This window comes from Bicyclus anynana, chromosome 13, assembly GCF_947172395.1.
Source record: "Bicyclus anynana chromosome 13, ilBicAnyn1.1, whole genome shotgun sequence".
NCBI lineage: Eukaryota > Metazoa > Arthropoda > Insecta > Lepidoptera > Nymphalidae > Bicyclus > Bicyclus anynana.
In genome coordinates this window covers 7,928,926-8,073,104 of record NC_069095.1, presented here as the reverse complement: position 1 = coordinate 8,073,104, position 144,179 = coordinate 7,928,926, and the positions used below count along the sequence as shown (strand labels likewise).

The following is a 144,179-nucleotide window of genomic DNA, read 5'->3' as shown; positions in this document are numbered from 1 at the left end:
TAGTGTTGTACTTCAGCTAGATATATGAGAAACCGGAGTTTGTACAAATTTCCTTTTCTTTAGAACGAGTTACCTTCATCTAAATTCCATCCTTCGCCACTGGTACATGGGTTATACGTGGACCGTGCCGGACAAGTGGCACGTTAAAACTATGCTAATTAGCAAACCTGACCTCAGTCGTCGCACTGTCATGCCGTTGACAAAGTCACTAAAATAATTTTTGTGTGTGAAATAAATTTGTAAACATCGAATGTGGATTACGTAACCTATCTACCACTTTTTTCATCTGTCATCATAGCTAGCGAGGCAGGTCCTATGATAATTGATCCGAGTTCTTAGCATCTTGCTGTTCTGTAGTTTGTACTGTACATGACGTCCCGTCTTCACATTTCTAAGGTTATATATCTGGGAACTCCAAAGTTCTAGCTTTCAACAAACCATAAACTTGACTAATTAAGTTTGTGGCAGCGAACTAACACTAATTGTTACAGAAATTGTTAACGGATTTCACAAGATCCCACATAGCGTTGCTAAATTACAAGCAGTAGGTATTCAATATTTCCCTTGAGGTTTCCGCGTTAGTCAGGTGATTAGTATTAGTAATCCCAAGAACTCTTTGGTCATTAAGTTAAGTCAGTGTATAATAATATTATGACGATTAAGTTATTTGTGATTATGATTAGGTTGTATATAAGTTATCATCATTATCAACCCATATTCGGCTCAATGTTGAGCTCGAGTCTCCTCTCACATTGAGAGGGGTTAGGACAATAGTCTAGCTAGCCCAATGCAGATTGCCGGAGAAAATTCTCTGGTGTGCAGGTTTCCTCACAATAACTAGTCATATGACATCAGGTGAGCTATCAGCTTTCCATCAACTATAAAGTCTTTATAAAAAAAATCTTTTATATCATTAGGCTACTGCCAACTTTCTCGTGATTCTGTTAGCAAACCTTTTGTCTACCTATGTATCTTATCTTATCAGCCGATAGACGTCCACTGCTGGACATAGGCCTCTTGCATGGACGTCCAAGCACAACGATCTCGAGCCGCCAGCATCCAGCGGCTCCCTGCAACCCGCTTGATATCCTCGGTCCACCTAGTGGGGGGTCAACCAACACTGCGCTTTCCGGTGCGGGGTCGCCTATGTATCTACGAGTATATAATAACGATAAAGTTTAATTGCATGTCATTGATAATAGCAACGGTTTCAATACAAATATTCTTTAACTCTACCGTAAAAAATATTCCTGCCTATATAAAGATGTTCTTCCGTGATATCATGAACAGTAGATCGGATACTAAGCGATGCGTTATCTTTATAATGAGCGAGCAGTACCTTGAAGGGTATAAAAATTATGAAAAGAGCATTGTAAATCAGATATATAGAAATGACTAGCAGACTTTGTGCGCCCTTAGACCTCCTTAATTCGGCCCTGTCGCAACATCCGTTCTTACTACTAACCTGCCATCTTTCATCTTTCTACGTCTTGAACTGATTTGACTGAAATTTAAAACGAAGATAGATAATATCCGAGATTAACACATAGGCTTCCTTTTATCCTGAGAAATTGTATGGTTTTTGCGAGATTTGCGAAAAACTGAACTCCACGCGGACGAAGTCGCGAGCGTCCTCTAGTTTTATATAAACAAAGTTACCCGCACTGAGGTATTAAGTGGAAACGCCAGTCACGCGTGCCAGCTAATTATGCCAACATTTAACATGGATATTAAAGCTCATTTATATGCATTTATAATGTATGAGACATTAATCTAGGCCACGAGACGCAACGCCAAAGTTAATTCGGTAGTCGCTGTTAGAGTAAAAAAATGCCCAGCTTAAAAAAAGATCAAGAAATTATAACTTTTGCAGCAGCATAGAGTAATGTACTAACCTCAAAAAAGTTCTGTAGCTGACATATTTTATAAGCTGCTTAGGGCATCTATAGCCGATTAGAATAAACAAAATAACGCTGGGAATTGTAGCAATATACATACTTTTATAGAGTACTCTATATACCTAAGTTTGTAGCAATATACATACTTACATAGACTTAAAAAGCGATGTGTTAAAGCCCAGCGTTGGCGGGCGTTGCTTATAGTTTGAAGTTGAATGAAGGTCTTTTCTAATGCCCAAAATTGAAAATGCAACAATGTTCGTTTAAAAAATGTCGTGTTTTAAAAACGCTGTCAATGTAAACATTAACCTACTTGGGAATACATTTATTGTATTTGAACGCTTTTTTAACGTCCGTTAAAAAAAAACTCTAGTGCGAATGAGGGCTAAACCTAACACTTAAATCGAATGTCTTGACAGAATTAGTGGACAAGTGACAAGTGAGTAATCAGTGACTTGTTTTTAACGCCTCAAGTAAGACGATACGTTCGTGGCCCGACTATGCTACGGTACCACCAGGTTACCATGTCTCTATGTCAAAGACAATGACACTTGAGACAACTAAGCACATTACGCTAAGGTCTTGATGTCAGGGTAGTGCGAAGTTGTGTTAACTAATATTATATCATTTAGACCTAATCAAGTTAAAACTTACAGGTGCCGAGTGGGGGTGTTGATGGCGTAATCGAATTTGCCACCCTCACGTACCGCTGCGGGGAAATTTTTCCCGCGACCTACTTATGGGAACAAACAGGGTTTTATTATGTGATTAACTTGTTACTGTTTAGGTGTTTTAGAGTTTGCGGTAGGTGTATTTAATTAGTATTACGTTGTTTACCATAAAACATGTGTGTATATAATGGTGTTTTGAGTGGATGGAATGTTGACTACGTAATGAACAGTAGTCAGTAGCTCTCTGTTCTCACTCAGGGGGGTATCACTGGAGACAAAATGTCAAATTAGTTGCAGGGATCCGATTTCATTGATGTTCAAGGAACATTGTATGTACATTTTTTTTATTCTTTACAGGTTAGCCCTTGACTACAATATCACCTGATGTTAAGTGACGATGCACTCTAATATGGAAGCGGGCTAACTTGATAGGAGGAGGATGAAAGTCCACACCCCTTTCTGTTTCACGACATCGTACCGGAACGCTAAATCGCTTGACGGTACGTCTTTGCCGGTAGGGTGGTAACTAGCCACGGCCAAAGCCTCCCACGAGCCACATTGTGCAACCTGTGCGGATTAATTTGACACCTAGCTCGAATGATGTTTGTACTGTGTTTGTTTGGTTGTGTTTGGTAGTCAGATGTCAAGTTAAGGCGCTCGAGTTTTACAACGTTTATTAAAAAACATTGTCTACAATAATGTACCTTTTTCTGACGACCTCTTTGGAGTAATGTGTTTCTCAACAGAGAGGTCTTGGGTTCGATTTCTAGTTCGGTTCAGGGATTTTATATTTTCTAAATTGGCGTAGGTCTGGTTTAGTGAAAGGTATCGGCCTGGGCTAGTTACCATCCTACTGGCAAAGACGTAACGCCAAGCGGTTTAGCGTTTCGGTACGATGCCGCGTAGAAACCGGAGTTACTTGTAACGTTAGAGTAAGTTATACATCTTTCAAGTCAGTCCGCTTCCATATCGTCACTTAACTTCAGGTGAGATTGGAGCCAAGGGCTAACTTGTCATTAAAAAAAAAATACACCTACGATTCTAAATTGATGGCCTCAGGAGTATGCGCAGTGGATTTACAAGACAGGGGTCCTGGGTGGGCCGATTGAGGTTTACTTAATTGGTCCAGGCCTGGTTTGGTGGAAGGCTTCGGTCGGTGGCTAGCTACCACCTTACTGGCAAAGTTGTACCGACAAGCGATTTAGCGTTCCGGTACGACGTCGTGTAGAAACCGAAAAGGGATTGTCATCCTTCTTCTAAACAAGTTACCCCGCTTCCATGTTAGATTGCATCATCACTTACCATCAGGTGAGATTGTAGTCAAGGGCTAACTTGTAAAGAAAAATAAATGGAATACATGTAATTATTATACCACAATAGTAGTCAAAAGCGATGGTACAAAAACTTATTCACTGTATATAAAACTTTGAAAAATATGAAAGCAAAAACAAAATAAAATTCTAAACATGTTAAGATAAAGAAAAGTTTAGATAGCGACATGAACCCAAGTAAGTAAAGTAGTCCTATTAAGCAAGTGATAAGCAAATTTCTCCTTCTATCTAAGCTTTAGTCTCTACTGTAGTAAAACAACTTGTTGGAAATTTGTGCGAAGTCGAAATTCACATTTTCAACGCCAGAAGCAACGCGCCATCTTGATGTGATCGGGCCAATAGAAACCCGATAAGCGCCTATCGACTTTGCGTTCGCCACATTTCACGCTACTCGTAAATCTCATTTCACTTTTCAAGTCACAATGCACGGTCGTACTATAATATTCTTTGGCATATTTCTAAAGCCATACTTTATATTCGTACATAATATTTCAAATGAAATCATTTTGTTTTCATTTGAGATATTATTTTGCCAACTGTCTGCTTGGTTGTGAGCTTTTCTTGAAAAAAAAAAACTTTTTTTTTGTTTTTTTGTAGTTTGATGTGATGCGATTGAATTAAAAATTCTCTATTGTCGGAGAGGTGTGAAAAACATTTTGACAGCAACAACATATACACTTACATTAGTCTGTCGTCGTAAAATTATTTCGAAGTTCGCTCTGTCAAGTGCAAATGTCAAACGTGCCAACTTCAGATCACCAAGTGGTTTACCCTCCTATTAGAAGTTATCATTTCAAAAAAACGCGTGCATCTCGGGACGTTCGACAGAAGTGATTACTTAAACCTGCTGCAGTATAAGTGAGAGAAAGGGAAGTCAGACAGACTGACACCATAACGCGTTACGTTACGAAGCGGTTTACCCTTCCCTATGAAGTTATCACTAAAAAAACTAAGAAAATTCCAAGCCCGATGTTTGGAAGTTGGTGGTGATACTAATGTTCATAAAGTTCCATGCTTAATGTTGTCAGAACATTAAACAGAGTCACAGTTATTACACTACTAAGCCCGCATAGGCTGAAGACTCACCCCTACTGGCAAAACTTCAAACTTCGGAGAGTGTGCACATTAGATATTTGAGCTTGTACCACCATCACCATTTTACCATCGTATAGCAAGACACCGGGTAGGTTTCCGTCCCTATGTCATTGACATCCCTAGAACTCTTACGAAGCGTATATTCGGCATTCAATGAACTGCTGGACATACGCTTCTTGGGAGGACCTCAAAAACCACGCTCGCGCATGTACTCAGCGGCTTAAATAAATCCATGAATTGATTAGGTAATAGCTTTGTTTCAAAATTTCACTAAACAAATTACTGGAGCGTACGTAATATGAAATGAAATATTTTAGGACTGTCAAAAAGTTCATCCAAAGTGTTTGGAATTTTGATTTATTGTGCAGTTAAATGTTTTGTGAAATTGTTGTGCATTTCACTGTGACGGATGTGAGTATGCTTATAAATTAGAAATAGTACTAGTGCATCAATTCGGTAGGCTTTTAGTATATCACCTAATTATATTATGTTCTATGAACGTTATATGAAATATATGCTTAATATACAGATAGTTAATTCTTTCATCAGCTAGCTATTGTCTAATTGCACTATTTTACAGCAATTTGAAAAATGCTGAAAATAACAGCCTTTTACTAATTAAGTACTTATTCATAATAAATCTTTGTCTATGAATTCATATTAGCAAGACCTTGAAAAATGCTGACTTTTTAAGTTTTCGGCAACTGTAAAGGTCTTGGGACTCATGGGTTCTTTTCCAGAAAGATTGAGCTGCCCAATAGTTACAAATTGGGAAGTGGTTGTTATATCGCTGTATATCAATATAGCAATACATAATATACAAAGATATCTCAAATTTTCTAGTCGTTAACAGTTTTTATAGTATTAGGTTCATTAATAATAATATTAAAAAATTCTGATAGCTTACTCGTAGATACCAACTAAAGCATCTAGATTAAGTCATTTTCATGATTATCAAACCATATTAGGATCAGCTCGAATCTCCTCTCAGAATAAGAGGGGTTAGGCCAATAGTCCACCACGCTGGTCCAATGCGGATTGGCAGATTTCACACACGTAGAGAATTAAGAAACTCCTCAGGTATGCAGGTTTCTTAGGATGTTTTTCCTTCACCGTTTAAGACACGTGATATAAAATGCACATAACTAAAAAGTTGGTGATGAATGCCCCGGACTGGAATCGAAGCTAATCGAATCAGAGGTAGAGGGCATACCCACTGGGCTACCACAGCTATCTCTATAGTATTTGAAAATAATTAAGTTCTGACTATTGTGTAAACCAAAATAAACTAACATTTATTTGTTTTATTTAAAGCAGACTTATAAAAAAGTTTCCCGTTCCCCAGCCATTTGGACACAATAAGTCTGAGTCGAGGTTTGCTTAGTTGGACAAGTTCATTCAAGTTGTTACAAGTTGTTAGCTTCCGGATGAGTTGTGACTTGTTTTGACTCTTTGAGCTGTTCCACTAGTTACTGCTAGTTGTTACTGTGATAAAATTGTCTTCAGACAAACTTAGGTTTTCCAATGCATTCGCTAGATACAATGAAAAAAATAATTTTTTTGAGGACATTTTCAAGCTGCACATTGTTACAACTTTTTTTTTTTTTTTTTTATTCTTTACAAGTTAGCCCTTGACTACAATCTCACCTGATGGTAAGTGATGATGCAGTCTAAGATGGAAGCGGGCTAACTTGTTAGGAGGAGGATGAAAATCCACACCCCTTTCGGTTTCTACACGGCATCGTACCGGAACGCTAAATCGCTTGGCGGTACGTCTTTGCCGGTAGGGTGGTAACTAGCCACGGCCGAAGCCTCTCACCAGCCAGACCTGGACAAATTAAGAAAAACTTAATCTGCCCAGCCGGGGATCGAACCCAGGACCTCCGTCTTGTAAATCCACCGCGCATACCACTGCGCCACGGAGGCCGTCAACTAAACTATAAAATTAACTAAACAAAATATTTCAAATACTAGCTAATATCCAAGTTACTATGTCAGGATTTGATAATATTACAGTGCGTTGCAAATTATTTAAAATGAAAAAATAAATTAAAATAAAATGAGCTTTTAGTTTAATGCTCTAATAAAATAAAGAACCAAAGAGACTTGTTTATTTTAGGAGTATCGATGATACATCATCAGACCAATTTCACGGCATACCTACATAAAGAATAAATGCATTATAATAGATACCTAATTTAATTTTAATACTCTCTTCCCGCAGCCTATCATAATCGTTGCCTAATAGTGTTAACATGCGAGCAAGTATAAAGAAAAGACAAAAATAGTCGTCCAATGACGTTGGAGTTGTCACATTCCCATCTCTTTCGAACCAATGCAATGGAGTGTGTAGGTGGCGGTATTTCCAGTTGCGCCGCCGTTGGTTGAAATTTGTCTATTTCTGTATACTTTATGTTGCTGGTCACATGAACTGCAGCACTACTCGATGTATTAGTCAGGTCATGAATTTTATTGTACTATTCGTAAGTCTGTCCAGTAAGACTGTCCTTGTTCTGATTATAGCAAAGAACCCTCCTAGCGGCAAACATAGACTTCGCGCTCTGATAAAACAAAATCTCATTACAAGAGTAAGTGTTATTTTACACAATACTCCCATTTAACGATCACGCGAATATTACACATGTCTCTGGCAATACAATAAGTAGAAGTGTGCTAACAAGGACAAGTTTTGTACAACTTGTTGGGAACTTTGTTGCTTTCGGAAGAGTTGTACGTTGTTTTGAGTCTTTTGATGTTCCAATGTAATGTTAGTTGTTGAGTTGTTGAGGATGTCATTCAATGAGATAAGTTTTTTCAAACGTTTTCAACAATTTGTCATGTCATGCGAATTATGTACGATTGTGGTAAATTAAAATATTTCTTTTATTTAAATACTTTACCATAAGTTTCCTTAGCAAAATGGAATCTAATTTGGTTATTAGTTCTCGAAAGAGTTTAACTCTTCTCGTGGTATTGTAGATGGACGAGTGAACCAATCGTATGTAGTTCTTTCAATAAACAGGCTCGTGACTTAAACTTCAAGTTTTCGACTAATTATTATCACCATTATTTATAAGTATAATATGATTATCATCAGACGTTTCCAATATGCAAACTATTTTTAACAATTATTTCAATTAGGCTTAGTTTAAAAGCCTAATTGAAATAATCGTTAAAAATAGTTTGAAAAACTAAAAAAAACGTTTTTAGCACGCACTAAAAATTAAAAATGGAGCATTTTGCCAAAAAAAAAAAATAGTTACAAAACTAAAAATACACGGTTAGCGCGTGCTAAAATCGTGTTTTTTTAGTATTTTAATTTTTTTTTTTTAAATTACAAAACATTTCGCGTTCTTTTCAGCAAACTTTTTCATCTTAAACCTAAATCCAACATGGCGGCCACCTTGGAAAGGCCGCCATGTTGGATTTAGGTGACGTAATAATTTTTTTCAAATCAAATCAATCAAATCAAAAATCATTTATTTCAAGTAAGGCTCAGTTTACAAGCACTTTTGACACGTCAGTTGACTATTTGTAAAGATTCTACCACCGGTTCGGAAGGCAAGTTCTGCTGAGAAGATACCGGCAAGAAACTCAACAGTTGCTCTTTTGAAAAAGTCATACAGTATTATAATTTACAATTGATAACAATTACAATTTCTTATAGTTTTATTTCCTGTGTGAAGGTGGAAGCTGATCCAATGGCCTCCAAGCGCTTTTATCTTTAAGGAACTCATCAATGTTGTAGTAACCTCGACTAAGTAAATGTTTTTTAACACATTGCTTAAAGCTATGCATTGGCAGGTCCATCACAGTCTTGGGGATCTTGTTATAGAAGAGTACACCCAAACCTACAAAAGATTTTTTTACTCTTTGGAGACGATATGCAGAAATAACTAACTTATGCCCGTGTCTAGTAAGACGTGGGTTTAAATCTCCTTTTCGTTTGTACAAATTAATATTTTGTCTTACATAGACTATACTGTTATATATATATTGACAGGCTACTGTTAGTATACCTATTTCTTTAAACTTTTGACGAAGGGACTCGCGTGATTTTAATTGATATATTGCTCGAATTGCTCTTTTTTGAAGTACAAATATAGATTGTATATCGGCAGCCTTGCCCCACAATAAAATACCGTAAGACATTACGCTGTGAAAGTACGCAAAATAAACTAGCCTAGCTGTATCAATATCAGTGAACTGTCTTATTTTTCTCACTGCAAATGCCGCTGAGCTGAGCTGAGTTTACCAGACAGTTTTTCTATATGAGCACCCCACTGAAGTTTACAATCCAAGGTCACTCCCAGGAAAACTGTGGAACTCTCCATTTCCAGTGTTTCACCATCGATCATTATAGACTTTTCTAATTTTATTACATTTGGCAATGAAAACTCAATACATTTAGTTTTCTTGGCATTTAAAAGTAGATTATTTGCAGTGAACCAATGCGACACATGCGACATGGTACGGTTTACGTCGTCAGAGTTATCTTTATTTCTGTCCGTCTTAAAAATTAAGGATGTGTCATCAGCAAACAGTACAATCTCACATATGCCACTGACATGGAATGGTAAATCGTTTATGTACACTAAGAATAGAAAAGGACCCAGAATTGAACCCTGTGGGACGCCCATTTTGGTAGTGGAACCGTGCGACTTTATATCATTTATGCATACCTTTTGTGTTCTATCACTGTATTTCGTATCCCATTCAGCAAACCCCTTTGATTTAATACCTACCGATGTCATGGGGGTGCATTTCAAATAGCCATCTTGGATTTAATTCACTATTTTTTTTATTTAATTAATTATTATTAAACTGACTATTTTTTTCATATTCCTGGCAAACCCTTTCATTTGATACCCATATAATGGGGGTGCATTTCAAATAGCCTGTCCGCTATCTTTGGCGTCCGCCATATTAGAGTTAAGTCACGTGACAATTTTTTTCGTATTCCTGACAGCAAACCCTTTTGTTTGATATCCATATCATGGGGGTGGATTTTCAAACAGCCAGTCCGCCATCTTGGGGAGGCCATCCATATTGGATTTGTAATGACGTTTCTTATCATTTATCAGTTAAGAGTAGGAGGGGCTACTTAAAATAAATATTAGTTCTTTTAAATATATTAGTTATCTCTGATTATTTTTGTAAGTCTCAGTCTTTCTGTAGAAAAACGTATCATCAAAATAAAATTACGCAGAAGTTCCAAATATATTACACAGAGTTTCTGCTAAATGCCGTCGACCAGGGAAAGGCGTGCCTAGATCCCGTCTAACTAAGACTAATGATCTTACGAACACGACAAATTGGTACAAAGGACTTCAATAACATTGATGGCACTTAGTCGTGTTAGTAAGGTTACAAGTTTTCTGAGCCCTGATTTATTTAGTGCTGAAGTAAGTTATGGACAACGTCGTCTTTTGTTTTTATAGGGAGAACTATATATTTTTCATTAGTTAGTGCTACTATTGAATTAACTGATAAAGTACCATGACTTCTAGACATTGTTATATTTAAAGTAACTTACAAACAAACGTTAATAAGACGCTCTATGGTTAAAGTGCCGGACCTAACACTGAAAGAGAATGATCACGATGGTAACTTGTACTTTATACTCGTAGATGGGTATAGTTGATAATAATTAGTATAGTTATTGAGCTGATGGGTTCATTGAATATTCAAAACGTATTACGGTTACTTAAAAACGTGTGGTATGTTGGTGGTAATTAAGGTCGAGGCAAAAACTTTAATAGCACCTAGAGATCTATTAGATTAATGATCATTATTGTTTATTTACTAATTTTAGCAGACTCAGAAGTGGATTACAAAAATAAGAAAACCAAATGTCGAACAAAGGATAATATTCACAATATTTGTCAGGACAACTTAATTAACAAATCAAACTATAACCCAAACAAACCCTAGAATGGAAGAGTGGAGTCGCGGACTCATGACCGTTATATGTAGGGCTAAGGACGTCCTTGACAGTTAACTAACATTCCCCTTTTCCACTCTAGCCACTCTCCCCGGTTATCCCAAAATCACCCATGAAGGATTATCCAACAAAAGTCGCGCCACCTAACGTCGGCACAAGCCAATACGAGATCGAGCGACGACATACCCATCTCAGACTACTATTTCTTACACTAAGACTACTATTTCTTATTATTCAATATAGTTCTACTAATACCAAGTACTGAACTAAAAACGATACGCTAAAGATAATCTGGTAAAAGTTAATATTATAGTACTTATCACATTATCCTATAAATCTTACAGGAGAGGCCTGGCCCTGTAATAGGCTGATAATCACAGATTTTATACTAGCCGACGCCACGCGGTTTCACGTGCGTGGTTCCCGTTCCCGTAGAAATATAGGGATAATAAATAGCATATAGCCTTCCTCGATAAATGGGCTATTTTACACTGAAAGAATTTTTCAAATCGGACCAGTAGTTCCTGAGATTAGCGCGTTCAATCAAACAAACAAACAAACAAACAAAGCCTTCAGCTTTATAATATTAGTATAGATATATGTCACTAGCGCGTCTAAACTGAGGCAAACAAAAGTGGCTAATTGTCTTAATTTAATTTAGTCACATTGTAAACCAACAAAGTTATTTAACTCACGTGTTTTGAGACACGTGAGTTAAATAACTTTGTTGAAGTGAAAACCTGAAGAACGGTGAAGGAAAAACATCGTTATAAACAACCTGCATACCTGAGAATTTTCTTAATTATATATCTACGTGTGTGAAATCTGCCAATCCGCATTGTGGTGCAGACTATTAGTTCCCCTCTCATTCGATGATGATGATGATGATCGATTATCCAGAGACTGACAATAAACATTTTTGAAATATGTTGTTGATTTTTTAGGTGAATTACTGTTAACTATTTTCCTTTATACTCCCCACTAGGTAGACCGAGGATATCAAGCGGGTTCTTGGAAGTCCATGCAAGAGGCCTATGTTCAACAGTGGACGTTTATCAGGTGATAATGATAATGATGATTTTCCTTTTTCGTGTTTTCTATTCCTCTTGCGTGGACTGTCTCTGTAGTTTAAGTATGTAGATACCTAAGTAAACAAACACTATACAAATACTTGTAATACATTACCAGATGCACTCATGTGAAGTAGTTTATTCAAGCTAAAGCTTGTACAATTAAAATGCCATTATAAGCAAGCGAAGTTGTTGTCCGCGACATCGAGCGACACCTTTGGTTGCCAAGGCTGACGCGTGGAAAATTTGTGTTGCATTGAAATTCCATAATATTGCATACTTAACATAAATTCGAGAACAAGTCAATGGAAAAGCACTAATTGTTGTACTAATTGTTGTTGTTGTACGGTGAAGGATAACATCGTGAGGAAACCTGTATATAAAGCCTAACCTTTCTCATCCTGACAGGAGACTTGTGCTCAACAGTGAGCCGAATGTGGGTTTGTAATGATGACACAAAGTTGCACTTTATTCTATGACAGATTTTAAAGGTGAGAGCCGTGATAGCCCAGTGGATATGACCTCTAACTCCGATTCCGGAGGATGTGGTTTCGAATCTGGTCCGGATCATGCACCTACAACTTTTCAGTTGTGAGCATTTTAAGAAATGAATCACGTGTCTCAAACTGTGGAAGGAAAAATATCGTGAGGAAACCTGCATAAAAGAGAATTTTCTTAATTCTCTGCGTGTGTTAATTCGCATTGGGCCAGCGTGGTGGACTATTGGCCTAATCCCTCTCATCCAGAGAGAAGACTCGAGCTCAGCAGTGAGCCGAATATGGGTTTATAATGATGAAATTATGATGATCCAAAGGAAAAACAGGACCATTATAAAGACTCCGCAGGACGTCCATCCATTTTTTTCCGATTGTGTAAGTGCCGTAGGCTCCTTATGGGACCCCAGCGGCGTCACCGGGCAAGAAGAAGAAAGAAGCAGAAGCATCGCCTGATGAGGCCTAAAGGAAGAAGCAGAATAGATGGGCGGAACGACTCTCTAAGGACTCTCTCCCTCCGTCTTGTAACCAGGCTGTGTGACAAGAACCGTGATACTCATAACGGTCATGAGACAGTTGAAATTTTCATTACTGTTGCCGGTATAACAACAAATACTAAAAAAACAGAATACAATAATTATTTAGGGGTACAACAGACATGATTTTTTAATAATGGTGCTGACCCCTACGAGCACTAGTCCGACTTGCACTTTGCCGTTTTTTTAATTTTATAGGAAAAGATAAATGGGCTATCTAACACTGAAAGAATTTTTCAAATCGGACAAGTAGTTTCTGAGATTGGCGAGTATACTCGTAGATAAAACAAAATTAATTATGTTTGGCCTACATTTTGTCTATTCACTGAATACATTTGCGCAGCCGAACCAAGGTTTAAACAGCAGGATCCTTTCTTTCCTTTTGTAGCTATCGCGTAAAATTACCCAACAAACGGATCCAGATCCGATGCGATATGATACATGAATTGAATAAGTAATGTATTCGAGTTTACGTAATACTATTAGCATATTATTAGATCTGTATCTATTGCTAGAATAAATGTATACATTAAATTTAAAATAATATAGTTGTAATACTCGTATCTATGAAATTAATTTTATCTTTTAGCGGTTTTTGACCTTTAGCAATTATATATTATGATTTAAGGTGACAGTTAGTGAATAGGCCAACTAGCTCTGTAATGTGCTGTTAAAATAGGCAAATAATAAGTAATGACATACCTTAAAAATGAAGGTTTTATTATTTTTACCCGACTACGGCGAAGCCAAAAGGAAAGGTAATGATTTTGGCAGTCTATGTATGTATGTAAGTATATGTATAGGTATGTATGTTCCATTACGAATATATGTATAATATGTATATATGTATATAATACCTACATATATATAATATACCTACATATACCTATATATAATACCTACATCATATTGTTTGAGTCAAAACATATCTATAAATTGCAGTAATACGTACAGTTTGTGCGCTTCAGTCGTTCCATTTACCTATATCAGGATGCGACGATATAGATATTGCACGGCTAGTGCTAGTATTAAATAAAAAAATAAGTTTAACAACTATAACCCGACTATGTAATAAAAGGTAGTCTAAAAAGGACGAAACAAGAAAATATTTCTGATAGAAATAGGAAAATGCATAGGCCATAGGCACTTACTAAAATCATCATGGTAATGTAGTGGTAACGCTACCTACCTACCTACCTACTATTACCTACTATTTACCTACTTATTGGGGTTATGCAGGGAAAACCTCCATTAAACATAATACGTTAGGTATATAATGGGTGCGACCACGGCTCTACCATGATGATTTTAGCACCTATGCATTTTCCAATATCTATCAGAAATATTTTCTTGTTTCGTCCTTTTTAGACCACTTTTTTACGTAGTCGGGTTATCGTTATTAAACTTAATTTTTTATTCTTCTTGTATTGAATTGATTGATTTTTTAATGTTATTAAGACGATAGTTTGTGGGATGACGTTGAAAAATTTATCTATGTCACACGAAATGCCACAGATATAAAATTAAACTTGTAGAAGAAAAAAATATTTTCTACAGAAATTATTTCCAATACAAAACAATTACAATGGTAACAATAAATAATTTCGTGTTACAGTGAAAAGAAAAACAACAAAATTAGGAACATTAAATGCTACATTTAATTATAACTAATTGTACATTACATTAATTTAGTTTATACTAATTTATATCACGAATCTCGACGCCTTGGGAGTCGGATTATATATTGCTCAATTGGCAGAATACCCTGGCCGCGATTTCAGTTCCAAGGTCCGAATGTCGGCTATCTTGGACATAATTTTATTAACTTTTTATTATTAAATGTCTGACAAACATTTTTATCTACACTCATATCATAAATATTTAAACATGAAGTTGAAAACATTACATTAATAGATGATTCATGTGCATATTGTATTAAAATTACATTATAATAAAACCTTCCTCACAAGAACTTTTTTTTATTCCATTAAATTGAAAATTTTCACTTTATTTTCTTTTGTTTACGTTCCTACACATAATATGAAGAACAGTATTCGTTACGCTTACTAACGTATGCATATTTAAAAATAAGAATTTAAAAGATTGCCGTAACTTGTATTACACTCAAAATATATGCACACATTTTAATTGTTTTCATTTACTGATTTTTTTTATTGTTATGAGATAAGATAAAAAACTTTAAAACTACATATAGATATAGATTATAAAACGGTACATAATCTACCTTAAAAACTCGGATATCTATTCATCAATCACACATTTCACATCAAAATCAACTTTGTTCGTTTTATAAAATGCTTAGATTGTAAAATTAAAAATAAATCCATGTTATGTAGCGTTTTATAATTTATACGTCCATGTTACAGCTGGTTTTTATTAATGTTTACACCGGCAAAGGAACGTATATTAATTCGTCGTAGGGAACCTTATCAAAGAACTTCTCTACTGTCCTTATTGCTAAATCTACTGCATAATCTACGATAGGTTTCCCGAATTCTTCGGCGACGGTCTTCCAATTATCATTAAGGAAGTTTAATACTGTTTCACCTGAAAAATAAATGAAGTAAACACATTAGATTTATTACTTTTCTACTTCTTTGTTCAATAAACGAATATATCCAATTCGAGAGTTGTGTTTCATACTTTAGACATTGGCCTGCAGGCTTATTCACTATCTTTGACGTTTGCTAGTTGACATTTACGAAAATTGCTGAAAATGAAAATTTAATAGGTTGATAATAATTACCAAAATAGTGAATAGGTCAGCAAGTGTTTATATCGTTAGAGCTTTTAGTTTAGTAGCCAGAAAACCACAATATCTAATATACACCGTGTGTGGTACATTTTATTAATAGTTAATGTTTTGTTATGTTATGAACGGTCTTTTAAAAAAACTATAGGTTTAATTGCAGTAAACTGAATTTGTTAATAATATAAATTTTACCTTCTCTCTATGATGTGATTTAAACTTTTTACAACTATTTTTTAACCGACCTCAAAAAAAGGAGGAGGTTTCTGAAGTCGACCATATAAATTTATTTTTGTTTTTTTATTAATAAAATTTATAGTATATGCAGTAGTTACAACTAATTTTCACCGTCAGAAAAGCGACCAACCATTTTTATAATTATACACATAATTATAACATTAGATAATTTTTATGCAAACTATAGTAATAATTATGTTAGTGTTTTGTTTATGAATGGTTGTTTAGTAGGTAGTAGTAGTAGTTTTTAAAATATTCTCAATAATAGGCCTTCACGGTTCTCATTTAATTGAGAAAATCTGAAAGTAATAAAAATAAGAAAAAGTTCAACATTTCTAATTAAAAGTTTGATTGGTTTTAGCGTGGCATATTTCACCGCAAGTCTCGAGTTTGCACTGGACATAATATAGAGGACTCGTCAAAAATAATAGACCATTTTTTCTTTTATCTATTTCGTATCTGATCTAAATTATTATACCCGGAAACAAAGAATTTATTTCATAACTTTAACCGCAGTGTGTATTTGTCTATGGCACCAATTTGGATGCAGTTTTTTTTAAAACTGAAAGCTGGTTTCAGAAATGGTTTTTAGATAGACATAGTAGATAGATTTAAGATCACGGTCAAATTTGGATGGAAATAGATTTTACTCTAGATTACACATAGGCTACTTTTTGTCCCGAAAAAATCCATGGTTTCTTTGCACAAAACTGATGATTTTGATGGTATGAAAGTATGTTACTCTTTCACGCCGCGATTACAGACCGAATTAACTCAAATTTAAAGTAAATATAGACTATAGCCTGTATAAACACATAGGCTACTTCTTATCCCGAAAAAATCGTTTCCGCGAGTTTTGTGAAACACTGAATTCCACGCGGACGGAGTCGCGGGCGTCTTTATAAATTGACTTTAATATGACCAATGTTAAACAATTACTCGTACGTAATACGAAAGCAAAATCGAATGTCAGAGGCTGTTTCAATTCAAGGCAAGTTCAAAATTTGAACGAATGGTAGACGGTTAGAGTATGTCTGTTTTGGTAGTTGTAATCATGTAGTTGTTTTTTTTTTGTTATACAAAAATAACAACTAATTACATTTTTGCGTGAAACATCTTCACTCGCAAATTGGTTGTCATGCATCACAGACAGCGTGATACATATTATTATTGTATTTAAAATCTAAACGCGAAGCGATAAGGTTGATTTTCCATAAGTAGCTTTATTTGAATCTAGTTACTTTTTTGTGAGCTAACGATAAATACATATAATCGACTAGACAACCTTATCGTTGTATTAAAAATCTAAACGCGAAGCAATGAGGTTGATTTTTCATTAGTTATAGCTATAGTTGAATATAGTTACTTTTTTGTGAGACGTTAGACGCCCCGCGGTTTCGTCTGTAAAATTCTCGTTCTCGAGGGAAAACCGGGATAAAATACTACTACCTAAACAGCTGCCTTACAACCTTACAAGATTTGCCTCTCTAAAATATTAGTATATTTAACCTTGCAATATTATGTTGCTTTATTCAGAAGACCATACTACATACCATATGGACCAAATAAATTGGTCCATATCAAGCCAGGTCTATGTAGGTACTATACATTTTAATTTCGTAAAATTCTTCAAAAACTAAATTGGTTTAAATAATCAAATATTTTATTACACCCTGGGCTTCATACAAAGGAGATGGTCCAAAATTGTATGGAACCCAGGATCAGTCATTGTACCATGGCGGATTTTTTTTAACTATTTTTGATTATACAAATCTACGAATTTACTTTAACTCTTTCGAAATAATATTCATTCTCTCCCAAGAAATGCAACACTACTATGGGTATTAATTTCGGATTGATGACGTTTTCAATGCAGTAGTCGATTTGACGTTAGCTGTCAGTTGTCATGCCATAGTTGCTTTATAGGCGCCATCTTGATATAACTCAAAAACTTGGGATTTAATTTTATTTATTACTTTTTATGCAGTTAGATTTATTCACTTATTTAGATTTTAATAAAATCCTTGTATTTTTTAAATTTTTATGATACGGGGTTTAAGAGTGGACCTGAAATGGACCATCTCCTATATACCATCTCTTCTCTTTTTTCTGATTTGGTTTTACTATGTCTTTTGTCGGTATTTGTTGATTGGTTACTAACAAAGAAGGGTACCAAAACTTTACTGCACATAAACTATTCAGAGGAATGGTTAAATCAAACCATAGTTCTTCTTAAGAGCATAACTTACTTATACTACTGTCTAGATTGTTATATATTAGACGATATAACTATATTGTAGTCATGCAATAACTAATCATTAAGTAATGTAAATATTAAAAAATAAACTTACTTAGCTGTTTGCTTTCTTTGAAGAGATTCTGTAGGTCAAAATACACGTGGTCACCGTAATCGAAGGAGTATTTGTAGTTCTTGATGGAGAAGTAGTCTATACCTTGTTTGTCTTTGACGTATTTCGTGTTGATGTCCAGTTTCATTCGAAGATTTGCTGGAAAATAAATAAAATAGATTAATTTAATTTACTTTTACTCTCTATGTCGAAAATGTTCTATCTATCGGTTTTTATGTACCTCCACGACGAATACTTGTTTTACTATACATATTCTAGTATTCGATACTGTTCTTACTGTTTTAGTGTTTCAAACGGTGAATGAAAACATCGTGATGAAACCTGCATACCAGAGAATTTTCTTAGTTCTCTGCGTGTGTGAAGTCTGCCAATCCGCATTGGGCCCGCGTGGTGGACTGTTGGCCTAATCCTTCTCATTCTGAGAGAAGACTCGAGCTGAGCAGTGAGCCGAATATGAGTTGAAAACGAGGAATACATGTACATAGATATAGTTTGGGCTGGATATAAGATAAAGGCAGTTTTAAACAAACATGACATACAGTTTACGTCAAGATGTAGGTACAGTTCAGATCAAGATTACGAGTATAAGGACGAGATGAAAGGAGGTTAAGGATATAATTAAAATTACTGGGAATACTTCACCCGCTGTGTCTTATTCCCTTTGGAAAAAACAACAAAAAAACTAATGACAGCTTTTTAGAAAAACACTTGTCCCCACTCTGACTTTGATTTAGTAAAGAAATATTTTAACTAATGTAATAATAACTTATTAGTGTAACTGCCTTATTAGTTATTTAAACCTATCTGGCTTCGGTAATTACCTAATTTTCTTACATTCCACGGTTCAAGCAGACCCCGGGAAAATAGCTATTGTTATAGTGAAATAAAATAAAATAATGATCTTACTTAGTTTAACTTTCGCGTCTCCTTCTCCGTTGATAGGGAACAGTAGAATTCTGCCAACTGCATCGTATTGACCCTTGATGGTAAGATTGCAGTGAAATTCCAATACGAAGTGACGTTTTTCCAATTCTGATCTGAAACATAGAAATATGGAGAACTTATTAACTTTAATATTTTGCTAGATTTAGATAATATCGTTGGCATGATAATATTTATTTGATACTACATATTTGGCTGGATACCGTTTTCAAAACGATTTAAGCACATACAACTTTTTCATTTTTATTCATAGTGTGTTGAGTTAAATCGATTGAATTTGTTTAACATTATTTTTTCCAAATATTATCGTACAATTTTTTTTCCAAAATAAATAAATAGTAGTAGTAGTAAATAAATAAGTCCCTTCGACATTGTACCATTTACAGCTTTTCTTACCTATTTGTGCGATTTTATTCCTACACTAGCTGATGTCCTCGCGGTTTCACCCGCGTGGTTCCCGATCCCGTAGAATTACGGGGATAATATAAAGCCTATAGCCTTTCTTGATAAATGGTCTATCTAACACTGAAAGAATTTTCTAAATCGGACCAGAAGTACCTGAGATTAGCGCGTTCAATCAAACAAACAAACTTTTCAGCTTAATAATATTAAGTATAGATAATCATACGTCCCTACTCTTACATAATGCAGACATACATACATGTCATCGTACGGATCAAATACAGAGCTTTCATGTGTGAGCTGGATTAATTAAAGAGTAGAAACGGATTGCTGATACATTGAATACCAAACATTGTAAACGGAGGAAAAGCGAAAGGGAGAAAAACAATTTAAACTCCGGAACAATTGCATGGATCTCATGTAGTTTTTACAGGTACATTAAGGATAGCAGGATTTTCAGTGACCGGACGCAGGGGCAAAAAGTTTTTGGAAAATCCATGTTGATGATGAATTCGGGAACGATTGGTTGGGGTAAAAAATACAGACAAGATAGGTTTCTGAAACGGATAAATAGTAACTATATGAATGAAATAAACACCATAAAAAATGAAGAAATTCCTTTTTTGGAAGCCGGTTAAAAATTAACTAAGACTACTGTACTGAACTGTCTTATCGTTAATGAGCGATCTCTTCCACACTACCATTTATGTCATGTAAGAATAGTTAGCACGGTTAAAAAAATATTAATTACTACATAATAATGTTACGCGGAAGTTGTTTTTTTTACTTGTCGGTAGGTAATTAAGTGAACTGGTGACATACAGTAGTTAAAAAAATAATTTAATTTTCTAGTTTTTACATTATCAAGTGCCTATCAACATTTTTTTGTAAGAACTTGGTGTAAACGGTTTAAAAGTGATGACCATTAAACCTGACAGAAATTATGATTTATGTTTAACTTATTCGTTGTTCTGTCATATTATAAAGAGATTGGAATAAAAGATGCATTTTCTTCTTCCCCCCTGGGTGTAAGGAGCGAGCTCGAGCAGCCGATGGACGTTGGGGTCCCAAGGTGCTGGAATGGCGACCCCGCATTAGAAAGCGCAATGTTGGTCGACCGCCCACCAGATGGACTGACGACAACAAGCGAGCCGTTTGGATGCCTGCATCCTTAGCGGTGATGTTTGGAAGTCCCTATAAAAAGCCTATGCAGTCCCTGCAGTGGACGTCAATCGATATGATGATGATGATGATGATGCTCTATCTAAGCCCATGCTTTGGCGCAGCGTGCCAGGTCTAATCTCGAAAATTAACTCTCCCATATGAGAAAGGAAAACCTGTATTTTGTAGTAGGTAGGCCATTAAAAGTAGGTATAATAATGATGATGAAACGTGGGATAAAATCATCGTGTTACTTTGTGGTTCATATAAATTAGGTCTGTCGCATTGGGATTCACTGATAGTTCACGCTGTCAATGACATTATATTTCAACACGATGAATCTCTGTAACGCATATTGAATCATTAAGTAACGTTTGTTATTTTAATGAATTATTTTAGGTTATTGAGGTTTAATAGTAATTCTTTGTATGAATGTATTTTTAGTCTACTTTATATCTATAGTCCTGTCAACTTAAATATAAATAGTGATAAATACTCGGACAAAGCTAAATTTTGTTAGAAATTAAGGTGCACCAGTAGAAGTAAAGTGTTAAAAGTCATATCATATGGGTGCTAAAAGGGTTTTGAAGGTAAAATATTTTGGTGTTTTTAATTTTGGAGTTGTTATTTCAAATATCTATTATCTATTTTGAACGGACTACTTACTTTTGAGCTAAGTCTGAGTAAATTTCCGTTATTGAATTTTCGTAATAAAAAAATTTCGGAGATATTTATTTTGTAGAAGAATATTTCTTATTTGTAAACATTAAGTTAATGAAAAGTACAATTAAATATACCGTGGCTTTGATAAGATTTTCAATTCTTTTTTTTTTCTTTTTAAAATACTTAAATGTTTAAAAAAGGGTGCATCACAAAATGGAGAATTTTCAGAAGCTATTGTGGGCAAAACGTTAAGTACGTAACGTAACGTTAATTAAGTTAACGTACGAAGAAGATTTCAAAACTAAAATTTTCATGTAATCACGTCTAAAATAAATTAAAAAATTAAAAAATATCAATCTAGTAGAATGATAATGAACTATTTAAGACCATTTAAAAAAGGAGCCCATGATCTATTAGTCATGATAAACTAAATAATTGAATATATAATTTGAATTAAGAACATTAAATTCACTACACCGGCAATACAACCTTCGAAAATTCTAAAGTGCAGAACTATGTTTTTGCTAATTTACAATGGCAACCCTAGACCCACGTTGTAGGTAGGGTAGTAGGTACTATTGACATGTGAATCGAATCCAATTAGTGCCGCTAAATCGAGCTCCATATCACGCATCGGTGATGTTAATCTATCAAAATAATTAACCGCTTAACCGTCAGAATTTGATGGACAGATTTTAGCATGGGTCTTCATGACTGACCTTGGTTCTTGGGTTTTTGAGTGTGCAATATGTAATTTGGTGGTTACAAATGTTTCTAGATCTCAGATTCTGGAAAAGAAATTCTATACAAAATACACAATTTGTAAAACTTTTCTCGATAGTTTATTTTTTTGAAAAATACATGTTTTGCTCACATTTTGCTTTCAATTTCAGGAAAAGCGAACTTATTTTCTTACATTTTTGTTTTGTATAGAAAATTAGGTATATATCTTGAACATGGCCATTTTGTTTTTCGTTATGTTGTTTAATTTACTTGCAAGTAGTTAAAAATGGTTTTGGCGCTCAAGTCATAAAATTTGCGTCGCGCATCAATCGCTCCGTGCTTTTCACTCACGTGAAAGTCATAATTCGGCGTCTCGCTTGCGCTTCGAATTTTATCCATATCGTACCGACGTGCTGCGCGCTCTTAATTCTCTGTTGCGTGCGCAGATATCGAAATACATACAAAATTAAAATAAGTTTATAAGTCTATATAATCACACTATCACATTTCACACTAAAATTATAAAGGTGAAAGTTTGTGTGTATCTATGTTTGTTCCTCCATTGCGCTGCGTCTACTAAAGCGATTGGGCTGATTTGGAATGAAAATGTATTTTATTCTGGATTAACACTAGGCTACTGGTGTAGCCATCATCCCGAAAAACCCACGGTTCCCGCGGGATTAGTGAAAAACTGAATTTTATTCCACGCGGACGAAGACGCGGGCGTCCGCTAGTAAGCTTATATAATATTTTGCAATTAGCGTGCAAAGGCGGTCTTATCGCTAAAATCCGTGAGAAGAATCATTCAAGTTACACGTGATCATTGCTTTGCGTTAGTTTCTTGTCATGTCTACTGTCAAACGCTTGTCTTGCCAAACACATACAAAGTCACACACATACCAAAAATAGACAATAATCTCCATAAATAATGTAGATAGAGCCAATGATGTTAGGAGAAAAAAGAGGTAGATAGGTTCTTCGCGAACCGCAAGTGGCACGTTAAAACTATGCTAATTAGCAAACCTGAGCTCAGTCGCCGAACTGCCGTCGAGCTGTTGACAACGCAGCTAAAACATTTTTTGAGTGCCAATTGCAAATATCGAACGTGGTTTATGTACGCTATTTACCTGTTTTTTCTTCTAACATCATTGAATGCAGCTTATTATGTAACAATATCTACTTACATAACATTATCCACTATGCATTTCCTGAAGCCTGATACTTTTCCCTTGTAAAACGTTACTTTGAGCCCGTTGAGCGGTATCGCCAGCTTTTCGATCACAAAAGGATCTAGGGAAGGTACGCCGAGGTTCGGAATACCTTTCACAAACTCCGGGATAGCGTCTTGCGTTGCTTTTATAAGACATGCGCTAGTTGTTGCATTACACGGGTGGATGTAGTCGGCTAGAAACAATAAAAAGGATAAGAAAATATGTGTCGCACTATCTAGACACTTTAGACCTCCTTAATTCGGCCCTGTCGCAAAATCCGTTCTTAGCGGACGTCTACTATCTATAAAATACCTTGCTGCCAAATTTCATCTTTGTACGTCAAGCGGTTTTCCAGATTTAGTTATGAATGACCTTTTGCATTTATATATTAAGACAAGCTGATGCCGCGCGGTTTGACCCGCGTGGTTCCCGTTCTCTAAGGAATACGGGGATAATATATAGCCTATAGCCTTTTTCGATAAATGGGCTATCTAACACTGAAATAATTTTTCAAATCGGACCAGTCGTTCCTGAGATTAGCGCGTTCAAACAAACCAACTCTTCAGCTTTATAATATTAGTATAGATTTAAAAAAGGTCTTGGGTTAGTGTTTGTATTCGGGTTGTGTAAAACTAAGCTTTTCTATCTTCTAAAGAATTAACGGAGGAAATACTGGCTTTCTATAGCTTTGTTTCATTAGCGGATTGATGACAGAAAGAAGTTAACTTGTTAAGATGTTCTAGATACTACGATATTCTAAATTCAGACAAGCCAACGTAATATAATTTATAGTTCGTTGTATAGAATCTTATTAAATATTTGTTAAACTCTATGCTGTTCCTTAAGCTAATTCCGAAAATAAAACCGTGGCATAGAAAAGTAAACAACAGCATTTTTATAATGAAGAGAGATAAAACGACTTTGTATACAGCCTGGGGGCTTTATTTTTGTTCTCAAAAAGACAGGAGCATTTGATTTGACGCGTATTTTCCTCAATTCAATTTCAGAATACGTGTATTTTTTACGTGAACATTAAAGCCAATGCCAGAAACATAACGTTCAAAATTACATTTTATAATTTATTATAAAGAGGTAAAATTTGTGTGGTTGTAAGTTAATGGGGGTAATCTCTGGATCCACTGAACCGATTATGAAAAATTCGTTACCGATTAGCCGCGTTAGTATTGACGATTGGCAACCCCTACAACCTCACAAACCCCTTTTTTTAGTGTAGACGAATAATCCTACTAATATTATAAACGCGAAAGTTTGTATGGATGTTTGTTTGAATGTTTGTTACTCTTTAATGCCACAACTACTAAACCGATGAGGCTGAAATTTGGAATAGAAATAGATTTTACTCTTGAACCCGAAAAATCCATGGTTCCCGAGGGATTTGTGAAAAATTAAATTTCACGCGGACGAAGTCGCGGGCGTCCGCTAGTATCTAATATTTTGTATAAAGATATAGAAGCAACAACATTATTAGATTTTGCATCCTACCAACAGAGATCAGACACCACAATATATCGTTCATCCTGAAATCTTTCAGGCGTCTCATGAAATATCCTATAATTGAATTTTGAATCCTCCGTGCTTTGAACATGCATTTAAATGTAGAAATCCTTCTCGTATTTTTAGTTCTTATTGCGTTGGAAATAGAGTCCAAAATATAATGATTTATGTTTACAATACAGGTATATGCTTCCATTGATTGCACACTTGCAAAATTTAATGTAGGTACATAACGTGTATACCTACTGTATATTGTAGGAAGATTAATTCAGCTAGTTATATATATATATAATAACTAGCTGAATTATTAGTATTTTGTATAAAGTTCAAAGGCACTAGAAAATTACAAAATTGCTTAGTTATTGTTAGTAAAGTCCTTATTAGGTTTTATATCGGTAGCAAATTATAGCTTGTGCCCGTAAGTCAAGGGTGCTTAATTACTGTTGTTACAAGGTTTGAGCACAAATTAAATATGGTAATTATAAAATTATTAGTTTATTTTTATATTTTTTTACGTGTTTTTTTATTTTTAGCCTCGCTACCCATTGTAAAATGGTTTTATTACTTCAGGAACGGACGTATAAAAAATTATAATATTTGACCAAATATGGTAATTATAAAATTATTAGTTTATTTTTATATTTTTTTACGTGTATTTTTATTTTTAGCTTCGCTACCCATTGTAAAATGGTTTTATTACTTCAGGAACGGACGTATAAAAAAATATAATATTTGACCAATATTTCTTTGCAATCAGGTATAATTATGATTCAGAAACTCATATGATCGTAAATATCATAATTATTATCAGCGTATTTAAACGACTCACTAGTGGGCCAGCAGGCCAATTCACTAACTTTACGTATCCTAATTGACATAATATATACGAAATACAGATTTTATGTAAGAAATGTCACCCGGCCTACTGACAACACGTGGCGGTTATCAATCAGTAGGTAGATTTGGTCTTTATTTTAATAGGTTGTTAATAAAGATGAAATCAGTGACAAGTTATCCCTTGACGACAATTTCACTTGATGATAAGTGATGATGCAATCTAAGATGGAACCGGGCTAACTCTGAGTAGGATGAAAATTTACACCCCAAGTTACAAGTTAGCCCTTGACGACAATTTCACCTGATGATAAGTGATGATGCAATCTAAGATGGAACCGGGCTAACTCTGAGTAGGATGAAAATTTACACCCCTTTCGGTTGGCCCATTTTCTGCGTCTATAGTATGTGTATTAGATCGCTGTACTAATAAAACCCTCAAACATCTATCAGCGAATGATGACTACATATCATGAAAATACGCTATGTTTTCATGTCTGCATCGTAAAGACAAAGTAAACTTATTCAATTAAAATATTAGTATGTAATTAACCGATAAACATTTCATTCGAACAAAGTCACGGACAACAGCTAATTTCAATAATTTCATTCAGAATAATTAAATAAACAAAAAGCCTACATGAAATTAAGTTCAAATTTGAATATTACCTTGTTTCTACGTGATTACGTTATAGACATACAAATATGTACATAAATAGACCATAAACACGGCAATTTAAATTAAACTCGAATCTAAATAAAATACTGTATTATTCAGTGTGCTCTGAACTATATTATCTTACTCGTAGTAAATATACTCGGCTAATGTTCGCGGTTATTTAAACAATTTTTTTAATTCCACCGGTAGAGTGGAAGAAGGAAGAGCATTTTGTTGAGCTGAACAGCTCAAAAAAATATACAAAAATTGACCAATGATCATTTCCCAGCATATCTCCCTCCTTATACGATATGCAGCTGAGACCCACCATGCTGCTCCGATGGCGGGCCTAGGATTTTTTACGATCACTATCAGTCATAATAGGCACAGAATTTTTACAGAAAGTTTTTTAAAAGAATGAAAACCTCAATATTTTACAGCTCGAACTCGAACCCAGGACTTGGTAATTGGACTAATCAATGGGCACACATGCTAACCACTAAATCAACGAGGCCGTTAAAATAATAGAATCATCAGTTAATAATCCAATTAAATCATTAATTATATAAGTTTTGAATCGTAAAATGACACACTCGTCGTCGTCACGTCGCCCTGATAATAATTTTTCAAGAATATAGTTGGACCTACACTAGTGTTTTTTCAGGTTTACGATTATAACAAGGATGTCAGTTCATAAGCCAAGGTATTCTGGTAGCGAGTCTATAGCGCCAAGTCTATAGGGCAATAAAAAACCTTATCAAGGTTTTCACATGATTATAGCAAATCATTGTCTGATGATTAGAGCAACATATTACTATGAAATTATGTAATAATAACAGAAGTATTTTAATGACCGTGTAATACAATGTAAATAATTGGCAAGATTGTATATGTAACTATTTGTTGTTGAACTCTATTGAACTACGAGTCATGGCGAAGCGAAGCTACAAAAAAAGGCCATTTTAAAGTTAATATTACAAAATATACATTTTAGTCTCTGTCTCAAAATTAAACTAAGTACAACGTCTATTTAGCATTTGTACAAATTGTATTTCAATCCTGGAATTAAAAGTATCGTAATAATTTATATGTTAAAAATTTTGGAACAAATTAACGAACGCCTAAATTTCCTAAAATAACTCGAAAAGGCACTAACAGATAACTACCATACCAATTCACTCAGTCACATATTGTTTTGATATTAAAAGAGATGGTACAAAATTGTATGGAGCCCAGGTCCAATCATTGTACCCTAGCGGAAATAAAAGAAAATATTTTTTTTAACTATTTTTGATTATAAAAAATCTACGAATTTACTTTAATTCTTTCGAAATAATATTCATTATACCCCAAGAAATGCAATACTATTAAGTGTAATAGTGGCGGATTGATGACGTTTTCAATGCAGTAATCAATTTGACGTTTGTTGTCAATAATTGTCATTTCATAGTTGCTCTATGGGCGCCATCTTTATATAACTCAAAAAATTGGGTTTTAATTTTATTTATTTCTTTTTATTTAGTTACATTTATTCACTTTCATAAATTTTAATAAGATCCTTGTATTTTTAAATTCTAATGATACGGGGTACAAGAGTGGACCTGAAATGGACCATCTCCTTTTCATATTCTAGGGTATTCACTAATAGCTTAATTATTTTTTAAAAGTGTAAGTACTTCATATTGGGATTGAAAAGTTAATTAAGCAAAAATATTTTTAAAAGATACAATATTGAACCAAAATAATTTTATGTCTAGATAATTATTACAAGTTGTGCAACGTACGCCGGTAAAACTCTCGGTTAAAACAATAACATCAACTGTTACGAAATATTAAAGGTCAAAGACAAGCTTACATTCATTAATTCCTCGTTATTTATGCCGAACGACAAAATTTAAATAGCGATTCAAAACTTGCTGCAGTTCGGAACTTAGCTCCTGTGGCATTCGGAATAAAAATATATAAATAAATATATACTTAAACAATACACATCACTAATTAGCCCTAAAGTAAGCATACACAGCAGCTTGTGTTATGGGTACTAAGATAGTTGTTATTATAATATTCATAAACATTTACATACTACATATAAATACTTATATAATGTATAAATACACACAGACACTGGAAAAAACCCATGTTCATCACACGAATATTTTCCAGTTGTGGGAATCGAACCCACGGCCGTGGATGCAGAAAGTAGGGTCACTACCCACTGCGCCACGCGGCCGTCTAAATAAAAATTATTTAGATAAATTATTTTGATGAAAAAAATAAAAATATGATCATATTATTTTTTAAATTCTTTTTAAATCCCCAAGAAGAGCTATGAGTTTTTTCAAGGTTTCTGTTCTTTCGTTTCTGCTGTCTATATCTTTGTATCTATTTAAAACATCAATATCAGCCTATTTTACAAATCCAGGCCTCACTCACGGATGTTATTGATAATGACTAGCAGCCTTATTCACTAACTTTGACTTAAGTAAATTGACATATTATACGGAATTGATATTCTATGTAACGAATCTCACCCGGTGCTTATTAACAAACCCTCGTCGATATCATACAGTAGATAGATGACATATCTCAATTGATTTCATGTTTATTTTAATATATTGTTAATAAAGACCAAATTAGTGAATAGGCTACGCTGAATTAGCTAAACGGATGGCTTGACGTACTCTCCGAGAAGCGGGGGTGTAACACTATCAACTCCCTAACCGGTCTGAAACTCCAGATTCCAGGATTCGAACCCAGGGCCTCGTGAACCTCAGCCATTTTGGCTAACTACTGGACCATTGAGTCAGTTATAAAAGACTAGCTGACGCCGCGCGGTTTTACTTGCGTGGTTTTCGTAGGAGTAAGGTGATAAAATATAGTCTATATAGCCTTCTTCAATGAACGGGCTATTTAACACTAAAATATTTTTTTAAATTAGACCAGTAGTTCCTGAGATTAGCGCATTCAAGCAAACTAATAAACAATTAAACTCTTCAGCTTTATAATATTAGTATGATAGCTATCTAAAACATGACGAGGTTTCTCAGCAGTGGGGCTATTCTATAACGATGCTTTGTTTAACTTAAATCAACCTCAATCTGTTTCTGTCTATCATGATACTACAGAAAGAGACAGAGGAGAATTCAAAACTCGCACTTGCGATACACACTTGCGTTACCTACTGAGCCTGCCTTCAGATTTTGAACCGGTGGTAGTTGTTACATAGTCAAGCTTCACGATTGAAAATTTCTTGTTAACTAAGCCCCTTTGAAATAAATGGTTTTTGATTTAAGAATCAAAGATACAAAATATACACGTCGAATTGAGAGCTTCCATTTCTTCGTCTGTTGAAAAACTGTCATAATAAACATTAAACAAGTATGCAACGTCAAGATATATTTTTTTTAATAATTTAGGTAAACGATATTAAAGTACACTTTTTGAATAACACTTAATAAATTAAAATGTAAATATTTTTCATAAATTTAAAACTTTTGTTAGCGCCATTATCATAATAACATTAGCACCTTTAAGAACGTTATTTGCTTATTTCCTGCTACTTTGTAGTGTTTATTTTATATGGTCAGTCTTTTATTTGATATTTTCACACAGTAATAAAATTATAGTGTATGGACCACTTTGTTCCGATGTACATATTTATCTATATTGCGAACAAACAACAGTTGCTGATACAATGATAACTACTTATTTTCTAAGCAATTTGTGATATAGCAAAGTTGCAGACGCCCGCGACTTCGTCCGCGTGGAAATCAAAATAAACTTTCAACCCCTATTACAATGCTTTAAGGGTTAAATTTCAAAAATTCTTGAATTACATTATATTTCTTATTTTTTCTATGACTTACGAACAATTTTTTAAAACTAAAAATGAAGGACTTTCCATACAAACTTTCAACCTCTACTTCACCCCCTTCTATTATCATTTTAGTGTCAAAAACTATCCTTTGTTTTGCTTCAAAGTTCCATTTACCATTTTATCAAAATTCGTCTTGATCGGTTAAGCCGTTTAGCCGTGAAAAGATAACAGACAGAAAGACAGACAGACTTACTTTCGCATTTATAATATTGGTAGATAACCAGGTTTTCATTTACTATCACAACTTCCCACTTCTGGGCCAGGTTTTCCTCCTTGTAGGAGAGTCGACATAGAGCCTGATTTGCCAATACGGGTTAGCGGGACTAGGCTAATGTTTGATTATTTAACTATCACTATTAGATGTTCATGATAACGGCTTGGTCGCTAAACATGGGCCTCATTAGTAGGCTCAAAGTCACTCAGTAAGAGATGGAGCGAGTTATGCTTGGAGTTTCTTTGCGAGATCGAATAAGAAATTAGAAGATTCTCAGAAGAACTAAAGTCAATAGCTCAGCGAATGGACTGGAATGGCCAATGGACAGACCACAGTTTGAAGAGCGGTACGTTTTAAAATCGTAATGTTTAACAATATTTATGTTTATTATCATTATTACATTACAATAGTTAATCAACAACTGTTGCCATAGTTTATAAGTAATTTACACCTTTGTTTATAATGAAGCTTGTTACGGCTAAGAACCTTATGAGGTGCGGAAATCTAGCGAACGGTTCATTTCCGCAATCATTTCATTTTAGTTCTATTGTAAAAATCTCAAGATATAAATTAATTTTAAATATCATTCAAAAATCCAATAAAAATTATACTTACGTGCCAACTTTCCATACACGAAATTGCAAGAAACGAGCACAAAACACAGAAAACCAAAAGACGCCCTCAAAATCATGTTGTATGATGTTATTATTTTAGCTGTGTTTTTTTTCGTACAGTGGATTCGCCTGAGCAAAGGCCGCGGAGTAAATAACTGTTATATATCTTCTAACCGATAGATATTAAACCTTGCTGACATTGTACCCGACCGGTTGTTAAGACCTTAACGCCATGCCTCCTTTTCAATCTCGATTGAAGCATTTCGTATTATTTTTTTTTACGAAAATATTGAATAATAACAATTTAAATATTTTTTGGAAATACTGACTAAAAACTATTGGAAAATATATAAAATAAATAAATACTCGAATTTATAATATTGGAAATATAAATCACATACGCTCAAAATGTGCGTGTGTAAATGGAACGTTATAATAGTATGAATAATATGTATTTGACAAGAATTGAAAAAAATACCTAAATTGAAAATAATTTTTCACCAAATTCACCAAAAATAATTCTTCTTTATTCTCCATTATTCGCAGAACGTGGTAACGATGTATGCAGATTGCCGAGCGATGTTTCTCCATTTTTGGTTCAGTTAATTTAATTGTAAAAACTATTTATTGCATGGCCTCTTCCATGGACCATGCATGCAAGAGGCCTATGTCCAGCTGTGGACGTCTATCGGCTGATAAGGTAAGGTAGGAACAATTTATTGTCGATTTTTTCGTTCCTGCTTTATAAAATAAGTAAATTCATTACTTAACGAAAATCTATAATTTTTACTTCATTCTTTTTCTTCTTTTTTCTATCTATCCTAAGTGTAGGTACTAATTGTTTATGAATATTATTAAAAAGAAAGAAATGAATCATCAAAGGTAGAAACAATTTATTGTCGATTTTTTCGTTCCTGCTTTATAAAATGAGTAAATTCATTACTTAACGAAAATCTATAATTTTTACTTTATTCTATTCTTCTTCTTCTTTCTTCTATCTATATCTATCCTAAGTGTCATAAGTCATCGAAGTACTTTAGTATTTACTTAGTTTACAACTTGTTTAAAAAGACGTTCCGTTTTGTGGCGGAATCACATTAGCGAGAATGTGTGGGGCTCTAAAGTTAAATTGAAGTTTTTGTTTTCAAAGTTTTTTCTGTCCAGACTGGTAGTTTTTGTAGTGCAAAATATATTGGTTGCTTGCTCGTGTATCGTCCTTATCGTATATCGTCCTTGATCTAATTAGTTAATTTGGCTTACACATGTTTCAGTTATTATAAAATAAAAATAAATTACTATTATTACACACATATTACATAGCTACTTTTGATTTTAAAAGAGATGAGAGAGAAATTTTAACTTGACGTTTTAAAAGTGCTTATAAACTAAGTTTACTTGGAATAAACGAAGTTTGTTTTTGATTTTTACTAAACAATGCCTTTTGTATTAAATAATGCTTTTCCCTACCTACTCTTAAGTTCTGTATTTATTGTTACAACTTAGTTGCAATGTTTGTTTCTTACTTTTTCTGATTAATTTGAGAGGAACGGGAATATTGGCCATATTAAAAAAACCCCGGCCAAGTGCGTGTCGGGCCACGCGCAGTGTAGGGTTCCGTAGATTAAGTTAGCAATTTAATCCCTTATGTAATGCACAAAAATGCCGATAACCATACCCCACACAATGTAATAGACGATAAAAAATTCATACTCACTTTGTATGTATATAAGGAAGGAACTCTAAAAATCTTTTTTTTTCTAATTTTCTTTTTAATTTTTTATAGAAGAAATTAATATACATACCCATACCAAATTTCATCTTTATAGTTATAATAGACTATGATTTATCTTACAGACAACTTTATCTTTTTAATTAACAACGGAATTAGTATGCAATTTTCGATACTACGTTTTTTAAGTTGGTCGACTATTACTCTTTAAATAGCAATTGCTAATTAGCTGTTATAGTTTTCCTTGTAATTTCATTATATATATTACTTTCGTGATTTTTTTCACGTATCCTAAAATAACCGTTAAGCCAGTAGAGCGTGGGGACACTTGACTCTAACAAAAATTAGCTCTCAAAAGCTTAATATTTTAAAAACGGATCCCTAAATCGAAAAATATTGGTAAAACACCCCTCATATCTTTTAAAAACCTATTCAGCGATATTCCACACTATGAAATAAACGAGTAAAAAAAATTCATCCCTACTTCACATGTAGGTTAAGTAGTACCCTAAAAAAATATTTTCAAGATTTTACTTTACGACTTTGTTCACATTTTTAATGTCGATATTCATGCTAATTTAGAGTTTTCCAGTAATAGTCTCTGCTCTAAACCGCAGACAGACGGACAGACGGACATGTCGAAACTGTCAGGGTTCCTTATGGACCCTTTTACGGAACCCTAAAAGATAATTTGACAAACAGTCATAAAAATGAGTGCTTGAAATGAGCATGTGTAATAGTAGCTTATGATTAATATCTAAATATCAAATTAGATATAAAATTATTATGATTACTAATTATTATTATCCAAGATTCAATTTTAGTTTATGTACTTGATCATTGGTTTCTCAATATCATCCCCAGGACGTAAGTTTTTGAAATTTCTACTTTTTTGTTGAAACTATTTTTGTACAAAATTTACAGAGATAAGAATATATCGCCTGTTCAGGAATATTTAGATTATGTTCAAAATTTATTTTTTACTTAATGTGAGTGCTATTTGGTGTCTTTACCCTATTTTATATTCTAAATTAGGACTCTTACCCAGGACCTGGAAATCTAAAGTTACATAGACTAACAACTGGACTAACGAGGCAGTTAATTCATATGAACGGCGGAACAAGAAAAACTAATCGAATAGAACATTAATTTTATATCAGTTCATTTATAAGTTCGTTATAATCTAATGATAATGCCATTTTCAAATTTATTGTTATAAAAAATAGTCTGTATAATAATTTATATTTAAGATGATATATGTGGAAAAAAACGCGCCAAGAGGATACTTATACAATGGATAGCTTCGCCGGGCATTATAAAAAATACCGCGCTAAGTTTGAAGCGGAATTACAATATACCTAAGATTTTTTTCGAAAAACGTTTGCCATAAATATTATAAATATGACCAATATTTTTTACTCCGTGTTCTTTCGGGAACAAGAACTATGTGGGTGAAACCGCGGGACGTCTATTGGCGGCATTATTGCGTTTTTTAGAAATTTTGTATTATCTCCGAAACTACATGACTAATTAACAACAATCTATACAAATTTCTTTTGATTATTACGTAATTCATTTTGATAAGGATTTAAGCATAAAAGGTACTACATCTGCTAAAATATAGAAGATAGATATATGCTGTCACGACATTTTTTATAGAAAATGCGTTCTACAAAGTTGTAGTACATTATTTTATTCTAACATCAATAGTTTTAGCAGCGCACGCCATGTTAACTTTTGTACACTTTGAGTTACATTATTGGAGTTTCAGGAAGGATCCCTATTTTTTTTGAAAATATAATATAGCCTTTCTCGATAAATGGGTTGTTAATCACTGTTTTTTAAATTGGACCAGTAATTCCTGAGATCAACGCGTTCAATCAATCAAACAAACAAAGAAACTCTTCAGCTTTATAATATTAGGATAGATTTAGTGATATATGTTACAGAGTTAGTCTAGGTTAGTACAAGTACTGTCAAGTCAATCAGCCTTGCTGTATTCCTTTATGAAGGGTATTGTGGCTGGTCAAATAAGAGCATTAATATTTATTTATTTATTTATTTATTATCATCATAACTTAAAACTAGCCTTACAGGTATCACCTAATTCGCTAGCTTAGTACTATATATATATATATATATATATATTTTGTTAGTCACAGATATTTTATTTTTTATATAATTACATCGTGTTAACTGTCTCTAGATTATTTATCTTTTCTTTTTGCTTCCTCTTTCCTTTCTAAACTTTTCATAGTCTCAGCATTTACATTTTGGCTGGTGGGAGGTTTCGGCGATCTAGCGTTCCAGTATGATGTCGTGTAGAAACCGAAAGGAGTTTGGATATTCATCAAACCTGCTAACAAGTTAGCCCAATTCCATCTTAGATCGCATCATCAGGCATCAGTTGAGATTATAGTCAAGGGCTAATTTGTCAAGAAAAAAAAAATGAAGACATGTTAGGAATTATTTCCTTGCATACTGCGAAGTGTTAAAAGAGATGATGTTCAAGTAGGCTATCTACTTGTTTCATCTTATATTATTATGTATTTTTTGGTTCTATCAAGTATTACAGAAGTACAGAATACTTAAAAGGAGGTACAAGATAGAAAAAGCTACAATTTCAATTTTAAATGGAAACGTATTACAATGAAACACTATGATCGAGACAGAGATGATGACATGATAATAAACGTTGACTTTTGCTACCATTTTGTAATAGAATTAATAATTTTTCACACAGCATTGAGTTAAACGGCTATTGCTAAATATTAATAACCTTTTAGTAAAACGGTGAGTGCAATGGAAATATTTACTGACGTCTGCTAAGTTTCTAGATATTCAATTTTCATAAAACTATATTTTTACCCTTCACACAAAAAGTAAAACTATAAGAAATTGTAATGTTATCATCAATTGTAAATTATAATACTGTATGTATGAATGAATGAATGAATGAATGAATGAAATATACTTTATTGTACACCAAAAATAATAATAACAGGCAAGAAATTAACTTAAAAACTAATGTACAATTGGCGGCCTTATCGCCAATGAGCGATCTCTTCCATTGATTCCATTGATTTTTTTAAAAGAGCAACTGTTGAGTTTCTTGCCGGTTTCTTCTCAGTAGAACCTGCCTTCCAAACCGGTGGTAGAATCTTTACAAATAGTCAACTGACGTGTCAAAAGTGCTTGTAAACTGAGCCTGCTTGAAATAAATGATTTTTGATTTTGATTTTTTGATTTTGACTGTAAGAAGGGTTATGTTTTTCCCGCTTATCTTGTATGTATGTATGTAACATTCTTTATTTCTTTACTTCATATCTTCCAAGCCGCTAAACGGATTTACGAAATCAAGATATTGTTAGATTCTTCATAACCCGAGTGTCCTTAGTAGCAATAACCAACACGATGACTGTGAGACGCTACCTATTCAAATTATTTTCTACAGTTCTGGTTACAACTTGTATTTTTTCTTTCAGTTTTTGTATTTTATGATGTTTGTATTTTATGATGAAAGTCGGGTTTTTTTTTTAATTAATTATTGTTTGTAAAACTTCTTAACATGATATTGGAATCCAATTGCCAGTATTTATTATTAGTCAATCAAATAGAATCATCATATCATGGCGACATGAGCCGCCTGCATCCAGCGAATCCCTGCGACTCGCTTGATGTCGTCAGTCCTCCTGGTGGGGGTCGACCAAAAATGCGCTTTCTGGTGCGGGGCCGTCATTCCAGCACCTTGGGACCCCAACTTCCATCGTCTCTTCGAACTATGTGCCCCGCCCATTGCCACTTCAGCTTCGCAACACTTCGGTGACTTTGGTTCTTCTGCGGATCTCCTCATTTCTGATTCGATCACACAAAGATATTTCTAGCATAGCTCGTACCATCGCCCGCTGTGTGGCTCTTAGCCTTCTTTTGAGGCCCATAGACCAAGTCAAAGTCCTCATGATATACCGTAAAAAAAACCTTACTTTTTATACTTGGACGATTGAAGACCTGAACTCGAAACCAAATGCTAACTTCCAAAGCCGCCATAGTTTAAACTCAAAACTTAAACTCTTAACTTAAATGTGCTACTTACTACACTTACATAAGGAGCATGAGTAGGTAAACAAAAGTCACTGGCTATCGCAAACTTTCATTCTATTAATATGGTTATTCTTTATACGTATCCTATAATAAAGTCTAATCAGGCGCAGAACCTAGGATTTAATAGGACTTACTATAGGAATTTTGTTCCGAATAGTTTATTGCAGATTTTGTTTAAATTTCGCTTTTTTACTAAAAATAGATAATTATTATCTTACTTTCTAGTAAAATTTTACCATATTGATATTGTTTTTTCTGACACTTGAAATTCACCAAACAAAGTAATGAAAATTATAGACCAAAGAAACAAAAGCAACAAAAACTCGTAATTTTTTAGCTTCCCAGGAAACTCATTAAACGTAAAAAATATTAATTTTTGTAGCCTTCGCAGGTTGTTTGTAATAATTAAGCGTAAATTGCTATAAAGATAAAATATGTAAATTTAGGATCAACGTAATAGATGGTCTATCTTTTTTTTGATGAATGGTGCTGCAGATTTTTTTGAGTATCCGTTCAGAGTTTTTTTTTAATTTTAATCCATAATAGACCTTGAAAATTTGACGTTATGCTCTGCTCAGCTCTGAACACGACGCGGGTATATTAATTATTAGGTTCTTTTTTATAAATTTTAATAGTATATTTTGTATATATAATATTGTTAAAAATTAAAAAAAAGAAGAAATAAACAATTAGTTTCTTAAATATTATGAAATAGACGTTTGAAAAGGAAGGAACAAAAAGTCGTTTTTTTTAAATATTGTTTTTATTTGATCAAATATTTTGATTTTGCTATCTGATGCATTTTCGCTATTTTATAGGTAGTATAAGTACATTGATCGCTTTACTAAAAAAACTATTTGCATGGGAATCAAAAAATTTGAAGGCGCTTTGAAACTGCCTCATCGGAGTTGAATTTTCTCCCTTGCAAGAAATTTCCAAATTTCGAAAAACATGGTAATCTGTTGGAGCAAGATCCGTGGAATACAGTGGATGTTTTAGACATTCCAATTGAAACTCCTCTAATTTGATAGTCATCTGTTATGCAGTGTGTGCATCAGATTAGACTGCATATCTCAGAAGTATATTCAGTTTTTTACCGAATATATTTCGGAGAGGATCTTTTCAATTTAGTCCCTCCATCCCCATTCTACCACAGAACAGCGAGACATCGTGCAGATTGGCATGCTTTTGTTGTCGATGTCCAGTCGACTCGCACAAAACGTTTCGCATCGACGTTTCTAATAAGAACAGCGAAGATGTGGAATGCCCTACCAGCTTCAGTGTTTCCTAACACTTAAGATTTGTGCACCTCCGAGACAAGAGTGAATAAGCGTTAACTAGGCAAGCGCGCTCAAACTTAGACCTCATCATTGCTTTCCATTAGACATGATTGTAGTTAAGCACAAGTCTATTAGGAATAAAAAAAATCATCACTTAACATTAGGTGAGATTGTAGTCAAGGACTAACTTGTAAAGAATAAAAAAACATCTACGCCTCAGGTTGATAGACATGTCTTCCTGTTATGTCTTGTAAAATTAAAAATGGAGACGTCGTAAAATACAAAATAGGATAGGTCAATATTAGTCAGAATATTTTGTGTTTTAACAGATTTGAAGTAAATGCGAAGTTCCAAGCATTTTCTTGTTCAATCAAAATTTATGCTGTTCAGAGCAATACCGCAGTTCACGTCATTGCTCATAATATTATTACTCGTATTCCTTTCGGCCGCCGGATGCAAGCAGCTCGGGACTGTGATATTTTGTAGTACAACAACAATTTTTTTACAGCTACTAAGCATTTTATCAATCAATATTTAGTGTGCCGTGATAGCGCAGTGGATATGACCTCTACCTACGATTCCGGAGAATGTGGTGTTGAATCCGGCCCGGGGCATACACCTCCAACTTTACAGTTGTGTGCATTTTTAGAAATTAAATATCACGTGTCTCAAACAGTGAAGGTTACATAGGGCACGGTACATAGGGCTGAGGCAGATATATCGTGGACTGCACTCTTGAGCGTGATACAGGATAAACCGACAGCTTTCAACTCCGTCTCAACGATCCTCTTCCCTATTGCCTTTAGCCTACCACGTCTTCTCCGGCCCCCATTATGATGCGGTTGATGCCACTGGAAGGACTCCTGTGCAACACGAGATGATCGGCGTAAGACAAGCCCTATCCAGTTCTGCTTCCCGCACTTCATTTGTTCAAGGATCAGAAGTTCTTTAGCAAGGGTCCAGAGCTCATTATTGAAGATTGATTGCACGCACAGGCGATGATTGTAGGCCGAAATATGCCAGATATGTTTAGCATTCTCTTGTTAATGAACACTTGCAGCTTATTGATGAGGTGGGCAGTGTACTCCCAGGTCTGACAACCATATAGCAAGACACTCTTTACGTCACTGCTAAAGATCTTTGGCTTTAGTGATCTAGGAAGCACCTTAGAATGCCAAACTGTGCGCAACCTTGCGAATGCTTTCACTAGCCTGTTCTCTATATCTTCCTCGGTACTTCCCGCAGGTGTTACTATGCTGCCCAGGTAGCAAAGACGGTTAACAGACTATACAGTGACGCTATATCTATATTCTATATGAGTGGGTCGCCATCAAGCTGAGTTCCTGTACACGGTCCTATAATAGGGATGATGACAGTTTTTTAAATTGTATTAAATAGTTGTAACAAAATGGCACGAACTAATGACGTCGTAGGTAATGTAATGATCGTTAGATTTGTATGTGCGTTCAAACAAAATTACTAATATCCTTGTTATTTGTACGTTTATGTTTATAGTTCATTTATTTAAAAATGTCACATTTAATGTAAGGAAGCAAATACTGTATGAATTTTCGTCTAATTACGATAAAAGATTTTTAATAGATTTGAAATTTTATAATCTTATTTATTTTGCAAATATCCAGTCAATCTTTTTATGTATAAATTCCTTACCTTACTTACCCGAATGTATCATAAAAATAAATATATTCAAACCTAGTCATTATTTCCCATTAATTAATTTAGCTTTTTAACACCTGTAAAAATGTTCTCCGGATCCTAAACAAGAAATTGAACATTCGCCTGTAGATTGCCATCGGCAAGAACTGTAACTGTAACTATTTTACTAATTTTGCTGTCACAGCGGTACTCAGGGTTACGATTGCATTATGTTCACCATGTTAGTGAATAAGGGAGTGTTAATTGATGAAAGTGCCTCGAACCACTATTCGACATCTGAGTGTATCACAATTACGTCGCTAATGGACCTTTAAATATAGATATAGGATGTAAGCATCAGTCACTGAGTCACTTAGAAATAGGTTATATGAACGTAAACTCAAATATAAATTGGTTACGGCGTTGTTTTAATATTATTAATATATAGGATTGATTAACCTGAAAAAATAATATATGTTCTATTAATCTATTTAAAAAATAAATCTTAATTAATCTAATATTGAGTTATTCTCTAATTTATATAATACGTAAATATAGCGATATCAAACAGATAGATACGTTTGTAAAAATAAGCAAACACCTGTGGAAAATTCAACGCAAAAGTTATCTGGAGATAAAAGTATGTATTCTTGTATGGGTTTCTTACGAGTCATACCGGCTTAATTATTTATCGGTAAGTTTATAACTAGTCATCATCGTTATCAACCCAACACTGCTGAGCTCGAGTCTCCTCTCAGAATGAGAGGGGTTAGGCCAATAGTCCACCACGCTGACCCAATGCGGATTGGCAGACTTCACACAAGCAGAGAATTAAGAAAAATCTCTAGTATTCTGGTTTCCTCACGTTTTATTCCTTCACAATTAGAGACACGTGATATTTAATGCACACAACTCAAAAGTCGGAGGTGCATGCCCCGGACCGGATTCGAAGCCGCACCCTCCGGAATCGGAGACAGAGGTCATATCCATTGGGCTCTGATAACTTGTACTACAAATCAATTACAGGTAGGGCTAAACAACACGGCAGCTACAGGGCTTGTGTAGGTGCAGGGTTGTGTAGGTGCAGGGTTAAGAATAGGCTAGTTGACACTTTTTTAAATGGTCTTACATTGTTCTACTAGATTGAATTTTTTTTTCATGTTTTTTTGAGAGAGTGATTACAAGAAAAGTTTAGTTTTTAAATATGTTTTTGACAGTACGAGCTGGAACGCCGGTCGGCCATGGCAATCAACTGTTTCATCACGGCACTATAATAAATCCCTTACAAATAATACCACAACTATTACCTTTTTCTAATATTAGTATAGAAAATGACACAAATTGATGTTATTTCGTTGAGTACGTTACCACTTCTTACATTACCCCAACTATAGGTACTTATGTAAAATCACGTTATTAAAAGTCACACAATTAATACTTTTTAATATTAAAAGTATTGAATTTATTTTTAATATAAAAAATTAGGTAGGTAAGGTTAAATTATGTACAAACTACATGAAATTTTACTTAAATATTACTTACTCTAAACTTTATGCCTCATGAAAAATATTTAACTATTTTTTTTGTTTTTAATGTATTCTATTTGCTTTTATGTAATAGAATTAATTAAAAATCTTTATTAACAACATAAAAACGCAGTTAAATTACATTTTTAACATTAACTTATTAATACAATAACTTACTTCTTGATAGATACAACATTAAAAATGTTAATAAGATATAACTAAATAAAATAATAAAATGTTTTTCAATGATGTAGGATAGGTCTCTTGAGATTTAGAAGTACATTGGCAGACAAAATTTTTAGCGCACTATAGCGTCGACCAATATTATAGTTGAATATGCAATTCCGAAAAAGGCACATGGGCACATCTCACAAATATAAATATGTAATAACTTATTAAGATTAACTTTATACTACATAATTTTAATTAACACCAAAATGTAACACAATAGTCATTTTTACAAATTATACACTGGTTTGAAAAATAATAAGTTTTTTTTAAATTCCTGGACATTTTAAATTTCCAGACATGTGCTTTTCGAAATTACATATTCAGTTATAATATACTCATTTTTCGTTGCTTTTACAGATATTTCCGTCTACACATTTAGTCAAAAAAATGCGAGTATTTTGCTGGATGAATGAAGATAAAGAAGTTGATGGATACAGAAAAACGAATTTGGTTTGACTCAACATGTGAACTGTCGTGTTGTTATATTCTAGACATTGAGTACTACGTACTAGAGAAGACACTACTCATCATTAGTCATTACTGCGTTCCGCTCAATTGCGATGATATCGCTGCACTTTAGTGTCTTGCTAGCTTACTGTTGAGTGAAACGTGTAAGTGCTTACTAATTTATGGCTTTTAGCCACAAGAAAACAATACTATAAGCTATCTAGCGCTGTATATTTTAATAGTATAATGTTTTAAAGCTGCATCTTATAGATAATTGACTGCTGCAAATACTTTGCAATCAGTCAGTCCTGTGCCGTTATGTTGCGAAATGATTTGTGTTTGTAACAGCTTCTCTACTAGTACACAGTAACTCAATGATTGCCAGGGAGCAATGTCCAATTAAACCAAACATTAGAAAAAATACTCCATATTCAATACTTTGAGGAAATTGGCACAAATATTTGTTAACTTATTGGTCAGTATTTTGGTATAGGCACATGAAGCAGTTCGTCATAGGGTACTGCATTGAAGAACTTCCTCGCAGTCTCAATGGTGACGTTCATTGCGTATTCGACAACCGGTTGGCCAAACTCTTCAGTCACTACCCTCCAGTTTTCGTTCAAGAATTGTAATACTGTATTACCTGTAACATGTTATAAAAATAAATTAATCATTTAATTAATTAATGACAACCGATCTCTAGTAGAGGAACTGAAGAGAGAATTTTTTCATTTTACTTGAGCGTGGCATAAAGCTAAGTGATACCTTGCATGTTACCGAGTACCTTTTCCAAGTAGTCGATGGGGACATTTACAGTAACCAAACTAACTTCAGAAATAGGTACTTAACCAGCATGTCAGATAAAGTTAATGATGAAGGTCATGCTCTAAGCGTACCTATCAACATCAATCATACTTGTTGGTGGTACACAACAACATGAAAGGTTCATCCCTTAAGCTGAAGTAAATTCCAATATTTTCTCTTGGGCTCCCCATCTAAAATGCATATATCTATGTACACAACAATGTCAAGGAGCGTAGGCGTTATCTCTTTGTAATTAACTCATAATATTTTTTCCTAAATGATTTGAAATTAATTAAATCCCACGTGGGATTTAATTAATTTCAAATCATTTACGAAAAAATAACGCACAGTATTATCAGTAAAAATTTGATTAATGACATCCGAAAAATATATAATTATTACCTTTCTAGTAGGTACCTAGTAGATATCTAAATAAAATATTTGTATTCAAGTTATAAAAGTCCGTTTTTGCGTCGTGCCCAATTTCTCAAGAGTCGTACCCAATGACGCTTTTGAAATGCGAAGCACCTACTTTTTAATAATATAAATTTCGTTCAGTATGATTATCATTTCAAGCCTACTCAGATAAGATAGAGAGAGGGCTCTCAGAAATATCGCTCTAAAGAGGTTTACATCGAAAAATTCCATAAAATCCGTTTTAGAAAATTCTAAAGATTTAAATTAAATTAGACTGTTACCTATATATTTCTAAGAACTTTGAAGACAAAGACAAAATGTATAAGCAGCCTTTTATTCCAAAATATTTCATAATATAAATTATAACAAAATTAACCAGTGTTAGTACCTAATTGTATTTTACCACAATGTCGTGATCTGCAAGCATTTTGTAACTTTACAATATATCTCAGCAAGTTCTAATAAAAATCTATAAAATACCTATTAAAATAAAACTGTAACAGGTCAAATTCTGTAGATTTAAGATATTTTAAAAATTTTTATTGGAGGGCATTATACAAACGGTACTGTAGCTAAAAATATTTTTTTTCGATTTCTTGTCTGTCTGTCAGACAAGAAATCGAAAAAAAATATTTGTCTGTTCGTATTTTTTTTTGTTGCAAAAAACAAATCAGAAGGGTGTGAAACAGGGGTTGAAAATTTGTATGGAAAGTGAGTTACAGTTATGAAAATTTGTCCATAAATCATAAAAAATATACAAAATCTAATGTCATTCAAAAATTTTTAAAATTCAACCTCTAAAGTGGTACAATAGGGGTTGAAAGTTTACATTGATTACCACGCGGACGAAGTCGCGGGCGTCTGCCAGTATTAAATAAACTTCTAAAGGCATTCTGCATCGTACGTACCGGACACATCACATAAAACGTATTTTTTTAAATTCACGGTAGATCGATCACAGTGCAATCCGTATCAATGAACGCACTTGTATGACATACAAAGAATACTACAATCCGTTTGTTGCTTTAAGTCCGAAACGTACGATGCGGATATGTGGATGCCAAACATACGAGTAATTCAGTTGCCCACGCTATTCATATGAATCTCATCAAAAACGACGGCCTCCGTGGCGCAGTGGTATGCGCGGTTGATTTACAGAACGGAGGTCCTGGGTTCGATCGCCTGGCTGGGCAGACTGAGATTTTCTTAATTGGTCCAGGTCTGGCTGGTGGGAGGCTTCGGCCGTGTCTAGTTACCACCCTACCGGCAAAGACGTACCGCCAAGCGATTTAGCGTTCCGGTACGATGCTGTGTAGACACCGAAAGGGGTGTGGATTTTCCTCCTCCTAACAAGTTAGCTCGCTTCCATCTTAAACTGCATCATCACGTACCATTAGGTGTGATTGTAGTCAAGGGCTAACTTGTAAAGATTAAAAAAAAAAGAAATCATGCCATGGGGATATGTGAACATGAACAGTGACTTTGATTTAGAAATCACTAGATGACAGTTTTTGGCTAAAGTTACATGAAGATAGTAATCGAAAAGGCACCTTACAGGCTACGGCGGAAGGCACTGGAATAGATAACATCTTTTGAACGTTGACCTAAAAATGGCACCTCTTGGTGTACGAATCAGGAACGACAAAATGTTTTATACACTACAAGTCTTCGTAAGGATGCAGATTATGCGGTGCATACTACGAGTATATAGCCGTGATAGCCTAGTGGATATGACCTCTGCCTCCGATTCCGGAGGGTGTGGGTTCGAATCTGGTCCGGGGCATGCACGTCCAACTTTTCAGTTGTGTGCATTTTAAGAAATATCACGTGTCTCAATCGGTGAAGGAAAACATAGTGAGGAAACCTGCATACCAGAGAATTATCTTAATTTTCTGCGTGTGTGAAGTCTGCCAATCCGCATTGGGTCAGCGTGGTGGACTATTGGCCTTACCCCTCTCATTCTAAGTGGAGACTCGAGCTCAGCAGTGAGCCGAATATGGATTGATGACGACGACAACGAGTAGGTATATTATAAAGGATAACAAAGACATGAGCTATCATGTGGGTATCTAACTAAATAATATCAGTCCTGTGGGAAACCAACGTCAAATGCGATTTAAGATGTTAAAAAATGTTATCTCCATAAAAGTATATTTTAATTAGTTTCGATGGGAATTAATTAATTAGTAGGGAGGAAGTTACAGAAAGTTTCAGAGGCTCTATAAAATTGAATCACTCACGTTCACTAGCGGCGCACAAGTTTGTCATTCGTTGGAGAGTAAATTTAAACAGCCGGGAGTGATATAAATACAGATAGACCCCGGAAAATAATTTCCATGTTTTGATGAAATTATACCTTTGAGCTACCTCGTTAGCTTAGTGGTGAAATTATACCTTCTGAACTTCATCGTCGGTCTAGCAGTTTGCCTAAACTGCTACGGTTTTAGTTTAAGTTGTTAGTGCCATAAAATACGACATAATACTAGGCACAAGGTTGAGCTACATTCCCATGCCTTCCATGTACTTGTCATTAATATCCTGATAGACTGCGCGCAAGATAAGTCTGCGCGCGACTGGCGACGCAATTGTTTCTAGCTTTAGTGATCTCTTTTACCCGCCAATAATTAGATAGAGATAGACGACAAGATGGTGACACTTTTGATTAGTTCTGATTTTGGCCACCCGCAAACTTATCTTGCGCGCACTATAGTGATCGTTACAAAGTCAAATATAATTTTCACTCTGAGGATTCGACCCGTATGGTAAGTTTTTGATTCCTCACATATCGAAGGAAAGATGGTTTTGCCCTGGTTTCCGACAGCTTATTCAATACGTTTTTTTTGGAGGAATGTTTTTTATAGTTACAAATAAATAGTGACGGACTATGCAAATAGGCCTTACCTGTTGATGGTAAGTGGAAAATATGAACAGTGTAACACTTTGCAGGGCATGCAACGTCTCACAAATTGCTGCCCTGTGTTTCTCAACCTGATACGTGTTAATCTTCAAGTGCTTTTAATTACACAGCAAACCCTTAGACCCTAACACAGCAATGCTGCTTACTGACAGAAGTAAATACAGCGGTATTTCTCCGGACAAACTGTACTTATATACGATTGTTCAATAAAAATGAAGCCAAAATGAAATGTCGTTCTCATCCTAATAAATAAGTAAGGGTTCGCGGCAATAAAAGCGGGAAACAATTATTTATATTGGTATAACATAAAATTATATTGACACTTACTCAATTCCGGGTTCCCCTTGAATAGGTTGTTGATGGTATAATGGACTCTGTCGCCATAGTCAAACGTGTATTTGTAATTTTTTATGCCGAAGTGATCTCGGCCCTCCGCATCTTTGAAGTACTTCGTCTTTATGTTCAGTTTTATGACCGAGTTGACTGTAATTCGAAGAGAAAACTCGTAAAAAATTTAGTAGGTACAGTATATAATATGTGTAACACAGTTCGCGGCTTTTTACAAACGCAGCAACTGATCTTGCGATGTTTTTATTCACTTAATGGAAAGTGAATAAAAACACTGCAATTGTTGGAAAATCTGTGTTAGAAGTGCCAAAAATGTCGGATCGAACTGTAGTAGTCCAGTAGAATTAAGTATTTTATTTCCCAATCTGCAGCAAAATTCCTAGTGAGTTGAATTTTTGTATACACCTTACGGCGTTGTAATAAAGATGTGAAAAATCGAGATATTGTGACGGCTAGAAAAGTAAGTTATACAGTATACACATCAAAAGGTCACGAAAGACGTTTGTAATTTTCTTAGTAGGCACAATATCGATGTCGATTTTTCACATCTTCAAAATGCCGTAAAAAATTCAGTTTACTAGGAATTATTCCGCAAACAAAACCTAAATCTACCGGGATATTGAGCTGCTTAGGTTTTCAATGTTGCAAGACGTCAGTCTCGTCGGATCTAGTATTTAACCGATTTGGTTATGGATGACTAGGACCTGGGTTCGGATAAATGAAAATAATTTTTGAGCGGTATTTTTTTTCAAGAAATTATCAGTCGCAGCCCGGAGTTGGGAAGTTGTTGCTGTTATTCCCTGTGCCTCGTTAAATATATAAATAAATATTTATTACTATTAAATCATAGAATGATGCCTTCGGACCCTATCATTATCATTAACATCTGATGAAACCATCTGAAAATCATGATAAAATAGCATTGAATTATTATTATGACCAGATGAAAGCAAATGAAGATAAATTGACTACACACCGACAAACAAACCCGATTTTGTTTTATTTAAAAATATCTCCTAATCTAAAATTTTATTCTAATATACGTACAAGTAGCAAGCAAGCAAGTTAGCAAGGAAAGTGGAACGGAATAGCCATATAAGACAAACAGAGCAGACGGAGCGTAACAATTATCGGTATTTCCATAATGTACATAAAAACGTAAGTCTCGGTAAACAAACTCGCGACCTTGGTACCTATAAGGCAGAGTTATAATGAACCCTTCGCCAGATGGCCGTCATTAAACGTGACCTTGAAAACAATGTTGCCAGTGACTATTTTCTCAATTCCCCACAAATTAACACAACACGCAGAAAAATTCTCCAAATTGGGTAAAGAAAATATCACAATTGTAGAAATAAAAGAAAAAAATTAATGCAGTTTTTATTTATATTTTAGAGGTTTTGCCACATTATCATAATGGATTATTTTTGGCACATAATTTTTATAATTGAATATTTTTTGGATTATATTGAATCGTGTTGACGAAGGATGCTGAATTGATAAAAAACTCAGGGATAGATGCAATCGCTACAATCGGTGAATGTTCTAAAATATTTCCCACAATTTGGGGAATTCCCCACATATTGGCAACGCTACTTGTAAAGCTGTGGTCTCGCTAGAAGTAGACGCAAGTGGAACCTCAGTATGGAACTCCACGACTCTTTAATTTGGCCGTATCACATTTTGTCACGTTCAAAGCTTCAAGAACAAACCTCAGTCCAATCAGAGACACTACTTAACTGAAGGCCATGACAGTTTTAGATCCTGGACCTACCCTCATCGTGGGTTTAATGGAAATAACTAACTATTACAATCCCAACTTACTCTCGTAAATGTGAATGTTATTAGTGCGATTGTTTCTTCACGCCTAAGCCAGTGAACGGATGAAAAGAAAGGAGAAGAAGAAAGAATGAAAATGAATTCATTAATATCTAAAAGTTACAGACAGTACCCTATCCTAATGACAGCGTGTCTGTCTGTAACCCTTAAAATGAAAGGGTGTACAGCTTGTTATCGCCGTTTAGTGTTGGAAATAGTAGTCTGTGACAGTGACGTCGCACGATCTCGTGTTGGGTGTTGGCTTCAGTATGCTCGTGGCGTTCGAACCGTCCACATCTATTGTTGTGTAATTCTTTATGGGTTACTTGGAATAGGCGGGGAGAGTGACTTGAGTGGAAAAGGGGAGTGTTTGATATCAGTAAAAGGCGCCTTTAACCCTACACACATCGTTCTCAAGTACGTGACTTCACTCAAGGTCATTCTCTGCCATTCTAGGGTCATATTTTGGTTACAGTTTGAATTGTTAATTAAGTTATCCTGACAAGTGTTGTGAATCATAACCTTTGTTCTACATTATTTTCTTATATTTGCAATCACCCTTGAGTCCACTAAAAAGCTCAGCATATGTCGTGCACTACATAAAAGCATAATACACAGCGCTGATTTTCAGCTGAGACCCGTGTGAAAGCTACATTATAAACGAGTAATATAGGCTTTATTTTGTACTCGTACTCCTACGGTAACGGGAACTAATCGTCTGAAACCAGGTTGTCCACTTGTGCAATATAAAACAAAGTCAGGTTAGTTACACCATCAAGGTATAACTCCAGAAAGGCTGAGCGCATCTCGGTGAAAATTGACACTGATATAGATTATAGTAAAAAAAATCAAACATACAGCCGAACGTAGAAGCTCCTCCTTTTCGGAAGTTGGTTAAAAATACCTAATGAAAAAAATTACAAACGCACTAGTAGTCACTACAATTTTGGAAAGTTTTAATTTCTCTAGGATACCATCATTAGATCCTGACACGAAGAAAATGGGACCACCCTGGAATTATACCCTTCCAAACAAAAAAAGATTTTTTAAAATCGGTCTACAAATGACGAAAATATCGCTGGACGTATGTCCATGACATATATATGGACTTATGTAAGGAGGAGGTTCTACTTTCAGCTGCATGTCTGTTTTTTTTATGTACGAATACTTGAAAAATAACATACATGCAGCCAAACGTAGAACCTCCTCCTGTTTGGAAGTCGTTTAAAAATAGCACAAATACGATTTTTTTTACCCCACGTAAACTGCAGACATAACCACGGAACACAGCTAGTAATTAATGTAAACACAATCGCGGTTTTGCCTTGCACTGATGCGGTGTGACATGCCTCAAGCCCGCTTGAGGCAAACCTCAACTGCATAGCTTGAAGCATATATTTAAGTATTTACTCACCGATTTTTATTTTAGAATCACCTTCTCCATTTATGGGAAACAGTAGCAACCTTCCGACTGCCGTGTACTTTCCTTTGATTGTTATGTTGCATTTAATTTCCAGCATGAATATATTTCTTTCTAGATAAGCTCTGAAAAACAACAATAAATATTGTAACCGACTTTTAATTTTTTTTTTTATTACTTGACTACAACCTCACCTGACGGTAAGTGATGATGCAATCCAACATGGAAGCGGGCTAACTTGTTAGGAGTAGGATAAAAATCCACACCCCATTCGGTTTCTATACGACATCGTACCGGAACGCTAAATCGCTTGGCGGTACGTCTTTGTCGGTAGGGTGGTAACTAGCCACAGCCAAAGCCTCCTACCAGCCAGACTTGGACCAATTAAGAAAATCTCAATCAGCCTAGCTGGGGATCGAACCCAGGACCTCCGTCTTGTAAATCCTCCGCGCATAACACTGCGTCACGGAGGCCGTCGTATCTATCTGAGTTGTCAATTCTCTGTACATTACAGTTAAGTAAATGGCTGAATATAAATTTCAAGGTTATGGTCTACTTTTAAAACAAATAAGAGTGATTCTTGCCTAAAAATATTTACCACCTTGAAATTTTGACAACTAGTCACGTACGAGCAAACAATTTCAAAATGTCATTGAAAAAAAAACATTCGCTGCGAATTGAGACCGTCCTCCTTTTATGAAGTCGGTTAATTAATGATAATTATAGTGACACAACACTCATAAACATCATTCGTTTATTTTTAAACTACTTCAAACCGATCAATAGAAAGGACTTTTTTTTTCTTTACAAGATAGCCCTTGACTACAATCTCATCTGATGGCAAGTAAAAAAAAAAGAAAGTACATACGTACAACGTTTTTTTTCGCTTTTTAGAGTAACGCATCTTTGAAGTCGGTTATTTTTTTTTGTTATTAAGATTTTGTTCGTTTCAGCTCATTTGTTACACAAAAATTACAACTATATTAACTTAACTGCTTCATTGATAGGTACATTTAACTGCCTCATTGATACAGTAGTTACTCGTAGCCTATATAACTTCGAAACAGATGTCTTGGGTTTTTGTATCTCGGAGAGCTTGATAAGTCCCGGTCATTCAAACTCTTTAATTACTTTAACTCTTTAAAACTAAAGAGTTAAAGTCATTAAATAGTTTAACGTAATAACCGTGACCCACCAAGCCGCATTGGAGCAGCTTAGTTTTTTTTAAATTTTATTCTCTACAAGTTTGACTACAATCTCACTTGATGGTAAGTGATGATGCAATCTAAAATGGAAGCGGACTAACTTGTTAGGAGGAGGATGAAAATCCGTACCCCTTTTAGTTTCTACACGACATCGTACCGGAACGCTAAATCGCTTGGCGTTACGTCTTTGCCTTGTTTTGCCTGGGTTGTTCTAATCTCCATAGCCACTTTCCTATACCTACGGAAGGAAACCTGCCCCCTAGCCAATTGGCACGTCGATTCTCTTTCTAAGATCGCTAACGCTTCGAAAACTAGTAAGATGTATGGAAATGACATTTGCTATGGACCGGTCACGTGATCAAGATCTGTCATTGGCATTGCCAGGAACGATAAAAAAGGTTGATAGTGACGAATAATGATGATGAATGATGGATGTCGAATTATCTAATATTATTTCTATCTAAGTTCCAGTATCTATAAAAAAAACATAATTTATAACATAAAAAAGTAATTATGAACTTACTCTACATTCAACACCTGACACTTCCTTAGCCCAGTAACTTTTCCCTGAAGGAACGTGACTTTGACTCCGGGAAGCTGAATAGGCAGCTCTTCAATTACGAACGGATCTAACGCCGGCACTCCAAGGTTTGGCAGGCCCTTAGAGAACTCGGGTATGGCATCTTGCGTCGCTTGAATTAAGCAGGATGACTCTGTGTTGTTGCATGGATGGATAAAATCCGCTGTAAAAACATAAAAACATCGGATATTGGATAGAAGCAGGCGTTACTCTCAGACCAATTATTGTATAGGACCTGCCTCGCTAGACGTTACTTTTCTGTCAAAGTGATTATAAAAACTGTCTCTAAAATCGATGTTAAATAGTTGTAATCGTGTTTGTCAGTCAAAGAGCTCCGTAAAAATACCTTTTTGTGTAATTGAATTGTGTAAAAAACGGGCAAAAACTTCTAGTTTCGTATGAGATATATACCAAAAATAAGCTCGTTTGCCTCAGAAAATGACAGACAATTTCGTTCGTGACTATGAGTGCGATACAGGTCCTTCTATAATTGGTCTGAGGCGTTACTTTGCGGAAGTTTATCATGATTATATAATGATTCATTTATTTTGCTATCATCCGCGAAAAGTCGACGAACCCATGCGACGACGTCACCCAGGTCCGACAAAATACTCTCTACGTACGTTTCACCCCGAAACCGGAGCATCCTCAGGAGATGTTGACTCTACAACGTGCAATTGCACCTGGGTGACGTCGTCGCATCACGCTGAAACTACTGAATGAATTCAAATGAAACTTGGCACGGTTTAAGACCATAATACGGAGAAGGTTATAAGATACTTTTTATTGCGATAATAAAATAAAAAGGGGGTGAAATAGGGGTTGAAAGTTTGTAAAAATTTGTTCATAAATCAAAAAAAAAAATACAAAATATAATGGGATTCAAAAATTATTAAAATTCAAAATTTAAAGTGGAAAAATAGGGCTTCAAAGTTTACATTGATTTCCACGCGGACGAAGTTGCGGATGTCCGCTAGTAATATAATACTTTACAACGTGAAAAAAACGCAAGTTATATTTTTATGACTAGGTAAACGTCTACTCTGGTTACCAATAAAATAAGATTAAAACACGTTATTAGCTAGTACATAAATATGAAGGTATCGACGAAATAACAGAACAAACTAGGTAAAACTGTAATCTCAAATATTACAAGTGCATAACCGAATTTGACGAATATATGAATGTTTAGTAAGTCGACATCGCGCCACTTTGTTGAGCAACATCTACAATTTCGCGATCAATGCACGCGAGCTGTTAAGGGGAATGTTAAACGAGAATTGCAAAAATACCTTTACTTACCTTACAAAATAGATGAATGTTGACTATTTCTCTAAACTAACTTTTATCATAAATAAATTCTGTTAAGTTGTATAAAAATTAATAGTTATGTTAAGTTATGTAGTTGAACTATCCTAATAATATTATTAACGCGAAAGTTTGTTTGGATGTTTGTTCGGATGTTTGTTACTCTATAACGCCACTACTTCTTAAGCAATTTGGCTGAAATTTGGAATTTGATTAACACATAGGCTCGGAAAAATAACCAACCACAAGACCATTAGACCACCAAAAGTTTTGGCAGATTGAACCCTACCTTCAATGCAGTTTAGTCGTACCTACCACGTGCTGAAAAATTATTTAACCTTTGACTTTATGCTTGGTAATTATTTTTGAAAACAACTATTTCGTTGGCTGAAACAACTATTTCAGCCAACGAAACTTTGGTCTTTTATTCTAAAAAGTGAGCTTTTTCCAAAAAAACGGGCGTAATTATTTTTTTTATGTTAAACGATTTTTAAGCTGAAGAGTTTGTTTGCTTGTTTGTTTGATTGATTGAACGCGATAATCTCTGGAACTACTGGTCCGATTTGAAAAATTCTTTCAGTATTAGATAGCGCATTTATCGAGAAAGGCTATAAGCTATATATTATCCCCGTACTCCTACGGGAACGAGAACCACGCGGGTGAAACCGCGCGGCGTCAGCTAGTATATTGATAATATTGACACGGCTTCATTGATTACATATCGTTTAATTATAAAAGTTTCTTACAAGTTACAAAACAAACGTAGCGGTGCTTATGTAACTTTGTGCGAAACATTTTGCACACATGCCTCTGGGACGTTTTAAACAATAAACGTCTAAACTAAATAATTAGGGAAACTCCGCACCAGCTATATAGGACAGATTAGGTTAATGTTTAGTGAATAAACCGAAGTTTAACTAAAACAATATAGGCCGGGCTAACACAGTTTAACACCAATCTATTCCTTTGTTGACAGCCACAGGGCTGTGTGTGTGAGTGTGTGTGTGTGTGTGTGTTCCTTGAATATCCGGCTAAGTATTGTTTTGTTATGGGTGGTGATTTACCATAAGTTGATGTTTAACTTATTCTACTGTTATTAAAATGAATTAACGAACTGCAATCCGAATAATAAAACATAACTAAATTTATATTTTTTTTCAACTATTGTTTGTATATTATTGTTTAAAAATGACAAACACACATAATCTATGATGCGTAACATATAAACGTATTCATGTCTAACACGGTTATTTGTAAGTTTTTAAAATATTAAATAGTTTGTTTGGTATTGCATTTATTTTCGTTACATAAAAATACGAGTATCTAGTCTTCGCCTTAAGATGACATTTTGCATGACGCATGGTTACTAAAGCACTTAATAATAAGTATACACCCCATCACGAAAAAAATACACTGACTGTTTAATTGAGCTGCATTGGACAATTTTTTTGGAATCACGGTATTTATGTTCATGGAATTTGCCTATTCATTATTAATTTGAAGATGCCAAAGTTTGTAAATGGTGTTTAAATCGGAAGCTAGCACTGAGCAGGCGTTCTAGGGATTTACAGGTATAATTAAATTTATTTAAATACCATTGAATAAAAAAGTTCTCTGCGTAATCGAATCAGAAATGAGGAGATTAGCAGAACTAAAGTCACCGACATAGCTCAATGTATCGCAAAGCTGAAGTGGCTATGGGCGGGACGTTGGGGTCCCATGGTGCTGGAATGGCGACCCCGCACTAGAAAGCGCAATGTTGGTTGATCCCCCACCAGGTAGACTGCCGACATCAAGTGAGTCGTAGGGATTCGCTCGCAGGCGGCTCAGGATCGTGATGTTTGGAAGTCCCTAAGTCCCTACAATAGGTCTGTATCTTACAGTGGACGTCCATCAGCTGACATGATGACGATGATGATGATGATGATGATGATGATGAATAAAAACGTCTTAGTTTACGCTCCGTTATTACAACCCCTATTCCGCTGAACTACTGTCGCGTTTCCTCCTAGCATAGACTATTTTCGTGACTGTTGGGAAAAAATAAATATTTGTCGCATTTTAGTGGTAATATGGATTATGTAGTTGTACTCGTATTTACTACACATAAATATATATTATTTTTATGTAACTGTATATTTTATTAGGTATTCTTGGTGTAGATGCTCTTTTTCCTTAACACGATTTATAATATGATTGTTTATCTTGACTTGCTTTACAGTATTTTGATGTACAGTGGGTCATATACCAAGGGCATACTATGCCGAAAGACTACGTGATGATACATTCAATTGTACTCCGTAGACCATATCGAGGGGAAGGCCATATTCTATGGTGTTTAGTTGCGTTTAGTTGTCCGTTTCCTCCGTGTCTTTCGAAGAATATAACGAAATGTAAAAAAAATAAGTCTTACATAGAAACTCCTCTGAATTATAGATAAACTCATAACCATAGTCGTCCAACATTGCGGGATATGAGGAGATATTGTCAAGATTATAAATTTTACAGAAAGAATACAAGGAGAACAAACATCTTAATCTTGAAGCACCTCTGCGTTGATAGTAGGCTCTCAGCTTTATATTACTTAAGTATTCCGAGCTATTTGGGTTATATTGCACGCCGCATTCCCGATAGTTCAGATAAACTCGTGAACAAGGTGGTGGGAATAAATGACGCAGCCGATCACCTAGCCGCTAAATGATCAGGTGAACTGAGTCACTAAGAGGGAGCCCCTCTTACAAGAGTCATCAGAAAGCCAGAGGACCTCGTGTGGAGGAGAATTGTGAAGAACGCAAGAAAAACAGAATGGTATGGTCACGACTTTCAGGAATGAAGAATAAGTTATAAATGGAAGATACTGACAAGTTCGTAGGGGCTTACTTTTAGACTGAGAACTGGTAACAAGATTCATTCCCTTAGCTTTTTTACATAATATAGGCGAGCGCTGCAACTATGCTTGCTGGCCGAGAAGTTCCATATTCACTCTTAACTTGAAAATACCAATGTAGTAGGTGGTAGGGAAAACGGAAGCTGGAAGAGCATATCATACCTTCAAAGTGCAAATCAGGAAAAAAGAGCTGAAACTCTTCCTACGAGTTCATGGGACATCAACTACGTGCAATAGATTTTCAGGTTCATTTAGGCAGTTCAATGGTAAAAAGGTGAAGGAGAAACTACGATCGAAAAGTTCCTGGGTGCAGTCTCCGAAAATACATCCTGTAAAAAAAACGCAAGACAGGCAACCTTTCGGCGATGCTCCAAAGAGTGCAATTAAGCACTAGTCAACGCCTAGTTACCGATAAGCCTTCTAGCTCGGCATTTCTCCGAGTCCAGAGTAGCGAGCTGGTATTTCGCTGATCCATTCCATAATGGGAGCAGTGCTCCATGCATAAACGAACCTGAGCTTGGTGTAGAGTAAGTTGCTGATCCGGTGTGAAGTAGCGCTTCACCTTTAACTTACTTAAAGTTATCTTACACATTAGCGGGTGGAATTTGAATCCAGGATTTTATACTAAGCTTACGCCAAAGAGCTAAGACAAGAGACATGCAATAGATCATATCTGAGTTGTGTACACTCGGTGTATACCTATGTGCTGGTAACTAACCAGTAGGTCATATACCAAGGCCATAGCAAATATAGGTACCTACTCGTATCTAGTTGGTCTAGTAACTTGTTTGCCAACCGAGGATTACAAGATTCAGGGTCACTCTAGTCAAAATATTTTTTTAACTTAATTGGAATTTTGAATTTTAGAAAATTATTTTACGATTCTTAATATATAAAACCGATATATTTAAGTGAGATACCTACTTAGTCGCTAACTATGGCCCTCATAAAAAGCTTAGAGTCACACCGCGGGCGATGGAACGAGCTATGTAAGGAGTATCTCTGCGTGATCGAATCAGAAATGAGGAGATCCGCAGAATAACCAAAGTCACCGACATAGCTCAACGAGTAGCGAAGCTGAAGTGGCAATGGGCGGGGCACATAGTTCGAAGAGCCGATGGACATTGAGGCCCCAAAGTGCTGGAATGGCGACCCCGCACCAGGTGGACTGACGACATCAAGCGAGTCGCAGGGATTCGCTGGATGAAGGTGGCTCAGTATCGTGATGTTTGGAAGTCCCTATAAAAGGCCTATGTCCTGCAGTGGACGTCCATCGGCTGACATGATGATGATGATGAAATAACAGTATAATTATATGAAAACTAACCAACGCCCTGCGGCTTCTCCCGCATAGTTTCGGTGAGAATACGGGGATAAAATATTGTTTATGACACTCACAAATAGCGTAAGATCGAAAGACCCCCTACAACACCATAAACGTTACCTCTTTATAGTAGTACTATAGAAGTATAGCTATCGAGTAGATATAGTATAAATTAATAGTTAACAATTAGTAAATAACACTCATTACAATGAAATAAGTACTTACACAATTAAATATATTACGTGTTTTTCAAGCAAGAATGCAAAAAGTAGCGAAAACTAATAAATCAGTTTTGCAATGTGCAACAGTAAAAACCGGTATGAATAATAGTAATTAGTACATTAGAGAAGAAAACCTTCACGATTAGAAACTATATTGAATAGACTTACGCGCGAACTGGGCTGTGGTGTAACCGTCGAAGGCCAATAGTACCGTGAGAAAAGCGAATATACCACGTTTTTCACACATCGTTATATTCAAAACTGCACTATTCAAGTATCCAGAAAATCCCTCACTGTATGATGCGGTCTACTGGAGACACACTGGCGCACTGTGCGATGACCTTGCGTGCTTCTTATGTTAATTTGAACATGTTCTTTCTCATTTTAGGTTGCACAAATTCGGTCAGCTCTTTGCCAACTTGAAGCCCGCTTTCCACGCAACGTTGAGTCCGACGTCGAACGTTAATCCGTTTTATAAAATGTTTTCGGACTGCACGCCGTGCGATTGACTGCGTGCATTCAAAAACGGGCCTATTCTGAAGTCACGGTGGCAAGCCAGACGTAGTTACACAAAATTGGTACGTCACACGTCCGATTTATATCGGACTTTTACCACTGTAATCTTATAGCGTGCGGAAGCGAATATTGGAAGGTTCCTTTATTTCCATGTTCCTGTATTGTGTTCTAAAAACTTAAATATTAATTCTTGAACTTTATCACTCACACAACCACACTAAAGTTAATAAAATAGATACTTACTATTCCGTACTAAGAAACAAACCTGTACATTACCTTAACCTACTTTCCGGTAGGGTAGAAATTCGCTGCGGTCGAAGTTTGTTGTGGAATAAGACAGATCTTAATATTCAATTAGGATCGAGCTTAATATTTGAGAGAAGTTTGTGAGGTTTTTAATTGGATTATATTTAACTTTATCGGCTAAGCTGAGCTTATGTCAAACTTTGAAACTTCGATAGCAGTTGTTTATAATAAGGCGAGTGAATGTTTTACCTGATTTTAATCTATACTAAAGCCATACTCGATTTTCATTGTTACCAACAAATAAATTAGAAATGAAGGTAGAAAACGCATGTCATTTCATAACTAATTTATTTTAAATTATGTATTGTTATTTTATAAATAAAATATTTTTAAAAATATATTAACTATATCTAATTGTTCTTAACTTATTAATCAAATTTATTTTCATAAAACAAGTTAGCTATAATTATTATTAGGTGTTAATGGTAAAAAATGAGGGTTACCCTCATTTTTAATTAGTTTGTTAATAAACTGTGCACATCCACTATGGCTTTAGTATGGAATAAATTTGTACGCACTCTAATATTATCTTCTAAGTTAATTGACATCACTATAAGATTTGTCTTTTAAAGTTCCTACATAGCTTTTTGAGAAAATAGCTGTGTACAAAATCATTTAAACAGTAAAAATGTTGGAATTAAAAAAAACACAATACATAATCTGTTGTTTTAAAATAAAGTTTTGAAAAAGTTCGCGCTACGCTTTTATCGTATTTTTGTAATAAAACAAATTCCTTTTTTAACTCTTTATCAAATACTTTTAGGACAATTCAAAAAATTTTCCAATATTTTATTTTTCTTCGACGTTGTATTTTTAGGGGAAGTTGGCTTTATTTTGATTGGTGAGATGATAGCGACAAAGCCAAATATGATTTTTTGTTCAAAAGCTTTTGAATTCACAGCGGACTTTAAAAAAGCAAGAATTAGTCAAAGGTTTGTCAAAGGTTAATGTAAACTTTCAAGCCCTATTTCACCACATAAGGGGTTTTATTTTAAAAATTTTGAATCACATTATATTTCGTATTTTTTGTATGATTTATAAAAAAAAAATTAAAACTGTAACTCTAAATGATTCCATACAAACTTTCAAGCCCTATTTCACCTCCTTCCTTTTTTTTATTTTCGCAATAAAAAGTATCCTCTAACCTTATCCGTATTATGGTCTTAAATCGTGTCAAGTTTCATTTGAACTCATTCAGTAGTTTCAGCGTTTTGCCCGAATAACAAAAAACACGGACAGACAGATAGACAGACAAAAAATAAAAAAATATATATTTTTGCTTCAGTATCGATTGTATAAAGCCCTGCAATGATGAGTGACGATAATGATGAATTAGAATGTTAATGATGAATGAGTAAATTGATGATGATGAAACCCAACGATTAAATGTGAGAATTATATTGCAAACATTAAAAATAGTACATATAGACAGATCAATTAATATAGAATTTTGCGAAAGGTCCAATAACAATTACGGGTCAATCACCTGCAACAGTAGGTATGACCAAGCAAACTATACGTTTCCGGTTAAAGCCTAGAGTTTGTATAATTTATTCTACAACATATCGGACTTATTAATATTATTTATTTGTGAAACTTTTTCTTTCCTTGATTCATCATTAGCAACCCATATTCGGCTCACTATTGAGCACGAGTCTCCTCTCAGAATGAGAGAGGCTAGGCCACTAGTCCACCACGCTGGCCCAATGCGGATTGGTAGACTTCACTAGAGAATTAAGAAAATATTCCGGTATACAGGTTTCCTCACAATGTTTTCCAAGACACAAGATATTTAATTTCTCAAAATGATTATAACTGAAAACTCAGAGGTGCATGCCCCGGACCGGATTCGAACCTACGCCCTCCGAATCGAAGGCAGAAGTCATATCCACTACTCTTACTTATTTTATTTCAATAAGATTGCAATAAGTACCTACTAATAATGTTTATTATAAAGTTTGGGTAAGTTATCAAAGGTATGTTTATCGATATAATTTGCTTTTATATTACAGGAGATGGGGATCGAACCCACGACCTCCGGCCCTGTAACTATTAAACCTTCTCGTTTAGCGACAATAATGCACATATTCGATAGGAAAACGGTCGGAAACAATTAGATATTTAAAGGGCGACCTCAACCTTTTTTCGTTTCCCGTTCAGTTTTCTGATATTTAAAATTTAATAGCCAGTTCGTATTTTTGCAAGGCAATCAAATGTGAGAGTTAAATAAATACGGAAAGTAGCTTAACTGAGGTGAACTCTAGTAGATTTAAGTAGGTATTGCAAAATTGTCTATTGTCGTATCCACTCCTAATACAGTTTTTCCCGACTAGTTGGAGGGTAATGAGAATATTGGTCATATTTAAAATGTGGCAAATAGTCCTTAAAAAAAATTATAAGATTTATGATATTTGTTGAATAACATTCTCAGTTGCAGCCTGTAGGCATAGCAGGCGTCAACGACATTATCTCTTGAAGAGAAAAATACCATGTCGACCAATAGCGGCAGAGTTATGGTAGTTGATTTATATACAAAATTGAGATTTTATGTAACAAATGCCATCCGGTGTCTACTGAGATTGTGGATATCATACAGTAGCTCGTAGATGACATTTCTCAGTTAATTTTGATGATTTATTTTAATAGGCTGTTAATAAAGACCAAGTTAGTGAATATGCTAGCAGTCCTAGTTTTTTCGTTTCAACGCAATGCAAGCGCAAGCGATATTTCCGACGCTGCCGCTATTGGTTGACATTTGTCTGTCTCTCGTCTTGAGATACGTCGTGTTGCGAATTTTAGGCGAACTGTAGGCCGAGCATGCGACCAACGTTATATATCGTGATGAGAAATAGATAAAATGTCAACCAATTGCGCAGAGTTGTTCCAGTCACAGCTCTTTTGTGCCAACGCAATTAAAGTAATAGCGATATAGCCGGTTGCGCCGCTATTATGGGTGATGTCTAATTATCTTCGCGACATACGTCAATTAGTCGCATGTTAGTCATACTTGGGAGAATGTTGTACAACTACGTCTCCTGGACGGCCTCCGTGGCGCAGTGGTATGCACAGTGGACTTACAAGACGGAGGTCCTGGGTTCGATAAAATAAATCCCTGCTCTATACACTACCACATGGGATGCCATTTATGTGAGGTGAGGACTTCTGTCACAGGCACCATCATGTCAAAAGTCAAAAGTCAAAAGTCAAAATTCATTTATTTCAAATAGGCTTAGATTACAAGCTCTTTCGAAACGTCAGGTAATAATATTAAACTTAAGATAATGGTAATAATAATTATTCGAAAACTTAAAATTAAAGTTACGAGGGTTCCAAACGCGCCTTGGTCCGAGAAGAGCCCACAACAAACTCAGCCAGGGCAACTCATGCCCAAAAGAAGGTCTCAACAATGAAATTTATAAAAAACTTGTATGCTTAGCCAATACAGATTTTGTATTTTGTATTTGTATGTACCTATTAAAGTTGCTTTGGTCGCATAATCGACTGTTTCGCTTTCACAACATTCACAAAAGCAAAAAAAAAAAATATGTTCCAAAAGTATACATGCTAGATAAAAAGAACAAGCAAGCGTCATGTAGGTGCTCGTATAAACCCATTTGTGCAATTCATTTTTTCGCAACAGTAAACCTTGCGTGCGTTCAAATTGCGTTTATGTTAAAACAATCCACAAAATATACAGTATCCATGTTATACAAGCAACTAAGCAATTGATTGGGTCACGCTTATCCCCGAAACTACTAAATTATCATGATGTTTTAATAGGTCGATTAATTAAGTCTAGCTTTCAGCAACATTTAGGCTATATTTTATGAGTTTCCATTTAGGAATATAATATAATCGTTAATTATCACACAAGGTTTACAGTTTTCATGAGTTCAAGAACTGGCTATATCCTAGCTAGATTTAACGGATCTGTGTTAAAGATAATCCTCTCCCTCTCCCCCGGATTAGTTACAAAGATAACAAATATATACATTTAAAGGTTTTGTTTGCTGGTTCTATGTTCAAAGATATAGCGATACAAACCTGTATGTCTTATGCTGACTGACAGAGGCTGCGATGTGATGCTGTACAGGCGATGATTTCCACTTCAAGGATAATGATTTCCACTTCAAGGTACTCACAGATCGGAAAAGTACCTCAATTAAAAAATATTTAGATAAATTTATTAATCTTTGAAATAAAAAAATTCGTATAAATAGTTATATGCACTTGAAAAAACACTGTTGTTTTGAAATCACAGACGAACACTTCAATTTTATTGATAATTGTATTGATGATGAGTGTTTTTAACATGGCATATCTTGTGTTTTTAAGCGTTAAGGTAATTGCATAATCTGAATTACATACTTTAACTTTAAAGCATCATCATCATAATTATCAACCTATATTCCGCTCACTGCTAAGCTCGAGTCTCCTCTCAGAATGAAAGGGGTTAGGCCAAATAGTCCACCACGCTGGCCTAATGCGGATTGGCAGACTTCACACACGGAGAGAATTAAGAAAATACTCTGGTACGCGCAGGTTTCCTCACGAAGTTTTCTTTTACCGTTAGAAACATAACAACCTTTAAAACATATTGAAGACTAATTATATCTTAAATTTAAGACTAACTATAACTTACGATTATAGAAGAACCTCAAAAGTAGATAAACTTGCAGACTATTAAATTAGGCCCGTAAATTATTGTTCAAGGTATAAAGGTATATGACATTATTAGCTGCCCTGTACCTCCCAAACTTGGTCCTTGATCTACGTAGCAATTGACGCTAATAAGTACATTATAATAGATCCTAATATGTTATTTATTAAGTCTGGATCAGCTAAAACAATTAGTGAGAGATGTGTAATTATAGCGCCCTATCATCATCAATCAGGCAACGCTCTAGTTGCCTTTCTTGACTGCACAATAATTGTTGTCCGGTAAACGAGTATTGCTAGGGTGAGTAGAGTTAAATGTACACAATGTCCTTTAGATTTAATTGATTATTTATTATGTTGATTACGTACAACGTTTTTTTTGGACCATCAAACAGTAAGCAATTAACTGTGATCTCAACACATAAGAAAAAAAAGTAATCATCAGTAATACGCATTTATTACGAATATCTTGAGTGTGGGTGATGTTTGTCCACAAGTTTGATTGATTATAAATTGTTTAGTGTGAGTATAGAGAACATGTCGGGCAGGCGATGATTATCGTGAATGCATTCTAAAAAGGTCCTTTAAACCTATATCCAAAGTCGCAAGTCCTGGAGCCTACTCAAGATGTTTCCTCTACCACAATATGATGGTCTAATCTTTGGCGCTGCTACCTGTCACCTTATACATTAGGTATAGTATAGTATTTAATATAATTTTATAATGTCTGACGTACCTACTCACAACAATATTAGTTCAGAGTCAGGCACATTCTACTAGCACAACGGCACAATCAACAAATTTGTTAACGTAAAGTATTATACTCGTAGTTTTAAGTTATTGTGTAACTACACAATAACTTAAAACTTAACTAAACTAAACTAAACATAGATGTGTTGTACTAAATAAACTATTTCTACTGTGCAGTTTAATCTATATATTGATTTCAAACAACGTCTATCTTACAATCCTACTAATAGGTATTATACATGCGAAAGTTTGTATGGATGTTCGTTTTGATGTTTGTTATTTTTTAACTACTGAACCGATTTGGCTGAAATTTAAAACAAAGATAGATAATTCCCTGGATTAGCACATAGGCTACTTTTCATCTAGGAAAAATCCATGGATGCCGCGGCAGGTTTTGTGAAAAACTGTATTCCACGCGGACGAAGTCGTGGGCGTCTACTACTGCTGTATAAAGTTGAATTCTCAGTGGATAATTGAATTATCTAAAGATAATCATTTTTCATATACCGTGTAAGTATGTAGCTGTATATGTAGGTGACATGTTCGCCCTATAATCCAGTTCATACACATGAATCAACAGCGTTCCACTTAAACTTGGCTGCACAACGTTTGTTGTCATGTAATCGGGTGCTTGGGGGAAAAAATTACTAAAAGGAATAAGTCGCGAATTTCCAAGGACGTTTTTTAATGTAGGGCAGATTTTGATATCAATATGATATATCAGCGTAGAGTAAATATTATTATTCTAAGATTAAGAGATTTTAAAATACTGGCTGCTATTGATTTCACTGTAAAAAATAATTTTCTAGTTTGATTTTTCTTTCGTTTTTTAAATAAAATACAAGATTTATGAAAAAAAAACTTGTCTAAGTAATACACTTTAAATACTATGTAATTTCTTCCTGTTTCTATAAAGATAAAAAAAAATCGGTTGTCTGTAATGTCGGTTTACTGACGATAGTTGAACGTGACAACAACGTCAGAAAATACTGATGGAATGGTTGCATTTTTCAAAAGAAAGAGCGAGATATACTTTATTTCTTGTAAAAAAAGTTGGCAACCCTAGAGCGAGGGAACGACGCATGACGTCATCTTTTTTCGAGTTTGCATCTGGCTTCATCGATTTATAAGACGTTGTCACGTCAAAAAATACTTTTCTTGTTTTTCGATATTTCGGCAAGTTTACCTTAATGCGAAAATGTCTTTGTTAAAATATAAGAAGAAAACACTATTGTGTGTATTGATGTGTTTGTGTGTACAAATTCTAATATCGGTATGCATGCAAATTTTGTACCAATGTAAATGTAAATAATTCTCTTTAATCACATTGACAGTTAAAGGTATTCCAAATACACTTACGATTTCCGTAAAAGTGAACAGAGTCTACTAAAAAGTAGTGAGGTTACTTCAGAATCGTTGCAATTATACAATTTCCTTGATTTTTCCATCTTCCATAGGTGCTTGCGATTGCCCCACTTTCCCCTATTCAGTTTCAACACGGTCATATTCGTACTTAGAACTAGTTTGTTAGGTAATATTGCACGAACTTAGGAATTACTAACGTATAATCGTATCGAATCTATATTGACATACATTTAAGTAACTACTGACCTAAAAATATTTCAAGGGTTTCTTCATTATAGTTGTTTGAAGTCATTGACTCTTTGTAGGGTGTTTACAGTTTGACTAGCCTAATTAAGTGGAATTATGATTATGTATTTGAGTACCTACTAGTAGATAATTTGACGACTTCAGTGGCGCAGTATGTGCGGTGGATTTACAAGACGGAAGTCCTGGGTTCCCCAGCTGGGCTGATTGAGGTTTTCTTAATTGGTCCAGGTCTGGCTGGTAGGAGGCTTTGGCCGTGGCTAGTTACTACCTGCAAAGACGTACCGCCAAGCGATTTAGCGTTTCAGTGCGATGTCGTGTAGAAACCGAATGAATGAACCGAACCGAGTGTAGATTTTCATCCTCCTCCTAATAAGTTAGCCCGCTTCCATCTTAGATTGCATCATCACTTACCATCAGGTGAGATTGTAGCCTTGACTAACTTGTAAAGAATAAAAAAAACGGAAAAATTGGTGCTTTAACTATTAAATAACAAATTGTTATTGATTGTAACAGATTGGATTGTAACAATGTATGTTTTTTTAGACAGCTCTTCTACCACCATCTATCACTGTAAAGGCAACGAGACGCGGTGAAAAGATTCGGTGAAATTTTTTAGCACTGCAAATTCATGGCGCAAGGGTTCTCTAAAAGGCAAAAGCTACAAATATGTAACTTTCAGCCAGAGACACATACTTGTGTTACTTACCGGTATAAGCTTTTACTGTTGTGGCTCCGGTCTTGAGTCCGTCTCCCTGATATGACACGATACTAATGTGATAACGCATGTAACGTCGCACATTAGGGCCCGCCCTATTTCCCAGGGAACCAACGTCACCATAATAGGTCATTGCCATCATACCGATTCAGTCCTGACGATTCTATTAGTACAGGAATATTTATGGTGGCAAAGGCCATTTTTATTACAGCATTCAGAGATAGACCAGTAGAACAACAAATATTATATTTATGAAATATATAATAATATTAAATTTGATAGACATCATTAAATACTCCATCACAATTTGTAGAATCAAAATATTAATATTAGTTTTTTGCTATTTAGATGCAATTTTAAAATAGCAAAATAATAATCACATTCGCTATCTAAAATTGCAATTTTAAATAGCAAATGTGCCGTTAAACGTTATTTAAAAGTGTTTTTTTTATAGCAAGTCGCTCTATCCTGTTTTTGAATATAATAATATACAAAACTGAATTGTTTCTATATATCATTGATTTCACAAAGAAAATGTTTCCTAAATAGCTATAAAAATTAAAATTTTGATCCGTCATCGACACAGCGACAGAATGCTAATTTATTTTTTTAGTTATTCACTTAGAACGCAAGTACTCTTGAAACATCAATACGGTTCAAATAGATTTTTAGGTTATTTTATAGAATAAACAAGTTGTGCAGTGTTAAGTTGCAATACTTAAATGTATGGGTTCCGAACACGCTTTAACCAAATAACCTACGTTGTTAAAACAAACTATTGCTCTTAATATCTTCAAGGCGATTTTACAATTTGTCTTCTATGTATTATGTCTATTAATCATAGCGGTTACAACTTAGGGAGGGTAAGGAAGTGCACCACCAACTCAGTACTCCAACTGTCCGCGGTGCCTTTTGTTAACCCGTTCGCTGCAGTACAAGGTCAATTGACCTCGCAAGTCTAGCGTCTTCAAGAGTTACGAAGTGGATGGACCTCGCACCAGACCACATGAAGTTTTATGAGTTTTTATAGTATGAGGTCAAAAAACCTCGTAACGCACAAGAGGAAAGTACAGAAAAATCAGTGCCGCAGCGAACGTGATAATTAACAAACGAGGCTCTGACGATCGGAAACTGACGGTATAGCCGTTCTAAAACAGACTGAGGTAAATATTATAGGCAATCAGTCTGGCACTGCAATGACCAACACGCCTGCCCAGCGTTGTCACTGGCACTGCGATGACCAACTCGCCTGTCCAGCGTGGTCATTATGGGCAACTTTTCCTATGAAAAGTGCCAACACACGAAGGCCCCCAGTTCCCGGTCGTCCTGCTCCCGACTACTAGGTAAAGATAGTGGGAAGTGGCTGGATGAGGAAAGCGGAGGATCGTGTGTGGTAGCGCGCTCTCGGAAAGGCCTGTGTCCAGCAGTGGACAAATACAGGCTTAATACAACTTAACACTATTATTATTATATCTATTAGCTTTTTGTATAAGCATATTTAGCACGTTTAAATCCGAAGTTTCCGGCTTTAATCATCACCATCATCAATCACAAGTTTTTTTTTTTTTATTTTTATTCTTTACAAGTTAGCCCTTGACTACAATCTCACCTGATGGTGGCAATCTAAGATGGAAGCGGGCTAACTTGTTAGGAGGAGGATGAAAATCCACACTCCTTGACGTTTGAGTTGACGTTTCAAAATGTGCTTGTAAACTAAGCACATTGAAATAAATGAATTTTGAGTTTGAAGCTTTCAAATAAAGCTAATTTTGTAGATAGCTTTATTTGAAAGCTTCAAACTCAAAATTCCCTCAAAAAAACACGTCCCCCGGCCCGACCGATGACATTATAAAAACTAGTCACACTGAAACAAAAAAAGGGGGTTAAAGTTCAAAATAAAATAACTCACACAATTATTTTCAACTTAGCTTGAAATTGTTGTTGCTTCTTATGTCAGAAGTTTAATTCGGGTGATTGTACAGTTTTTCAAGATAAACATAATAATTCATTACAACAGCCATCTACTTGTTTAGCAACGACCTTGTTGAATGACTACATTGAACAAATTTTATACAGAGGGTCGTACAACTGCATTTAACTGCATATTTGCAATTTGCAGGATAATATGCACTTCAAATACAACTAAATTTAATTAAAATTACAATTATAAAAACAACTTTAAATGAAAACAAAAAATAGTGGAATTAAAATATTATTGTTTGTCTTTTTAAAAATAATAACTTAAATAACTGATGATTGTTTTATGTTTATATCACGAAAATATGAAGTGTTCATTTTTATTTAGACTCTAAAGCTCAGAGCTCATTAGCGACATCCGACAAGCACTGCTTAGCCTCGAGCAGTTAGTATTCTTTGTGTAAATTACGTTCACTACATCAATTCCGGAGCGCCTCGCTGGATGGTCATATTTTACCAAGCGGATGGCAATGGGACCATTCGGTGACTACCGTTACCCGCACGCTTGTCTTGCGTTACTCACATGTAGTTCCCAAATAGACTGCGCGCTATACGATAGTGGTTTACACAGTATAGCATTCATCCTATCCTGAATCTCATAGTCATCTTTTCGCAGATAACGAAATGTCCATTCATTTCCACGCGACCCTGTATGTTGCGGCAGATTATACTGGTAAACCAAACAGCTCCAAAGCTGGAAGTTCTAAAAGCACATAACTGTGAATAATTATTCTACGAAATAGCTACGATCTATCACCATATTCATATTACAAAGATATAAAGTTTGTGAGGTAATCCAGAGATTAACCATCGCGGGGTTCAATGATGTAGTTCTGTCTGTGGTTGATACGTGGCATCCAATCCATCCGTTGACTATTAATTTATCGATAATAATTAATTAATCAGTGGTCGAGTAGTTGGGTGTCGATTGAGTTTCATGAGCTATGGCCTTTAGGTATCTAGTTAGAGACTACTTTATAAAATGAAATACTCACGTGGCTTAAAATTATCTTCCGAATCATCCCGAGGTTTTAATTACACCTTAAGCCTGATTTAGATCTTAGGCTGCAAATTATCATGTTTCTGTTAGACTGAGATATAATTAGTAACTATTTTTTATCATTATAAACATTAAGTACAATTACATAATAATCGTTTTGAGGTATGTTTTGTTACGAGTATTTGTTTTGAAATTGATTTGAAATATTAAAAGTATTTTTGGATATTTATATTTAGGTACTCGTATGTCATATAGATTGCGGTTTTTGATTTAGGTACAGGTAAAAAAATGGTATGAGGTTGTCGACTTCACGAGTCACCTTTGACAATCCGATGTGTAACCCTGATTTTTAATTTTTTAATAACCCTGAGGTATTGTTGTACTTTTTTTGTTTTATTAAATTTAAAATTAGAAGGATGAAACGTGCATCAAAACCCCGTTTTTATGTACGCTAATTTAAAAGTAATTATAGTATTACCTATAAATATTTTTTGTTGATATCTCATACAGAATGTGCAATATGAAAAACGTTCCTAATCGATAAACATTAAGACCGTGACCTAACGACAAGCCGAGAATATACGAGGACGTTGAATATAGATATAAACCTAGAACTTTAATCTATAAAATACCTAGATATCAAAGTATAAAATAAGTATGTCTATCTGTTTGTTTTTTTTTTCTGATTGTGTAAGTGCCGTAGGCTCCTTATGGGACCTCAGCGGCATCACCAGGGGGTTTTGGGCGAGCGCAGAAGCATCGCCTGATGGGGCCCAAAGGCAGAAGCAGAGTAGATGGGCGGAACGACTCTCTAAGGGCGTCTCCTCTGAGACACGGACCTCGACTTAGAAGAAAAACTTTCGGGAAGGGTGTTTTGGCCTGAGTCTATCAATCCGGGCCCTCCCGAGATCGTGAGTTAAAAAGCCCACATCTGGGTGACGTCAGATATCGGGGACCTCGTTTTCGCCGGCGAAGACGCTGTGTAGCTTGTGTTTGTGTTGCCTGGGAAGCATTGTCGTTCGTCATGTCATCGTCAAGATCGTAAAGGACGTTTTTTGGGCGTCTAAATCTACAATCAGCGTTGATATCGGGGATGTAGCTGCAAGCCTCAACCACTAGTTGGTTGATCTATCTGTTTGTCCTGGCTTAGCTCGGGAACGGCTGAGCCAATATGACTGGGACTTCACTGGAAGGAAAGGTAGGAAAAGTTACCACTATGTTACTCAAGTTATTGAGTAACATAGTGGTAACTTTTATCACGGAACGGATAGGGTTTACGTGAGAAAATTCGCGTTTCAAGTAATGTTTTGAGGGCCTCCGTGGCGCAGTGGTATGCGCGGTGGATTTACAAGACGGAGGTCCTGGGTTCGATCCCCGGCTGGGCAGATTGAAATTTTCTTAATTTGTCCAGGTCTTGCTGGTGGGAGGCTTCGGCCGTGGCTAGTTACTACTCTACTTACTACTAACGATTTAGCGTTCCGGTACGATGCCGTGTAGAAACCGAAAGGGGTGTGGATTTTCATCCTCCTCCTAACAAGTTAGCCCGCTTCCATCTTAGACTGCATCATCACTTACCGTCAGGTGTGATTGTAGTCAAGAGCTAACTTGTAGAGAATATTAAAAAAAAATGCGTACCGCTCTTAAAGATAGGAAATATCCCAACATTTTTTGTACAGTAGTCTCACTTACTTGGAAACTATTTAGGCGAGCACAATCATCAACAAGACATCATTAATACACATAATCATACGAATATAAATAATATAATTGAAGTGTCTCTGTCTGTTTATGATTTCAAAATAACTTTTTTTCAAGTGCTTGTAATTATGTATTGTAAGTTTGCTATATTGTATTTTTTACTTATTATTTCTACAATTTTTTATGTTTGTTTGTCAATACTGACATCTTAAACGGCGGAACCGATTTTTGATATAAATAATTGCAAGATAGGGGACAGTATGGAACAGCGTATTACTTTTTACTTCGAAAAAATAGATACTTGCGGGATTTTTGAAACCGTTTTATTGTGGACGAAAACACGAGCGTCTGCTAGTTATCGCAGTAATCTGCAGACTTACGTAATCAGTATTAGGCTAGTCAATTAACTTAAGGAGGTAAACCTCGGTATAAGAGATTACGAGTACGTATACCTACCTACTACACCTTCATTTTAGTGTTTTAAAATTTGTCTTGAAATTCTTCTAAAATCTCAAAAACAAGGTCAGAAGTCACAAAAATCACTTTTCCGCGATTAATATATTGGTTACGATAGCTTTCATTATACCCAAATAAATAATAAAAATATATTTTTTTATAAGTTTTTAATAGAGTTTTGTAAATTTTGTATGTATTTTAGAATTTAATAATAATAATATCACGTGAGTTTTAGCCGTGTTTCATAATCAATTAATTCATATGTATTATTAAAAATTAAAAAAAAATTAATAATAATTATAAAAGCCAGGAAACAAATTACCTACTTACTACCTACGCACTTCAACTATGTAATCCTGCTGAAAGTAATCTGAACGCTTACTTATTTAGATTTTTTGATTTTCAGGTTTTCCTTTGCATTTTTTCTAATTCTGTAACCACTTGTGATGGACACTAGAACTTTGCGAAAAGTAGGAAGACAAAGAAAAACAAGAATAAATAAAAAAAAAACACATTTCTACAAAATTGTAAATGTTATTTCAATAAACTTTTACCCTTCCTTTCAATAAGTTATGGAATTATCATTATTCTAAAAACAAAGCTATCAATCCGTGATCCAACCGCAAAGCCACATTAGGTAAATTACACTTTTTTTAGGGTATGCTGTTCCATACTAATGCAGCTATTATACGTATAAGTATTTTCATATAGCTCAGAAAAAACTATGAACTGTGTACTCAGTAAAAAACTTACCTCTGTTTTTGCGATTAGGCTTATGTACTTCGGTTTCAATTGTGCACTGCCTGTATAAATACGTGCATCGCAATAAATCTAAATTTATTCAATTGTACATAGACAAGGAGATACAATGTTTGTTCTGAAACTGGTGTTTATTGCGTGTGCGGTATTAATAAAATGTGAATCTGCGTTCGGTAAGCTCAATGATTGTTAACTTCCATTAATTGTCAAAAAAAAAAACAATAAAAGGTAGACTTTTATTGTTTTTTTATCGTGAATTTACAAAAGGATTTCGTGAGAACGTTCATTTCTAGGAAATATCTTAGTTTTCGAGTTAATAAAAAAAAAAATTATGAAATAAAAATAATTACGTCCAATATTAACATTGTTAAAAATTCAAGATAGGACAAATAAATAAACTAGAAAAATGAAAAAAAAATACGTCCATAATAATTTGTAATAATACATTGACATAACTTTTAAGGCTCTGTACTTTAAACGGAATAAAACTAAACCTCTATCATATCAGCCGGTGGAAGTCTACGGACAAAGGCCTTTTGTAGAGACTTCCAAACACCATAACCCGGAGTCGCCTGCATCCAGCAACTCCCTGGAACTCGCTTGATGGCATCAGTCCGCTTGGTGAGGGCTCGAACAATAATAGGCGAGTCGCCATTCCAGTACCTTGAGATCCCAAAGTCCCTCACTTTTAAGGCCTCCGCGGCGCAGTGGTTTGCGCGGTGGATTTACAAGACGGAGGTCGTGGGATCGATCCCCGGCTGGGCCGATTGAGATTTTCTTAATTGGTCCAGGTCTGGCTGGTGCGAGGCTTTAGCCGTGGCTAGTTACACCCTACCGGCAAAGACGTACCGCCAAGCGATGCCGTGTAGAAACCTAAAGGAGTGTGGATTTTCATCATCCTCCTAACAAGTTAGCCCGCTTCCATCTTAGATTGCATGATCACTTACCATCAAGCGAGATTGTAGTCAAGGGCTAACTTGTAAAGAATAAAAATATAATACTAATTTTTTTCTTTATTTCAGTGGACACATTGACGAAATGTAGTATAAAAAACGACAAATGCATTGCTGAATTGTACGAAAACTCACTTCGTTATATTGGCTCAGACGGCATCCCGGAACTTAATATGCCTCCCATAGACCCCTTCAAAATTTCGAACGTAACAGTGACAGTGTTGGATTCGATCAAAATAACTTTGACCGATGGAGTTGTTAAGGGAATCAGTAAATGCCAAGTAAAAAAGTTCCAGTGAGTACCTAACGTAACATTCAAATGTATTTAGTAATATGAATCGTGATTTTAGAACTTAAACTACCGCTTCACAGCTCATGATTAAGGCCCCAGTATGGGTTCGAAACTAGTCGGGCATACTCCGACCTCACGTGAATTTTAGCCGTGTTTCATATGTTTGAATGCATCAACAAAATTACGAGGAAAATTATTTAATTTTCATATCGTCAATCAGCGTTTTTTTTGTTGAAGTTATGCTCATTGGAATGCTTCTTATAGTACCTGTAATGTTTTCTGTTTTAGTATTGATATGGAGGCATTAACTGGCACACAAGAATTCGTTTGCGACTTAACAGTTAGAACTAACGTCGTTTTCGAAGGCTCGAGTCCAGCAGCACAAGGATTATTTGGCACTTCTTCAATTGATGGCACGGGGAAGGGAAAAGTTAAACTTGGTAAAAACTTTATTGTGATAAAATAAATCAAAGATAAGAAAGTATGAAAGGCTTAAGAAAGTAGTCATCATCATCATCATATCAGCGGATGGATGTCCACTGCAGGACATAGGCCTTTTGTAGGGACTTCCAAACATCATGATACTGAGCCACCTGCATCCAGCGAATCCCTGCGACACGCTTGATGTCGTCAATCCACCTTGTGGGGGGTCGGCCAACACTGCGCTTACTAGTGCGGGGTCGCCATTCCAGCACTTTGGGACCCCAACGTCCATCGAAATATGCGAAGAAAGTGGTATATGTATTAAATTATCTACATATACCATATTCTGGCTAAATATAAAATGTTTGATTGATTTATTATTAGTATGATGCTCAATAATTTAATATTATTTTGATTTCCAGAAAAGTTATTCTTGCACCTTGATTTTCCAATTATCCCTTATAAGAAAGAAGACGGTGAAATTTATTTTAAAACTACAAAAGAAAAAATTAAATACAAATATGATGTCGATAAAGCATCTTTCGCAGCTGATAAGATAACATTAGGATCAGAGGATATCAGTAAGTTATTTCCTTTAATACTCACAAGTTAACTTAGCCTTTGTTGTAAGACAATCGTCATGTCACGTGACTGCAAACCCTGATTTCTAACCTCAGAAATAGAAAGAATAAGCTCAGTATTAAGGCCGTTAGGCCTCTTGTATGGACTTCCAAACAAAACGCGAGCATCCAGCTGCTTCCTGCATCCCGCTCGATGTCCTCGGTCCACCTAGTGGGGGGTCGACCAACACTGCGCTTTCGATTTGATCACGCAGAGAAACCCCAAGCATAGCTCGCTCCATCGCCCGCTGAGTGACTTAGAGCCTTTTTATGAGGGCCACAGTTAGCGACCAGGTCTCTCAGGTCAGGATCTATACTAAAGCCAAAAACTCATCGATCTATTCAAAAACGATGTTATATTAATAACCCTTATTTTGAAATTGTTTGTTTATAAGCTTTCAAAAGGACGATTCTATTTAAGCGAGCTTGTCTAGCTGGGGATCTGTTCCTAAATTATGTAAAGTTACATGGGAGAGTGACTTGAGTGGAAAAACGGAGTGTTAGTTAACTGTCAAGGGATCCATTACCCCTACGTAAACATACAACGATCACAAGTTCGTGACTACACTCAAGGTCATTCTCTTCCATTCTAGGGTCTTATTTTGGTTACACTTTGATTTAATTAAGTGGTCCTGACAAATATTGTGAATGTAACCTTTGTTCGATATTGGTTTTCTTATTTTTGTAATCCACTTCTGAGTCAGCTAAAAGTACATAAAAAAACAAATTATATTGTATACTACTACATGCATTGATAGATAAGTAACTTTTTTAATATACAAAATTATATCTTTTGCAGGTAAAGTTGTCGTCCCTTATTTAAACGAAAATTTCAAAACAATACTGAAGACTTTCGGTAGAGTATTCTTTGATAAGGTTATAGAATTTGCATTTACTTCAGTAGAATTAATTTACGGTAATGTAGCGGCAAAATATTACCTTGAAGAGGATCTAACACCTTATGTTGAAAATTAATACGTATTTTAAAATGTCTGTGATTTAATGTACTGAATAAATAGTATTACCTGAATGTCTTTCGTTTATTCCTACACAATTGTACCTTGTAATGGCAAGACCATCTATACTAATATTATCAATGCGAAAGTAAGTCTATCTGTCTGTCTGTTACCATGGCTAAACGGCTAAACGGCTGAACCGATAAAGATGAATTAGCAATGGAGCAAAAGGGTACTTTTTGATCCTAAAATAAAAATAGAAGGAGGTGAAACAGGGGTTGAAAGTTTGTATCGAAAGTCCTTCATTTTTAGAATTACAGTTTTAAAAATTTGTTAATTTTATAAATCATTACGAAATATGATGTGATTCAAGAATTTTTAAAATTCAACCTTTAAAGTGGTGAACTAAGGATTGAAAGTTAACATTAATTTCTACGCGGATGAAGTCGCGAGCTTCCGCTAGTCAATAATCAATCATCATTAATCATCATCAGTAATCAATTCACACTATTTTTTTTTAACTGTTATAATGTCGTGGTGGCTGTTGATTCACCAGCAACGAAAACTTTCATAGGTAAACCTAATCACATTTATTGTCGAGTTTTGAATAAAAATTTAGCAGGGGAACTAATTAAAAAATGGTCTATGAAAAAGTTCGGAATCTCTGCTCTAGACTTCTAGATCCATAAATGTGAACAACGAAGTCAAAACTGTTCTCTCTCTCTACATTTAGTTACTAAAAGATCTTTATAGGATAGACATCATTTTATTTTTAATTTATTGAAATAAATATCATCAACACTGTGACGACGAAAAAAAAATAAAAAAAATAATGTTTTGAAAATTATAATTCTCGAGCTTCACTCCGTTGTCCAAATGCAAAACCAAGTTACGTAATATATTTTTAAAGTACATATATCTTTATGGGTCCTTAGTATTATAAATGTATACCTATTGCTATTGTATTTGCCGTTTCGTTGTTTCAGCAAAAACCGTGAACTCAGTAAAAAAGCTAGTTATCTCCTTTTTCGTAATTAGGTGTATTTAATGGTCTGCATCTTCAAATTTGCATCGTCTATATAAATACGTGTATTTAAATATATATTTATTTAAAAAATCTCATAAGAGAAGATACAATGTTCGTACTGAAATTGGTGCTTGTTGCGTGCGCAGTATTGGTAAAATGTGACGCAGCCTTCGGTAAGCTCAATGATTTCCAACACTATATTAATTGTCTCTATAGAACGATAGCCTGTGACAGCCAGACGAATTTTGCGTACTTTCACAGCGTAATGTCTTACGGTATTTTGTTGTGGGGCAAGGCTGCTGATATAAATTCCATATTTGTACTTCAGAAAAGAGCAGTTCGTGCAATATATAAATTAAAATCACGTGAGTCCTTTCGTCAAAAGTTTAAAGAAATAGGTATACTAACAGTAGCCTGTCAATATATATATAGCAGCATAATCTATGTAAGACAAAATATTAATTCGTACAAACGAAAAGGAGTTCTAAACCCACGTCTTACTAGACACGGGCATACGTTAGTTATTTCTGCATATCGTCTCCAAAGAGTAAAAAAATCTTTTGTAGGTTTGGGTGTACTCTTCTATAACAAGATTCCCAAGACTGTGATGGACCTGCCAATGCATAACTTTAAGCAATGTGTTAAAAAATATTTGCTTAGTCGAAGTTACTACACCATCGATGAGTTCCTTAATGACAAAGTTGCTTGGAGGCCGTTGGATCAGCTTCCACCTTCACACAGGAAGTAAAACTATGAGAAATTGTAATGTTGTCATAAATTGTAATTATAATATTATTGTATGATTTTTTTTTTAAAAAAGAGCAACTGTTGAGTTTCTTGCCGGTTTCTTCTCAGCAGAATCTGCCTTCCAAACCGGTGGTAGAATCTTTACAAATAGTTAACTGACGTATCAAAAGTGCTTGTATACTGAGCCTAATTGAAATAAATGAATTTTTGATTTTGATATTTGATTTTTTGAATCTTTTTCGACTTTTTACGTCCTTAGATCTCATTAGTAGACCACGTTTTTGTGTATATGTCACCGTTAAATTATAAACTTTTTTATTTCTTATTCTTTACACGTTTAGCCCTTGACTACAATCTCACCTGGTGGTAAGTGATGATGCAGTCTAAGATGAAAGCGGGCTAACTTGTCAGGAGGAGGATGAAAATCCACATCTCTTTCGGTTCTACATGGCATCGTACCGAAACGCTAAATCGCTTGGCGGTTCATCTTTGCTTAGGGTGGTAACTAGCCACGACTGAAGCCTCCCACCAGCCAGATCTGGACCAATTAAAAAAATCTCAATCGGCCCAGCCGGGGATCGAACCCAGGACCTCCGTTTTATATCTGTCTCGCGAGATTGTAAACTGTCGATAGACTGTGAACTGAACATACTGCTTACAATTTAACATTGTATTTATTCGGTAGATTGTAATCTATCGATATGTTGTTTCAGTGGACACACTAACAAAATGTAGTATTCAAAATGACGAATGCCTTAGTAACTTTTACGAAAGCAGTCTACGAAAAATCGGCTCAGTGGGCATCCCGGAAATAAATATGCCTCCCATTGATCCCTACAAAATTACGAACGTAACAGTAAAAGTATTGGACGTGGTCACAGTAACGATGACCGATGGAGTTCTTAGGGGACTCAGTAAATGTAAATCATTAAAGTACCAGTAAGTTATTAACCTTATTATTATTAACTATCACATCTGATGGTAAGCGAAAGATGCGGCCTACAGTGGAACGCGCTTGTCAAAAATATAGGTACCTATTCACTTTTAACCTTAAGACTGTTAAATTCTTGACTTGTTACTTGCTCATTTTTGAAATTGTACACGAGATCCCTAATTTCACCGCTGTCGCTGTTGTATGTATTTATGGTCTATCCATATAACTAGCTATCCTATTGTACTTCGTACTCAATTGTCCTGTCATAATTATGTCTATCCACTTCTGTCTGAAATAACTAGAACCCGTTTAATACGATTTTGCAGGGACCCAACTAAAAACGTGTCTTAGGCGGGAAAGCGTAATAAACGGGATAGGGATGAAAGGGGGGATCATCGATAGTGAAAAATAAAACGTAATGTAAACATAAATAGTTTAAAAAATTGTGTATTTAGTGTGTAGACTACCTTATTACGTTACTTCTACTATTTTGGTTTGACAAAAAGATTTTGATTCATTAGCAATTAAGAAATTTTCAATGTAATTTAACTTTTGCAGTGCATTTTCAAAATATTCAATTTAGCATGGTATCATGCACAGTCAAGGGCGTTTGCAGTCAGGGTCTTCAAGTTCTTTAAGATACCATGTATTACTCTTGTCCTGCAACCTTGTTTAAGGACCTTTATGGTGTTCTGATCTATTTGCTTGTCGCACTTGGAATTACACGCATGTGGCATATAGGCGTATCAAGCGGGATGACGGATCGTATTAGGCGTTAAGAAATGTATGAAACATGTCTAAAGTTGTAGGGACTGGTGTAAAATAACGTCGAGAGAGAATGAGAGACGAGAAATCGTTTTAAGCGTGATCGTGTTAAGCGGGTTCTACTGTATATGTATTGGTTACGTTCTCTCTTATATCGCATACAGAGAGCCTTAAGTACCTAGGTTCGTAAGTCAGAATATCCTCTTTTGATCTAATTTTAGTGGTAGCAAAAAAAGGTATACTTATTGTTTTAGTATGGATTTGAAAAAACGAACTGTCGTACAGGAATTTGTTTGCAACTTATCAATAATAGGCAACATCGTCATCGAAGGCTCGAGTCCAGCAGTCCAAGGAATCTTTGGTGCTCCATCAATTGACGGCGTGGGCACGGGAAAAGTTAAACTTGGTAATGTTACCTTAACCGTATATAATAATTGTGCCCCACAACCTCACACACAACCTAGTCCCTGGATCTTTTGAAGCGATTTTGAAAATTCTTTTGACAGTGGAAGTAACATTTTTAGTGATTAATCTATTCTAATATTATAAAGCTGAAGAGTTTGTTTGTTTGTTTGTTTGATTGAACGCGCTAATCTCAGGAACTACTGATCCGATTTGAAAATTTCTTTCAGTGTTAGATAGCCCATTTATCGAGGAAGGCTATAGGCTATATTTTATCTCCGTATTCCTACGAACGGGAACAACGCGGGTGAAACCGCGCGGCGTCTACTAGTATGTAATATATTATACCGTGTATTTCCACAGACACACAAACTTAATGACCTGACTTGATATTTTAAGTTTGTTTAAGTTGATTATAATCAAAACATTTTATGTGTACAATATTAAAATAGGTAATAATTTACTGATATGTCATATTTTTATTTTCAGAAAAGTTATTTTTCCGCTTTGATTTTCCACTCATCCCTTTCAAGAAAGAGGACGGTGAAGTTTATTTTAAGATTTTGAACAAAAATATTAAATACAAGTATGATGTTAAAAAAGTCATTTTTGAAGCTGAGAAGTTAATGGTTGGATCAGAGGATATCAGTAAGTTTCTATGCGTCTGTACTGTCTATTATTTCAAGTTTTTTCAAACTTATTTGTTAGATTTAAATTAAGCTTACTCAACATTTGACCTGATTCGAAATTGTAACTATTTTAGTTGAACTTACAAAATTTTCTCCTTTACAGGTAAAGTTGTTATTCCTTATTTAAATAATAATTATGAAATAATGCTACAGATCATCGGCCCTGAGTTCTTTAAGAAAGGCAAGGACATCTTTGTGGATGTTTACAATATGTTCATAGGGCGCATATCTACGAAAAATTACCTCAGCGAGAATCTATCTTATCTTGTAGACTAAAACGTATTTTATTAAATATCTGTAATTTTATGTTTGTGGTAAATAAATAGTGTTTATTAAATGTTTCTTTTTGTCCTTTCATACTTCACCAATGTGTTTTCTTTACAAGAACAAAAATGTATGGAGATCGTGATATACACGAGTAGTTAGACGACGTCTAGTGTTATGGAATGAATTTAATACTTGTTTGTTATGCTAGCCAGTAGAAAAAAATAATACGCGTGTATTAAATGCAGATCAAGCGAAGGAGTCTACTGGTTGTAGTAACCTTTGGCCGCACACTTAATTGTACAGCGGCCTTCGGCCGGGAGTTTGTGATTTGTGAGAGTATTCAACCATGGTTTTGACTGGGAATATTACCCAAGCACATAAAACGCGCGGCCTTCGGTCTCGCACTCAATTGTGCACCGGCCTTCGGCCGGGGGCTTATGATCGAGCCTCAGACCGTGACTTCGGCTGGCATTTTACCCAAGCACATAAAATGCCTCCGGCCTTCGTTCGCGCACTCAATTGTATACCGGCCTTCCACCGGCATGTACTAACTGACGCCGCGCGATTTCCCCCGCGTGGTACGGGGATAATATGTAACCTGTAGCCTTTATCGATAAATGGGCTATCTAACACTAAAATAATTTTTCAATTCGGACCAGTAGTTCCTGAGATTAGCGCGTTTAATCAAACAAACAAACAAACTCTTCAGCTTTATAATATTAGTATAGATTATAATTTACCGAAAATAATGAGAATTCTGTTGTAATCGTGCATTAGGTACTTGCCCATATCTTGATTATGCAACCGTCACTAAAACTGTAATTAAACCAGTCTAAAACCGATACTATTAGGGTTCCGAACGTACGTAGTACAAAAACGGAACCCTTATAATATCACTCGTGCACATTTTAAAGTCTGTCTGTTTTCTCCGAATGTACTGAACCAATCCAGTTGAAATTTGGTACACAAATCAATTCTTGTAGCTCAAATACAGGGATGTATCGTAAATAGGTAAAATTTAAATATGGGGAGCACTTATTGGAGGTAAGATGGAGAGTTGAAAAAAGAGTAGCTTTTTACTTGAAGAAGATGGAGAGTTGAAAAAAAAGTAGCTTTTTACTTATAGGTTCAGATAAATATTTAACAAAACAAATAAGCCTGAAAATTATATAATTAGGTACAATTTCAGGTTAGTTTAAAAAACATGATAGATTAACATCGTTCGGAACCCTCGTGACGCGAGTTCCACTCGCACTTGTCCGGTTTTATTGAATATGCATTCATCAAATATTTGCCCTGCGATGTATGAAAAATGTTTTTTTTTGTGGATGCTTGCGCTCGACTTGTTGTAAAGCGGTCTAAGTTGGAAATCGCTTTAGTCGGCCTTCTTTGCCACTGCTTTGATGTGATGACAACGAGAACACTGTAAAAACTGAGGACGAAAAAGAAAACTGTAAAAAATATTTTTGTAAATTATATAATTAAAACCTTGTTCAGTTGTCTAAATCGCTACGCAACATATTTTTAGAGTATTTCTTTTCGGTTTCACTTATGAGTGTTTAAATTAAAATACCTGCTGCTATAAGTATAACTATAGGTGCATTTTTGTTGTTTCAGCAAAAACCATGGAACTCAGTAAAAAAGTCAGTTATCTTTGCAATTAGTTATATTTTATGGTCTGCATCTTCAAATTTGCACCGTCTGTATAAATATGGGTGCATCGGAATAGATTTACATTCATTCAATTGTTATCATACAAGATACAATGTTTATATTGAAACTAGTGTTTGTTGCGTGCGCAGTATTAATAAAATGTGAAACAGCGTTCGGTAAGCTCATTAAAGATTTTGAACAGTTTCATTAATTGTCTCTACCCTCACTTATTTTGCTTGCGTGATTTACGGAATTGTTGTTCTTAAATAATTTATCCACAGAAAGATATTTTCAGAACTAGCTGACGCTGCGCGGTTTCATCCGCGTGGTTGCCGTTCCCGTAAGAATACGAGAATAATATATAGCCTATAGACTTCCTCGATAAATGGGCTATCTAACACTGAAAGAATTTTTCAAATCGGACCAGTAGTTACTGAGATTAGCGCGTTCAATCAAACAAACAAACTCTTCAGCTTTATAATATTAGTATAGATTTGAAAAATCTATCATATTTTAATGAGTATTTCTTGTATATAATTATTCTCCCCGTGAAGTCACTAACGTCACTAAGTCCCAAAAATGTCATTTTGATTTATAAATGACATAGGATACACCATTTTATTCTCTAAATACCTGTACAACCGTCGTTTTTGTAGCTGCCATAGTTTTTGTATTATGAAATGTGCAAAGTACGTACCCTTTAGAACCTAGTGCGTAATGGGAGAATTAACTAAAGTTAGTTAATTCTCCCATTACGCACTAACACTTAACGAAAATTTTAATTACTCAATGCAACACATGAAAACGAAAACAAACTAAATCGACTATTTTATATTTTATCGTTAAAAAAGTTTTATTGCATTAATATAGTTTTATTAGTAGTTTAATATTATTTAAAAGGTTATACAGGTAAAACATACCACAATTAATTAACTGACTGCTAAGTCAGTGATTCTAAAGAGAAAAATCATTAATACATATATTTTTGCTTTCCTCTGTTATTAAACATTTTTCTTTTTATATTGCTAATATAAAATGATAAAGTATCTTTAAATTAGGCTATGTACATAAGGATAATTAAAAGTTATGAATTTTAAAATTTTCATAAATTTAAACGTTCGTATTTCAAAACAGTGATTTTCGAGTTAATGACTTTTCGCTCTACAGGGATATTTATGTGTATAATTTTAGATCTCGGAATCGTGTGAGACAATTTTGATAACTTTTTGTATAATTGAGTTTTTGCTTGTTGAATTTAATTACATATTATGGGGTTTTCAGTTTTAACACATGTACGAATATATACCATCTTATAATACACAGACAGGCTGTCAGCCTGCAATATCCATACATACTAGTACTTACCTCATTTTATATAGCCTCTATAGCCTCAATAGCTCAACGATAAGAGAGCCGTGATAGCCCAGTGGGAGAGCCGTGATAGACCAGTGGATATGACCTCGAACTCCGATTCCGGAGAGTGTGGGTTCGAATCCTGTCCGGGGCATGCACCTCCAACTTTTCAGTTGTGTGAATTTTAAGAAATTAAATATCACGTGTCTCAAACGGTGAAGGCAAACATCGTGAGGAAACCTGCATACCAGAGAATTTTCTTAATTCTCTGCGTTTGTGAAGTCTGCCAATCCGCAATGGGCCAGCGTGGTTGACTATTGGCCAAACCCCTCTCATTCTGAGAGGAGACTCCGGCTCAGCAGTGAGCCGAAAGCGGCCGGACTCATCACCCAGGGATGGTGGTTCTATCCCCGCCCAAATGGCCTATTGTCGTAATAGTCTTTTCCGACTATTTGGAGGGAAAAGGGAAAAGGACTACAGTTAAAATTAAATTTTTTGAAAACATCGGACAATCAAGAACTTAGCAGAAATTGTTTTCATCATACACACTACTGCTAACTACTAACCATGTCGATCACGTTATATTTAGATATTTTTTATCTAATAAAAACACTTTATAAATATAACTATTACATTTCAATAGTTTTAGATTTTCACTGACTCTGTGTGCATTTGCTTGCACGCGGAAATCACCAAGAAACAAAGTGACAACCAACTGACAACAAGAGGCGCGTCCGCCTAACCAAATGCGGCAATTTTCGGAAAGAAGTCTTGGGACATTTTATTTGGCGCAATCAGCGCCTTTTTAAGGATATTTTTGTTTTCGTTTTTGTCTTAAAATACGTCTTTTGTTTCAGTGGACACACTATCAAAATGTAGTATTAAAGACGACGAATGCATTGGTGAATTGTTCGAAAGCAGTCTACGAAAAATCGGTTCAGTGGGTATCCCGGAATTAAATATGCCTCCCATTGATCCCTACAAAGTTACGAACATGACAATAAAGGTTTTGGAAGCGATCAAACTAACCATGACCGATGGAGTTGTTAAGGGTATCAGTAAATGCCAAATTAAAAAATACCAGTAAGTAACTAACTTTTTTACTAACGCCCATTTATTATCACTAACTACCCATTAGACTCACTGTTGAGCACGCTGAGCCAATGCGAATTGGCGGAATTCACACACGTAGAGAATTAAGAAAATTCTCAGGTGTGCAGGTTTCCTCACGATGTTTTTCCTTCACCATATAGGACACGTGAGAGTCGGTGCCAAGCCGTATATTTATTTATATATTATATATTAGGGTATATTTTCAACAACAACAAAGTCAACAAGGAGCCTTCATTGTTTCGCTATGTCAGTCTGTTTATCTGTGGTTTAGCTCAGAGACTATTACTATCTACTACGGCGCGACGGCCGCGTGGTGTAGTGGGTAGTGACCCTGCTTTCTGCATCCACGGCCGTGGGTTCGATTCCCACAACTGGAAAATATTCGTGTGATGAACATGGGTTTTTTCCAGTGTCTGTGTGTATTAATACATTATATAAGTATTTATATGTAGTATATAAATGTATATGAATATTATAATATCAACTATCTTAGTACCCATAACACAAGCTGCTCTGTTGGGGGTAGATAGTGACGTGTATTGTTTAAGTATATTTATTTATTTATTTATTTATTTACTAGAAAGCTGTAATGTCGTAAAAATGTCGACTATGTGAAATAAAATCTTGAAAAATAACACATAACTTGATTTTACTCTTTTATCTCATAGTGTGGGGTAATTGTTGGTTGGTTAAAATATGAACACTATTTTTCTATGTAGGAATTCGTTTATGAAATACTAGCGGACGCCCGCGACTTCGTCCGCGTGGAATTCAGTTTTTCACAAATACCACAGGAACCATGGATTTTTTAGGATGCAAGTAGCCTATGTGTTAATCATGAGTGAAAACTATTTCCATTCCAAATTTCAGCCAAAACGCTTAAATTTTTAATATTAGTGTGATTGATGTTTAAATTGCTTACTTTTGAAGAAAGTTACTTTTTTCTCCCTTACTAACTGCGCTAGAGAGTTAGTTCGTCAAAAATCATATTATGTGAGATGAAAATTACTAAAGCTTTGGTCGTCTTAGTTTATAAATATGGTGTAAAATAATGACTATTCATAAAAACTTTATGCGTTCTTTGCATGAGATAAAAGGTATCCTCCATTAGTCTAGTTTTAGAGTTAAGGTCGTAGCTCATTAGGGACCCGAGCCGCACCGCCTCGGCGCTAGGCGTCCACTTGTCTCCGACAGGTGGACCACGGGTGGACGCTGCGTTGTCCAGCATTGAACCTCGCGTGGTCAACGAATTTCCGAGACTCGACAGGTAGATCACGGGTGGACGCCGCGTTGTCAACGCGCGGTTCACGCGAGGCAAGCATGTCAACATCGAGTGGTCCACTCGCGGCCGGCGCGTGGACACCCCCGGCGAGGCGGTCCGGTGATGGTACGTAGTTGATGTAGTGAGCGCATGCCCATACAAATCCATACAAAGAATACTAACCAATCGAGGCGAGGCGGTGCGGGTCCGGTCCCGGGTGGGTCTAATGACCTACGACCTTTAAAGTAAACGTATGCTTATTGTTTTAGTGTTGATTTAGATAAACAAACTGGTGTACAGGAAATTCTTTGCGACTTAATAATAAAAGGCAACATCGTCGTCGAGGGCACGAGTCCACTACTTCAAGGAGTCTTTGGAACTCCTTCAATTGACAGCGCGGGCAAGGGAAAAGTTAAACTTGGTAATTATAGCTTAGCTTACATAAATAAAATATATTTCTATTACAAGAAAGGGCGGTCTGAAGTTTCAAAATCAAAATCAAAAATTTTTGAAAAAATCAAAAGTTTTTTGAAGAAACACGCTTAGGTACCTACATGAAGTCAGCTGTCTTGGCACCCATAACACACTACGATTACTTTGGATCTAGAGAGTGATGTGTGTACATAAGGGTCGTATGTATTTATTAATTATTACATTATTTATTAATTATTATATTGGCATGAGCAAAACCCTGTCTAAAAAAAAGTTTGATCCAAATGAGAGATCATATCGTTTTATTGACGTGACAACGTCTTATAATTCGATGGGGCATGCACACTCGGAAAAAGATGACGTCATGCATCGTTCCCTCGCTCTAGGGTTGCCAACTTTTTTACAAGAAATAAAATAATCTCGCTCTAGGGTTGCCAACTTTTTTCACTAGAAATAAAATATATTCTTGTCTATGAAGATTATTAAACAGTATTTTAGAAAAACGAAAAGTATTTTATTTATTTATTTTTAATTAAATTTTAAATACGTTAATTATTTTTTTTTTAAATGGAACCATTCCATCAGTATTTTCTAACGTTGTCACGTTCTACTATCGTCAGTAAACCGTCTTTACAGACAACCGATTTCTTAATAATAAAAATATTCAACCGACTTCCAACTCAAATATTAACCTAAACTAAAAAGCAAAAAATAACATCTTACCTATGTGCTACCTTCTGATCACTTTGAAGGCGGTGCCAATCCAGTGATGTTTTAATTCAAGCCATATAAATTACATTTTTTTTTTTTTTTTTTTTTTTTTTCTGTCTGAGTAGGTGCCGATAGCTCCCTGCGGAACCACTACGGCGTCACCGGGGGGGTTGGGCGAGCGCAGAAGCATCGCCTGATGTGACCCGAAGGCTGAAAGAAAGATAGAGGACGGAACGGCTCTCTAAGGGCGTCTCCTATGAGACTCGGACCTCGGCTTAGAAGGCCATTCTGGAGGAGGTAACCGTGACCTGAGTGAATCAGTCCGGACGCCCCCAAGATCGTGAGTTAGAAAACCCACGTCCGGGTGACGTTAGATATCGGGGACCTCGTCTTCGCCGGCGAAGACGCTGTGTAGCTTGTGATTGTGTTACCTGGGAAGCATTGTCGGTTGTTATGTCATCGTCTGGATCGTAAAGGACGTTCTTGGGACGCCTCTGCTTGCAGTTAGCGTTTAGGTTGGGAGTGTAATTGCAGGCCTCAACCACTAGTTGGTTGGGATGGATGGCAGCTCTGTCAAAATAGTTTTGAGAGAGCTGTTTCATGTACTTAGCTATTGTCGGTAATTCTAGATCTCTATGGAGGTCATTATTGCGTAAAAACCACGGCGCGCCCGTGATTTGACGCAGAAAACGATTCTGTAGGGTTTGAAGCGGCCTAAGGGTCGCTTTTGGACGGTGGGCAAAGACTACACTAGCGTAGGTTAAGATCGGACGGTATAAATTACACAATTTCTGTGGTTCTTTCAGAAACGGCTTTAATTAAAACATGTCACTGGATTGGCACCGCCTTCAAACTGATCAGAAGGTAGCACATAGGTAAGATGTTATTTTTTGCTTTTTAGTTTAGGTTAATATTTGAGTTGGAAGTCGGTTGAATTTTTTTATTAAAATTTTTATTTTTTAATTTTTAGTGTTAGCACACCTACTGAGTGTGAACAAAAATTAATGAGCAATTAGTTGAAACGTTATTTTCTTATGATAAGTATCTAAGTCCTACAATAGGGATGATGACAGTTTTTTAAATTGTATATAAATTAAGAGTATACTAATAGTAAAGCAATTTTGTAAAAGTAACAGGGTATCTGCGATCATTACTTTCGGAGCTACAGGGATTTAAAGAGTCAGATTTGCGGCGCTGCCGCGGATCCCTGAAAAACGCCCCATACAAAATGGCTCGAAAAAATGACGTCATAGGCATGTAATGATCGTTAGATTTGTATGCGCGTTCAAACAAAATTACTAATATCTTTGTTATTTGTGCGTTTATCTTTATAGTTCATATATTTAAAAATGTCACATTTAATGTAAGGAAGCTAAAACTGTATGAATTTTCATCTAATTACGATAAAAAAATTTTAGTAGTTTTTGAAATTTTATAATCTCATTTATTTTGCAAATATCCAGACAATCTTTGCTTTTTATGTATAAATTAGTTAACATTGACCCTATTTACCCGAATGTATCATAAAAATCAATATATTCAAACCTAGTCATCATCCCCATTCCAATTTTAAAAATACTACCTTAACTCATATACAAAATTTCACTCCCCCTTCACGTAATATGAATATTCAGAAAAACGTGAAAGGTGGCTGTCCTCCGTCTTCATCGGCAGACCCTCTGTGCAGTCACAATCCATATGGGTGAAAAGTTCTCATCAATATAAAATTTATCAAGTCCAAACACAAGGTAGCTACTGTGAACCGTCGAGGAGTTCCCTTAACTCTCCTTCATCTTCATCACCAGACCCCTAATACAGTCACAATCTATCCAGGTGGAAAGTTCTCATCAATACAAAATTATCAAGTCAAAACACAAGGTAGCTACTGTGAACCGTCGAGGAGTTCCCTTAACTCTCCTTCATCTCCATAATCAGACCCCTAATACAGTCACAACCCATCTAGGTGGAAAGTTCTCATAAATACAAATTTATCAAGTCCAAACACAAGGTAGCTACTGTGAACCGTTGAGTAGTTCTCTTAACTCTCCTTCGTCTTCATCATCAGACCCTTAATACAGTAACAACCCATCTAGGTGGAAAGTTCTCATCAATACAAATAAATCAAGCCCAAACAAAAGGTACCTGCTGTAAATCGTTAACGAGTTCCATCGTCTGTGTATCGGCTCCATCATCAGACCAACTCCAGACCTTCATAAAATTGTAGTGGTTTAAAATACCTTATGGAAACACTAACAAACGCACTAGCCGTCTTTACGATTTTCTAAAGTTTCCCTCGATTTCTCCAGGATGCCATCATCAGATCCTAACATGAAAAAAATGGGACCACCCTGGAATCAAACCCTTCAAAACAAAAAAAAAATTTTCAAAATCGGTCCACAAATGACGGAATTATCGCTGGACATACATAAAAAAAAAAAAAAAAACATACATACAGCCGAACGTAGAACCTCCTCCTTTTTGGAAGTCGGTTAAAAAGAGATACGTCATGTCAAATTCATACGTATATTATGAATTTTAAAGTGCGTTTGTTTATTTGTATCATCAATGGACGATGTTAGTTACATTAACATTGAGTTACCTAGCCGTTTATGACCGTATTCATACGAGAACGGGAACCTTCTACTGGTTTGATATATTTATCTGCGAGATTATGTAGATTTTAATAGCAATGATGCCTAGTTGTTTAATTAGCTTCTGCTCACTGATGCTTGCAATAAATTTGTATTTTTTTTACGTATTTTTACCTCCGATCACAAAAATAAAACAAAGTTTATTATTTGTTCCAGACTTAATTAAATCTACGCGTTATTATTTGTATAATAACGTCTCAATGAAATTATGACAATTAGCCGATTTTGTCCGCCTCAGTTTTAACGCACTTATGACATTATTATCGCCCCAACCAGATTTTTGGAAAGTTTATTTAAATTAATTTCACCAAGTTTAATATAATCAAAACATTTTTATTCTCACTGAAATGGTTATATTTTATAGATATAATGTATTTCATTTCCAGATAAGTTATTCTTGCGCTTTGACTTTCCACTTATCCCTTTCAAGAAAGATGACGGCGAAATTTATTTCAAGATTTTGAGCAAAAAGATTAAATACAAGTACGATGTTGAAAAAGCCACTTTTGGTGCTGAGAAAATAATGGTTGGAAAAGAGGATATGAGTAAGTTTCTATCCACCCTACTGCACCAGTTTCAGATTGAAGCAGGCGTTACTTTGCGGAAGTTAATCATGATTATACAATGATTTATTTATTTTGCTATTTATTTTAAATAAGTTTGTAAAATGGTGGTAAACAAAAAAGAAAATAAACCTTGGCTGAGTTTGTTGTGGGACCAAGGCGCGTTTGGAACCCTCGTAACTTTAATTTTAAGTTTTCGACTATTATTTTATTAATTTAAATTATGACCTTTCAAAAGTGCTTGTAAACTAAGCCTAATTGAAATAAATGAATTTTGAATTTTGGATTGAACCAAAATACTCTCAAATTCGAATTGAAACAAAATAGTCTCAAAGTCAAAAGACTCAACATCTCCTGAGGATGCTCCGGTTTCGGGGTGAAACGTACGTAGAGACTATTTTGTCGGACCTGGGTGACGTTGTCGCATGGGTTCGTCGGCTTTTCGCGAATGATAGCAAAATAAATAAACCATTATATATACACCAGATTCGTTAGTCTATTGGTAAGCTTGTCCGACTATAGCTTGGCAAATTCGTCCGAAACACTCCCGATAGTCCGCGCGGGCCGGGAGGCGTGTAACGATGAATGAAAAACCCACGACTGACGCTTCCCCGCACGCACGATTTTACACCCGCGCAGTCTTTCCCCCCGTCGCCCGCATATCATGGGAGTGTCATCAATGAACTTGCCAAGCTATAGGGGTTCTATTAATTGACCTTTTTTCAAACTAAATAAGTTTACTAAAAGTGTACTAAAAGTTTACTAAAATTTACAAACTAAAAGTAAGATTTAAATATAGTAGGTATATTAGTATAAATTTTATATGGATGGTATATTAAATGCTCAACATTTGACCTAATCCGAGATAACTTACTTTTTTAGATTTAATAAAGCTGTATATGACTTTTTATTATTATAAAATTTTCAGTTGCACTTAAAAAAATATCTTTTACAGGTAAAGCTATCGTTCCTTATTTTAATAATAATTATAAAGCCATATTGGAGATTATCGGCGATTCAATCTTTGATGCAGCTAAGGAAATATTTGCTGATATTTTGAAAAAATTCTTCGAGTTCATCCCGTCGAAAAATTACATTGCCGATGATCTATCTTATCTTGTAAAGTAATACATACTAGTACATAATATATGTGTAATTTGATGTTTGTGATTAATAAATAAATAAAAAATAAAATAAAAAATAAAAATAAAAATAAAAAAGCCTTTTATTTCCAGTACAAACATACATATACAATTTTGTGAGAATTACCTACTTTTAAAAATTAATATGTAACTAATCTATGGTATTTATTTAAAAAAACTATATTTTGCTGGAACCCCCTTCAGGTAAAGGCCTCCTCCAAAGATTTCCATTTTTCCCGGTCTATAGCGATTTGAATGTGATTTTGAATGAGATTGTGATTTGATTAATAAATAGTGTTAATTAAATGTTTCCTTGTTACCTTTCACACTTCACCAACGTGTTTCCTTTATTAAAATAAAAATGTATTGAACAAACATAAATAAATGATTTATTAAACAAAGAAACATTTTTCATATAAATACAGGTTCAAACCACAGATATAAGAAGTAACTAGATTTATAAAGTGCCAATTCTTTGTATTGAAACCAGCGTACCCAGGGGCGTGGCCTAAATGGCTGTTTAATATTTAGTGAAAAATGAAATATGTCACCCTTACTTTACAGTTGAATATTATTTTTTCTTTTTGTCACAGAACAAAACAAGATGAGATGAGATGTTCCGCACACCTGGGTGTACGCACCTCCTTGCTACTTTTATTGCTAAATGCGTCAGTTCTGTGGTTGAAACGGCAGTTGTGCTAAAATCTATAAAAGATTTACATGAAGTATACGAGTAGCTAAACTGCAAGAGGCAATGAATACGATAGTTATTTGTGTATGTGTGCTACGAGTGCGTGGTATAATTAATACATATCATTTATTTATTTATTTGATTTGGAAGTGTTTGTATTACTTACACAACTACACTACAAAAACTAAATTACTGATCTATCTAAGTTTAGCAATTATTAAAAAAAAACACAGCATGCAAACTAATAAGGAACATATTTATTAACGAATAAAGCATAGGTATTAAATAAAAAAAGGACGAAATAACATGAAGATATTTAAGCACAAGAAATATATGTGGAGCTTCCGAAATCTATCCATGTTTTGAGGCCACATAATATCTCCTTTAGTACTGAGTTTATTGAGGGTCTAAGAACAGAGAATCGGTACCAATAACTGTTCTACGCGGCGGAGGATATAAAGGATAGTTTCTGTGAAAAAAAAGGTATCTACGTTGTTCTAATGGATGTAGTTCTAAACTTCTTTACGGGTTTTTCAAAACTTGAAGGGTTAGGTTGGGACTCGCTTTCTAAGAGGTTCTTGAGTAAACAGTCGAACCACACGACATTGAGATTAAAGGTGTAGGATTTGTAGAGAAGAGAGAACTTAAGACTAGGGTTGACGCAGAACATTATTATTTGCTATAATAATGATGTAGTAGTCGTGAGGAGAGTGTTAGGTGAGGGCGTGAAAGTTAAAAGCTTGGCACTCCATAAGATTTGGTATCTTTTTTACAGTGTAACCTTTTTTACATTGTTGAGGACTCTGCGCTTGGAACTGTAAACGAATATATATTATACCTACGACACACAGTCCAGTTAGGTAGGTCCAATTTCGAGAAAAAGGTGAACCGCCGAAACCAGCTCGGCTGTAAGTACGTTAAAAATTCGTCCGTACCTGAAGACAAAAGCGTTTTCGAACAGTGTGTGTCGCTAGTGATGACCTACGGATCCGAGACTTGGTTGCTAATTAATGGGCCTTATTAGAAGGCTCAAAGTCAGCGGGCGATCCACAGACTAACCAAAGTCACTGACATAGTTCAGCTAAGATAGCTGAACTATGTCAGTGAATTTGGTTTGTCTGACATAGTGAATGTAGATTCGCAAAGCTGAAATGACAATGGGTCAGGCCACATAGTTCGAAGAGTCGATGGATATTGGGGTCTCAAGGTGCTGGAATGGCGACACCGCACCGGAAAGCGCAGTGTTGGTCTACCCCCCATTATGTGGGCGGAAGACATCAAGCGGGGGTTGCGGGGAGCCGCTGGATGCTGGCGGCTCGAGACCGTTATATTTGGAAGTCCATGCAAGAGGCCTATGTCCAGCAGCGGACATCTATCGGCTGTTAATGATAATGATGAGTACAGTGCAAGCCTTGCTTTACTTTACGTAAAAATGTTTTTGGTGGGATAGTTATTTACAGGTGATACTAAAACACAATCCATCTGTCTATCTAGTACTAAAAATAGTATATGTATTACCAAAAAATATATAAATTTATTGTGATTGAAGAATTATTAATATTCCTCACCTAAGGGGTTAAGGTATAAAATAGTGCTCGAATGTTTGTATGAATAATAAAAAGAAATGTTAGAGTAAGTATTTTCATGACAGTTGTGGGTACAGTGACGAAAGCTGAATGAATTTTAATGTAATAACGATGAACCAAGCGAATTATACAAATGAAAAACCATTACCTGTAAGCAGGGCATGCAAGGGACAAGTCCTATAAAGCAGCACTCTGTGGCTATCAACCATGGAAGGTTTAAGCCAATGATTTTTTTACAATTAGATATGACACTGGTGCATCGAAAATGTGGCGAACAAAGACACCCAATTGTCTTAAATCTAGAAAAATAACCTACGCCTCAGAGGCGTTAAATAAAAAGATAAATAAATAAATAGATAGGCTGTATAAATAAAAAAAAATATTTCAAAATAATTAAATATCATGTGGCTCCGAAGCGTATGGTTATATTTTATTTACAACTGAATAAGGTTATCTTTCTAGGGATACATTAATTTAGTTGCATAGCAAACAACGGAAGTTATTTAAACTTAAAAATACCTAAATATTGTTTAAAATGTCGAGTGTGGTCGAGTTGTGTTGTAAAAACTACATATACATAAATTTATAACGTAAGTAAACAAAAAACTGTGTATGTTTGTGCTCAGTGGAGCTGCTGAGCTTGGAACACTTTTTGTGGTGATTTTGTAGTCACGTAACATATCTAATTGTATAAACTCATTGGTATAAGCCAAAGTGTATCTGCTGTTATTATACCCTCAACAATAACTTTCAAACAATTACATAGCAGTAGATCTGTCACAAAAAGCTTGCTAATAATGTAATGTGTAATGGAGCGATAAGTACACTTATCGTTTACACCAGTTTTCTCGCGTAAAGATAAAGACCATCATCGAATATTCATCATCATCATTAACAACCCATATTCGGCTCACTGGTCAGTACGAGTCTCCTCTCGGCTCTTACAATGAGAGGGGTTAGGCCTTAGTCCACCACGCTGGTCCAATGCGGATTGGCAGACTTCACACACATGTGCAGGTCTTCACGATGTGTTTCTGGGCTATACGTCTCTTTTTTCATCGTCTCAAATAATATTCAACACATTAAATTTCATTTAATTTTAGCTTACTCAATTTTTAGTTTTAATAAAATTTTAAATCAATTTAATTTAATTGTATCTAAAATGTAATACAATAAGTATTAGCAATGCCCTGGTAACGTCCATACTAGTAACATTAAGACGATCAATGTAATAACCTGTGTAACTAACTGCATCAATGCTACATAAATAAATTAAAAAAAACCGGACAAGTTGAACTCGCGTGACGAGGGTTCCGTATGTTGTTAATCTATCGTGCTATTGAAAACTGACCTGTGGACCTATTTCCTATTTTGGTATTTATTATCAACCCGTCAAAATAAAAAATAAATCGATTGACAAAATATCATCCACATACCTAATATCATACAGATTACAAATAATACAGATTACAGATTACAAATAATATAATAATATGTACCTACACTTTGTTGTCCACTTCAATAGGTTGATAATGATAATAAAGACCAAAATAGTGAATGTCGTCATCAACCCATATTCGGCTCACTGCTGAGCTCGAGTCTCCTCTCAGAATGAGAGGAGTTAGGCCAATAGTCCACCACGCTGGCCCAATGCGGTTTGGCAGACTTCACACACGCAGAGAATTAAGAAATTCTCTGGTATGCCGGTTTCCTCACGATGTTTTCCTTCACCGTTTGAGACACGTGATATTTAATTTCTTAAAATGCACACAACTGAAAAGTTGGAGGTGCATGCCGGACCGGATTCGAATCCACTCCCTCCGGAATCGGAGGCAGAGGTTATATCCAATAGGCTATCACGGCTCTAAAAAAAAATAGTGAATAGGCCAGGCTGAAATTATACCTTATACCTAATATTTAATTTTCTGGTTTATTTGTTTCGTTAAATATTTTTATCTAAAGCTAAACCTAAAATTATTTTTACAGTGCAGTAGTAGGTATAGTATCTAACAAAACTTATCATTAGTTTTGATCAAAATCAAAATCAAAAATCATTTATTTCAAGTAGGCTCAGTTTACAAGCACTTTTGACACGTCAGTTGACTATTTGTAAAGATTCTACCACCGGTTCCGAAGACAGGTTCTGCTGAGAAGATACCGGCAAGAAACTCAACAGTTGCTCTTTTGAAAAAGTCATACAGTATTATAATTTACAATTGATAACAATTACTGTTTACATTTCTTATAGTTTTACTTCCTGTGTGAAGGTGGAAGCTGATCCAACGGGCTCCAAGCATCTTTATCATTAAGGAATTCATTAATGTTGTAGTACGCTCGACTAAGTAAATGTTTTTTAACACATTGCTTAAAGCTATGTATTGGCATGTACATCACAGTCTTGGGGATCTTATTATAGAAGAGTACACCCAAACCTACAAAAGATTTTTTTACTCTTTGGAGACGATATGCAGAAATAACTAACTAATGCCCGTGTCTAGTAAGACGTGGGTTTAAATCTCCTTTTCGTTTGTACAAATTAATATTTTGTCTTACATATACTATACTGTTATATATATATATATTGACAGGCTACTGTTAGTATACCTATTTCTTTAAACTTTTGACGAAGGGACTCGCGTGATTTTAATTGATATATTGCTTATTGATAAATATGTTTTATACTCGTAATCAATGATAATTTTATACTATAGATCGGTTACGTCCCTACAAAATCACCGCAAAAAGTGATCCAAACAATAGGCTACAAAACTGAGCGCACACATGCACAATTTTGTCTTTAATTCCATTATTTATTTATGTTTAAATAGTTTTTACACTTCCTGAACACACAACTCGATTGTAGACGATATTTAGGTATTATTTGTTTAAATAACGTTCTTTGTTGACCACAACTAACATTGAGATGTGGAAATTTCCTCTTTTGAGCGCTTGATTTTTCATGACCTAGTAACACATCTAACAATATTTAACATCATTGCTCGCAATAATATGCAAGTTGGTAGGCACAGTATTGAATTATTTACCACGTCAATTAAAGATATTTTGTATTTAGAGATATTATGATAATTTTAGATTCAATAGTTTCGGAGAAACGTTCGGAGGGGAATGGTCAAATGTCGTATGTTTTTTTAAATAACTTGAAAAGTAATTTTTTTTTAATTCCAAAAAAATATTTTAAAAATCCTCTTATCAAGAGCTTTTATTTGATGTATCACACAATAAACTTAGTAAAAGTTTTTGTTTCAACTTTCCATCTTACCCCTCATAAGTGCCCCCTATATTCAAATTTTAGCTATTCGCAATACATACTTGTGTTTGGGTCACACCAATTGATATGTGTACCAAATTTCAACTAGATTGGTTTAGTACATTCTGAGAAAACAGACATACATTAAAATGTCTGACGACCTCCGTGGCGCAGTGGTACGCGCAGTGGACTTACAAGACGGAGGTCCTGGGTTCGATCCCCGGCTGGGCTGATTGAGGTTTTCCTAATTTGTCCAGGTCTGGCGGGTGGGAGGCTTCGGCCGTGTTTAGTTACCACCCTAACGACAAAGACGTACCGCCAAGCGATTTAGCGTTCCGGTACGAAGTCGTGTAGAAACCGAAAGGGGTGTAGATTGTCATCCTACTCCTAACAAGTTAGCCCGCTTCCATCTTAGATTGCATCATCACTTACCATCAGGTGAGATTGTAGTCAAGGGCTAACTTGTACAGAAAAAAAAAATATGTGCGCCAGTGTATATGGTTCCGTTTTTGTACTACTTACGTTCGGAACCTTAAAACTAAAACCCTAAAACGCACATGTCCTATCACGTTGTCCGATTACAAAACCATGCAACGTAACATAATTTTAGAGTTTTACGTTTAGGTTCGATGACATTATTATACAAGTATAATACCTGTACCCTTATTACATGAGTTTCGTTGATTCAGCAAAAAACATCTATCTCAATGAAAAAAACCAATTTTTTCGCAATTAGGTATTGTTTATGCATTTATTAATATCTTAAAATTTCGCATCGTTTGTATAAATAGGTGCATCGGAACAGATTTGCATTCAATTGTTCTCATACAAGAAGATAAGATGTTCGTTCTGAAGTTAGTGCTTGTGTGCGTAGTATTAATACAATGTGACGCGGCGTTCGGTAAGCTCAAAGACTTTTAACACTTTCAGTCATTGCTTCTATAGACCGCTGTAGCCAGACATACCTCATTTTAGGAAGGCTGAAAATTTGTCAGCCTGGTCTATAGCTTGGCAACTTCGTTCGTAACACTTCGCACGATTTCACACCCGCGCAGTCTTTCCCCCTGTCACCTGCATATCATGGGAGTGTTATCAACGGACTTGTAAGACTATATGATCCGGTATTCCTGAATATACAGGGTGATCGGGAGTATTTACCATAACTTCAAGATATTAACGAGACCACCAATAGGAACCTAGCTGTTTATCTAACATTGTATTAATAACAAAATTAAAAAATAAATAATTCATGTAAAGTACCTAATTCAAATAATACCGACTATTCAAGTAATACACGCTTTTAGGTAACAAAGCGACAACGTTGCATTTTAAGATATAAATACGTCATTATTATAAAGATGCGTATAAATGACACATTTTAAGATCTATTTACAAAAGAAATATTATTTACTTTGCAAATATTAATTTTAGAACACAATTTGTTCCTTGAACATTTTGAATTAATTTTTGTCAAAGAATATAAACCTAGAGTTATGGGGATATACTCCCGAGCAGCCTATATATTTCTTATTGTACCTTAAGATACTAGGCCATTACCATAGTTCATAGGTAAGTAAAGAGATAATTTATGGAATATTGAATGTGATAGCTTTGGAAAAAATACTACTCTTGTATTATTTTATTTATAGTATCATTTTGATGTCTTGGAAACGGTTAATAGTATTTAGAAAAAAAATTGTATGTAGTTTATGTTGTTGCTTTTTAAAATTAACCAACTGCTGAAAAGGGGATCCTTAAGTAATATTATTTATTTCTTCATTTCTCCCAAACCGCTGAAAGGATTTACGCAATTAAATTACCGTTTAAAAAACAGTCAGGGCTCATTAAATAATCTAGACTAAAATCATTCAATCCAATATTGATCCCGACTGTTTTCTTATTGCTTTCTTTACTTCACTTCACTTGGTTAGAATTTTTTTTTTATTTACAGTTAATATTACAGTTAATATTTTAAGCAGACGGGTTTTCATTTGTATTTTAAAAGTAGCTAACACAACCGCTATCATTCTCATGTTTTTATTTTTAAGAGCACATTTTCATCTTTCTTTTGGTTCTTAAAATAAAATATGTCTGTTGTTTCAGTGGACTCACTACCAAAATGTAGTATTATAGACGACGACTGCATTGGAGGAGTGTTCGAAAACAGTCTACGAAAAATCGGCTCAGTTGGTATCCCGGAAATAAATATGCCTCCCATAGACCCATTAAAAGTTACGAACGTAACAATGAAGGTATTGGATATGGTCAACATAATCCTGACCGATGGAGTTGTTAGGGGAATCAGTAAATGCAAATCTAAAAAATTTCAGTAAGTAACTGACTTTTTTTTTGTATAGGCTGTAATCACGCCTGATGGTAAAACAAGACTCATTCTTGACTTGTTAGGGTTCATTGACCCGAGCAGCAATTACTACCGACAACTGCAGTCGTCGGTAGCAGTTGCCAGCTGCCGTTACAACGAGCTGCTTGTGTAAATGAACCCTAATGATTATTTTTGGAGTTTTACACAGAAATACATAATTTTCCTGCTATGATAATAGGTATATGTATTTGAAACCGTTGCTTGGACTAGTAACATCATGTTTGAGATTTTACTTATACCATTTGTAACACCAAACATTACCGTGGCATAAAGGAAGCCAGCGCCATCTAGAATCCATACACATAATACGAATTCTGTATATTTTGTACATTCTGTACATTGAAGATATTTTGAAAATTTTTATTGGATATTTATTATATAATCGATCCTGAAGCTAAAAATATTTTTTTTTTCGATTTTTTGTCTGTCTGTATGTCCGTATTTTTTGTTACTCGGGCATCACGCTGATGACTACTCAATGAATTCAAATGAAACTTGATATGGTTAAAGACCACAATACGGAAAAGGTTATAGGATACTTTTTATTGTGAAAATAAAACAAAAAGGGGGTGAAACAGGGGTTGAAAGTTTGTATGGAAAGTCCTTAATTTTTAGAGATACAGTTTTAAAAAATTGTTAATAAATCATAAAAAAAATACGAAATATAATGGGATTTAAAAAATTTTAAAACTCATACTTTCACGTGGTGAAATAGGGCTTGAAAGTTTACATTGATTTCCACGCGGACGAAGTCGCGGGCGTCCACTAGTAATGAGACGAATATCTTAGCATTCAATAATCTTCGAATATTATACGAAGTAATTTACATAATTGACTTACTGTCAGAGTCAGACACTTGTATGTCCGACTCAGTTATTGTGTGCAGGCAACCGGAATTAACATAATTATATTTTTATTGTAATGTAATCGCTATATGCTTCATGCGTCTTTGGTTTGCTTAATATGTTCGTAGGTTTGTGTTATCTCATTTACGATATTGCTTTTTTTTTTTCAAACTGGCTTTAGGGCCCTAAGACCAAGCACTTTTAAATCTGGTAATGTATCTAGAGAGTGCCGTGATAGCCCAGTGGATATGACCTCTGTCTCCGATTCCGGAGCGTGGATTCGAATCCGGTCCGGGGCATACATCTTCAAAATTTTATTCCCAAAAAAAAGTATAACTTTGTCATCCTAGGGATTTTTGGAAAAACTATTCAAATTAGTTTTAGATAATTGGGTGGTGTATCTAAAATTTGCGTTATATCCATTGGATCCATCAATTATTGGACATGCTATATGCTTTTTGTTTTAGTATTGAATTGGAAAAACGAACTGGCGTACTAGAACTTATTTGCGACATAGTAATAAAAGGCAGCATCATCATCCAAGGCACAAGTCCAGCACTCCAAGGAATCTTTGGAACTCCGACAGTTGACGGCGCGGGCAAGGGAAAAGTTAAACTTGGTAATACTTAACGTATTAAAAAGAAATAAATCTATTATCAGAGAGAAGATCTAAAGTTTTCTAGAGAAACACATCTATTTATATTAAAATTATAGGCCAGTCTACGAGGACATCTTATTCACAAATCATAGTATTGTTAAATATTGAGACCGTGAATAAAAATACATGTGGTAGCTCATTCATCTCATCATGTCTAGAAAAATGTGCAAAAATGTCGTACTTTCAAATAAACAATTACGTTGTACACAATGAAGGTTTTTAATAATTGGAGTTCTTTATTAATTTTACTCGAAAAATTGGTGTTAGAGATTTTTACTTCACGAGTTAATATTTTTATTAAAAAATTTCTCTTCTCTAATAATGTTATTGTAAAAATTCTCTAATACCAATAGTTTTGGAGTAATTTCCATTTGAAGACCCCATGTGAAATTTTTGCACATTTTTCTAGACGTCATAATGAGCCGAATAAGCTACCAGTCTTTTTATTCGCGGTATCAGTTGGGCTATCATAAAGAGTTTGAGAAATTGTGAGGTTGTAGGTAATCTCTGGATCTACTAAACCGAGTCTCCTTAACATTAATGCTATAATTTATTCCCATATTCCCACGAGAACGTAAACTACGCGGGTAAACCAGCTAGATATCTGCTAGTACAATATATTTATCAAAGATAAATAATAAAGATTTTAATAGCAATGACACCTAGTAGCTTAATTTGCTTTTGCTAACTGTGTTTATGACACATTCTATGATTTTTTTTTACCTTTTTCATAACGTTTACAACTCCAATCTCAATGAATTGAAGCTTTTTACGTCGTTTAGTTGCACAAAAAACAAAATTTGGTGCGGCACTGCACATTGTACTGATTTTTGGCAAATTTCTCTTCTTCTTGGTCGTAATTTTAATTGCCAAAGCTTGTGTCCGCAAGATGGAAAATTTATTTAAATTGATTAATAAAAGTTTATTACAATCCAAACATTTTTATGCAGTATATTTAGGCAGTTGATTTATTGTCATATTTATTTCCAGAAAAGTTATTTTTACACTTTGATTTTCCACTTATGCCGTTCAAGAAAGACGACGGCAAAGTTTATTTTAAGGTATTGCACAAAAATATGAAGTACAAGCATGATGTTGAAAAAGTCACTTTTGCAGCTGAGAAGTTAATGGTTGGATCAGAGGATATCAGTAAGTTCTATACGTCTGTACTACAACAGTTTCGTTTGTCTATCTATTAGGTTAGCTTGTTCGACTAGAGGTTCCATCGATTCGTTCGTTCGTTATCAATCCATTTATGGCTCACTGCCGAGCTTGAGTCTCCTCTCAGATTGAGAGGTGTTAGGCCAATAGTCCACCACGCTGGCCCAATGCGGATTGGCAGACTTTACAGACGCAGAGAATTGAGAAATTCTCTGGTGTGCAGGTTTCCTCACGATGTTTTCCTTCACCGTTTGAGACACGTATTATTTAATTTCTTAAAATACACACAACTGAAAGTTGAAGGTGCATGCCCCAAAATCGGATTCGAACCCACACCCTCCGGGATCGGAGGCACAGGTCATATCCACGTCTTTTTTTCCATCGATTAACTTTTGCCAAACCTTTTTTGTATGATTAAAAATGTGTTATTAAATTCACAGGCTAACCAGATTCAAACTAAGACTTTTATTAATTTTATTAAGTTTTCTATTTAGTTTGTAATTTTTAAACATTGCACTTACAAAATTTTCTCCTTTACAGGTAAAGTTGTCATTCCTTATTTAAACGATAATTATAAAATGGTGCTGGAGATTTTCGGCGGGCCATTATTTGATAAAACTACAGAAATAACTACTGATTTTTTGAAAATATTCTACGAAAATACCCCAGCAGACTTGTACATCGTTGAGAATTTAAATTCTTATCTTATAAACTAGCACTTGTAAATATCTGTATTTTGATATTTGTGGTAAATAAATATTGTTAATTAAATGCTTCCTTTTGTATTTTTAACTTTAACCAAATGTGTATTTATTAGAATAAAAATATATCATTAACTTGTCTAACTACTCGTTAAAATCATTAACGAGTAGTTAGACAATTTCAAGATGTAAATAATTCATTAGTTACTCATTACCAATACTAGCCAGCAAAATTATTTGTACTAAAAGAGTACATTATTACATACATTGAGTAAGCAAGCCAATAAGTTTAAGATTGATACACAACCGAAGGCAGACATTCTAAAATGACTCCTGATAGGGTAAATTAAGATATTCGACACCCCGGTCACTTTGTTTTGTAGTTTTATGAGCATGGGAAAAAATAGTACATTTTATTCACAAGCCAAATTTCGTAATGTATCTCATTACGCACATGTGCCGTAATGTAATATGAACTGACTGTTTTTGGTGCATTTGTCTAAAAAATCAAACGCTGGTGTGCGCACTTCGTTATCTATGCCAAAATGACAAGCATATCAAAATGTCATCATAAGGAAAACAGGGAAAGATGCAAATTAATTTTCAGAAAGTGTGTTCCCTCCCTGCCAGCCAGAAACGCCTTATCATTAGAATATCACGATTTTTCTTGTATTATTTTACTAAGATGAAAAAGAAAATATATATTATTTAATACATAATATAATATACTAGCTGGCGCCGCGCGGTTTCACCCGCGTGGTTCCCGTTGCCGTAGGAATATGGGGATAATATATAGCCTATAGCCTTCCTCGATAAATGGGCTATCTAACACTGAAAGAATTTTTTAAATCAGTCCATTAGTTCCTGAGATTAGCGCGTTCAAACAAACAAACAAACAAACTCTTCAGCTTTATAATATTAGTATAGATTATGTTACACAAATTCTGATAGATTATACTTTAATACACGTACGGTACGTACGTGTATTAAAGTATCATAATAATCTATCAGAATAAAATTTAATTTTTAAAATTAAATTTACCTAAAATATTATTAAAATATTATTTTGTAATTTTTTTTAATTTTTAGAATACTAAATATTTTTTCTCCGTTTTGAACTTTATGTAGAAGCGCCCTTTTTGAATATGACAGCAGAGTAGTAGGAACTAGTAGGAAAAGCCCGTGTCAGGAGTAGTTACGACAATAGACCAGCATGCGGGGATTGAACCACACTTGTCGGTGATGATTCCGGCCCTTTTACCACAGAGCTATTGAGGTTATCAACTTACCATAAGATGGGCTATCTCTTCGGTACTCTACGACCTAACAATTTAGACATCTTTTCGTAAAATTTCATAATAAATGAATGAACTTCGAACCTCTTTGATACTTATCCGACCATAAAGCCAACTTAACTATTACAGTTTTTGTAGGATCTACATAAATGTATTTATTTCCGCAAAACTAATTGTTCTATTCTTATAATAAAATAAATTCTACAGTAGAGTATTTTTTATAGCGCTTCGCTATAAATTTTGAGCAGTTTGTATAAATATAAGTACCGGATTAGATCTATATTTATTCAATTGTTCTCATAGAAAGAGGTACAATGCTTGTTTTGAAGTTAGTGCTTGTTGCGTGTGCTCTATTGTTAACATGTGACGCATCGATTGGTAAGCTCAGTGATAACAATTTGTCATATTATCCCAGATTTAATAGATGGCACTGTTTCAATTTCTTAGAAAATCGCGTTTACGTTTACGCGATAGTAACAGTGACAAACTGCCACTAGGCCCTCTGACGTCACTAAAAAGCATGCATTGTGTACAAAAATTGTACTTGTATAGCACGTCACATAACACGGCATACACAGTCTAGTCATTTTAGGCATTTTAAACCTAAACTGGGGAAATATGTGACGCATCGATTGGTAAGCTAAGTGATAACAATTTGTCATATTATCCCAGATTCAATACATAGATACATACCAAGTAATCAGTATACAGAAAACAGCAGAAGCCCGCCCCGTTCAGGGTGCCTAGTGGGAGTTTTTAATATTTTCTTACTGTTACTATCGCGTTAACGTAAACGCGAATTTATATGGAATCGAAACAGTTGTGCAGTAGTGCCACTAGATGGCGCTGTTTCAATTCCCTAGAAATTCGCGTTTACGTTTACGCGATAGTAACAGTATCAAACTGCCACTAAACCCTCTGACGTCACTAAAAAGCACGCATTGTGTACAAAAATTGTACTTGTACAGCACGTCATATAACACGGTATACACAGTCTAGTAATTTTAGGCATTTTAAATCCCAATCTGGGAAAAAATTCCTTGTGAGCTGAATTTTTGTATATACCCTTATTACGGTGTTATTATGAATACGATGTCAAAAATCGACATTGATATCAGGTGCCCAAAAAGCTACATGGTCAAAACGTCCGTGTCCACATTCTTCATGCTACGTATGTGTTCTCTTACTCTTGTGGTAATGTTACGGCGAGTCTCACCGATGTATGATCTACCACAGTCACACGGAATCTTCACTTCACGAAATCTACGCCATCACAAGAGCAAGTCCCAACCCATCATACAGCATAGAAAGTTAAGGCGCAGAACGTATTCTCCTTTACCCTTAACAAAAACCACTTTTGCCAGACGTCAGTACAATTACTTAGCTCCATACCTGTATAGGTACATGAACAGAAAGGAAAATATCTCGGAAATTTCTAGACACTCATTAAAAAAGTGGTTAAAATCCACATTATCTACAGTTAATTATGATAATACGGAAAACATAATGGATCCATATTTAGTCCACAAATAAAATAAAATTAAGATTGTATTTTGAAACTAGGACCTAATCTAGTAGTTAAATATTAATAGTAAAGGTAAATATAATATCAATAGTAAAGAAGTCTAGTTATAACTCACACTCATACGCACACACACAGACATAGCCGCATACAGACACACACACGCACACACACAGACATACCCGCACTTACACGCATGCATGTATGCACACACACACACACACACACACACACGCACTAACATGCACACAACATTAAAAATTATAAACTCTTTTTTTTTTTAGTAATGTATTTTTAAGATCTTTGTAAAAATTCTTTTGGATATTGTATGTAGCAAATGTACCCAGGGAAGTCACTGGCCCTTAAGACACGGGCTTACCTAGTTTAAGGGCCAGGACGTCATTGCTATTTATATGTACCGAGTTTATTCAAATAAAACAATTCTTATTCTTATTCTTATTCTTGTACGACCCGGGCACGTTCAGCGGATCCCTATGCTTAGGCGATAATCAATTAATATGAATAACACTCACGATAGTTTAAATTCTAAAATATATAATATCATTTAGTTATATTCTAAGCTTCATAAAATATTCTTGTTTGCCAGAAATAAATAAAACTAAAGACCTTCAGTTTAACTGCGCAGTTTTAACTGTATAGTTTTTAACCGACTTCCAAAAAGGAGGAGGTTCTACGTTCGGCTGTATAATTTTTTTTTTTTTTTTATGTATGTCCAGCGATAATTCCGTCGTTTGTGGACGGATTTTGAAAATTCTTTTTTTGTTTTGAAGGGTTTGATTCCAGGGTGGTCCCATTTTTTTATCTAACCGAAATTTTAATCAGAATGTTTGATTGAAACTGCGATAAAACACACGGACGTTTTTAAATAATCAGTTCGATTGTTCCAAAATCAAATTTACAGTAAGTAGTAGGAAATAGACATTAGAAAAAAACTTACAGAGTAAACTTCAGTAAGTACTTGACTTGTACATAGCAACAGGATTAGGTATTACAGACGGCCTGCGTGGCGCAGTGGTATGCGCGGTGGATTTACAAGAAGAGTTCGATTCCCGGCTGGGTCGATTAAGGTTTTCTTAATAGGTGTGGTTGGTGGGAGGCTTCGGCCGTGGCTAGTTACCAAAGACGCACCGCCAAGCGATTTAGCGTTCCGATACTATGGACCGGTGTAGAAACAGAAAGGGATATGGATTTTCATCCTCCACAAGTTAGCCCGATTTCATCTTAGGTTGCATCATCATTTACCATCAGGTGAGATTGTAGTCAAGGGCTAACTTGTAGAGAATAAAAAAATATACTCTTACAAAAGATTTAAAATACGTGTGCATCGAAGGATCTGTACCAGAAACAATAGATTGTTGTTGTTGCTATCGTTCGTTATTGTGAATTTTCATTTAACCTTTTCAGTGGACACGTTGCAAAAATGCAGTATTAAAAATGACAAATGCCTCAGTGAAATGTATACAAATGTTCTACTTAATATCGGCTCAACGGGTATCCCGGAAATAAATGTACCTCCCATAGACCCCTTCAAATTTACGAATATATCAGTAAAGGTATTGGATGCGGTTACAATAACCCAGAAAGATGGAGTAGTTAAGGGAGTCAGTAAATGTCAAATAAAAAAATTCCAGTAAGTAGCAATGCATAAGAAATAATTTAATTAATTTATTTCATAATATTTTTTTACGAGTATTTAAGTTGATATTATTGTTATCGAGTTGATAGGTTAGGTACAACATTATAATTATTTTTGTCACATGTTTAATCTTTTCCTATTATAATTGAATATTACATATTTAAAATGTACACACTAACTATTTTTAGTAATATAATGATAAAATGTTTACTTATAAAATTATTGTAAAGATGTAAATTTTAAATGGTGAAATTGTCATTTGAATCATTAAATACTTAATAAATAATTTGCATGCCAAATTGGCAAGATACATTTACCATCTACATCTACCGACCACCTGTATATGTAGGTATATAGTTCATTTTCAAAGTGAAAAAAAAAACATTTATACACATTTTTTTATACTGTGTAATAATCAGGTGCAGAACCTTGAATATTTCCCTATCTATCTATACTTATAATAAATCTGTAGAGAGGTCAATTCTGTACATGAAATACATTTTCAAAATAACTATCAGGGGGTGATTAGTGATCGATACTGATGCCAAAAATGCAATCAGTAAAATTTTTGGCTGTCTGTCTGTCTGTCTTTCTGTCTGTCTGTCTGTCTGTCTGTCTGTATGTTCGTTATAGAAACAAAAACTATTCGACGGATTTTAACGAAACTTAGTACAATTATTCTTCATACTCCTGGGCAGGTTATAGTATACTTTTCATCACGCTACGATCAATAGGAGCAGAGCAGTGAAGGGAAATGTTGGGAAAACGGGAGAAATTACTCCATTTTGTAATCTTCCGTCGCGTGTGCAGCCATAATGGGTAGGGTAGGGGTAGGGGTAGGGTATGGTATGGTAGGAGTAGGAGTAGGGTAAGGCAGGGGTAGTTAAAAGTTTACATCTAAGTACTTCACGCGGACGAAGTCGCGGGCGTCCGCTAGTATGGAATAAAACTGTGCTATTAAATAATAATAATTGGATAATTTGGAGTTCTTATTAATAATAAGTCCTTTTGGTTTTAGTATCGATTTGGATAAAAAAACCGGCACTCAGGAATTTGTTTGCGACCTAATAGTCACAAGTAACGTCAAAATCGAGGGTTCGGGTCCAGCAATACAAGCACTCTTTGGAACAGCTTCATTCAATGGCGTGGGGAATGGAAAAGTAAAACTTGGTAAGTTAATCTTTAACATCTTTACTAATATTATAAAGAGGAAAGATTTAATTATATGTTTGTTTAGGAAGCTATCCCCGAGTGCTTTAAGCTAATTTTATCCCCGTATTCATACGGGGACGGGAACAACGCGATTGAATAGATAAGAATTAGGTATTTAAAAAGCTAAAGACGTTAAAAAAAGTGTTAAATCGACCCTTTGACAAAATATCGCACTCACGTAGTTGTCGAACTCTTTGATAAATACTAATAACATAAGGTGACATAGGTTTGACAACCAGTACAGTAGTAATATATTTTAGTAGCACTACCCTCGCCTTTTACACATCCAGTCATCAAAGTGCTGGGTTATAGGTGTAATATTTGGAATTATCATAACTGTACACTGTACAGTTCTATACACAACATCACGAAAAGATTATTTAAAATATTTATGAATTAGATTTTTCGTGTTTTAGATTAAACTTAGAATAAGAGCGTAAAAATATATTCCTCAAAAACGAAAATCGCACAAAAAATAATGATCAATTTAAATATATTTAGCTCAAAATATTCTATATAATAATGATCAATTTCAATCTCTCTCAAAATATAATATAGTTTGTAAATTAATACAATTAAGCCTAAATTTATTAAGTTTTTTACAATATAATTTTGTTTGTCATTTTTTATATAATTTTTTCGCTATATCAGTACATTTAGACTTGTTATGATGTACTGATATAGCGAAAAAAGAAAAAAGCTTTTTGTTTATTTGTGGTGTGGTAATTTTCGTGGTTGTTTAGAAAAGTTGAAAATTTGTTCCCTGGTGATAATTAAACAGAATATTATTTTTATTTTCAGAAAAGTTATTCATGCACTTTGATTTTCCAATCACCCCTTTCAAAAAAGAAGACGGCAAAATATATTTAAAGGCATCATACGAAAAAGCAAAATACGAATTTGATGTTGAAAAAGCAACTTTTGGAGCTGACAAGATAACGGTTGGGTCACAAGATATCGGTAAGTTTTTTTACTACTTTTAAGTTAATGTAGTCATTAACTTAGCCATGGTACCAATACTAAGTCAAGCCAAAAAATATATTAAGGGTTTTTTTGTAAAAACAATTCTTAAAGTGTTTTTCAGATAGCATGGGCACGGTGACAGTTGCCTTATGACGTTCATAATACGTACTATTATCGTGAATCGCGGCAAACTTTCAATAGTGAAACGAACTGTCACCGTCTATCCGCTATCTGAAAAACACTATAGTGGTCAATCAATAAATATGTCAATGCCTGTTGTGTTGTTTGTATACGCATTCATTGTACATTCTGGTATAAATATACTAGTAGTGAACTCCTAATAGTTCAATTCGTAATGTCGTGAGAGTATAGGTTTCATGCCCATTTATTGCACTATTGTTATGCTCATTTTTAATAGTAGGTAGTAACTAGGGTTAGATATCTAGTTTGTTTTAAAAAAAAAAATTCTGATTTAACCCATCCAAGCATTGAAATTGAACCTACGACCGCTTGCCACCGCCTTCAAAGTGATCAGAAGGTAGTACATACGATATTATCTTTCGCTCTTTAGTTTATTTTTGTGATTTTGAAGTCGGTTCAATTTTTTGTTAAAAATATTTTCTATATACAAAAGCATGCCATTTCTAGTGCACCAGGAATAAATCTTATCGATATCGCCTTGCGTACGTACAGCGTCTTGGCTGCCAATAGTTTTGGAATTTTTTATATCATCTGCAAACATTTAAAATTTTTAATTTAAGTTTAAGGCCAAGTCGTTTTTAAATATTAAAAAGAGGTAGGACCGAGATGTGACCCTTGAAAATGACCCACCTGATGGTATTTTACTTTTGTAAGATTTATAACCATTGACATGGACTTTGAAAATAGACTGCATATTATGTAATCCACGCAACCACTCCCGTTACTTTTAGGTACGCTACCAATGTAGGGTTAAATTTAATTAGTTTTTCTTTATTATGTTTTACAGGTCAACTCATTATTGATTTTTTAAACCAAAATTTTAAACCAATGCTGAAGACTTTGGGTGGCCCGGTTTTTGGAAAAGCTTTGGAGTTCTTTTTCAAATTTTCCACATTGTTCTTCGAAGGCGTGCCGACGAATAAATACATCACCGAAGATCTAACAAGTTATATTTCATAACAAATATACCTGCTATAGAAAACAAACCTGTTATTAGATATTATTAATAAATAAAAAGTGTTAATTTAATATTTCGTATTAATTGTCCTTTCATACATCATCATTGACTTAATTGCTCAAAATGACCAAGAATAAATCACACTAATACCGATAATAAAAGCGAAAGTTTGTGTGTTTGTAAGGGGGTAAGTATGTTTGTTCCTCTTTTATGCTGCGGAAACGATTTGACTGAAATTTAGAATGGAAATAGATTTTACTCTGGATTAACTCTATACAGGCTCATATACTTTCCATCCCGGAGAAATCCGAACTGAATTCCACGTGGACGAAGTCGCGGGCATCCGCTAGTAATACATAAAGGGTGTCCCGTAATCTATCTATACTGTAAAAAAACAAAACATACATACAGCCGAACGTAGATCCTCCTCCTTTTTGGAAGTCGGTTAATAAAAGAGTAGAAATCGAGTGTCTGTACTTTGGCCAAATTTAACTAAAATCAAGTTAGGGCAATTAGAAATGAACAATAGAATCCATTTTTTTTTTAAATTTCCTGTCTGTCTGTCTGTCCTTCTGTCTGTATGTTCGCGCTATTCTCTGGTTCTACTGAACGGATTTTGGTGCGGTTCATAAATAGATTAAGCAAAGTCCAAGGCAACATATAGGCTTTGTTTCATTAAGATCGGACTTATAGAAAAAAAGGTTATCTTGTAAAAACCGAATTGCTCAAATTGATTCGCTGGAGTTATATTTGGAGAAACGAGTTTTCCACTATAACTGTAATATCGATATTGAGGCATATTGAATATACTCAATAGCTGACCAATTTGTTTATTTATTTGGTTGAACGCACCAAGCTAATCTCAGGACCTAGGTACTTGAAAGTTCAGGTTCAATTTGAATAATTCTTTTTGTGTTTACACAAATATTTTTCAGTTGTGGGAATCGAACCCACGGCCGTGGTTGCAGAAAGCAGGGTCACTATCCGCGCCACGCGGCTGTTATTTAATAAATGAATTAACTTCGGACCCCTCTGATCTGACCATAGCCTACTTACCTATTTGAGTTTTTTAGATGCACATAAATGTATTTATTTCCGCAAGACTATGTTTATATCTTAGATTAAAATAAAGTTTGCAGTTGAGTATTTTTTATTGTGCTTCGCTATTAATTTGAAGTCGTTTGTATAAATATAAGCACTGGAGTAGATCTACATTTATTCAATTGTTCTCATAGAAGTATTATACAATGCTGGTTTTGAAAGTAGTGCTTGTTGCGTGTACGCTATTGTTAACATATGACAATTTGTTATATAATGTTTAAACATATAAATTATTTTTTATTAAAAATAATTATATTAAATGATTCATGATAGCCCAGTGCATATGACCTCTGCCTCCGATTCCGTAGGGTGTTTGTACGAATCTGGTCCGCAGCATCTTCAACTTTTCAGATAAACATCGTGAGGAAACCTGCATATCAGAGAATTCTCTGCGTGTGAGAAGTCTGCCAATCCGCATTGGGTCAGCTTGGTGAACTATTGGCCTAAACCCTCTCATTCTGACAGGAGACTCGAGCTCAGCAGTGAGACGAAATGGGTTGATAATGATGATGATGATGACATATAAATTAAATCAAAGTGTCTGTCTGTGAGTTCAAAATAACTGTGTTTTCAAAAATATTGTGTTTTTTGTCCTGTACTCATAGCCACATACATAATAACCCTTTTTTAATTTTTTGTATATCTATCTGTCTTTCTGTTAGTAAGTAGTTACTTAGTTAGTAGTTAGTTAGAACAACAAAAAATAAACCTTGGCTGAGTTTGTTGTGGGCTCTTCTCGGACCAATGCGCATTTGGAATCCTCGTAACTTTAATTTTAAGTTTTCGACTTATTTTACCACCATTACATTAAATTAAATTATGACTTATCTTGACATTTCAAAAGTGCTTGTAAACTAAGCCTAATTGAAATCAATGAATTTTGAATTTTTATCCGATTATAGAGCCAACTTAAGTTCATATTACAGTTTTTTGTGATCACGCAGTTGATATTTCTCAGTTGATACGATGAATCAATGATCGCGTTGCTAAAAAACGCCCAGCTGTATCGCTTATGTCGTTCCCGTCCCTTTGAAAATAAGTGGATCAAGTATTTTACACCTATGATCCTCACAAATATTTGGTAAAAAAAAATCAAAATCGGTTTAGTCGATTCATAAATTTTCTCCTTACTTATTTCTTTATTATTTGTTTTCTAAAATTACTAGAGAATATGATCTCATTTAATTAAATTTAATGCTTTAAATTTAAATTACTATTATTATTTAATACTTCATAAACTAACATTAAAAATGACAGTGTTTTTGTAATATCTTTAAATAGTTTAAAGACACGCTTTTAGCACCCACTAAAATTTACAAATATTGGATGTAAGTCACGTGACTATATTTTTCGTATTCCTGACACCAAACCCTTATCATAGGGGTGGATTTCAAACAGCCAGTCCGCTATCTTGGGCGGCCTGACGGACTTATAATGACGTTTCTTAGCTAGTCATGTATTGTCATCAAAATTCAGAGCGTGTGCAAAATTTCATCCTAATCGAAGACCGAGAAGTGTGCCAAATTAAGGTTCCAAGAAAAAAGCGTGCTGAAAATGAAAATGAACCAAGAAAGCTAAATTTTGGAATGTCGACTTATAGTCTGTGGTATTCTTATAGACTGTGGTATTTATTCAAAGAATCTCCAGAAATGAAAGATTTTTTCGTTATTGTAAAATTTTTATTTAATCGTTTTAGTGGACAACTTACAAAAATGCAGTATAAAAAATGACGAATGTATTAGTGAAATGTATACAAATGCTCTACTTAATATCGGCTCAGTGGGAATACCGGAAATAAATATGCCTCCCATAGAGCCCTTGCTATTTACGAATGTAACAGTTAAGGTACTGGATGTGGTTACATTGACCCTGACCGATGGAACTGTTAAGGGTTTCAGTAAATGTCAAGTAAAGAAACTCCAGTAAGTAACAAAATAATATTATAATCATAATATCTTAAATGCATACCTTAATTATTTAATGTATAATATTATATTAAATGTTTAATGTGTTGTATTGTTGAACTGAGAACTTCGAACCCGCACGACTAGAAATAAAAATGAATTAAAAACTAATTTAATTCATTTTTGTTTTCACCGCAATTTCACGGACGTTTTAAGTAGCCGTTCTTCCTAAAAAGCTTTGGTATTTTTTTCCTGGCTTCCCTTCTCTCTTCTTTTTCTGTTCTTCCGTCTTTTCTGTCCATTTCCTTTGTATTTTCCGGCTTTTAGCATTCTTCCTTCAACAGGTTGTTACAATCCACGAATAATCCTAAAGCTCAAAGAATCTACCAATTATTATTATTATTAGTTGTTTATTAAAATAAAACTGTAACAGATCTTATTCGGTACATTGAATATATTTTGATTTTTTTAGTTGGAGGGTATTGTATAATTGATACTGATCATCATTAAGAACCCAAATTTCACCCACGCGTTAAGCACGAGTCTCCTCTCAGAATGAGAGGGGTAAGGCCTTAGTCCACCACGCTGGCCAAATGCGGATTGGCAGGCTTCACACGCACAGAGAAATTAAGAAAATTCTCAGGTATGCAGGTTTCCTCACGATGTTTTTCCTTCACCGTTTGAGACACGTGATATTTAATTTCTTAAAATGGACATAACTGAAAAGTTGGAGGTGCATGCCCCGGACCGGATTCAAAGCTACGCCCTCCGAATCGAAGGCAGAGGTCATATCCACTAGGCTATTACGTCTGTTTTTTATATAGTAAAATAATAAATCTTAATTTTTTTAGTATCGATTTGGATAAAAAATCTGGCACTCAAGATTTTCTATGTGATTTAATAATCAAAAGTAACGTCAAGGTCGAGGGGTCTGACCCAGCAATTCAAGGACTCATTGGAACTTCTTCACTTAATGGCATGGGAAATTTAAGAGTGAAACTGGGTAAGCCACTTTTCTACCTATGCATTTCTCGATTTCTATCTGAATTATTTTCTTGATTATAAACTTATTTTTTTATAGATGATAACTTTTTCCCTTGGTAAAGTTGTAATTCAACATTTATAAAATTTTTGGTCTTTGCTACTGAATTGAGTGTAATTTATCATCACGAGTATCCTAAAAAAACTACTGTAGTTCTGAATGGAACGAGAACGGAACGGAATAGTACGAAAGCGTAAATTCAGGGCTGAGAAATTCTTACACTGTTATACTTAGATATAACAGTATTAGAATTTCTCAGACAGTATACAATTTAATTCTGGTTTAACTATATTTCTTACAAAACTGGTTTGGGGCACATCGGTTGAATATTAGTCACAAAGTTCATATGCCAGTTACACACAGTCAAATCTGCAGCGGACATGATGCGCCGTGTATGTGGCTATCAATGTGCATAACACTTACACTTAAAGCAAAATTTAATTTCCATTTTGCCGACTTATCAAATTTACCGCGTCATGCCAAATTAATGGTGTGCTATAGTAATAACGAACACAGAATCATTTGTATTAACGTTTATTACAGATATTTTACATAGATAAAAGTCGATCTACTTTAAAGATTTTACACATTTTTAACGTGTAAATGTGTAAAATCTGTCCCTTGACATCGTTAATCACACTCACGTAATTGTCAAACTGTTGATTCTAATAATGTTAAATAGAATATAATTTTTATTTCCAGAAAAGTTATTCATGCACTTTGATTTTCCAATCACCCCATTCAAAAAAGAAGATGGCGAAATATATTTAAAGATTTCATACAAAAATATTAAATACGATTTTGATCTTGAAAAAGCAACTTTTGGAGCTGAGAAGATAACGGTTGGGTCACAGGATATTAGTAAGTTTCTAAACTTTTTTTTTCAATGACAAGATAGACATATTAATTGCACAAACAACGTTAGACAAAATTATAAATTATATTCTTTTTCTCAAAAGTTATTTATTTTACACATTTAACTCGATAATGTCTATTGTTAAGAACTACATGACAAAATAGTTCATTCCATGAAAACTGAGTTGAAGCATTTACGAGTAGATCATTTTTAAGTAAAATATCCGACATCCTTTACATAACCTAATTATCTAAGACTTTTGACGGCCTCCGTGGCGCAGTGGTATGCGCGGTGGAATTATTGACGGAGGTCCTGGGTTCGATCCCTGGCTAGGCCGATTGAGGTTTTTCTTAATTGGTCTAGGTCTAGCTGGTGGGAGGCTTCGGCCGTGGCTAGTTACCACCCTACCAACAAAGACGTACCGCCAAGCGATTTAGCGTTCCGGTACGATGTCGTGTAGAAACCGAAAGGAGTGTGGATTTTCATCCTCCTCCTAACAAGTTAGCCCGCTTCCATCTTAGATTACATCATCACTTACCATCAGGTGAGATTGTAGTCAAGGGCTAACTTGTAAAGAATAAAAAAAAAAGACTGATTTGAATGGTTTTCCAAAAATCTCTAGGGTGACCAAGTTAAATTTTTTTATCGGATTTTTCAAACTTTTCTATCTTGAATCAGTTTTTTTCAATGTTGTAGTTGCTGTAATTAAGATTTTTATAAATATTTTTTTACTTGTTTTGGGAAGATGCTTTGAGTGCAATAATTATTTTTCTTTCATTAAGATGGCCCGATTTTAAAAATTGACCTGTAAAAAAATGCATAAAACTGAAAGTTCATCATTTAAAAAAATCTTATTGAGGTTGGTAAAATGTGTCTACTCTTTGTAGTTACAAAGTTAATTGTAAGAATATATGTTAGGTGTTGAATTTTTAATACACACAACTTGCCTAATGTAAAATTATGCATACTGTTTACTGACTTCATCTGCACTATATATGTATACTTTGTATACTAATAAATTTATGTTTTTTCAGGTAAACTCCTTATTGATTTTTTAAACCAAAATTTTAAACCAATGCTGAAAACTTTGGGTGGACCGATTTTTGCAAAAGCTACGGAGTTCTTTTTTCATTTTTCCAAATTATTCTACGAAGGTATCCCGGCAAATAAATACATCATAGAAGATTTAAAACGTTATATTAATAAGTAAAACACTAAAGCAAACAAATCTTCTATAACATATTTGAGATAAATAGTGTTAATTAAATGTTTTATACTAATTGTTCTGTCATACTTCATCATTGCTTGTTCAGAACGACCAAAAATAAAATTGTAAATTTGAAACGTTGTGGTTTCTTTATCCCTTATCTTGTTACGCTAGGCATACCGGACCGTCAGTGGCTAGCATTAGAATAATATGGTGTCAACAGTGTAATAACACGATGAAAATAATATACTTTATTTACAAAAGGGGCTGTTTTCTTTTTGCCTGTCTAAACTTCAAAGAATCATAGAAATAAAAATCTATACCTATACTAATATTATAAAGCTGAAGAGTTTCTTTATTTGTTTGTTTGCTTGAACGCGCTCATATCCGGAACTACTGGACCGATTTGAAAAATTCTTTCAGTGTAAGATAGCCCATTTATAGACGTAGGCTATGTATTATCACGCTAAGGCCAATAGGAGCGGAGCAACAATGAAGAATGTTTCAAAATCGGTGGATTTTTTTCCTATATGTGCTATGCGCTATGTGCCCTGTTCACTAAATAAGCACCCTTCGGTTCTAGGTATAACCGACAGTCCTCTGTGCAGAGCATGCATGGAGGAAGAAGAAACCCCGATACATGTTATGGTTAGATGCAGAGGTGTATCCAAACAACGCGCAGCACACATTGGATCCCCAGCAACATTCTAAGAGGCATTCGGCGACCTGGGCGACCTGATAAACTTCTGGAGCGAGCTCGGTTGGCTGGAGTGACTCCAGCGGGGACCAGCACCAAAAGGACCTACGTACAACGGCCAACGGCCTACCAACGGCCTAGTGTCCAAGCCTAGTGTCCAAGTGCGGAAAAGGCCCAGGAAGGAAAGAAGAAGAAGATGAAGAAGAAGAAGAAGTGCCCTGCGTAAACGTTTAAAGTTTCGTAAAAATCATGTTGACAGAATTGTTCCCCTTAAAAAGTTAAAAAAAAGTCTGCGATAGCTCCCGCGGGATTTGTGAAAAACTGAAGTCCGAGCGAACAAAGTCGCGCGCATTCGCTAGTTATTTATTCAGTGTTTTACAGGAAATAATCCACGTAGCCGTGAAAAGCGCCTTGACATTTTTTTTTTATTTTTTTGTTAAATGACTGATCTTCTTTCTTATTAAAAATATTTTTGCCTTTGTATTTTAAGTGATCAGATGAGATTACTTTCAGATGACCACTGACAAACAAGTAATCTTACATGCTTGCAGCGCTAACGGCTTGACAGCCGATTTAACTAATCGTGTGTTGGTCACGGTCGGCATGATGTCAGAGGTTTACAATACAAAACATCTGTTAAGTCCATATCCTCGACAACAAAGGGGCTAGGGTAAACAAAAGAACGGACTGGACCTCCGGGCAACATCAAAATTGTAATCTGCATGCTTTTCTGAGTCCAAAACCTCACAGCACCTGGTCGAACAGTAGATATAATAGCACAAGTGTCACTTGACATCAAGCCACAGAGCCTTGTCCTTTATTATATTCACAAAATATAAAAAAAAAGTTGAACCATCAAGCAAACAATGAAAAGGATATATTTCTTTCTCCTATAGAATCTAATAATTATTCACCTAAAGCCGGTTGTTATTTCGCTGTGTTGATAATTCTAATGAATAAGTTTTCGCACATTGTATATAAAAGTGTTGAGGATAATTTTTGAGGATTATTCAGTTTAAATACAAGGATACAACATGTCTGTTTTTAAGTGTTTAATATTTTTGTGCATTTTATATTCGTTTGGTGATTGTAAATTTTGTAAGTAATAGTTATATTTTTTAATTTTCCTTTCAACTTCAAAGTGATTTTTTTAATCAAATTTACGTCTTAATTTTTATCGACATTCATACAATACCAACTTGTTTTAAGTATAAATACATAATCTTACTGTACTTAAATGATAACATTAGTTAGTAACATACCCTATAGGAATTGAGCCGTGATAGCCCAGTGGTTACGACCTCTGCCTCCAATTCCGGAGGGTGTGGGTTCGAATCCGGTCCGGGGCATACACCTCCAACTTTTCAGTCGGAGTTGTATGCCCCGCCTAACCCCTCTCATACTGAGAGGAGACTCGAGCTCAGCAGTGAGCCAGATATTTGTTGATAATGTATACACTATAGGCATACCTATGAAAAGTAGTGTTAGTATACCAATGATGACTATAACAAAAACAAATATTTTCGTTCATCTCTAGTCTTAACTTTTGACGGACTCCATGGCGCAGTAGAGTGCGCGGTGGAACAAAACAGAGGTTCTGGGTTAGATCCCCGGCTGGGGTGATTAAAGTTTTCTTAATCGGTCCAGGTTTGGCTGGTCATGCTGCAAGGGTTCGGTCATGGCTAGTTATTACCCTACTGACAAAAACGTACCGCCAAGCGATTTAGCTTTTATTTATTTAGATTTAGATTTTATTTATTTAGATTTCATGTAGAAACCGAAAGGGGTGTGGATTTTCATCATCCTCCTAACAAGTTTGCCCGCTTCCATCTTAAATTGCATCTAAACTTAATTTACTAGGGTACTTGGGTATTTGTTATTTTATTATTGTTTTATTCTTTAAAGAAATTATCCAGCAATTTATCTAATTAGGATATTGAGAATTCTTGACATAAACATGCAATTGTTGTATTGTTTTTTACTATAATTATAATCAATTTACTTTCTAGTGTATGAATGTTGGTCTTGCTATAAAATTATTGATATAATAAATAATTTTAGTGGATACCCTCACAAAATGCAGTGTCAAGGATGAGGATGGATGTCTTAAGTCGGTTTTCCAAAATATCGTAACTGAAGCTGCACAAAAAGGCATCCCAGAACTGAATGTACCACCCGCAGATCCTTTGAAAATAGATAAATTCTCTATAAACCTTTTAGAAACACTTACGGGGACTCTTAGTGATGGAATCGTCAAGGGAATTAGGAAATGTGTTTTCAACAAATATCAGTAAGTATGAATCTATACTAATATTATAAAGCTGAAGAGTTTGTTTGTGTGTTTGATTGTTTGTTTGTTTGATTGAATGCGCTAATCTCAGGAACTACTGGTCCGATTTTAAAAATTCTTTCAGTGTTATATAGCCCCATTGATTGAGGAAGGCTATATGCAATATATTATTCCCGTATTCTTACGGGAAAGGGAACCACGCGGGTGAAACCGTGCGACGTCATCTAGTTTTATTAAAAGCGGCTCAAGTTTCTGTTTGTTGCCGATAGCTTATTGGTTGCTTGCGTAATAGTACTAACCATTGACCAATGGGGTGAAGTTGCTTATTGGTCTTTTGATTACCTAACTGTACTAATCAATGGGGTAAAGTTGCCGCGGCATTCAAATAGTCAATATACAATTAATTGATACCTTATTAGTCATTTCGTTGGTAAATTTACATATTCACCATCATCATCATAATTATCAGCCGATGGACGTCCACTGCTGGACATAAGCCTCTTGTATAGACTCACAAACATCACCTTCTCGAGCCGCCAGCATCCAGCAACCCTGCAACCCGCTTGATGTCCTCGGTCCATCTAGTGGGGGGTCAATCTACACTGCGCTTTCCAGTATTGGGTTACTAGTCCAGCGCCTCGGGACTCCAACGTCCATCGGCTCTTCAAACTTTGTGCCCTACCCATTGCCACTTTAACTTCGCCACTTATTGAGCTATGTCGGTGACTTTGGTTCTTCTGCGGATATCCTCATTTCTAATATTGTCACGCAGAATAACTCCAAGCATAGCTCGCTCCATTGCCCGCTGAGTGACTCTGAGCCTTTTTATGAGGCCCATAGTTAGCGATAAAGTCTCAAATACGTAGATCATCACTGGCAACACACACTGTTCGAAGACTTCTTTGGGCACTGAGGAATTTTGGACATTTACATATTGGTATATTTCAAATTTATACCAAAACCAAACCAAACCAAAAATCAAATTAAGGTGTCTTTTTCTATACTAATATTATAAGGAGGAAAATTTTGTTAGTATGTTTGTTTGTTTGGGTATGGATAGGATAGGGGTAGGGTAGGGGTAGTTCAAAGTTTACATCGAGTTTCACGTTGACGAAGTCGCGGGCGTCCGCTAGTATTAAAATATAATTCGAAACTGATTTTACTAGAACAAAGTCGTAAGCGTCCTCAGATACTCGTACAATACGTCAGAATAAATGCTTGTAATAAATAATTTATTAAGGCAATTAAAGCAATTTTATTCTTTTTCGACAAGGTTGTTATGATAATATTTTTGCGGAAAACCACACGAGTTTATGCACATTACAAGCTGACTACCAGAATCTTGATTTTTTATAAAAAAAAATTATCTTTCGTGTATTCGTTTGTATAAAAAACGAAGTAACTTCCGAATTCATTTACATTAATCTTCATTTCAGCTAACTAATGAATAGAAGCTATGATTTGACGGCTCAGTAGCGAAGTGGGTAGGTAATGATCCTTCGGCATCTAAAGCAGTGGGTTTGATTCCCACAAGTGGAAATGTGGTGATGAATATGAGTGGTTTCCAGTGACTGGGTGGGATGTCAAATGTTATCACGTGAACAAAATCTTAGTTCCTGAAAACTATCATAGTAAACAATAGGCTAGTTGACACTTTTTCTTAAATGGCCTAATTTAATCACTTTCGTTTTACTACATTGAAAACAAAATATTATATTTTTTGACGCGTGATTACATGAGCATTATAATTTTTAAATATTTATTTGACAATACGATCCAAAACGTCTATATTTCAATAGTTTCATGACGTCACGTCTTCAAATCCCATGCCAAACGGAGCGTTTGACAAATATATTAGTTAATTATTAATTTGACGTTTATTCATCATCATCATCATCATATCAGCTGATGGACGTCCACTGCAGGACATAGGCCTTTTGTAGGGACTTTTAAACATCACGATACTGAGCCGCCTGCATCCAGCGAATCCCTGCGACTCGCTTGATGTCGTCCACCTGGTGGGGGGTCGGCCAACAATACAATTAATGTTATTAAGGTACTATCGTACGACTTTAAATACGGAAGGTAGGTGGCACTGAAGTTGCTTGAAATGCGTTCTTTCAGCATTTACTGTGTTAGTTCCTCGTGTGCTTGTTATTCCACCTACAACCATCTTCAAACTGAATCACGGTAATGGAGGTCTGACACAAATAACTCTTATATATTATACAATAGATTTTAGACTTAAATTCAAAGTTAATATATTATGTATTGTTACAGATTAGATTTCGAGAAACTAATGGCAATACAAGATATAACCTGTGACCTAACAATTCAAGGTACAGTCACTTTATCTGGTAAAAGCCCAGCCATAGAGGCTTTGCTCGGAACCAATTCAGTGGATGTCCATGGAAAGGGAAAAGTGAAGATTGGTAAGGAATTAGCTGTTGAATTTTAAAATCAGCCTTAGATGTAAATCATTGAGTATAAGTGAATGATAGACGAGATCAGACAAAAATCCACCGTTATACAATAGTCCAGGCAACTCGTACGGAACGATTTGCATCTACATTTCTAATTCGTACAGCAAAAATTTGGAATACCCTTCCGGCGTTTGTATTTCCTGACACTTATAATTTAAACACATTCAAAGCAAGAGTGAATAGGCATCTTCTAGGTAAGCGCGTTCCAACTTAGACCGCATTGCTTTCCATCAGACATAATTGTAGTCAAGCGCAAGCCTATATTGCATAAAAAACAGGTGTGAAAGAATCAAAGCAAGCGATAGAACTAACAAAGGTTTTTCAATAAACCTTTGTTAGTTTTATCGCTTTATTAGACACGATTAGTATAATAGGAAAGCTGAAAGAGTAATTTATGTAACTAGATACTAACTAGGTTCACAGTTAGATAAATAAGAATCTCGGTGTAAAATTTAAATCAAAAGCCATAATAATGAGTGTTCATCGTATTTTTGTTTCGTTTTTGCCATAATACATAATTTTCGTCATTTCGACAGGCAGAAGGGCGTACCACGCACGGCAAACTTCTCAATTAAATTCTCGCGATATCATATAAATTTATTTTATGAGTAAAACTGTAAATATTTCTGCAATTACAGCTGCGGGTTCGATTCCCACAACTGGAAAATACATTTGTGTCAATGAGCGTTTACATATAAATATAATTGAAGAGTATGTCTGTGATATTAAAATAACTGTGTCTTTTTTCAAGATATTTACCGATACCAAAAGTATTTTTTTTTTATATTTTGTCTGTCTGTGTATCCGAGATAATCTTTGGAACGGCTAAGACGATTTTAATGGGTCTTTTGCCAGTTACCATATGGGTAGTTTACCAGTTAAAATCAGGAAAAAATATTTTCCTTTTATGTTACAGAGAAACTGAATTTCTACATGGAAACCCCATTTCAACTATTAAAGAACGACAATGGCGATGTCTACTTACAACTGGACGACAAAAACTTCAAATACATATACGATGTACAAAATATGAAGTTCTCAGCAGAAAAGATTGTTATTGGGAACCAAGATATATGTACGTACCTATTACTATTTTATATTTTTTAATCATAGATAATAATAAATTAACGCTAATAATTAAACTAACTTTAAATTAACGCAGTAGGTACAATAAATTTAAAATATTTTTGCAAAAACTGTCAAGTAGCCACGTATATTATTATACGTATGTAGTAGCAAGCAATATGTAGTAAAAGTAGGAAAATGAAAATGTTGATTATTTCCGATAGGCATTTAACAAAAAATAAGGAACCGTGAAATAATCTTTACTTTGAACGATTATCTTCTATTATATATTTTATAGTGCTTATGTTTTAACAATAATTAAAATGCAATTAAAAGCTGAAAATCTACTGATATCTCAATTTTATTATTCTATTATTCTTTACAAGTAAGCCCTTGACTACAATCTCACCTGATGGTAATTGATGATGCAGTCTAAGATGGAAGCGGGCTAACTTGTTAGGAGGAGGATGAAAATCCACACGTCCCCTTTCGGTTTCTACACGGCATCGTACCGGAACGCTAAATCGCTTGGCGGTACGTCTTTGCCGGTAGGGTGGTAACTAGCCACGGCCGAAGCCTCCCACCAGCCAAATATAGAGTTTGCACAAAGTTGGTCAAATAATATTACACTAATTACAGCGACCAACACGATTTTTGGGTCTGGCTTCTACATATGAAATTTTGATTTCTCTTTTGGTACAAATAAAGAGAAAAATAATATTTTTGATCAAAGTTTGCTTTTGTAGAATTTAAAGCAATTTTTAGAATTTACAAGAATAGTGGCTGGTTTTCATCATATATTTTATAAGACGCAGCGCAGTCTTGCGGAGAGAGAAATTTGATTTCTATTTTTTTTTAAATAAAAAATCATCGCCCTAAAATCTTTTCGACTTAATTCCATTTTCGTTGAGTACTTAGAACTTTATTGTGTGATAAAAACAATTGACAAGTGAATTCCAGCAATTTTTTGACGTGACAACGTCTTAAAATTACATGGAAAAAAGATGACATCATGCGGCGTTCCCTCGTTTTAGGGTTGCAAACTTTTTTTACAAGAAATAAAGTATCTTTAAAGATTATCAAACAGTATTTTAGAAAAACGAACATTTTCTTTTGAAAAAATGCAATCATTCTATCAGTATTTTCCCAAGACATTGTCACGTTCAACTATCGGCAGTAAACCAACTTTACAGACAACCGATTTTTTTTTCATTACTATGAACGCAACTATTACATTGCAACGGTTCAAAAAATATAACATTTAAAATTCACATAGTTCCGACTAACTAGAAGTGCAAAACTTTTAGTATGCCCCATGTATCATTGGTATTAGTATTTCGCGACGACCAATGTTTTTTGTAATATCAATTATTTATTTTTTAAACAAAATTCTATTAATTTTTCAGGTAAACCATCAGTTGCGTTATTAAATGACAACTACAGAACGCTTTTGAAAAGCTTCGGGAAGATGTTCTTGGATAGAGTTGTGGCCGTCTACTGCGGATTGCTCAATGAAGTTCTACGTCCTCTGCCTCTAAAATTTTACATAACTGAAGACGTGTCTGTGTACATTGACAATTGATTAACTTATTTTAAAGTATTTATTTTCACTTTTTATTAATTATTATTTAAGACAATAAAGATGTGATAGAAATCAATAATATAAATAAAATTTAAGTTTGACTGTGATTTCACGACTGTCTTTTTTCAAGTGCTTACATTTAGTTATTTACACGATGGCAAAACATAAACAAGCTATATTGTATGTTTGTCTATGTGTCTGTCTTTGTATTTGTCTGGGCTACTCTTTGAAACGGCTGTATCGATTTTAACTGGACTTTCACTGGATAGAGGTTAGTTGCCTATATGTTGCTACATATAGGCAACTCTTAATCTCGAAAAAATCTGTGGTTCCCGCGGGATTTGTGAAAACTGATTTTCCCGTAAATGAAGTCGCGAATGGGCAACCGTTCACTATGGATGATGGTAAAAGACTGAACTTTATTATAAAACAAGATTCTTTATAGCTTATTACTAAACTGAAGCTGATGCCTCTCTTCAGACGACGTTACGCTGATGTAACACTGGACTATTTCATTAATGTCTTAAGGACTAGTAACGCTCAATTAAAAGCCTCAGACTGTGACATTAAAAAGTTAGTTTATTAAAAAACTATAGTCTACAAACAAATCACCCTCTTAGGGCAAGGTGTTAAGCCTTTTGTGCTTGGAATTACACTGGCTACCATGGTCTTAACCAAAACACGGCAATGCTGCGTGGCTGCCGTAACAATGGCAATAATAAGGGAAGTAATGTGGCAATAATAAGTGTAGGAGAAACCAGGAAAGATGTTGGACGTACTTATCGTGCTGGTGCGGTCTTCTTTCCGGGGTACCCCTCGTCTGTAGGTAGCTGCAGGTCTGGTCGATACTTGTGATGACATTAGAAAGACTACGGAACAATAAGGAAACAATATTAGGCCTGTTGGAAAGCCAAATTCTCTTTCAGTAGTTGATTATATTGAAAACGACGAGGATTTTTCAGTTTTATAATAACTAGCAGACCTCGCAGTTTCAACTGCCTAGTTCCTATTCCAGTAAGAATACGTAGACAACATAGTACAGCCTATGACACTCGAAAATAACGTAGCTTTCTATTGGTAAAATAATTTTCAAAATCGGTTCAGATTCAGTATATCCAGAAATTACCTCTACAACCATTCTTTACTTCTATATAATATTAGTATAATTAGTATAACTTAAGAAAGTAATCGGTTTAAATTTTTCGAATATATCTTATAGAAGAGCTTGTATTGGTTGGACACTTTCTATTTGTTAATATCTAATAGTTCCGTAGTCAAGCTGAAAATTTAACAGTCTCCGTGGCACAGTGCTATGGCCGGTGGATTTACAAGACTGAGGTTCTGGGTTCGATTCTTGACTGGGCCGATTGAAGTTTTCTTAATTGATCCAAGTCTGGCTGGTGGTAGACTTCATCCGTGGCAACAAAAGGAGGACTCGCGATTTTAATTTAAATTTGCTCGAATATAAATTGAATTGAAGTACAAATATAGAATGTATATCTGCAGTCTTGCCCCACAGCCAAATACCGTTAAACATTAAAATGCGAAGGTATGCAAAATAGATAAGCATTAACATCAATAAACTGTTTTTTTTTAACCCCCGACGAGAAAAGAGGGGTGTTATAAGTTTGACATGTCTGTCTGTCAGTCTGTCTGTGGCACCATAGCTCCCGAACGAATGAAGTGATTATAATTTAGTTTTTTTTTTATATGGGCGAGTGTTATTAGACATGTTTGGTAAATATCGGTTGAGCCGTTTAAAAGTTCTGGAGGTTCAAAGTGGGAAGAATAACAGAATATCTACAAATATACTCGAGTGGGGTCTCAAATGAAAGCGCACTGATAGAGAATATTGATAAATTAATTGGTTGAGAGTTTAATTATAATTTCATGACGTTCAGAGGTTTTTTTTTAAAAAAATCTCACTGCAGCTTACCAGTTTTTTTTAATTCATTCAGAGAGTTTTTCAATCCAAGCTCACTCCCAGGAAAACTGTGGAGTTCTCCATTTTCAGTTTTTCATCATCGAATATTATAAACTTATCTAATTTTATAACATTTGGTAATGAAAACTCAATAAATCTAGTTCTTTGCATTTAAAAGTAAATTATTTGCAATAAACCAATGGGATACATGCGATATGGCACGATTTACATCATCAGAGCTATTTTTATTTCTGTCTGTCCTAAAAATTAAGGATGTGTCGTCAGCAAACTACAATCTCACAGATGCCGCTGACATGGTGTGGTAAATCGTTTATGTACACTAGGAATAGAAAAGGACCCAAAATGGAACCCTGTGAGACACCATTGTGTTAAAAAAAAACCGCACGACTTTATATCGCTTATGCATACCTTTTGTATTCTATTACTGAAATAAGATTATTATCAATTCTCATAATATGAAAATAAATTTGACGCAGCTGAGAAACCTTTGCTTAAGAATCGAGTCCTTGGAACGGATCAGATCAGATCATAATTATTTAGTAATTATATTTCCTCTGGGATACCATGAGGAATCATTTCACCAGTCGCCAGACCTCTAACTTTGGCAACCCTTTGCCAGAACCCTTAAAGTTCTCTTTAAAAATCTTCACCGGTGTACAGTTAGCCTCAGGGGTTGCCTGGTAGAGATTGCTTATAGTAATAAGGCCGCCTTTGCATGCTAAGTTTAGATTATTCATTTTTTAATGTTTTTATTTATTATTGTATTGTGGTGTGCTGTAAAGTATTTCTTCTTCTTCTTCTTCGTACATTCAAGTTGATCAATTAGTCTGGATTAAATCAACCTGCTACAATACCTACCCAAAAATATCAACCAGCTCTTGGTCCATACAAAGAGAAGAGCATGGTCAGCGAGCTGTAACTTTACGTCTACGTCACATGACTTCACTAACACCTAACGATAACAATCTAAATGGAAAACCAATTAAGTTGTTAATAATTATATACCACAACCTGCGGTATATTATTTCCCTAATGTTTTTCTAATCTTAAGATTACCGGGCAAAGTTCGCTACTAAGCGATGAGATTATCTTTGTACTGTATTTGATCTTGTTGAACTAGTGTGATATTTATAGTCGAGGATCAGGGGAACATTTTTAACCGACTTCCACAAAAAGAGGTTATCATCATAGCACAGGTTTTTACACGCTTCACTTGTAACTATGTACCTATGTAAGAAAATCTTGGAATCTTAATTTGACCCACTTCCCGGTTTTTGATTAGTATGAAATTTTGCGCACTCTCTGAGTTCTAATGACAATACATGACTAGCTAAGAAACGTCATTATAAATCCAATATGGCGGCCTCCCCAATCACTTTTACTATGTAGGAAAAACAAATCTTGGAATCTCAATTTGACCCACTTCCAGGTCTTCGAGATGAAATTTTGCTCACGCTCTGAGTTCTGATGACTATACATGACTAGCATAGAAACGTCATTACAAATCCAATACGGCGGCCTCCCCAATCACTTTTACTATGTAGGAAAGACAAATCTTGGAATCTTAATATAACTCACTTCCCGGTCTTCGTGTAGGATGAAATTTGCACATGCTCTGAGTTCTGATGATAATACATGACTAGCTAAGAAACATCATTACAAATCCAATATGGTGGTCTCCCCAATATGGCGGACTGGCTGTTTGTAATCCATCCCCATGATATGGATATCAAATGAAAGGGTTTGCAATCAGGAAAACGAAAAAAAATGTCATGTGACTAAAATCAAAAAGCAAAAAAGTATTTGTAATTTATAGTGCGTGCTAAAAGCTTGTTTTTTAGTTTTTTTAATTATTTAAAGTTATTTATATGCCAGTCTATGTCATTTGTATGTACAAAACTGTAAAATTTGCTTGTATGTTTGTTCGTAAATAATATCTTAAAGACGTTATTTTAATTTGATTTACATAATTTTTGTTAAATTGCTTTTTTTTAATTACTTTCTAATTTTTTTCATTTGATTCAATCAAATTCGTTGTGTGTGCGATCTTGAAGAGATGAACAAACTTATTTACAAAAATTTACTATAGTTATAGTTCACAGGGTATTCACAAATATGACCAATTTTGAGCAAAGAATCGGCATAACGTGCCACATAATTAGTAGAACAATGTGGCTGTAAAATTACAATTCACTCTCTCCTTCAGAGAGGTGGACTTCAAAGTACAAGGCGACATTAATTAGACTTAAAACAATGATACCTCGGAGGAAAAAATACTTTGAAACTGATTCCGGTAACGTACTCAGTATAACAATTCAACATTGTTTTTTCATACCTACTTATAAAATAATATAATCTCAAGTAGCTACTTAATTACCGGAGACCGGTTATGTGGATGTTAATTGTATTTGTTACTTGATTTTTTTCTGCACTTTTAACCCACATATATAGAGATAGCTTGGTTGGTTTAATTATTGTGTATGTAGTTGTTGCAACAGAAGGTTTCGAAGATGATTTCAAAGTGCACTATAATTGCGTTTACGTGCGCATTGCTTACAATATGTGAATCAGCTTTTGGTGAGTAGAGACAAAAATATATATTTATATATATAAATACTAGTCCAGTTATGATTAACTATGAGTGAAAGGTGAAAAATGTAAAGATATTTATTTATATAGCTTATTAAGACCAACAAAAAAGTGTTAAGTATAAATTTTCGTATCCAAACAGAAAACCGAGTTAATGTAAAAAAAAACCAAATTCAACCCTTTTTCAAGATGGCGAAAATGCACCTAAGAAATATTGATCGAGTATTTGAAGTTGAGCTTTTCTAGACTCCTCCCATCATATCCAAAATACAGCTTTCTCTGTTCATCTGCACTTCTAAGCCAAATTTTCTGACATAATGTATACAAGCTATGATAAAATAAATATCCCATAAGAAATCTATATATGTATAAAAAAATATATATGTATTTCTACATTGTAACCGTACATATAAATTGTACATACACATACATATTAAGCGTAAAGATCTCTCATCACAAAATATCGAAAACCGCTTGACCTACAAAGTTGAAATTTGGCAAAGAGGGAGTCTATTAGAGTTAGTAGACTTCCGTTAAGTACGGGATTTGCAAGAGCATCGGATTATGGAGGTCTAAGGATGGACGAAGTAGCGGGCATCCGCTTGTAGATCTTTATTGCTTTTTATCCTGGCCTATATAATTAAAGTGAAAATGTGAATCTTAGATCAAATATTTAACATATTATTTATTTTACTTATTAATTGCAATAACATTATTTGAATTCTTTATCATATATGGAGCATACAATAAAAATGGTTTTCCATTTTTATGTGCTAGAATTTCATGAGTTGTAACAATGACCACTATGACTACCAGCTGAGTTTACAGATCTAGTTTATTTTCTTTTTTATTTTAATTACTATTATTTTTCAGTTGATACACTCACAAAATGTGAAGTGGATGATAAAGCATGCCTAAAAGAACTCACTCAGAAAATGTTCATAAAAATAGCCCCAACTGGAGTTCCAGAATATAACATACCTCCATATGATCCGCTTGAACTTAAGGGTATTAAAGTACCCATTTTAGGACTTTTGACTATTACAATAGAAGAAGGAACAGCAAGGGGCATTAAAGACTGCGTGTTTAATAAATTTAAGTAAGTAGTCTACTATATAATATATAATATTTTAATTTTAGTCACACATATTATAGGTATATCTTCCCTCGTATTCTTCCATATTAGACATCAGAATTCTATTCTAACGATGATTATTAATTAATCTCTACCTGTGTCTATACATCGTGAAATAGAAATAGAAATAAAAGTATTAGAAATAGAAAGACAGCTGGCTTATTCACTATTTTGGTCTTTACTATCCACCTATTAAAATAAATGTCAGATCAAATGTCATCTACCTATATGATATCCACTAGTAGGGACCGGATGACATTTGTTACATAGAACCTCAATTTCGTATATATCATACGTTAAAGATAGTGAATTAGCTTGCATGTGAAAACATTGTTACAGAATATGAGGACTCAAGTCACATATCACTATATTTATCTACTTGAACTTTTGTGACATTGTTGGTCTAAAATGTATTGAGAGATAATTATATTTAATTCCATCGAAATATAACTTTTTTTTTATTGTTTTTAGTGTAAATATCAAAAAGGGGTATTTATCTATGGCACTCACTTGTGATCTAGACGTAGATGTGAAAGTCAAGTTGGGAGATATAAACGAAGTGATCCAAAACACGCTTGGCACCAAAGCAATCGAAGGTAGTGGCAGTGCCAAACTAAAATTAGGTAAGTTGTAGAAATAAACTAAACTAAATAAGTGTGAGAAGAACCATCAAAAACCACTGGCGTGGGTTGCATTGCGGGAAACTCCACGACATCTTATCGTTGAAAATTCCTTAAAGCCATAAGATTAAAGTTTAAAGACGAACTTGGTCGCTGAGTATGGGCCTCATAAGAAGCCTCGGAGTCACTGATTGACCGAAAACCTAAGTAACTGCGTGATCGAATCAAAAAATTAGGAGATCCGCAGAAGAACCACAGTCACATAGCTCAATGAGTTTTGATACTGAAGTGGCAGGCCACATAGCAGAGACGATGGACTTTATCCAAGATGCTGCAATAATAACTTTCCGTACTGGAAAGCTCATTTCATAAGGTTTCAAAAGCTAGTAATTAAGTTGACGTATTTACAGACATACCTATTAAATATGCCATTCTTATTTGGATTTACAGATAAATTACATATTAAAATAAAATATTTCTATGATATCGTTAAAAGAGATGACGGTAAAATATACATCGATTGTAAACCAGAAGAAGCAGTTTACGACTATGAAGTAGGTGATGCAAAAATTCTTCTTGAAAAACTCTTTATAGGAGGCGTAGATGTCGGTAAGTAAACTTGATAACTAATTATTGTTTACTCAAAGGAAAACCCTTGTGCCATTTAATTAGAAATTATTATATTTTTTTAAACCCAAACACGCACGTGGTAATCGAACGAAAGCATTATTTAACTTTTTTATTCATGTCATTTAAATTTTATCCACAAAGTAAACATTCATTATGAATTTATGTTTTTGATTATTATTAATAAATTATTATTTAATAGATTTATTCGTGAATTAGAGTTGTGATCAATGATGGAAAGTCTGTTAATTACTAATATTACAAATCTGAACGTCCGTCTGTTCCTTTAACGGCTTTCGCTGAACTGATTTTAATGAATTTTAGTCAAGATAAATAAGACCTTAAAGTAGAAAATAGGCTACTTGTAATCCAGGAAAATCCATGGTTCCCTTTCATGCAATCGGATTTGTGGTCTTATAATTCACCCGCATAGTTCCCGTTTCCACGAGAACACAGAGATAAAATAGATAAAATAATGTAGACCACCTTACTTTATCTCCGAATTCTACGTAAATAATAAATTTTCAAAATCCCTTACAATACCACAAACGTTACCTCTTTTTGTAATATTAATATAGATAGCAGTTACACAAACACATGTGAACATTATCTCACTTCTCTCTCCATGTCGAGAGAGAGAGAGAGTGTGGAGAGAGGTTAACTATCAATGATCCATACTCGGATCTTAATTATAAGTTTAACAATTAAATATGCATTATTGACAATAGATATCATATTTACAGCCAAGCAGGTAAATGGAATTTTACAACCAAACACCAAGGTCTTGGTAAGTACATTTGGATCGGAATTCTTCAAAGTGGCTAAGAATGTTGTAGCAGACATTGTGCATGCTATCTTCGACAAGACCTCCACGGATCACTTCATCAGCACTGATCTATCACCTCATGTAAAAAACGCTTAAAATGTTCAATTAGCGAATGTTATGACTATTGTTAATTATGAAATAAATCTTATTTAATTAAAAACAAATCTTTTATTTTCACAACTAGATTAAAAAACGATAGCTTGGTAGTTGATTTTCTAGGTTTGCTACATTGAAAAAAATCAAAGAGTATTTTTCATAAGTTGTAAGAGGGATTAGTAGTTTCATCGTAATGACCGAATAACAAAAAAACACGGACAGACAGACAGATAGACAAATATTTTTAGCTTCAGTATTGATTATAAAATGCCCCCCAACAAGAATTTTTAAAATATCTTCATTGTACAGAATGTACAAAATGTACAGAATTCGTATTATAAGTATAGATTCTAGATGGCGCTGGCGTCCGTTAAGCCACGGTAACTTTTGTTGTTACAAATGGTATAAGTAAAATCTCAAATTGTGAATATGTGTATAAAATTCGACCAGTTTTTACCGACTTCATATTATAAGTATAGATAGATAAAAGCATGTAAAATTAATATCATCTAATTAAAAGCCTACTCGTTATCGATCATGTCGGTAAGGCTAGTGTTATATCAATGTCAAGATGTTCATTAATTAGGCCTGATAACGAGCTCTGCCTTTTAAAAATCTTGACCTTTGTTTAATTAGTGTAGTCATTGATATTCAAACATAAAATAAACGTCAATATTATACTTTTTTATTGTTATTTATAGTTACTCGTATATTATTATTACGACTAATTCAATAACAAAAAAAAAGATTAATACTAAGATTTAATGCAAATTCATTTGTTAAAAATATTTTTTTTTTTACTTTTGTCTCACTGTTATCGGGCTAGACTTCTTTTCGTTTATGAGAAGGATAGAGCCTTATTTCATCACGCGGCCCCAATGCGGGTTAGCGGGCTTAGAGTGATAATGTTAACTTATTTAACGACCACTATCAGATGTTAGTAACCGGCTTTACGTGCTCTTCCAGACACGTAGGTGTAACACCACCAACTTTCCAATTTCTGGCTGTAAATTTGTACTGAAAGTTAAAAACGATAGAGAAAGTATATACTTACTTAGACGCACTTTTTGTCGTGCCATTTTTAGATTATATAATTATATATCTAAAGCTTGAGAGCCTTGATAGCCCAGTGGATATGACCTCTGCCTCCATGCAGTGGAGACCCTTGAGCCATGGAGTCGCAGTGTCAAAAAATTTCACCGCGGCTAGTTGCCTCGACTGGTAACAGAAGAGCTGGCTCATTTTTTGCGATTAAGATCAGCATGGCTGTCCAGCGCGAAAATGCAGCCACTACTCTTTCTTTTTTTTCTTTTCTTTTTTTATTCTCTACAAGTCAGCCCTTGACTACAATCTCACCTGATGGTAAGTGATCATGCAATCTAAGATGGAAGCGGGCTAGTCTCGCCACCATTCCACGTGGGATTGATTTCTATTCTTATTAGGATAAGTTAGCTTAAGTCCCTTATTATATTCTTTCTCAATAAAAAACTTCTACACTTATTTTATATCTTGGTTGTGCAACGTATCAGTTGACACGACGAAATTAAAAGCCTAAAAATATTCCGTAACAAAAACAGACAGTAGACACTTTTGTTTCATATTAAGTGTCTAAAATCCTCTACTGCGGTTACAAAAGAAGAGCTGACAGAGACTCTTTTGTGGACAGCAAAGCGTAGCCCCCATTTAACATCATGACGTTATTTTTGGAAACAAAAAAGATACCTAGTGTTTTAATTATCATGTCTTTGTAGTTCTCCCAATGAAAAACTTAAGCAAAAACGTTTTTACATATTTATTACATGTATTTAAATGAATTTACAACAATGTTAAGTAAATTTTGTTTATATTAAAGTTCTAAACAGAAATTTGCAAATAGATATAACAATAAAAAATCTGAATTATTTTAGATGATTAATTAGTTTAATTTGAACTAAAAACAAAATACAATAACAGTTTCTAAGAATTAAAAAACACGCTAAAATAGCAAATCGAACTAAATAAATAGATTTTAGTTTTTAAAAACTTCGATAATAATCAATATATGGCGTGGGGTGCTTTTTATTAATAGACTAGCTGACGCCACGCGGTTTCATTCGCGTAGTTCCCGTTCCCGTAAGAATACGGAAATAATATATAGCCTATAGCCTATAAAGCCGATAAATGGGCTATCTAACACTGAAAGAATTTTTCAAATCGGACCAGTAATTCCTGAGATTAGCGCGTTCAATCAAACAAACAAACAAGCAAACAAACTCTTAAGCTTCATAATATTAGTATAGATATCATATTTATAACAAATGATACTAAGCACCTCAAGCTTCTTACAAGTTAATTAATTTTCATATCACCTTATTTTGATATCGAATTTATAAAATTATTGAAACACTAGTGGACGTTCGCGACTTTGTCCGGGTGAAATTTAGTTTTTCACAAATCCCTCGGGAACCATGGATTTTTTCGGGACGAAAGTAGCCTATGTGTTAATTTAGAGTAAAATCTATTTCCATTCCGAATGTCAGCCAAATCGGTTCAGTAGTTGCGGCGTTAAACAGTAATAAACATCAATACAAACATTCATACAAACTTTCGCGTTTATAATATTAGTAGGATCTAACTTATAAATTTAATAAACTAGGCAGTTAAATAAAATAATTATTATGAATTTAAAAATTACTAAAACAGTTTTTTTGTTTTATTGTTGAACTGTTGCTAACACGAAAAGGTAAACAGTTTAGATGGCGTCACGTACCTTGAGCATTTTTACGAGCAGGGGCATCCTATCTCTGCCCACTGGGTACATTGTCACTACCTTTTCATCACCTGTCTCATACATTTATCTCATTATTTTTTGTACATGTATCCGCCATGTTTTGTGCCAAGTTTGCTTAGGGAATACTTGTACCAATAATCACACATTTTTAGGGTTCCGAACGTACGTAGTACAAAAACGGAACCCTTATAATCTCACTTGCGCACATTTTAATGTCTGTATGATTTCTCCGAATGTACTGGACCAATCCAGTTGAAATTTGGTAGACATATAAATGTTAGTGACCCAAATACAGGGGTGTATCGTGAATAGGTGAATAGGTAAAATTTGAATATTGGGGGCACTTATTACGGGGGTAAGATAGAAAGTTGAAAAAAAAAACTTTTACAAACTTCATTGTGTAATACATTTATTTATTTTATTTTATTTAAATATAAATATACATTTTTTAACTATACTTAATATAACTTATTAGTGTGACATAAACTCAATATTGAGTTTTTCTGCACACTGCAATCGTCGTCAGCACTTGGAGTTCACAATTAACAAGCAAACATATAAAACAACAACATACACAACACATAAAATATAATACAATAATAATAACTTATAATATAATACAAAACACACACATACCCGAAGAAACACATTAAATTTATCAAGTGAAGGTATGTGCGCGAATTGGATAAATACCACATATTATACAGGTTGCTCCGATTCTGTACCTTGTAAAGATCAGTCATTATTATGATACTGAAGGAAGTATTTCTTGAGTTTCTCCTTCATGTTCCTGGGGCTGATCTCCTGCTTCAGCCTGCAGGGCAAGCCGTTTAGTAATGTTGGTATAACATACTCCAGCGTTTGCCTACCATACAAATTGTTACATTGTGGTGTGATGAGTTTGCCTTTTGATACACTACGAGTTATTTTTGGAAGTATGACTTTTTTTGAACATTTATATTATAAAAGTTTTCTACTAGTAATGTGTATTTGATTTTATCATGAATCGGCATTAGTTTACAGTAAGAGAAAAGTTCATGGTAATTATTTTTAAATTTATTTTTAACTTTATAGGGTACTATAGTATTAAGTAAACGTATTTGTAATTGATAGATAATATCTAAGTGCGATTTGCCTGTTCTTCCGTAACTACTGAGACCATAGGAGATAGTGGATTCTGCAAGTGCTCTGTATAATGATAGCCGTATATGGTATGGAATTTTATTTTTAATTAAAGTAAATTTTGCTAACATCGATCGCAGTTTGTTTCACACTTCGTTTATGTGTCTAGTCCATTTACACCGATCATCTATTATAAGACCAAGATATTTGTGGTAAGTAACTAAGTCAACGGGACTACAAGTACATGAATTTCGGTTCGTGTGTAAGCATGCATGGTGATGAGCAATGAGTTGTGGAGTTATCTTGCTTCTGTTCTGACTAGAGCTGATGTACATTAGTTTTGTTTTCCTAGCATTCAATACAAGTCCTACATCATGAGACCATTTGACAAGTAGCGTAAAGTCTGTTTGTAATTTAGACAAGGCCATATTTATATCAACATCTGCTGATATAAGACAGGTATCATCTGCAAATTGGTAAATCTCACAGTGTTTAATTAAATTAGTGACATCGTTAACGTAAGTGATGTAGTGCATGGGTCCTAACACTGAGCCCTGTGCTGTGCCTTCCGAACTATGCTTTCTGTCACTTTATTCATTATCCACTTTAACTATGTACGTTCGGTCTTTAAGGTAGTGTTGACACCAGTTCTTTAAGGGTCCCCTTATGCCACAGTCGTCTAGCTTTTCCAGAAGTATGTCATGCCGTAATGTATCAAACGCCTTACTATAATCAATGAAAACGATTAGTATATGTTTCTTATCATTTAAATGCTTATATATAGTATTACTGAAGTTAGAGAGCAGTTGTGTTGTACTTTTTTGAGCCTGAAACCCGTATTGTGAATTATTTATTATATTATTCGTTTCTAGGTTACTATTTTTGTTTGTAAGCTCAATATTCCTCTTTTTTAAGTCGTTTATGGTACCTTGACATGCTTCTAATATAATGATGAGTTCATCCATTTTATCAGAGTGAAATTGTATTGACTGACTTAATTCTCGCATCTCTCTTTTTAATGTTTTCTCCATTTCTCGCGAAATATCAGCTAGTAGTCGTTTTATATCGATTTTCAATTCGGGTATCTCACCGTATTTATCGTCTTCCTCCTCCTCATCTTCTGGTACAACAATTGACTGGCGTTTTGGCGAGATCTCATGACACTCTCGGCACGTCCATTCTAAGTTTTCAGTTGCTCGAACAGCTGCCAGTTGTTTATTAGTTAACTCGGAACATGAAGTATTGAAATGGACAATTTTTTCACAACGGCCACATTCCAAACCCGGTTTGTTCTTGGTTATGACTTTATTACACTTATCACATTTACTCATTTTTAATTACAATCTAACGATTCACTTTTTTTTTTTTACAATGTGGGTACGTGTTGCACGTATGAGCGCTCGACGACGAATGAGATGAATCAAATGAAAGGTCTTGATAAGAGGCTTTTATAAATATTTAATTCTCATCTGCATATTTTTATTTCTCCGCATGTATTTGATAGTGGACAATCACCTTGGCTAAGTATTACTGTTATACTGCCAATCGTGTTTTGGTGAATGATTTTGGTTACATATAAGCTTATTGACAACAAAAAAATAAAAGAACTTAGCAGCTCGATGCGTACCATCCCCACTGAAAACGTCAGTGTTTTTACAAAAGTAAATAGTCCACCGTCTATACTTATTAATCATACGTCTGTAGCACTTAGCGTATGATTATTAAGTACAGTTGCACCTAACATACGGTTGTTAAATGCAAAATGTAACGACAATGCTAGCGCGAGACTTCACCCACCCATGTAATAATAATGATGCGAATTACCCGCTCGGCAAGACATCATTCTCGGGTACGGAAGTGATATAATGGAAATAAGGACAAAATAGGAAAGCTGAACAATATGACTATCTGTGACAGATTATACTAATTGCCGCTTACATCAAAATTCTTTTTATATTTATTCCTTACAAGTTAGCCCTACAATCTCACCTGATGGTAAGTAATGATGCAATCTAAGATGGCAGCGGGCTAATTTGTTAGGAGGAGGATGAAAATCCACATCCCTTTCGGTTTCTATACGACATCAAACCGGAACCTTAAATCGCTTAGTGGTACGCCTGTGCCGTCAGGGTGGTAACTAGCCACGGCTAAAGACTCCCACCAGTCAGACCTATTAATTTGTATATAATATGTTTAGATACGTGTGTATTTGTGTATGTAAATATGTTTGTATGTATATTTTTAATAAATATTCCAATATATTTTCGTAATTGTATGTTATGTAATTTTCTTTTTAAGCATTAATTATTACCCACTTTTCTTGTTGTACCTATTTATACTTTTCTTGTTGTACCTATTTATATTTCTTTCATAAAACCTCTCCTACTGCCAAGGGTCTGGCAGAAATCTGTCATAGAGATAAAGTGTTTCTTTGTCCACTGTTTTCCGTTTTACTTTTATGTGTCACTAATACGTTGGTACTAAATAAAAAAATGTATGTAGATCATCAGCATTCTTCTATTTACTCTTTAGCCACTAAGGCAAGGAATTATAATATAAATTACGTAAATTTCCTAATGACCCAGAGTTCTATGTAACCTCGTAACTGCAGAATCACGCGTCACAGACAATTACCCAGTACGTACCCTTTAATTACGAACAATATTATGACGCCTTGCTTTAAAGGCGTTATTGTAATTAGGCACAGAGACGATTCATTGCCCACAAAGGGAGTAATGGAGTGAGAGGCCAGCCTATGATTCGGCGAATTTGCCGCACAGCCATAATTTCACTAAAACGCGTTTAATATTCGGCTGGTACTAAGCTGCTTCATTAAGTTATGGAATGTGTAAAATAAGGAAAGAAGAAAGAAAGACAATATCTATAGCTAAACATTATGTCGCATTACAATTTCTCCTAAATACCTAGGACAATACTCTGCGATGTGTATAACCTAGAAAATAGCCCCAACTCAGCAAACTACTACCTGACTTTCTATGAAACTACAAAAAAATTAAACCGACTTCAAAATCACAAAACTAAAAAGCAAAAAATAACATCGTATGTGGCACCTTCTGATCACTATGAAGGCGGTGCCACGCCAGTGACGTATTTATTAAAGCCTAGCCTTTTTTTTGTTCCGTTATTCCTATAATAATACAATAGGTATGCTCCCAACCGAATATTTCGACCACGATGGCCAATCTCATGCTGAGATTCACCATATACGCAGGAGATATTAAAATGCATAAGTGTGTTCGCAAGTACAGGTGCACTCACTATTCCCTCGATCGCTACTGCTTCGAAAATAGAAAGATATACGGGAATTACATTTGCTATCGATAGTTCACATGTTCAAGATCTGTCATTCCCATACATTTTTCCACTTTTCGAAGCGTTAGCGATCGTAGAAAGAGAATCACCGTGCTACTTGGCTAGGGATACTGGAGCTTGAGGGAGGTCACAGTAGCGTGTAAAAGCGATCCTATAGTGTCCATCCGCTGAGATTTAGTTGGTATTTCTGTTTAAGGGATGAGTCCTACATACTTGTTTCAGATACAATTTTGATAAATCGACTTTGTTTCTGGAAGGAAAGCGTAAATGTATTTCTCAACTAAAAAGCCGAGCAAATTTAGGAAAACAAATTGCTAAGTGAACCGAGCTAGGAACTTGATCCATGGCTTAGTACTTAGGTATATATTAACAACATGAGGTCAATCTGTCATGATTACATTGGAGTAAAATACATGGAATATTACAATGTACCTAATACTATACTTACAAGATATAATGTAACTAATGATTCTAACTAATAATAATACTATATTTTCTGAAATGAAACGTAGTAGGTGACAATTATTTTGAGAATAATCGCAAACGAACTCAATTCAAACGTAGCACTGGAACTTTTGAATAAATGTCCTAAAATCTGTGTTTTGTTGACAAAAACAGTATATTTATGATAGAACGCCATGCCAAAAACATTTTGGGAGATAGCAATAAATTCAACAATTTACCTACCAATTTGAAATTGGATGTATCGATGTTAAAAGTTTTGTTTTACTTTGTTTAATCTACATAAAACACGATTGACTTACTTGTATTGCTAGAATGTTTGACTAGACATAGCGGACTTGAATGTATCAATTTTTTTATACGTTAGTTTGTTTTTTTTTTTGCTAGATTCAGATGAGCTCTAACACTAGACAACATAGACAAACTCAAAAAAGATTTATGTCTAAGTCTATAACTTTCTGTGGTGCGGAACGAGGTTTATCGACCTCTTAAATCTTTAAGACGCTAAAATCCTTTTTTGCCGATACGAGGTCAACTATCCTCGTGCCGCAGCGAACGTGTTAAGCAGTTTTTTATTTTTTTTCCGGGGAGCACCAGATTAAGTGAGATTGTGACATTTTACTAATTTTTACCTTCACACGTAAGGGGCCCTGTAGCCTGAGGCCCCGTATCATTGATACGGCTGATGCAGCGGTAGCTACGCTCCTGCTGTGAATATAGGCACAGAACTGAGAACTACACTTTATCATCAATAAAGAGATTTAGGTATCATATACTATTCACTAATACTATTTTTAAATATTACAAAGTATTACGTCAACAGGAAAACGATTTCCGACAATCTTCATATTTACAGAGACAGCAAAAAACCAATTCTTACATATTAATAATGTTTTTCGTATTCCATTTCTAGAAAGATGGTAGGCATTCATTGGAATATTTATTTAAAAGATTGATGTGCTAACTACTTTTGATTTTTGCGTAATTTGAAAAAGGTTTTTTTATTCTTTTACAAGTTAGCCCTTGACTACTATCTCACCTGATGGTAAGTGATGATGCAGTCTAACATGGAAGCGGGCTAACTTGTTAGGAGGAGGATGAAAATCCACACTTCTTTCGGTTTCTACACGACATCGTACCGGAACGCTAAAACGTTTGGCGGTACGTCTTTGCCGGTAGGGTGGTAACTAGCCACGGCCGAAGCCTCCCACCAGCCAGACCTGGACCAATTAAGAATATTTCAATCTGCTCAGCTGGGGATCGAACCCAGGATCCGTTTTGTAAATCCACCGCGCATACCACTGCGCCACGGAGGCCGTCAATAAGTCGAAGCCGTCGAATCCTATAACCAATCGCCTGTCTTATTTTACAATAAATATCTTTACTTGAAGATAAAAATTTAGGCGTACTTTTCTACCTAAACGAATTCGTGACGGTAATCCATTTACCAAACTCGAAGAGTTTACTCTTGGGAATTCTAATCTACAGTTATAGAGGTCGTAAGTAATTAGATTAAGTAATAAAATATCATTAAACAAAACATCGTGAGGAAACCTGCATAACAGAGAATTTTCTTAATTCTCTGCATATATGAAGTCTGCCAATACGCATTGGGTCAGCGTGGTGGACTTTGGCTTAGTCTCTTTGTGAGAGGAGACTCGAGCTCAGTGGTGAGCTGAATATGGGTTTCCTCCTCTTTTTTCTTCTAACACCATTGCTTAGTGTAGACAAATCATAAAAGGGTAACTTTCTATACTTCAAATGTATCTAGTACTAAGCAAGATACTATGGAATGACCACAAATTATAAAGCGATACCCATAGCATTAAACGTTAATGTTTTCATTGGAAGTGCAATAGCAATTATTTAATTAAATTTTCTAAATTTAGTTACCTATTGTATGAATCTTTTTGTTTGTATAAAATGAAAAATTTAATAAAAAAGCTTATTAAGTCAAAGATAATTTATAATGATCAGTTGAGTAACCCTGGTTATATTTTTTATCCTTGCAATTATTCAAAGGGTATAGGCACATGAAATATACGTGTTGAAGGTTACACAACAATGTCCTGATGTTGTTATTAATTCACAATTAAAAATTTAGTAGGTACCTACTATAAGTAAAATAAGATTTTTCCTGTTCTTTGATCTTACTAAATTTAGGATAACATCATTAATATGTAATAATTTCTATAATTTTAATAATAGTTTAGGACGGCCGCGTGGCGCAGTGGGTAGTGACTCTGCTTTCTGCATTCACAGCCGTGGGTTCGATTCCCACTACTGGATATTTGTGTGATGAACTTGGGTGATTTTCAGTGTCTGAGTGTATATATTAGGTAAATAAGTATTTAAATGCAGTATATAAATATATTTGATTTGATATATATTAAAATCCGCTTTCATAGTACACAGGCTATAAGCCTACTTTGGGGCTAAGTAATGATAGTGTATTGTGTAAGTATATTTATTTATTTAATTAATATACTTTATAGCCAAACAAAATATAACAACCTATGTACTTGTAGGTAAACAAGAAAGAAAAACCAAAGCATCTAACCAAACTATAGCAAGTGGTTCAACTTTAGTTACTAAAATTTGACCTCGTATACCTAACACAGCAAGAAAATTAAGACTTGATTTTTTTTTAATATTTGCCATATCTTTTAAATAATATGACCAATATTCCCATTCTCCTTCAACTAGCCGGGAAATACTTTATTAGGAGTGAGTACGACAATAGTCCAACGGTGCCGGGATCAAACCACCATTCGGTAATGATTCTGACCACTTTACCGTTGAGCTATTGAGGCTATAATTATCTGATTTGAAAACTTCTCTTATGTGCAAGTTAACTGAGTTTTGCATTAGAAAATCGTCAAATGCTCAACATTATCCATTTGTTTAGAACGAGTTACATTGCTTTGAAACTAATGCGTCTAAATTTTGCGGTTACAAGCTTTTAGCCCTTTGTTAATACTAAGTATGAATCCTTTTCCCGTACATTGAGGGCAGAACATATTTAATATTAGCCCTGATTTAAGACTGAGGGATGGAAACGTCTATTATGTTAAGCTTCTTACGTGGGAAGCTAAAAATGATCCCCTTTAAGCCGTAGCTCCAGCGGGAATTGCGGTAAAGCCTTCACCGGTGGCTATATGGTCTAGTTTACTAATTTGACTGTAACAGAAAAGTTGTATGTTTCACACCAGAGCAAAGTATTTTGTTTCTTGTGAATTCCTCACAAAGCTCAGGATTGTAACTTTTTTTTTATTCTTTACAAGTTAGTCCTTGACTACCATCTCACCTGATGGTAAGTGATGATGTAGTCTTAAATGGAAGCGGGCTAACTTGTTAGGAGGAGGATGAAAATCCACACCCCTTTCGGTTTCTACACGGCATCGTACCGGAACGCTAAATCGCTTGGCGGTACGTCGTAGAGTGGTAACTAGCCACCCACCAGCCAGACCTGGACCAATTAAGAAAATCTCAATCTAAGCAGCTGGGGATCGAACCCAGAACCTCCGTTTTGTAAATCCACCGCGCATACCACTGCGCCACGGATCCAAAGTGGGTTGGCGGTTAGGGTAGTGTTAATTTTTAAATTAGATCTTAATGATAACGATTGAGCATACGAGTACATACTCGTACAATGTATATAAATGTAGTCTTTACTAAAATTATACAGAAGAAAGATTTATTTTTGTATGTAACGGATAAACTTAAATTTTACATGACCCAATTGAAAAATTCTTTCACTAATAGAAGGCTACATTATTAGGGAGTAACGTAGGCTATATTTTATTCCCGTATTCCCACGGGAATGGCAATTGCATTTGTGAAAGCGATAGATTCCGCTGGAAATCTATTCTAATATTATAAAGCTGAAGAGTTTGTTTGTTTGTTTGTTTGTTTTATTGAAAGCGCTAATCTCAGGAAGTACTGATCCGATTTCAAAAATTCTTTCTGTGTTAGATAGCCCATTTATCGAGGAAGGCTATATGCTATATATTATTCCCGTATTCCTACGGGAACGGGAGCTACGCGGGTGAAACCGCGCGGCGTCAGCTAGTTAATTAAATAGAATTACTTTTAACAGAATTTAGTTATTATGTTGGAAGAAGGGCTGGCTAATTTTTTGCGCAAAGGATCAGCCTGGCTGTTCGACGCGGAAATGCAGCACCGCTCTTACCACCATTCCACATGGACACGATTTCTATAATTATTTGGATAAGTCAGTTTGATTTCCTATTGTATACTTATATAAATGTTATTAAAAGGTAAGATATTTTGCGAAGGTCAAGAGTTACGTAATAGTAGCGCTACACAGTATAGCGTTTGCGGTTAGGCCATGTCATGACGTCAGAGACAATACATTCAGATGATACTTAAAATTTTTATAATTTGTTATAAATGTTTTTTCTTGGTAGTAGGTAGTTTAATAAATTGTAATTATCGTAATTATTAAACAACACTC

The 144,179-nt window shown here is 34.8% G+C and overlaps 10 protein-coding genes across 10 annotated transcripts; 8 read left to right on the top strand and 2 right to left on the bottom strand.

Moving 5' to 3' along the window:
• Positions 1-14,674: 14,674 nt before the first annotated feature.
• LOC112043116 (circadian clock-controlled protein daywake-like) lies at positions 14,675-31,390 on the bottom strand. The gene is made up of 5 exons (XM_052885038.1): positions 31,231-31,390; positions 23,491-23,710; positions 19,322-19,452; positions 18,398-18,553; positions 14,675-15,607 (listed from the first exon to the last, which is right to left on the bottom strand). The coding sequence occupies exons 1-5, from the start codon at positions 31,304-31,306 to the stop codon at positions 15,444-15,446; spliced, it is 747 nt and encodes a 248-aa protein (XP_052740998.1). The 5' UTR covers positions 31,307-31,390; the 3' UTR covers positions 14,675-15,443.
• Positions 31,391-41,451: 10,061 nt separating this feature from the next.
• LOC112043115 (circadian clock-controlled protein daywake) lies at positions 41,452-58,045 on the bottom strand. The gene is made up of 5 exons (XM_024078395.2): positions 57,617-58,045; positions 51,652-51,871; positions 49,918-50,048; positions 46,665-46,820; positions 41,452-42,842 (listed from the first exon to the last, which is right to left on the bottom strand). Exons 1-5 carry the CDS (start codon positions 57,693-57,695, stop codon positions 42,676-42,678), a joined length of 753 nt encoding a protein of 250 aa, XP_023934163.1. The 5' UTR covers positions 57,696-58,045; the 3' UTR covers positions 41,452-42,675.
• Positions 58,046-71,925: 13,880 nt separating this feature from the next.
• Positions 71,926-75,213, top strand: LOC112043071 (uncharacterized). The gene is made up of 5 exons (XM_024078335.2): positions 71,926-72,068; positions 72,918-73,143; positions 73,429-73,580; positions 73,986-74,144; positions 74,983-75,213. Exons 1-5 carry the CDS (start codon positions 72,005-72,007, stop codon positions 75,156-75,158), a joined length of 777 nt encoding a protein of 258 aa, XP_023934103.2. The 5' UTR covers positions 71,926-72,004; the 3' UTR covers positions 75,159-75,213.
• A 1,010-nt stretch (positions 75,214-76,223) lies between these two features.
• Positions 76,224-80,067, top strand: LOC128198677 (uncharacterized). The gene is made up of 5 exons (XM_052885100.1): positions 76,224-76,339; positions 77,627-77,852; positions 78,867-79,018; positions 79,504-79,662; positions 79,807-80,067. Exons 1-5 carry the CDS (start codon positions 76,276-76,278, stop codon positions 79,977-79,979), a joined length of 774 nt encoding a protein of 257 aa, XP_052741060.1. The 5' UTR covers positions 76,224-76,275; the 3' UTR covers positions 79,980-80,067.
• A 1,573-nt stretch (positions 80,068-81,640) lies between these two features.
• On the top strand, positions 81,641-90,867 carry LOC112043064 (uncharacterized). The gene is made up of 5 exons (XM_024078328.2): positions 81,641-81,799; positions 83,834-84,059; positions 85,620-85,771; positions 89,531-89,689; positions 90,663-90,867. The coding sequence occupies exons 1-5, from the start codon at positions 81,736-81,738 to the stop codon at positions 90,833-90,835; spliced, it is 774 nt and encodes a 257-aa protein (XP_023934096.2). The 5' UTR covers positions 81,641-81,735; the 3' UTR covers positions 90,836-90,867.
• Positions 90,868-97,140: 6,273 nt separating this feature from the next.
• Positions 97,141-102,212, top strand: LOC112057160 (uncharacterized). The gene is made up of 5 exons (XM_052885099.1): positions 97,141-97,295; positions 98,498-98,723; positions 100,090-100,241; positions 101,271-101,429; positions 101,982-102,212. Exons 1-5 carry the CDS (start codon positions 97,235-97,237, stop codon positions 102,155-102,157), a joined length of 774 nt encoding a protein of 257 aa, XP_052741059.1. The 5' UTR covers positions 97,141-97,234; the 3' UTR covers positions 102,158-102,212.
• A 3,948-nt stretch (positions 102,213-106,160) lies between these two features.
• On the top strand, positions 106,161-110,015 carry LOC112043053 (uncharacterized). The gene is made up of 4 exons (XM_024078315.2): positions 106,161-106,610; positions 107,635-107,786; positions 108,630-108,788; positions 109,780-110,015. Exons 1-4 carry the CDS (start codon positions 106,435-106,437, stop codon positions 109,950-109,952), a joined length of 660 nt encoding a protein of 219 aa, XP_023934083.2. The 5' UTR covers positions 106,161-106,434; the 3' UTR covers positions 109,953-110,015.
• A 1,182-nt stretch (positions 110,016-111,197) lies between these two features.
• Positions 111,198-116,160, top strand: LOC128198688 (uncharacterized). The gene is made up of 5 exons (XM_052885140.1): positions 111,198-111,228; positions 112,748-112,973; positions 113,807-113,958; positions 114,700-114,858; positions 115,888-116,160. Exons 1-5 carry the CDS (start codon positions 111,198-111,200, stop codon positions 116,061-116,063), a joined length of 744 nt encoding a protein of 247 aa, XP_052741100.1. The 3' UTR covers positions 116,064-116,160.
• A 1,554-nt stretch (positions 116,161-117,714) lies between these two features.
• On the top strand, positions 117,715-124,284 carry LOC112043062 (uncharacterized). The gene is made up of 5 exons (XM_052885098.1): positions 117,715-117,855; positions 118,819-119,047; positions 121,328-121,479; positions 122,447-122,605; positions 124,002-124,284. The coding sequence occupies exons 1-5, from the start codon at positions 117,792-117,794 to the stop codon at positions 124,175-124,177; spliced, it is 780 nt and encodes a 259-aa protein (XP_052741058.1). The 5' UTR covers positions 117,715-117,791; the 3' UTR covers positions 124,178-124,284.
• Positions 124,285-128,544: 4,260 nt separating this feature from the next.
• On the top strand, positions 128,545-132,083 carry LOC112043069 (juvenile hormone-binding protein). The gene is made up of 5 exons (XM_024078332.2): positions 128,545-128,699; positions 129,585-129,810; positions 130,318-130,469; positions 130,917-131,075; positions 131,837-132,083. The coding sequence occupies exons 1-5, from the start codon at positions 128,633-128,635 to the stop codon at positions 132,013-132,015; spliced, it is 783 nt and encodes a 260-aa protein (XP_023934100.2). The 5' UTR covers positions 128,545-128,632; the 3' UTR covers positions 132,016-132,083.
• The last annotated feature ends 12,096 nt before the right edge of the window (positions 132,084-144,179 follow it).

Coding starts and splice junctions, on each gene's coding strand:
- LOC112043116 (XM_052885038.1), bottom strand. CDS start 31,306: ATGATTTTGAGGGCGTCTTTTGGTTTTCTGTGTTTTGTGCTCGTTTCT. Junction 18,554..19,321: donor AGACGCGAAAGTTAAACTAA/GTAAGATCATTA, acceptor TTTATTTTCCAG/CAAATCTTCGAATGAAACTG. Junction 15,608..18,397: donor CAAAGAAAGCAAACAGCTAA/GTAAGTTTATTT, acceptor TTTATTTTTCAG/GTGAAACAGTATTAAACTTC.
- LOC112043115 (XM_024078395.2), bottom strand. CDS start 57,695: ATGTGTGAAAAACGTGGTATATTCGCTTTTCTCACGGTACTATTGGCC. Junction 50,049..51,651: donor TGTCAGGTGTTGAATGTAGA/GTAAGTTCATAA, acceptor GTTGTTTTTCAG/AGCTTATCTAGAAAGAAATA. Junction 42,843..46,664: donor CAAGGGGAACCCGGAATTGA/GTAAGTGTCAAT, acceptor AACATGTTACAG/GTAATACAGTATTACAATTC.
- LOC112043071 (XM_024078335.2), top strand. CDS start 72,005: ATGTTTGTTCTGAAACTGGTGTTTATTGCGTGTGCGGTATTAATAAAA. Junction 73,144..73,428: donor TGCCAAGTAAAAAAGTTCCA/GTGAGTACCTAA, acceptor TTTCTGTTTTAG/TATTGATATGGAGGCATTAA. Junction 74,145..74,982: donor ATTAGGATCAGAGGATATCA/GTAAGTTATTTC, acceptor TATCTTTTGCAG/GTAAAGTTGTCGTCCCTTAT.
- LOC128198677 (XM_052885100.1), top strand. CDS start 76,276: ATGTTCGTACTGAAATTGGTGCTTGTTGCGTGCGCAGTATTGGTAAAA. Junction 76,340..77,626: donor AAAATGTGACGCAGCCTTCG/GTAAGCTCAATG, acceptor ATGTTGTTTCAG/TGGACACACTAACAAAATGT. Junction 79,019..79,503: donor CACGGGAAAAGTTAAACTTG/GTAATGTTACCT, acceptor TTTTATTTTCAG/AAAAGTTATTTTTCCGCTTT.
- LOC112043064 (XM_024078328.2), top strand. CDS start 81,736: ATGTTTATATTGAAACTAGTGTTTGTTGCGTGCGCAGTATTAATAAAA. Junction 81,800..83,833: donor AAAATGTGAAACAGCGTTCG/GTAAGCTCATTA, acceptor CTTTTGTTTCAG/TGGACACACTATCAAAATGT. Junction 85,772..89,530: donor CAAGGGAAAAGTTAAACTTG/GTAATTATAGCT, acceptor TTTCATTTCCAG/ATAAGTTATTCTTGCGCTTT.
- LOC112057160 (XM_052885099.1), top strand. CDS start 97,235: ATGTTCGTTCTGAAGTTAGTGCTTGTGTGCGTAGTATTAATACAATGT. Junction 97,296..98,497: donor ACAATGTGACGCGGCGTTCG/GTAAGCTCAAAG, acceptor CTGTTGTTTCAG/TGGACTCACTACCAAAATGT. Junction 100,242..101,270: donor CAAGGGAAAAGTTAAACTTG/GTAATACTTAAC, acceptor ATTTATTTCCAG/AAAAGTTATTTTTACACTTT.
- LOC112043053 (XM_024078315.2), top strand. CDS start 106,435: ATGTATACAAATGTTCTACTTAATATCGGCTCAACGGGTATCCCGGAA. Junction 107,787..108,629: donor GAATGGAAAAGTAAAACTTG/GTAAGTTAATCT, acceptor TTTTATTTTCAG/AAAAGTTATTCATGCACTTT. Junction 108,789..109,779: donor GGTTGGGTCACAAGATATCG/GTAAGTTTTTTT, acceptor TATGTTTTACAG/GTCAACTCATTATTGATTTT.
- LOC128198688 (XM_052885140.1), top strand. CDS start 111,198: ATGCTGGTTTTGAAAGTAGTGCTTGTTGCGT. Junction 112,974..113,806: donor TGTCAAGTAAAGAAACTCCA/GTAAGTAACAAA, acceptor TAATTTTTTTAG/TATCGATTTGGATAAAAAAT. Junction 114,859..115,887: donor GGTTGGGTCACAGGATATTA/GTAAGTTTCTAA, acceptor ATGTTTTTTCAG/GTAAACTCCTTATTGATTTT.
- LOC112043062 (XM_052885098.1), top strand. CDS start 117,792: ATGTCTGTTTTTAAGTGTTTAATATTTTTGTGCATTTTATATTCGTTT. Junction 121,480..122,446: donor AAAGGGAAAAGTGAAGATTG/GTAAGGAATTAG, acceptor TTTATGTTACAG/AGAAACTGAATTTCTACATG. Junction 122,606..124,001: donor TATTGGGAACCAAGATATAT/GTACGTACCTAT, acceptor TTAATTTTTCAG/GTAAACCATCAGTTGCGTTA.
- LOC112043069 (XM_024078332.2), top strand. CDS start 128,633: ATGATTTCAAAGTGCACTATAATTGCGTTTACGTGCGCATTGCTTACA. Junction 128,700..129,584: donor AATATGTGAATCAGCTTTTG/GTGAGTAGAGAC, acceptor ATTATTTTTCAG/TTGATACACTCACAAAATGT. Junction 130,470..130,916: donor CAGTGCCAAACTAAAATTAG/GTAAGTTGTAGA, acceptor TTGGATTTACAG/ATAAATTACATATTAAAATA.